This window comes from Podarcis erhardii (genome assembly GCF_964252035.2).
Source record: "Podarcis erhardii genome assembly, chromosome: 4".
Classification (NCBI taxonomy): domain Eukaryota; kingdom Metazoa; phylum Chordata; class Lepidosauria; order Squamata; family Lacertidae; genus Podarcis; species Podarcis erhardii.
Window position 1 is genome coordinate 58,793,067 of NC_138508.1, and position 121,896 is coordinate 58,914,962.

General features: G+C 43.1%; 2 protein-coding genes across 5 annotated transcripts; one reads left to right on the plus strand and one right to left on the minus strand.

Moving 5' to 3' along the window:
- Window positions 1-36,356: 36,356 nt before the first annotated feature.
- LOC309340107 (uncharacterized protein) lies at window positions 36,357-76,134 on the minus strand. 4 transcript variants are annotated; one of them, XM_081858644.1, is made up of 6 exons: window positions 75,821-76,134; window positions 74,757-74,876; window positions 72,877-72,930; window positions 71,911-71,993; window positions 66,469-66,612; window positions 41,716-44,508 (listed from the first exon to the last, which is right to left on the minus strand). In XM_081858644.1, exons 3-6 carry the CDS (start codon window positions 72,891-72,893, stop codon window positions 44,354-44,356), a joined length of 399 nt encoding a protein of 132 aa, XP_081714770.1. In that variant the 5' UTR covers window positions 72,894-72,930; window positions 74,757-74,876; window positions 75,821-76,134; the 3' UTR covers window positions 41,716-44,353. The 4 variants fall into 4 exon arrangements, 1 of the variants encoding a protein (XP_081714770.1); XR_014155801.1 differs by lacking the exons at window positions 41,716-44,508; window positions 71,911-71,993; window positions 75,821-76,134 and adding exons at window positions 36,357-38,758; window positions 66,875-66,977 and having other exon boundaries at window positions 74,757-75,181; XR_014155800.1 differs by lacking the exons at window positions 41,716-44,508; window positions 71,911-71,993; window positions 75,821-76,134 and adding an exon at window positions 36,357-38,758 and having other exon boundaries at window positions 74,757-75,181.
- An 8,854-nt stretch (window positions 76,135-84,988) lies between these two features.
- DIPK2B (divergent protein kinase domain 2B) lies at window positions 84,989-119,790 on the plus strand. The gene is made up of 5 exons (XM_081858616.1): window positions 84,989-85,330; window positions 95,711-95,975; window positions 112,113-112,286; window positions 115,094-115,382; window positions 117,085-119,790. The coding sequence occupies exons 1-5, from the start codon at window positions 85,095-85,097 to the stop codon at window positions 117,423-117,425; spliced, it is 1,305 nt and encodes a 434-aa protein (XP_081714742.1). The 5' UTR covers window positions 84,989-85,094; the 3' UTR covers window positions 117,426-119,790.
- Window positions 119,791-121,896: the final 2,106 nt, after the last annotated feature.

Sequence of the window (121,896 nt, forward strand, 5' to 3'; positions counted from 1 at the left end):
CATGTCTAGACATGAAGCCTGTGTAATACCTGGGGCAATAGGTGTCTTTGCCAGAATTAACCAAGGTACTGAAGGAAGATGGCCAAGAAAGAGGAAAGGAAAGGTTTGGAATCCTTGACACTGAATCAAAACTAAATATTTTTGTGGGGAACAGACTGCCTCAGCATTGCACACATGTGCTTATAGTTGCCAGAAGCAAAATATTTAAGACTCTTTACATCAGTTACCTTCAATATTCTTAAGATCTGTCTAGTTGTAATCTCTGTCTCTCTCTCCTTCTCTCTCTCTACATTCACCCATCTACACTTCTCTGAATAGACTGACAGACATAAATCGAAGCCCAAGCAAAATGTCGCAGTCATATAATCTCCCCCCACCCCTGGCTAAGATGTGGAGAAATGAACAGTTTCCCAAGCCTCAACATGGTTGGTGCCAGCACATGACAGGATCAGGCAGGTGCTTAGGGACCAGAATCGCCTCTTCTAACAGTGAACTCAAATGGTGAGTGCTGAAACAAAACAAAAAGAAAGAACACTTTTTTAAAAAATGAAAGAGGCAAAAAAAGTGGAGAATGGGGTGAAAACAGCCCACCAATGCTTATGTAGCCACCATGATGGTTAATTTATTTCTTGAAATTTATACACCACTTGATTGTAAAAAGAAAACCCTCAAAGCAGTTTTAAAAAAGATAAAAGAATAAGACTGAGAAAAAAATCGCAACCATACTTTAAAAACATACAAAAGTTAAATCTGCTCATAGGATAATGGCCGTCTGGATTCACACAATGGTCATAGATTTTTGTATCCCTGTTTTCTATTGCATACGAAATTTATTTCCCTGGCAAATAAGTTAGAGCTGGGGTATAGCTTTCCTGAATCCTAAGAGAGCACAGACTGAAAGATGAGAGTGGTCATTTTGGAGGAAACCTTGAACAGATTCCCTCCCTCCATCATTTTCTATTATGGCTGCTAAGTAGTCAGAGAATACCTGGCCTAACTTACTCTAGAGCTTTTAAAAGCTGGTTGATATGCAGAACTCCATGGGTGAAGCAAGAATTGCTGCAAGACAAGGGGCTGTTAAAGGCACAGATGGAAGGCCCAATTCAACATTTGTCAACCTTTTTTTCATGTAAATTTATTTGAGGCCTTAAAGTAATTTTTCTTTTCTTTTTTGCCTTGAAGTAATTTTAAGATAAATTTGTCAGCTTGCATTTTCATCCTAATCAAAAAAGAAAATCTAATTCAGTAATTATTAGTAGCAGATTCTGACAAATAAATTAAAGCTGCACTGATCCCTATGTTTCGTTAATACAGTGGTACCTCGGGTTAAGAACTTAATTCGTTCTGGAGGTCCGTTCTTAATCTGAAACTGTTCTTAACCTGAGGTACCACTTTAGCTATTGGGGCCTCCTGCCGCCACTGCACCGCCACTGTATGATTTCTGTTCTCATCCTGAAGCAAACCTCTTAACCCGAGGTATTATTTCTGGGTTAGTGGAGTGTGTAATCTGAAGCATCTTTAACCTGAAGCGTCTGTAACCCGAGGTACCACTGTAGTCATTTTATGAACAAGACCTGCGTTGAAAAAAAAAATCTGGTTCATTTTAGCATGTATTTGCTATGGGCTCTTGGGTAAAGGGTAGAAATCAATATATTGTTGTGTGCTACCTCAGTCTCCCAGCAGTGTAAGGTTCTAGGGATTTCAGGCCCTTACTCAGGGTTCGGTTTTCTTGGAATGAGGGACAGCAGAGACTGTGGCGTCTTTAGGATACTGTATATGGTTTATTTACATGTACAACCTGAGCCTGCAGTGGAGGTGCTCACAGCATTAACACCCCAATAAGTTCTTGCTTCTCTCATGTCCACAGCCTTGGATTCCAGTAGAAATCAAGGATGGCTCTCTCTCTCAACTGCCCAGCCATCTGCCTGCTTCTATCTCATACACACAACTCTGACCTTTGTGTTTTGTCCTTCACACTAACAGCCCAGTGAGGAGAGGGACCTACCCATTTGTTTTTTGCCACATTACCACTTCCTTTGTTACCTTAATGACCATTAAGGGCCATTACCAAGAAACTTGCCTGGCTATACAAGCAACTGAATCCTTGTTGAATCCAGGAATTAGAAGAGACTCAGGCATACAGCCTACCCTCCCAAACTCTAGTGTTTAGCAAGCCCTATGAGCTAGCAGGCCAATAAGGAAAACAAATCCAGCTTCTTCTCCTATTTTAAAAGGAGAAGAGACTAGCAGTATGTCTGTTGCTAAACCTTGTTTCCATAGTGATTGCTAATAGATCCAAATTGTGTAACATGTTGCATTGTGTGAACTGTGTTGATGTTCGGTGTTCATGGTCACAAGCATTCTGATTTTGCTAAAAATGGGCATCTGAATCTGGTCCCAAGTTTGCCTTTCTGAAGCTGATACAGAATGAACCGGTTAAAGGTTAAAGATGAGTAGAATCTGCAGTGCATCACAGAAATATGCTACCACATCGCCTAAAAGGGATAATGTGAACAACCCTGAGAAAGTGTTAAGACTGTGCCATTGTTTTTTCTTCTTATTTCTTGCTTGTTTTTAGCTCTCTGATAAAGTCTGATTCAGACAGTATAACCTGTCAGTTTAGGAAGCAACACTTGTTTCACAACAATACACAGGTCAATGCATTTGTGAAGCATTGCCAGATCTTATGCATGCAACAGAAACACCCAATTATTTTTCTGTTTTTCTGCGGTGAATGAGATCAGTAGTAGTCTGGTTGTGAGCTAACAAACTGAGACTTTACATGCCAAACTGCAGTCTTGTAACATCTACTCAGAAGTGGGGCGAGCTGAGCTCAATGGGGCTTACCCCAGGATGGTGGGTATATTAGATAGTATCCTTAGGCTGTTCCTATGGTAGCTGTTTAGCCCAGAATTACCATTCTTTGTTTGTTCACTTCTTATGGAACAGCCATATGACAGGTGCTTGCAAATGTGTGTTTATTGTGGGATTGGTGTTCTCTATGCATGCAAGTCCCCCTCCCCAACCTACATAATTGGCATAAAAATGTGAACCCACATTCCCCACCTCAGTTTAATCTGGATTTACCCTTTCTAGGGAAAACTGAATAAGTTAAAAAACAACAACAACACAACCCACTGTCTGTGACCCATTTGCCATATCTCAAAGATCCATTTCCATATTAAACCCCCATCTAGAGATTTATAGGCACCCCACATCAGCAAACTGGTTTGTTTGGTTCTCCCAACTTTTCCTGTGTTCTTTATTCCCTTTGGGGAGCTAATTTGATCTGACTCTTCTTTTGCTTTACACAGTAGAAGAGCAGTACAATCCCATCAAGGTGTACCTGGAAGCTGACAGCAGCCAATGAAGCTTATTCTGAATCTTGTGTCTAATAAAAAGGTTCAATCTCCCATACGTGTGTTCTTCAGTTTGTATTTATGAGTACAGCTAAAGGATGATGATATTTCAACACCTATGATTCACAATGATGGCTGATAAAAATTAAAGGAGGAGTCTTTTTCATGAGACTGTTAGCTGCCTTAAATACAAATGAACTGCAGTTCAGCACAGGTCTTGGTGCAATACTTTGATTTCAGGTGACAGTGAGATGCCATATTGTTTCTAGAGTAGTCTAATCATGCTGTAGGTGAGCTTACAGTTTACTACAAACTTTGTTTTACCATCGTTTGTCCTTAAAGGAAACCATCTAATTCAGCTTTCCAAGGTACGTAGAAGAACTGACTGAAATAGCCTCAGAGCCACCACAACTATAGGACTAAGAGTGCTGCTGTGCCCCTTTGCCTTTTCTTTTTAAAGAATTCCTTCTTATTAGTTGGGTTCCAGGCAGTGACTGTGGTTTGGGTAGTGCTGCCATACATCCTGATTTTCCAGGACATGTCCTGGAACTTGCCTCCCTGGATTATTTTTTGGAAATTGGACAAATGTCCTGGAAAACTCTCAACAACTGTGGGGTCTCAAGAACTTTCAGGGTGTCCTGGTTTTTATTTTTTGAAATATGGCAACCCTAGGTTTGGATACTGCTCAGAAGCTGTTTTGTAGTATTGTGAACAGAAAATAAAAGCACTAAACTTTAAATTACAAAAGGATACAGATCCTCATTGAGGGAAACCTGAAAAATAATGTCCAAACTGTGCTTTGCAATTGCATCTTTCTATCCTGCTTCTACTGGTGAGACTTTATTGCTGAACCAGTTCAGATGTTTTAAATCTATCTTGACGGTGATGGTTGCCAAGGACAATACAGTTTTTATTTGCATTTTCCTGCCTTTTTATATTTAAATTGCTTGTACTGTATGTCTTACCTTTGTACTTACAGAGTCTCTAGTAGCATATTGATGATAAAAATTAGAATAATTTGACAGAGTGTTTGTGAGCAATGAAGGTGATGAGGTGAAGTTAGAATGGTTCGTAGGGTCTAGGAGAATAAAGAGTTCCAGACCATAATAGCGACAGAGCAATTTCACATCAGTGATTCAGTAAAAACTTGTTTACATTTATGCTTCCTTCCAGAAGGATTAAAAGACAAAATCTTCAGAGAAGGGTATTTCATGATTTATGTGTATTTAAATCTCTAGCATGAAACGCATAGAATATCTCTGTGTATTGGAGAAGTGGGAGTCCATAGCTACAGCAGTGAAAGAGTTAAAAAATTCTGCACACTTACACACACAAAAAGCTACTTGAAATTCCCATATGATGTAAATGATTATTTCCCATATGGTTAGATATTTATCCCAAATACCTGATGTTCAGTAAATGGCATGGCAATTAACAAAGGAAAACGTGTCGCAAATAGCAAAATATGTCCATGCATTTCTGCTGTTGCAAATTACTATGGAACACTTTGTATAATTTTCTTTTTTGCACTGCTGTCCTCTAATAAATATAATATTTCTGTAGAAAAATAACAGATGCTGGTCTCTCTCCTTAAAACGATCTCTCATTTTTATAAATAATATACAGTAAGAAACTTACAACTCACCTATGTGCCTTCATTAAAAAAAAATGTATTTGAACCTTCATTCTGTTTCTAGAGACAATCCGGTTCCATAAGGGATAAGAAACCTGAAACATTTTTTTCATCATCTATTTTGTACACTGCAACTGCTTTGGTAATTCAGTGACACAATAGTAATAAGCAAAAGGAATATATGCGCTGAGAAGTAGTGTGGTGCAGTGGCTAGAGGTTGTCAGACTAGGCTTACATACACACATTTGCCTGGGAGTTAGTCCTACTGAACTCTGTTGGGCTTCTGATTAGACATATATAAGATTGCAGTCATGTTCAAATTCCACCCTTGCTTGGACTAATCACTATCCCTCAGCCTAATCTACCTCAAAAGGGTGTTGTAAAAATAAAACGGTGAACTGTGTGCATTAGCTTGAGCTTCCAGGAGGAATAACAACAACAACAACAACAATTTTATTATTTATACCTACCCCACCTGACTGGGTTTCTCCAGTCACTCTGGGCAGCTTCCAGCACATATAAAAACATAATAAAACACCAAATATTTAAAAATTCCCAATACGTCTGCCTTCAGATGTCTTCTAAAAGTTGTGTAGTTCTTTATCTCCTTGACATCCACAGGAAGGATGCCACTGCTGCGAAGGCCGCCTATAGGGTTAGTTGTAAATGAAATAACTAAATGGTCACCAATGCCACTATTTTTAGCTCAGAAAATGCTCTCTCTCTCTCTCTCTCTCTCTCTCTCTCTCTCTCTCCCTCTCTCGGAGCTGACCAATGAGGCATTTATCCAATATACACACTTACTTTCCACCTCAAGAGGGCTTTAGGTAATTGTTGTTTGTCATTTAGCTCTGCGCCTGGTACTAATTTTCAGCTTGTCATCCTTTGACTCACAGGAGCTCTTTCCTCTCTGAAAAGGATGTATCTCCCAGCTGACCATGGAAAAAATGTAACATGCAATTCATTCTTTTTCCTGATAGCTACCAAAGATGAGAAGCAAGTTAGAACAACTTGATGAGGAAGTCCTGTCATTTCCAAAAGGAAGTGTGATTCACTATGCAGGACATTTTTGGGAGCCTGAATCAGAGCTGTCGAGGAAGTGAGTTCTTGGACAGTTTAGCCTGAAACATCACATGGCTTAGGGTTAACTGTGACTTCTCCAGCAAGCATTCATGACTTCCTTCTGTAACCAGCAGATCAGATTACAAGGCAGGGTGAAGAATTGGAGAATGGGACAGAAATGCTTCAGACTAAGCAGTCCTAACATTAACTGTTGAAAAACAGTTTATCACTCATTTTTGCTATACAAATAGACCAGGGAAAAACATGTTCCATAAGTCTGAAACATAAAGTCAGGAGGTGAATTAGAAAGGCTATTACTTTAAAATGATGTGATCCTGAAATAAATGCTAAGTAAATTGCTAAATAGCTCTACAGCAACAGACTCCAAAAGGCAATATACCAGACCAGGGGTGGTCAACCTTTTTATACCTACCGCCCACTAATGCATCTTTTTTGATGGTTGATCATGCTTTCTTTTTGTATATACAGTGGTACCTCGGGTTAAGTACTTAATTCGTTCCAGAGGTCCATTCTTAACCTAAAACTGTTCTTAACCTGAAGCACCACTTTAGCTAATGGGGCCTCCTGCTGCCGCCGCACGATTCCTGTTCTCATCCTGAAGCAAAGTTCTTAACCCGAGGTACTATTTCTGGGTTAGCGGAGTCTGTAACCTGAAGCATCTGTAACCCAAGGTACCACTGTATTTTTTTCAAGGATAAACTATCAAGTCTTCTATACAGAGAGGGCACAAATAAGCAGGATATTGTCCTTTCAAATAGGCTAGCATGGAAGAACTTACTGGTATGCTATGTCCAGAAAAAACTGTGAATGCCCAAGTATGAACTATATTCTCTGAGTTAAGGGTGTCTACTAAGCTTTTTTTTTAGATGTTGATTGGTATATAGCCACTGAGCTACAAACCTTGCATTTGATGAACGTGAACTTTCATGTTACATCGATTTACCTGACATTCAATAGTAAATATCCCAAGCTGTAATATGTCAACAACTAGAGTTCTGATACCCACAAAAATAACTAAGGTCTTAAATGCTGGTAATAAGATTAATTTCTTTCAGGTTTTTTTTTTTCTGGGTTTGATGCAGCATTTAACTTCAAGGTAGTCTGGGGGACAGGGGGATGATCATGACAAAATCTTTCTCAGACAATCTTTTTCTACGGTAAGTCCACCCATGATGCTGTCTTGCCAAAAGATTGCATCTTAAAACCAACTTACTTAAATTCCTCTTAATATTTATACACCACCTTTTCCCATAAGAAACTGCATATAAGCTATGCTGCCCACCTGCCCCAGATACCCCTGGTACTGAATTTAGACTCGTGTGACTACTAAGGGGAAAGCAAAGTCATTTTCATTTATTTATTGTTTGAATAGCTCCAGCTCTCAGAGTTTAGCTGATGTGCTATCTAGCCCTGTAGAAGCTCAATTAACACTACATTATTAGTTTGCATATTTTACAGAGGATGGGCTAAATAAGGGTAGTTAAGTTGCTGCCAAGGAAACTAAGGAACATTTCAGACAAGATCTTCTCTCTCATTCATTGCTGCAGCCCAAGGGAGTTGCAGATAAAAAGGGGAACGAGGCAAGTTGAGCTCAGGTTCAGATGCTTCAGACATGGCTGCTTATTTATTAGTAGGGACAAGGAGCTATTCAATTCAATTTGTATTTAAATCTAAGAAATTGTCCCCTTCTGAAACAATATATGAACAGAAATACAGCTATCATTTGGAATTCGCATCAACCCAAATATTGTGATGCAGTTCTGCAACCAATATTTTCAAAAATGCAAGTTGGGCATGCAAATAAATATATTAGTGAAAACAGCATACAAACATGCACTATATGAGAGCCAGCGTGGTGTAGTGGTTAAGAGCGGTAGTCTTGTAATCTGGTGAACCGGGTTCGCGTCTCCGCTCCTCCACATGCAGCTGCTGGGTGACCTTGGGCCAGTCACACTTCTTTGAAGTCTCTCAGCCTCACTCACCTCACAGAGTGTTTGTTGTGGGGGAGGAAGGGAAAGGAGAATGTTAGCCGCTTTGAGACTCCTTACGGTAGTGATAAAACGGGATATCAAATCCAAACTCTTCTTCTTCTTCTTCTTCTTCTTCTTCTTCTTCTATATTAGTGGAAATTGCTTGCATAAATGTGTACATTAGTAAGAAAAATGCATACAAAAATGCATTCACACTAAAATGCTGGTGATTTTTCATGATTTTTTTTGAATTGCAAATTGCTGTAGAAATGTGAAGAACTGAATTTAAGATTGGAAAAATTAAACTGGCAAGGCTAAAAGAAAAAGCTTTCTACAACTACACCCAGATTATGCCACTTTCCATTGGTTATAGAAAAACATTCTTGTTCTGGCAAGCTTTAGTTGTGTCAGGCAGAAAGATTTTACATGGTGAGCCCAGTATAGGACTATCTTTTAAAAATATTGTTCAGGTTTTATATTGTCATTTTATTAGGGGTTGCAGTATTTTGATTGTTTATAAACCATGCTGATTAATATAAATGCACTAGAAGGATGGCATATAAAACTTTGAATAAATAAATATCTCCGTGGATATGGGAGTTCAAGCATTAAAAATCTGCTTTCAGCTCTGGTTCACATTCATTGCTATTATATTTTTTAAACACCAACTTAAAAAAAAAATGGGTTCTGTAGCTGGTTCAGCAACTTTGGTCAGTTTCAGATATTGTCAATTAATATTAATGTCATAAAATGTTACTAATGCAACGTAAGTCCTTTAAAATGAAGAGAACGATGATTATTTAATAGAATTATAGAATCGTAGAATTGGAAGGGACCCCAAGGGTCACCCAGCCCCCTGCAATGCAGGAATCCTAGCTAAAGCATCCGTGACACATGGCCACCCAACCTCTGCTCAAAAGCATCCAAGGAAGGAGAGTCCACCACCTCCTGAGGGAGACCTGTTCCACTGTCAAACAGCTCTTACTGTCAGAAAGTTTTCCCATATGTTTAGTCTGAATCTCCTTTCTCGTAACTTGAAGCTATTGGTTTGAGTCCTGCCCTCCAGAGCAGGAGAAAACAAGCGTGCTCCTTTTCCCATGTGATAGCCCTTGACATATTTTAAGATGGCTATCATTTCTTCTCTCTGTCTCCTCGTCTCCAGGCTAAACATACCCAGCTCCTTCATCATCTTGGTTGCTCTCCTCTGCACACGTTCTAGCTTGTCAACATCCTTCCTAAAATGTGGCACCCAGAATTGGACACAGTCTTCTAGTATGATCTGACCAAGGCAGAAAAGTGTGGTACTATTACTTCCCTTGATCTGGACACTATATGTCTGTTAATGCAGCCTAGAATAGCATTAGCTTTTTGTTGTTGCGTCACACTGTTGACTCATGTTAAGTTTGTGGTCCACCAAGACCCCTAGATCCTTTTCACATGTAAGCCAGGCATCCCCTATCTTATATTTGTGCATCTGGTTTTTCCTGCCTAAGTGCGGAACCTTATATTTGTCCCTACAGAAATTCATTTTGTTAGCTTGGGCCCACCCAGTTCTCCAATTTATTAAGGTCATTTTGAATTCTGATTCTGCCTTCTGCAGCATTAGCTACCCCTCCCAGTCTGCAAATGTGATGAGCATCCACTCAATTGTCCTCCAGTACAAGCAATATTGGCCAGGTGAACATACTACTTTTTTGTAGAGGAAAAAAGGTTTTAAAACGAAATAACAGAATGAATGCAAGCGTAGGACAGGGCACTGTCTTGGCACTGCTTATTTTTGATAGCTGTGGAGCAGAGCATGTTCTTCTAGTCTTTCCTTTCAATCGACTTCATCAGGAGGGAGCCAAAATCTGTGGCCATTTGTGTGGGAAACTTGGCAGGACTGAAATGCAGAAGCCAAGCTATGGAATGTGTTTTTCCAACAGCAGCATCTGGGCCCCTGGTTAACTTCCTGATTGATCTCTTGCCTGAGACAAGAAGCCAACCACAATAAATGCAGAAAGTAGTGGGAAAGAGGTTTGGACATAGCACATATCTTTAAAAATAGCAATGCAAATCCAAAGCATATTGCGAAATAGCATGCAACTTCAAAACTGTTCAGAAATGCATCCTCCTGCAGACTGCCATGTATAATATTCCCTGGTTCATTTTTGTATCAGCTCCAGCAATAAAGCCATAGTCTATAGCTTCATTCAAAGAAACAATCCAGCAACTTCAAAATATCGTTTCAGATGCTTGGATTTTATGCAACTCAGTTTTTGTTGTCTCGTAGTAGTTGTTGGTGGCTGGGTTTGACTTCCAGGCTAATTTTCTGAAGCACCCATGTCATAAGCATTAGGATATTGAATAATCCATTTCTGGAGGGGAGTGTGTTTTCCCACCATATTATATTATTTCTTTGGAAGCCTTTTTGTACTGGATATCTACTGAAGCTTTTAAAGTAGAACATTCTGTATTAAATAGTTCCTGTAGCAACATTACAATGTCTACACTCTCTTTACAAGTAAAAACAAATTTGTCCTTCACTATCCTTTATGTTTCCTAACAAGTTATTTATATCTGTTAGTTCCACAAGGCCCCTAGTGTGCAACTATAGTTTGCTTTTTTGTTCTGTACTGGGGTCAAGATTTAAAGGAATGAGGAATATGTGATTCCATGTGTATATATGGTCGTACCTGGCAACAGAAGGGAGTTGGTGTTGGAGTGGTAGATTACTTGATCATTCCACAGAATAGATTTCCAGTGGGAAGTGTTTATTACATCACATCCAGAACCAACTTATAGCAAGGCTGAGACAGCCTCTTTTTAAGCCCTGTATAATAGCCACTCCACCACTTCTTGTGGAAAACATGGAATTCTGTTGACATTTTGCTGGTTGGTGTGAAGGAAAATATGGTGATATGGTTTGTTTGCTACTGAAGCTGAGAACAGAAAGAGGAAGGGGATTGCCTGGCTACTCAAAATTGCTTTCTCTTCGATGTATGTCGGGGTGGGATAAAGAGGTAGGGAAATGGATCCCTGTACTTTTCCTTCACCCACAAAAAGAAAAAAACTGCTGTTTGAGCAGATAATTGACCAGAAGGAAGAGCATTAAGCAACCCCCCTGCCTTTCCTCCTGTCAGATAACCACCTGTGTGAAGGCTGCTTCTGGTGAAATCAACAACAAAAATGTGAAAGTAAATGGTGGAGGAAATAGTTTGGCCCTTGTGGGCCCTCTCACTCTTACTCCAGTCCAGTGTGGTGTAGTGGTTAAGAGTGATAGACTCGTAATCTGGGGAACCGGGTTCGGGTCTCCACTCCTCCACATGCAGCTGTTGGGTGACCTTGGGCTAGTTACACTTCTTTGAAGTCTCTCAGCCCCACTCACCTTGTTGTGGGGGAGGAAGGGAAAGGAGAATGTTAGGCGCTTTGAGACTCCTTCGGGTAGTGATAAAGCGGGATATCAAATCCAAACTCTTCTTCCTGTTTTGGAGGTGTGTGTGTGTGTGTGTGTGTGTGTGTGTGTGTGTGTGAGAGAGAGAGAGAGAGAGAGAGAGAGAGAGAGAGAGAGAGAGAGAAAACGAATGTGGCTTGGAGATTGTCATAGGCAGAAGGAAGCATCTGGTAATTCTTCCTCTGCGTGGACAGGCGGAGTCCCCAGGTCCCGAGCGCCCTGCACCCCCGTCATGTGGAATAACGAATAACGACTCAAGACAACGTGCTATGGGATTAAATTGGCCACAACTTTATTAAATTTCAAATGTGGGTAGACCTTGGCTCAGGCATTGGGTGTTCTCCCTCCCCAGTCCCCAGCCGGGGACCTAGGGAGCATCAGGGTTATCCAGTGTGTGGGGGGGGGATAGGCTGGCTCTGGAGAACATATGTTCAAGCAGAGATAGCCGCCCCCGTTACGCCGCCGCCGCAGGGGAGAGCAATGACGACCTTTCGGCGTACGGTCAAAGCCTCCCTTCAGAAACCCCTTTAACGGGGAACCCTGGTATCGCCACTGCAAGAGGAAGATGGACAAAACGATTCTGCCCAAGGCCTGATACCGCCAAAGTTGTGACATTTTGCTACGGGAAAGGCGAAACGTGCCAATGCAGGGAAATTCCTTTCCGGCCCTTTAACAGCAACCTTAACGTAGCAGCGCCCGCATACCTGTAAGAAATGGTAACCTGCAAAACCTGTGAAGAAAAGTTAATGTGCAAAATAAGGCATTAACTGAGGGTGGGTAGGGTGGGAGAAGCTCTGAAGCCAAGTGAGGATTCCCAGGTAAGATCCTCCCTCTATTGTGTGGGCAGGTAATCCCTCCCCCACCTGGCCTGATCTCCTTGGCAACGCTTCCCCCAGGTGGGATTGGACAACTGACTGGGGTAGGCGGAGACCTCCAGGTATCCCACCTGAGGGAAGGCAAAGCCAAGCCTATGCTGAATGGAGCCGCTCCAGATCCAGGGGCTGCGCACGTCCACGCAAAGGTCACCCCCCCCGTTTTATGCGGGGAGCGGTCATTCTAGACCCCCTTAGACACCTGCTGTGACAGGTTTGCAGGGCACTTTGAGGGTAAAGTTGCTTGCATTTGAATCACTCTTGATACAGTTCCTAGGGAGATGTCTTGTGTACCATCTGGCTAGAAACTGTTGGCCTAGTTTCAGCTTGGGCAAACTTGGTTGCAGACACCGTGCTTGAATCATGTTCCTTCCTCTTCACTGCTGATATAGTCTAGCTGGAAAGGGTTAACTGAGTGGGCCCAGCATACGGTAAATGAAGCTTTATTTATTTATTCATTCATTCCATTCCAGTTATGAATCACTTCCCATAAAACATCACAAAGTGATTTAACAATAAAAACATCAACAATACAAAGTTACATCAGGTTCCTATGTAAAACAATTAAAACCATTTCATATATGAAATCAATTGCAGATCCAAGGCAGACACAGACTGGGATAAAAACCTCCACTTTGCTTGAGTGAGTGGAGACTGCCATCCTTAAAGAAGTGGTAGTGCACACTCGTTCCTCAAGAAGTTGTCTCTGGACCCAGAGGTCTATGACAACTACCACCTGGTTGAAATATCCCCTTCTCGGGGAAGTGCTTGAGAGGAAAATATCCATTCAACTTCAGGTGCTCTTGGAGGATATAGATTATATTGACCCATTTCATCTGGGTTCAGTCTGGGTTTCAGACTGAACCTTGGTTGCCCTCATGGATGACATTTCTTGAGAGAGGAACAGAGGAGTGTGACCCTGTTGCTTCTCCTCGATCTATCAGTGTTATTTGATACTATCAACCATGGTATCCTACTGAACCAACTCTGAGGAATGGGAGTCAGAGGCATGGTGATTCAGTTCTGCTCCTACTGGCAGGGTGATATTAGGGGACCGCTGCTCAGTTCATTTTGTCCTCCATGCTGTAGAACATGGACAAAGAATTAGCTGCACGATCTTATACATGTCTACTGAGCAGTAAATTACTCCCAGGTGTGTGGGTGTAGGTTTGCTGCCTGTCTTGGAGGAACCTGTTTGGAACAAAAGTGGGCTTATTTCGGGGGGGGGGGTGATTTCAGCTTGAACACCTATTAACTTAAGTGAGTCATGGGAAACCAGAAATTCCATGCTAACACAAATGTCATGCACTGCCCCACATTTTGCAGTCTGATTTCTGAGTTTCCTATATACATATCTTGTATTTTAAGAATTTAAGTATAATTCAATTGAAAAATGTTCATAATGCCCACTGAAATACAACAACAACAACAACAACAACAACTTATTATTTATACCCCACCCTGGCTCTGGCTGAGTTCCATGGGAAGACTTCAGATGTTCACAAATGGATTATTGAAGCTGTACTGATTATTTTTCACTCTTCCCTGAGAGGAAGACTAAATTTATTCCTCTCTTCCCTTATACACTTTTCAGCATCAATGTATTCCTAAAAAACCCCAAAAGTGTAGGAGAGATTTAGAGCCATTTGCTCCTAGTCTGACAACACAAAGACCAACAGTAAAAATGAAGGAAACACCTCCATAAAATCCCTTATTGTAGTGACTGCTGAAATGCAATACCACCAGACAATTAGACATAGGTGTCTGTGATGTAAACAACACGAAACAGAAACATTTTCCCATGAAGGGCAGTCTGGGTGAGGGTAAATAAAAAAAAAAAACTGGGACTGTTGAGGAAAATTAAAGAGGGTATATAATAAGAGCAATCATATCAGGTCATGCCAAACTACACATGATATAACTGAGTTAACAGAACCCTAAAAGGGCACATTGCAAGTCATATGCAAGATCTTAGAAATTGGGTCCACTTCTGGGTGGGGCTGGGTTGCGGTCGGGCCACCTAGCCTACTCCTGCCTCAGCATGGGGGCAGGATGGTGTCCCGTGTCCCGCTGGGAGAGACCCCGGCCACGTCAAGCTGCCCGGCGGCCAATCAGGTCGCTTGAGGATGTGGCTGGGGCCAATTTACGCTGCAGCACGACTCTGAGGCTCCCCTTTCAGCCTCACACACAACGACTCAAAGAGTTTGGCATAACGTGTTTGCAGATTTAGTTCTACTTTTTGCCTAATGTCTGGCATATGTGTTTCTGCAGGAAAGACTCATAATTGGCATGATCAGGAGAAAGAGTCTGGAACAGTGGCGTAGCGTGGGGGGTGCAGGGGGGGCCGGTCGCACCAGGTGCAACATCTGAGGGTTAGGGTTAGGGTGCGCAAATCCACGGGTTAGGGGGCGCAAATCCACGGGTTAGGGGGTGCAAATTACTTGCCTTGCCCTGGGTGCTGACAACCCACGCTACGCCACTGGTCTGGAAAGCTCAGTGTCTGCATAAGCTGGTATATTACAGAATCATGGTGGTTGTGCAGGCCAGGTGCTGAGATAACAAAAATTCTTTTCTTGACTCTTTGACCATAAAAATGCAAGGGCAATTTCTTCATCTTTCAGAGGATATCAAGATTCTATTTGGTCTCAAATCCTGGTTTTAAAAGGTAACTGAGGTTTGGCACAGAAAAACCTCTATAAAAGCTTTATTGGAGGTAAGCAGGGTGTCAAGGACAGAAATATTGTTATAATTTCACTGTGCAGGAGATGAGGCTTTCCTTAGTCAATTAAGCTTGTACTTAACTGTATGAATAAAAGCATTCTAACCAGAACTGCGAGCTTTATTTAGGTTAATTGCTAGAGTAATAAACCAATTTGCAGTTGATAAATTGGGGCAATTTTAATAGGTGCAGCTGAAACATAAAGGGCTGGCTTGTTTATTTTCTGTGTTGTTGTTTTTAAATTCTGTTGTTATTGGAATAGCAGATGAAAAAACCAACGATGGCTTTTCTTCCTAACACTGAGCCGCAGCATTTGTTTCCTGAATTGTGAATTCTGACTTTTCCTTCAGCATCTGAGAAAGGCACCTGTCCTGTGGTAATATGCAAATATATTTAATAAATCAATCATTTAGGTGAGATGCTTTAATAAACTAAATGCTCTTTTAAAAGTTTGAAAAATGTTTCAGGTGGAAACCTTGAAAGCTAAAGTTTTCAGTGTGCAGAATGATAATTTTATTATTTATACCCTGCCCATTCCCCAAAAGCAGAGTTGGTCAAAATTAATCAAACTTTTTGAGCTCTGCCCTGTTTCCTATTATTCCAGCTGTTTCACACCTTTTTTGAGAACAGTGGCAAGGGAAGACTGTAGTTCTTCAGCATTTAAATCCCATGAGGATACCGTGTACCAGAAGTATGGCTGGCCTGACCCTTGTGCCTTTGCAGCCATGATGGGCTCCTAAACTCGTCTTCTAGAAACTGTTGTCTCCATGCTGAAAGTGGATCGAGTGCTGGCACAATAAACTTTGTTCAGACTGCAAGCTGGGCAATCAGTAAAGTATTTCCACAAGACTCTGCCTGCACAGATCCACTCAAACCGTATTCTCAGCTTCCCTGTTTGTTCCTGTAAACTGTTCCAAAGTTAAATTCAGTTGAAAATGATATCTGTTCCCCACAGACACTGTGGGCTATGAGCACAAAGGCCTAAGTGCTGCCTGCAGTGTCATCCTAGAAGTCCCTGATGTCAGCTGTAATGGCTGGGGCCTTGGTGTCCAATTGCATCGGAGGTCTGGAAAAGTTTGGGGCAGCAAAGTAGAACAGCCTCTTGCCACAGAGCATTTCACATATTTTAGTAGGTGAAACAATTGCCTTTAAATCTTTGCAGAGGGAGGTGTGTCTGTGTGTCTGTGTGTCTGTCTGTCTGTCTCTCTCTCTCTCTCTCTCTCTCTTTCTCTCTCTCTCTCTTTCTGTGTGTGTTCTGGTATCCGAGTTCAAGACTTTCACAGTTCACGCAAGCCCTCTTTGGACATTCTTCTCTGGAGTTCAGTAAACATTTGAGAGGGTTGGATTCAGGTGGCAGTGGAGATGATAGTGCTTGTTCCACCTGCCTCACTATTCCAGTTGCCCCGATCTGTTGAAGGGGAAACTTCTGAATTGGGAAAGACCTGTGCTTGCGGATGCTTCATGCATGTTTTTTGGATTCAAGAAAATCAGGCTTAATTTGATTTAACTGCTAGATAAGTCAACTAAATTTGTAGTCTAAAATGCATGGGGAACTATTGAAGAAGGCTCTCAGATTCAGGTGTTCATTCTCCAGCTCATGGAGGGCAAATGGAACTGTGACAGGGCTATCATACTTGTTTCTGTTGCTCCCTTCCCCTGTGTTTACTTAACTTCAAAGAAGAATGCCCTTGTCTTGGATAAAAATCTGTTAGGTTGTTTTTTAAATTTGAATCAAAACCAATCACCTCCTCTCTATAGAAATTTGAACACATTCAATGAGTTTTATAAATAGTAGAACTTGTGAATGGCAAGACAGAAATCCCATATGCATTTAACCCACTTTTCAAAGACTTTTCAGAACATTTCCCTAACTTATGAGTCTACTTCCCCCTATGGAAATCCATTAAAAAACTGAGCTTGTTTTGACTAGTTCAGTAATGATGGTTGTGTGAATTATCTCATCACATGCTGGTTACACTGGCTGCTCAAATATAAGATCAAAACTTAGAAAAAATAAGTCATTGTTTTCATACTAGCTAATAAAGTGTGGCTGGGTTGTTGTTTTTTTCCCCTGTAAGTAGCTTTTTAAAGAAATGTAAATTTAGGGAAAAAGAAACCGTGGTCTTAGTTTAGTCCCACAAAAATATTCGTAGTAAGTTCTGTTCCCTTAACTTAAAATAGCTTCTGTCTCTGATTCTAACCACATAAAGGCAGAGTTCCGGGCACTCGTCTTCCTTTGCCTTCATGATAATGACAATAAGAACATTTCTGCCCACTGATGTGGCAACGAAGGGATGTGTGTTTCCTGCTGGCAGTTTTTCCATTAATATGAAATCTTTCTCTTTTTTTAGCCTTTCATTTTGTTTGTCCTAAATCTCTTGCTCTTAGAATCATAGAAACTGATGAGTTGGAAGGGGCCATGAGGGCCATCTAGTCCAACCTCCTGCAATGCAGGAATATTTTTGCCTAATGTGGGACTCAAACCCACAACCCTGAAAGAGTCTCGTGCTCTACAGACTGAGCTATCTGAAATTTTGCTAAGGTCTCTTCAACCATCTCAGTTCAAATGAAGTATCAATCATCTCACCTTGGTTCTAGGTGGAATATAATGTGAAATGTATCAATGGCACTATGGATTATCCATAGCTTTGGTACCCTGTACTCTACTAGGAGCTGTTAGGGCTGGCACAGGGCACCTCCACACCTCTGTGTTGCTGCTGCACACAGGGAGCCCGTTCCCTGGACTGTGAGGTGTTCTTTGGTTCCAGGATGACTCCAACCCTATAGGTGTTGCATTGGCTTACCTAACTAGCTTAGAAGGACTATAAAGATTTTCAGTCAATTTGGGACTTTGCTTTGACTCCATAGGCCAAATCTAAGTGACAATATTTCACACTTTGATCGTGTCTCCCCCTTAATCAGGGTTCCGGCACCTCTCAGGTGAATGCCATTGCCATTATAAGAGAACAAGGGAGGTGTTCGTGGTAAGTTCCACCATCACTATTTTTTAGAAAGATAGCACTGCCCTTAATAGTGTGTGTGTGAGAGAGAGAGGGGGGGGAGGTAACTAGAGCACCATGCTTTCTGTCATACAGCTGAAAATCTACTCTTCAGTTGTTTGTGTCCTTCTGCCTCCACGTTCCCAATCCTTAAGCATTTCAATGTGTTTTTTTTCTTTTCTTTTATAAGGCATTGTGGTCACACTAGTGTACACCTTTTTATTTTTAAAAAACTTGTACTTTTTGCTGACAAGATGTGAAATTGACAACAATGCTGACTTTGTATACAACACAATAGCTTTGCACTGCTTGGGGCAGAAAAGCAGGTAATACAGAAAGGCAGACACAATATTTTAAGGGATTGTACCTGAGACTAGTTTGCAGAACACAATCAGCCAGCACCTGGCTCTGAGTAGCACAGTGCCCTCCTACATTATCTGGAGGGGTGTAAGGAATAAGGTTTAAACCAGAAAAAGCATAACTTGTGAATGATTGTAATGTACATTAATAGAAATAAAGAACATTCCCAAGTGATAATTAAAGTGATTTGAAATGTTCATGTGATTTCGGCTTAAATCGAGAAAATCTACCTCCAGCTCATGTTGGCATTCACCTGCTCCTCTTATCTTCTGAAGAATTCTAATGCATTCATATTAGGCCGCACCTGAGCACCTAGGTACATTATGACAGAGCTGCAGCTGAAACAAGTCTCTTAGCAAAGAGACATAGAATTACTCCATAACCACCTTGTCAGAACAAGATAATTTCAACATTTTTGGTTTATTAAATTCAGTGCCAATGTAGATTTGTAATATCTGTTTAAAATGAACTGTTTTTAAAGTCATTGCTTTGACACTGCTGGCTATTGTAGATGTCAGGTTTCTGAAAGGTCTAGGCTGTAAACCTGTTGAAAATGAGCAGATATGCCATGCTTCTCATTTACATTTTGCCTTGCTTCAGTTATGAGCCAGCGCATGTTGCCACTCAGTGCAGCAGGACAGAAAACATTCCTTCCCTCAGTTTCCCCTGACACAGAGAAGAGGTTGTTTGAACATGATTCCAGATTAGTGGCACTTGTGCTTTTTTTTTTTTAGTTTAGTTTAGTTTAGTTTAGTTTGGTAGAGGCAGAAGCCAAAAGTGGCTTACTAACTGTGTGAGCTCAACAGGGTTTAAGGTTTAAGGCTGTATAAACATCAAGTAGTGAGCACAGTGAAGTGTTATGCAACTTGCCTTCAGGGGTAGTTATGTGTCATGAAAAAAATTCTTGTCAGGAAAGGTAATTAATGCATGGGAGTCAGGATAGATTATAATAATGGAATGTGAAAACTGTATCTCCCATACATAGGGTGTGTGTGTGCACATGTGTGCTAGTTTGTAGTTGCCTTGGGCAAAGAATGAGGACAGGCCAGCAATCCAGTTGGGAGTAAAGCATGCTGTGATGGATTTGGTCATTGCAATCTGCATTTTCTTCCTTAAAATAATGTTAGGACTTGGATTGTGCTGCCTTGCGAGGTATGGTTACTCACCACTATGTTCCACTGCTCCCTAGAAGCCAAGGGGGGTGGCAGCGAGTTTTTGGGAGACTTGTGCCGCACAAAGAACAGAGACCTGCATCTCCTGAATTAGTTGGTTTCCATATTTGTCCTTCTACTATCTTTAATATATTGTATTGGTGGCCACACGATACAGTTGTGGGTATTATTTGGACCCAGATTTTGCTGGGACAAGAAATTTCCAGAGGCTGTTGGCTGGCTTTGCAGATCTGGGGGGGGGGGAATACCCTTCCTCACACTTAAATGGCATTCACACACACACACACACACACACACACACACCAGAGAACTTCCTAAAGAGGTTTTGAAGGCAACATGGTTCCATGGCTTTGACTCTGAACAGAAGGTGGTAGTTGTCCTAGAAGAGGTGGAACTGAGTCCTTCTTTCCCATAAACCCCACATTGGAATAAGACTCAGTCCCTGGTCTCAAGTATGAGACTAATGGTCTGAAACCCATGATACCAAACCACTCCCAGAGACAGTTCTTCGTGAGACTGACCTCTATGAGAAACCAAGTCCCACCACTCTGGACACTTTGCTTTCCAATGCCTGCTGTTCACTGGCACAGAGACTGCACCAGGTAAAGAAAAGAAAAGGTGAAAAGTTCTATGCTTCAGCCCTGAAGACTGTTCTTTTAAGGTTCTCCACATCCCAGACTGGGCCATGAAGGATATAAGACATATGGAGTTAGGACCTGTTAGAGAAAGTTCCTTGCACCTAGTGATCTGTCCATGGTCCTGCAAGCCTTGTATCCGAGCCACTTGTTTCTTGTAAACTCTGGACCTGTATCAACTTCCTGCCTCTGGACTGTCCTGCTGGTTGACCCTTATTCTTGTTATCACCCCAGACTACTTGTTAGCTAGCCTGCCTCCTGGACTATCTGTTCCACCTCAGGACAAAACACATGGATCCCAGAATGAATCCTGGACCATTTGGGATGGCATCTCACTCCAAGAGGACTAGAATTAATGCTTTTCATCCAGTGTGATCTTATGTCACCACCTGCCAGTTCAAACTGTTGATGGGATTATAGGACATAACTACAGTACAAAAGGCTCTGCTGTTCTTTGCCCACCCAGATATTTTCTAATGTTTCAGGTAAAAAGGAGATTTGTGTATCTTTATTTTACTGTCCTTCGCTTCCAGTGGCTCATCATGGCTGCAAATATAAAATATATTGACACTACAGGGAAGCAGCAGCAGAGCAAGTTGCCATTGAATTTCATCAGAAATGAAACTTGAAGTGAATGTATAAATTCCTTGGGCATCTGAGGATTTGAAGGGATTGGTAGAGTTTTGCTTTGGCAATTCTGCATGCCCATTGGGTGTCACAGCACTTGAGTATGTTGTTGGGACACACACACACACACACACACACACACACCAACCAGTTGCAGGAAATGCAAAAATGAATTTAAGCGTTGCTTGTGAAAGTGGCTTCAGGTTGGTGCCAAGCTCTGTTCTAAGTGCTTGCTAATGGCTTGATAGCATGCCTGTTCGATATACACTTGGTAGGAAGCAGCCATTAAATATAGCACTAGTGGCAGGTATATCATCATCAAAACATATTCCTAGTGAAGACAAGATCAATATTTATTTAGATCTTCATAACTGGGGATGCCAAATATTAAGTAACCTAATTGCTAAGGTTATTGAAATCTCATTGACATTGCAGGTCGGCTTGCATTCCTTGCAGCAGGTTTGCATCTGCAGCCTATGTTCACACATGCTGAGTTATTCTGTGGCAAACAGGGTGTCCCTCGGCAAACAAGGGTGTGGTTTGGTTTCCATTCTCCTACTAGATCCTTTAAAAACAGTTATGTGAAAGAATGGAATGGTTCCAAAATCTTTATGGAACTTTTGCTTCTTCATGCAGTATGTTACTTTGAAGCGCGTTGTACTATTGTTGTATCTGCTTATTTATTTATTTTTTAATAATACATCCTTCCTATGACTATCAACCCTCACAGCAAGCCATATTACTGAAGCCACAGCATCTCTGTGGAGTGTTTTATCACTGGATGCTAACCTGGTCCTGTAGGAATTAATAGGTCAGAAGCAGCACTTGGAATTATGCCTGGAAATTGGCATATCTTGTTAGGGCTGGGAGAGACCACTGCCTAAAACCCTGGAGGGCTACTGCTGAGCTAGATGGACCAATGATTTCATTTGGTATAAGGCAGCATCTTAAATTGATGGCTAGCCAGTGAATCTGGAACCTGGAAATCACATGTTGAGGAGGCTCCTTGCCGTAGTCATTGTGAGGCCACAACATAGCAACCCAAACCAGCTACTCTTTCCATTGAGTTACTCTGTGAGAATGACACAGTGTAATCAAGCAGATGGAGCAACTACTCTATGAGGAAAGGTGAGAGAAGGTGAGTAAGATTAGACATGCTAGAGGTGTTTAAAATTATGGATAGTGTGGAGGAAATGGATTGGGAGAACACCTCTCCTATAATACTATAACTGATATACATCCAATAGAATGGAATGCTGGAAAATCCAGGACAGACAAAACAAAGGACATCTTCCCACAGAGCATAGCTAAACTATGGAGTTCAGTCCCACAAGGGGTAGTGATGGCCACCAGCTTGGATGGCTTTAAAAGAGGACTAGCTAGTCAACACTGGTGCAATGCACCCCACCTGTGTTTGCCATCAGTGAGCACCCCTTCAAATCACTCCTCACTATTCCTGCTTTTTGATTATATGACCAGTCAGTGGCCTGTTCCCATAAAACATCAACAGCCCCAAGAAAAAGTGCTGACATCGTTCCTCCTTCTCTGGTTCTTTTGCTGTTAAGTAAAACAGCTATTGTGAGTTTGTTGTCTGGTAACTGTGAATGGTTCTGTCACTGTGCTGTTGCCATGATGATGCTTGACTAGAGTGTGGGATTTGACAAAAGAATGTTTCTTAATGGATCTCCCTGTGAATGGACAATTAACCTGCAGGGATAGGACCTAGTCATGTGTTTGGCAGATTGGGTATGAAAAACAACAGAGGGCCATTTGGAACGAAGACAGAAAGCCAGAAATGGAGGGAAAGAAAGAAAGAAAGAGCAATGAATGACTTGAAGGTAAAGCTCCTTGGAGGGGATACCCAATTTTAGGGTTCATAGTTAATGAAGCTGTTCATGCTTGTTGTGGTAAGGAATTCTTGTTCCGGTTATCTAAGGATTACCTTAGTTCACCTTCCCAGATGAAATGGAGATTTCTAGAGTCAAATAGCTGAGGCCAAGCCTCTAGGTAACTGCACCTGTGCTTGGAGGGGGGGAATCCCAGAATTTTATTGAACATTTTCCAGTTATAGCAATCTTGTTCAGAGCAGTATGCTTTTCTGGACTGTTGTTAGTATCTCATTGAATATTTACTCCCTACCTCATCTTTCCCCAAGGCACCTGTGTATGTTTGTTTTTAATTTGAAGGAATTCTGCAACTAGTTAGAACTGTATATCTTAAAACTTTTTTTTTTTTTTTGGTTTGGATTAAAGATCCCTTTGCACAGAAATACATGACAGTTTCCTTCTTTTGTTTATGTAAGAGCCATACTTGGTGAAAGATTTCCCTCATTAATTATCTTACTTTATAATCCTTGAATTGCCTTGCTCAAAATCACTTCTGTTTTGGAATGATCTGGCAGCTGTTCCCAATTCTAACAGCAAGTTCAGGCAGTGTTTCCACATAAACCTGCTCCCAGTGAGAAATAAACACAATGAAAAGTGACATAATTGAAACACAGGGCAATTCTACTTTGCACACTGCTGTTGTCAACTTGCAACAATACTGATGACTAAATACAGTTACTTGCTCTACTAACAAGCTAGAGTCTTAGGAGGTGGCCTTAGATCAGACCTTTCATTGGTCCATTGGACCTCAAGAGGCTCGCCAGGGTTTCAAAAAGGAGTCTGAAAAAGAAGAGGGAGCAGAGGTTTGGCTGGAAAATGTGGGTAATTGTTATATCATAGTTTTCATTTTGAGTTTCTTCATACCTGCTTTCTAATATGAAATGTCCAAAGTGTAAAGTGTATAAGCAATATTGATGGCTTGGATCCTAATTTAAGGAGGTTCATACAGTAGAAGGAAAGTTTCTCATCCACCCCTCCCTCTTGCAGCCCCCTGTGGCCACTGAACAGAATCTCCAGCAAGTCAAGAGATCTTCCTGAGGAATGTGAGTTGTGGCTCAGGGGGCTATTGGAAGGGTGGATAACTGGCCCATATGAAACAGAATAAAAAAACACACCTTTCAGTAGCACCTTAGAGACCAATTAAGTTTGTTACTGGTATGAGCTTTCATGTGCATGCACACTTCTTCAGATGTGGTCTCTAAGGTGCTACTGGAGATGGGACGCGGGTGGCGCTGTGGGTAAAACCTCAGTGCCTAGGGCTTGCCGATCGCATGGTCGGCGGTTCGAATCCCCGCGGTGGGGTGAGCTCCTCTTTCAATCCTAGCTCCTGCCCACCTAGCAGTTCAAAAGCACCCCTAAGTGCAAGTAGATAAATAGGTACCGCTTTATAGCGGGAAGGTAAATGGCGTTTCCGTGTGCTGCGCTGGTGCTGGCTCGCCAGGGCAGCTTCATCACGCAGGCCACGTGACCTGGAAGTGTCTGCGGACAGCGCTGGCCCCAGGCCTCTTAAGTGAGATGGGCGCACAACCCTAGAGTCGGACACGACTGGCCCGTACGGGCAGGGGTACCTTTACCTTTACCTTTTAAGGTGCTAGTGGAAGGATTTTTTTTATTTTGTTTCAACTACGGCAGACCAACACAGCTACCTACCTGTAACTGACCCAAGTGAGAAAGGGATCTGTCCCTGATTTCCATCTTCCTCAGCAGCCTTCCATGCACTATCTATTGTACATTGTTCAGGAGGGCCCACAAACCTCCAGAAAGGCTTTGGGAGCAGGGGGACAAAGGGATAGGAACCATTCTAACAATGCTGCGTGCAGCATCTAGCCTTCTCCATCTCCCCACCAATCTGTTTGCTTCCCACTTTCCAAGGGTGCCCTATTCATATGCCATAACTCCTTCCAGATTCACACAGTGCACATTTTCTGGGCAATAAAGAATCAGCTTTGATATATACAGTAATAAGATGGCCAAGCTATCATGGGCTAAGCAATACAAATGTGATAGTGAACACTGTTCCAGGGACAGGGGGACCTATGGACCACCATACGCCATTATACTTCAATTCTCACCAGCCCCAGCCAGCATAGCCAAAGGCAAGCTGTAGCCCAATCTGGTGTGTGTGTGTGTGTGTGTGTGTGTGTGTCAGGTTAGCCAACAGTGTCCTAGTCTATTGTTCTCAAAAGTCACTAATAAAAGCTGCTATAGAGCTATATGGGAATGTTCTCTATATGAACAGTGCTAATGTATGACCACACACACACACAAATCTAAATGGAAGCTGTGAAAGTGGTCTCATTTGAATATCTTCCCTACATTTTAACAAGCTATTTTTAAAAGTAATGTTCCTTAAGTGTGAGATTAGTTTTTCTTCTCCTTGAAAAAAAACCCTTCAATTTACATGAAGTTGTTAATGTAGGCATTTAATTAATATGGACAAGAAAATGCTCCAAGTCATCTGGATCCTGCTCCTTCCAACATATATAACGCAGCTTCCAACATATATAAACATCATACCCTCCTTGGTTATTTTTTTCCTTGCTGGAACATATCTCTGAACTCTAATAATGACTCTTGGTTGCTTGGATGGATGGATGCCAGAGAAGGGTATGTGGATGTATATTCAAGGATATGTGAGTGTGCATAGCTACTGTTGTTGACATCCATCTGTCTCAGGAGATAATGGAGGCTTTGGGGGTCAAAGTTAAACTGTTGGAAGGTTAGAGTGCTTGTTGTGGCTGTATTAAACTCAGTACATAACAAGACTGATATGGGAGAGCCATGTTTTGTTGCAGGTGAGGCAGATGAAAATGTCTGGTGGTGCTGCTGCCAGGTACACCATGGCATTTCTTCTCTCTGGGCTCCTCCCAGCAGTCATTCCTCTTCTGCTCTCTTCTCTATCACTCTGTTGCTCCTTCTCACCATCACTGTGTAACAGATTTCTCCTTCTCTTGCCATCCTCAGATTTAATTGTTCTTTCCCCCCAATTCCTTCCTGCTTTGAAGTAATTATTTTCCCCTTATTGCCCCACCATGGAATTAACTGCTCTTTTCCCTTGATGCAGCCCACTCCCCATAAATTGCTTTCCCTCTAACCCCAAAAGGAACCCACTGGCCTTCTTCTCCCTTCGCCTGCCCCCCAATTCAAATGGCATTGTAATGCCATGTAAATGCATTGTGTCTTACACAAACAAGTTTTATTAATAAAACAGTAACTCAAGTCGGTTGGACTCCAGACAATCAAAGTGCCACACTGTGATTCAATTAAAAAGAGTTCTGCTCTGCACAACTACCTGCATGCTGCTGTGATGAGTCACTGAGGGAGGGACTGCCCCTCCCTCTGATGACTCAGACCTGCAGTATGCAGGAGGTTCATGCAATTCCCTGCTAGAACCACTAACAGCAAATATATATATATATAATGCAGCTTTACCAATCTGGTGTTCTCCAGATGTTTTGGAGTACAGCTCCTGCCAGTCCCAGCCAGAACAGCCATGTCCAAAATGTTTGGAAGACACCAGAACAGGGAAGGATAGTCAAATGCTCCACCACACACTGAAGTTATACCAGAGGGAGCCATTTTGCCAGGCTGCAACACCACAAATTTATTCCTATTTTTTTCTGAATAGGGCAATATGAACTCCTGGTTGATGCACATGTCCAATTATTTCTAAATGTAAACAGGCAGCAGCTTCTCCTTGGAAAGCCAATTTCTATTTGCACTTGAGCTCTATTACTAAGGAAGGAATTGTGGCAGTACTTCAGATTCAAAAGGAAGCATAACATATAGGAATTGTATTAATTCAGTGTTATTACAGCATGCAGCATTAATGTAGTTCTGATACAGAACCAGGTTCTGTGGTTAATGAATAACTTTGCAGTGCTGGAAGGAACCAAGCCTATCTCATTTCCAGAGCTTCAAAGGTGTACCCAACCCTGATGGAGGCAGGTACTGACTAAGGTATGGAGACTCAGAAGAGCCCAGACAGTTAACTAGGTTGTTTCCGAAGAGCTTGTGTTGACTGATGAAGCCTTTCCCTTTTTAAAACATACATACTGGTGGGTTGAGTTCAGACAGTTATTACAGTATCCTCTGCCGCCAGTGTAAAATGTGATCTTATTCATTATTTGGGAGAGAGATTGGAATGAAATGTCAAAAACAAAAAACAAAAAAATGTTTTTCTTCACTTGGCACAAAGAGTTCATAATCCGTTTGCATACACTCTGCAACGGCATGGAAATTGTCTCCCCCTGAGCAATAATTATGGATTAGGTGATGTCAATATTTCTCAAAGAGATAAAGCAGGAGTGGCCATCTCCCAGTCGGTGGGCCACATTCAGGGCCCCAATAATCTGACTACAGTGTCAGCAGTTCATTACTTTTTTGGGGTAGCTGATGCTGTTGAGCCCCACTGGAGCTTGTTATTCTATACATCTCCCCTTCCCCATATCCTTTAACCCCAACTCCAAAACATTGCTTGCCATGGGATACTGTTATTACAAGATCATTGGCTGAAAACTGTGAAAAGTAAGGAAGAACAGAACTTCCTGTATTGTGGAGCAGTGGAATCAGTTCAAAAACAGTCCTATATCTAGCCATGATGTATCATTGGCTGTGAATTCATCTATATTTCATTTTACTGTTCACTAGTATTACATGTAAAACTGAACATGTTATGACTACAGAAACCTGTGTCTCCTCCCTTTCCCCATCAAAAAGACTGCTGTTTACAATACTCTTTGAAATGCCTATTGACTTTATTAGCTGTGCATTACTTCTCATAGTCCAGCATTTGGGGTGTCCCTCTGCCCCTGGGCTAATATGATTCCCCCATTCATTGGGACAACACTGGCTTTTTAAAATAAAGAAAAAATACCTGATGTATTGCACAGAAATTTTTGGAAATTTGTATTACTGTCTTGCTCCAAGGGCTCAGTTTATCATTTTTAGGAACATGCCAAATTGCACATGGTGGTTTGGGACAGTACCTTTTTTTAATTGCAGATAATTACATGGCAGACTCTAATGAGTCAGTGGAAGGTTTTTCCCCTCCCTGCATTCCAATGAATTCATATGGGTGTGGAAGGGAAAGGAAGACTTGAGAAATAGTGTATTGGCAGAAAGACACAGATGTTGATTCTGAAGTATTACTATATAAGGCTTTTACTGACAATGGTACTTTCTTCCATGCTGAATTTGTAAGGGAGCCAATCACATTTCACCCAAAACTAGCCCTCAGCAGAACAATGGGGCATGTGCTTTCAAACTAGCTGACTTGAACATATCCTCTACAAAGAATCCTACACTTGCATCTTTTTTTATTCCTTTAAACTTATGGAACAAATATACAGCCAGACTCATTAAAAGGCAGATCCTATAAAATGCCATGGAAAAGTGGATGTTGCACAGAGGGTGCAACACTTTAAAAATGCACTGTGAGTGCTGTTCTATTTATGTCTGCTGATGCTTTTCTCAGCTTGTTTTTCCAATGCAAAGCCATGTCCCACCTTGGCAGAGTATTTTGCAAAAGGTAACCAGCTCTCATTCACTGTAAGAAAATCAACCAATAAAAGCAGTTGCCTCCAGGCAAATTTCTTGTTTTCATTATCAGAAATAGAAGCACATATGCTTGTTTCTAAGTAAACAGCATGCTCTCTGCATTTCTCAAATAGTAGACCTCGTTTCAGTCTACAATGATACAAGCCATTTTTCACTCTTTGACACAGCATATTCCACTTACTACATAAACCAGGTGTAAGCAACATGGTGTCCTTCAGACATAGTTGGACTTCTACTCCCTTACTAATGTTAAAAATAAACTTTTTAGAAAGTACAAAATTGAACTGTCACATTGAAAAAAACAAAGATGTTAGATTTTTAGCTTCTTTGTATTGATAGATTTTATATGTACAGTGGTACCTCGGGTTACATAAACTTCAGGTTACATACACTTCAGGTTACAGACTCCACTAACCCAGAAATAGTACCTCGGGTTAAGTACTTTGCTTCCGGATGAGAACAGAAATCGTGCAGCAGCGGCGCAGCAGCAGCAGGAGGCCCCATTAGCTAAAGTGGTGCTTCAGGTTAAGAACAGTTTCAGGTTAAGAATGGACCTCTGGAACGAATTAAGTACGTAACCCGAGGTACTACTGTACATAGCTTAAATCAACAAAAGCCATATTTGGTCATATACCAAATGATGGAAGAACATTACTGTATCAGTTAGACATTGGGACTACTATCTGAATAGTTCTGTTGGAAATGGCTAGGGGTTATAGTGACCAAAGGATTTTGTTGGGATTTTTCTTTCTAAAGTTGGAGACTGTGGATGATAGTCAATATTAGTCAGACAGTAAACTCATTGAAATCATTGGGTCTCCCATGACACAACTTGGTTGGCTATCACTGAAGAAATTGAAATTTATTGAATATTTGATGCCGATTCCTATAAGCTAATGGCATAGTTGTGACTAAAAGCAACCCCTAATTTGCACAGGGGTTGCATTCTTGGGTCACACGCATGTCAGTGGAGTGTACATAAGCCCACCCCACCCATATTACGCCTTGTTATGCCCCCTGTTCTGCCCTCTTCTGGGTCCAAACAACCCATGCACCGGCTGTTGACCATCAATTAAACATGTGCAAAATGGTCTCTGCCTGTATTTTTAAAAATCTATAAATAAAGATTTTGTAAAAGATACAAAAATGTTCTCTATATTTGGAGAGAGGAGTCTTTTGGTGACACTACAGATTGGTGACACCACAGATTGCAGCCAATCAGGACCATCCGGAGCCAATTGCTGATGCAAACTTGCAAAGCCCTCTTTCCTGTGGTGTTTACCCCAGAAGATGAATGGCATGTTTGCACTGAATGCAATGAGAGAGATTTCATATTGGCCTCGCTGCTCTGGAAGTGTTACATCTGATTTCACTGCCAGATTTCAGTATCAAGTTATCGCCAGTTTAAAACTTACACAGCTTACCTTGCAGACTTTTTAGGAGCTCAGATTCCTGCTAAGTCATGCAAGTGCATACCACAGAAATGTCAGCTAGATGTTGAAATGCAGAATAGAATGAGAGGAATGGAATCTGTGCCAGGAGACGGTCACAGGAGTATAAGATGGTCACCAGGGCCCACAAACTGTGGCTGAGTTTAGTAGCCAACCATTCTTTTCTAGTAGCCAGCTGTTTGTTAAGTCTAATCTTATTGCAATAATGCCTGCAACACTAAGATAATTTCTAGACTTATAATCAGAACTAAAGCAGTGAAAGGAATGATAGATAGATAGATAGATAGATAGATAGATAGATAGATAGATAGATAGAGGCTACTAGCGTATGTGCTGCAAGCATACGCTCCTCCTCCTGTTGCCATACTGACAGCCCAATCCTGAGCAGAGCAGAGGTTTTCAGCCTGACAACACATGGTCATTTGGCTCCTCTATCACTCTGCAGGATGAAAAATGTAAGTACTGTCGATGAGCTGGCAAGTGCATTTGTGGATCACTGATGTAATCTCTCAAATTAATACTAGCAGGGGAGACAGTTAAGAGTATCCCTTGGGAAATCAGGGCCTACCAAATTCAACCCTGTACTGGCCATAACAATAAATGATCTATCTGAATGTCTTGTCTCTGTCAAGACTTTCAGTAGATGTTGGGTTCTTGGGTGGGGGTGTTCCCCTATAGTTGAACTCATAAATTATAGTACATGCAGCCAGTGCTGTAGATAGCCTTGTGATATCTTGTTAAACATTGTGCCTTACGTTCCATACTATGCTGAAACAAGGTACGTGCTGTTTTGTCCCAGCTATGTACAGCAAAGGCATAGAATACTAACCATCTATTACTTGTAACTGTACTATTAGGGTTTTAAGATAATATTATTTTCACAAAGTTTCTTAACATTTACAGGCAAACTAAATATTTACTATCAAAGTCCTTTGTACCAGGACTCCCTTCACACGTCAGCTACGGACAATAAGCCGAAATCACACATCACAGCCTGAGAGATAAGCATGGGAATAAGAATATTTGCACTGGCGTAGGGCATAGTCACAGAAACCAGGGATGCTGGAGGTGAGCGTGTGAGGCATTCCACTGAGGCTCTGGTGAGTGATTCCAACTTCAGTTTTGGAGTGAGAGTGCAAGATGACATGTTTGCTGAGCAGTCCACAAGACCAGAAATCTTTTCTCTATCATCACTATCTCTCTCTCTTTTTTTTAGTAGAGATAAAACCCATCCATTCTAAGAATGGCAAAACAGAGGGCTTTAGACTTAAAGATGTTTATCTACCAGCAAAACACTGTTTGAACGCTGAATAAAACACAATCTGAGGCATGTGGGAATAAGATGGCTATGCATTCATCTGGTGTACTATTCTATCTCTAACCCAACAATGAGAGAAAATATTAACAGACTTTTGATGCCTGTTGCAAAATTAGTATTGCAAGCTGAAAATGGCCATGAAGGGCAATTTTTTAAAAACCTATTATACTATTTGAACATTCTACAGGCACCATATTTAGGCTTAAGAGAATGGGGGGGGGAGTCATCTAAAGGAAGCACTAAAAATATGCAGCAATGGAATTTTATATGGCAAAGGAAACCCACTCCATCCCGCAATCCCTCTTATGTGGCCTTCCTGCCATCCTGCTCTGTGTCCTGACTCCTGAGCACCCAACCAACACAATACTCACCTAACCACTCCCCATTTACACATTCAGCCACACTATTCAGACCCCACCGTGCAACAAATTCCCTACATCCACATGCCCTGACAACCCTCCCTTACTCCACACACCACTGGCTCTGAGATACTGTACCACTGACCTCCTATAATACTTTAATCACTCATTAGAACACAGCTTCACCAACAGGAAGATAATATTCCTCACAAAATGCCAGGCACCAAAAGAATCTCTCCATCCAAACAATCTTATTCTCTCCTCCCACCCTTCTAATATGTGACATCCAACTCTGTCTAACCACCCGTCAGAATCTCACCCTAGCCAGCTGCTCTCACCTGATACCAGATACTATCAGCTCTTCTGCAGAAATATAAACCAAGCCAAACCTCTCTGAGTGCTCCTAGTGAGAGGGAACTCACACAAATGTTGCATAGATGGCACTACAGACTGGATGACTGTATAGCAGGAATGCCAGTGGACTTTTAAGCAAAGCAGAAATTTTATCTCTCTTTTCAGAGGCAGGTGTTGTTGGTAAGAGAAAAGACTAAAGTAACAGGTAAAAACATATGCAAGTATCCTAAATTACTGATGTATTTTTGTAGGGGCAGTGTTTTAAAAATTATTAACATTTGTGGCTGTGGTGGCATATTTGATGGTATCACAATACTGGAAAAAACCAAGCTGGTTTTTACACACACACACACACACACACACACACACACACACACACACTATAGTGGCAGAAAAATTAACCCACCAGCTTCTCTTAATCTGTGGAAAAACAAAACAGGACTCCTTTAATGCAACGTGGTCAGCTTTTATTTCTTATACAAATATCAGAGGCAATGCAAGACCTCTTCCAGACAAGTACAGGAAAATTTGGATCAATAGTTAATGTGTCTAACATTCCATCAGCTAAATCATTAGAGTGAATAGTGAATGCTTTTAGGTGTGTACGACAGAATAAAAGTTTAATAGAGATACATCCTGCAACAAGAGCAAGTGCAGACCCCATGACTGCTGGTCATTTTTGTAATGCTGTTAATTCTGTTTTTAAAAACAATAGCCAAAAATAAAAAGGGCATCTTTTCTGTTTCTTTGCTCAGTTTCTCTCCCCCCACCACCCTTTTAGGCACTTTCTATATATAAATTGGACAATTGGGACCTGCACCCAAATGTTGTGGTGTGGAGTTTACACACTACATTTGTCACCCATTTAAAAAGCATGGCTTTCTCTGATAACCCTGGAAACTTTAACCAATCACAGAGCTATAATTTCCAGAACCAACTGCAGTTTCCAGGATCCTTTGGGTGTAAATATGCTTTAAATGTATGGAATGTACACATAGATTTCTGGAGATTCCTGGTGCAAAATTTGGATATTTTCAGCACATAATACATATAATCGTGGAGGAAAGGAACAATTGTTTTTTAAAAAATTCAAAAGATATGTTTTAACTGAAAGTGGAATTCTGAGTCAGCTCCAATGACCTGGAGACACAGATGGACAGAGCATGCTCAGAGTTAATAATTTGCAAATTCTTCTGAAGCTATGTTGGACTGATCATGGATTTCATTGCATTGGTACTTTCTAGCATTTGCCACCTGTCTACTAAGCTTCAATTTCTCTTATTGACTACTAATAATGATAGCTAAAATGGAAGCTTCATGGACTAAGGATTTCGGGCTTTGGATCCTGTACATACTGTCTTGCATAGTATGTAAAGTGTAAATTTAAAATATTTAAAATTCCTAACATGTATAGTTTCATTAAACAAATGAGTGCTATTTTGAGAGAACAATCCTTTTTTTGTTTTTTTTTTGTTTTGTTCTGTCATGAATTTCATTTTGGCTATCAAATTCATGATTGTAAATCCTAGAAGTGGAGGTTGTGCTTGGTAGTGTCTTTTCTTAAGCAAGCAAACTGCCTTTTTCTTGCTTCAAAGTCAAACCAGCACATAAGTGAGAAAAAAAGGTGCTGGAAACTCATTTATCTCCTCCGTGGTCAAATTTTTCCATTGTCAGTGTAAAGCAAGCAGTCCTGAACTCTCCCACTCAGCCCCCAGCCCTGTGGTATTAAAGCTGGAGGTGGAAAAGTTGGCATTTTTGCTCCCATATGCAAAAGTGTTTTGAGTTGTACATGGAAATCGTTTGATCAAATGTGTTCAGGAGTATTTTGTATGCTGTGTTGACTTGCATTGACATGGCACATTTCCCCACTGGGCTTCTTCTGAGGAAGTGTCATAAACCTATTTACATAGCACTTTGTAGTGCTGAGTAACTCTTGCAGCAAGTCTCGACAGACAAAATCTATCTGATGCTTCGGTTGAGACCAGTCCATGGGCACATTTTGTAGTAAAAGAGTCATCAGGTTAGTGACTTTTCACTCCGATATTCATGGGATCAAGTGGGCTTGTGAAAGGGCCCTTTCAGCTATAAAAAGGAGCAAGTTATCCTAGCCTGGAGAAAGTACCCTAGTAAACAAGATTCAAATGTTACTTGTCCAAATATTTGCCATTATCTGATAGCGTGAGTAAAAGCTTGTGCAGCATAGCAATTACTGCTGGCACGTAAAACAGGACTGGAAACTCCAAGCTAGTGGAATATATACACCTCTGTAAAAGCTGTGCAGAAAGGGGATTGGGAGGATAATTTTTGCTCTTGCTAATTATTAAAGAAACATTTACATGCTCAAACACTAGAGCATAAAAACACAAGAAGAACTTGCTGGATCAGGCCAATGGCCCATCTAGTCCAGCAACCTGTTCTCATAGTTGCCAACCAGATGCCCGTGGGAATCCTGCAAACCATTCCCAGCAACTGGTATTCAAAGCATACTGGCTCTGATGGTAGAGGTAGAACATAGCCACTGTAGTCTTTAGCTGCTGATAGACTTATCCTGCTTGGCAGTTGTTAGCAGTGGAAATAACATCTGAAGGGAACCGAACCCTGGCTTCACCATCAAAACTATTATACAATACAGAATCATCTTTGGTAGCATTCAGTTTACAGCTTCTTGTCTCTCACAGCTTTCACTTAGATCTATTTCCAGATCTATTATTTGCTGAAGTAGGGAAACTGTAGCCTTCCAGATGTTGCTGGTGATGGGCACCAGAGTCTGGTCAACATTTGGAGGGCATTTTACCAACATATAGCTTAAGTCATAATGCCAGTGAGATTTGTTCCTTTGTATTGCATTGCAGCTGACTGTCATGGACGCAGTTCAGTTTTACATTACAACACATTTTTTTACACCACGTGTTCACAGCTGCTTTCGTTTGTTTTCTGTGACGTTTGAATTTTTGGTTGCAAATTGTTGTTATTTGGAAGATAACAAAAATACTCACAAAAACATTATTACCTTCTGTGATCTTATCAAGTACCTTGGATCTTATTTTCTTTGTGGAAAGTGATTTTTTTCATACTGAGGAAAAATTGACTTTTGTCGGCACTCCAAACCACAGCAGGGACCCTCTAACTTCTTTGGGGCATTTTGGAGATCTGGACTTTAAATAAAATGCAGGAAGTGCAAAAATTGAAACATTTCTCCACAAGCTTGTCATATATGAAAAATGCTAAAATGTGGAAACAGATACTTTTTTGCAGATTAATCTCCTAGAGGCAACTGTATGCTATTTTCATAATAAAATTGTTGCCTAGAAGACCAAAGGGAGAGAGACAAATCCCCCAAATAAATCTTAAAGGCTGCCTAGCTCCAAAATCCTTGAAGTTATCTTTCTGTAAATTGGCAGGATTCATCCACTCAGAAAGTGCTATCGTTGCTGCATATTACATCCAATTCTAACATTTTAAAAAAGTTACAGATTGTGTTTTCATTTTGGAGGATTTTTTTGAAAGGTGCCCAGCACATAGACATAGACACAGAGACACACACAAAACCCCTAAAACTATTTGTAATTTGGCAGTCTTCCACTTTTGAGAGGGTACTATGTCTGCACCTTTCATCAAATTCTTCCAAAAAGAAAAACTACTTTGTATTTTTAAATATCCCAATAATAGTGAATGGGGGAAGAACTGTGATTTGGATTCGGCACTTGAGTCAAATCAGACAGCTTCTGAGGTGCTTTGGAACAAATATTTCACTTTTCAAAAGTGCTAAAGGGAGCTCCAAACCTATTAGTATGTTTGGAACGCTTCCTTCATTATAAATGTAACATATATGGCTTTCTGTTTTCTGAACGATATCTGTGTTTTGTAATTGTATTTGTTACCTGCTCTTTTGTGCCTTAGGCTCTGCTTGGGGTGAAGGGTGGTTTTGAAAGATATGTATAAATGAATAAAACTGTATTTTATTTCCTTCCCTTTTTTTGCATTTATATCTTCTTATCACTATGCAACTGGATGAGAGTCTGTGTAGCCGCATTCCATATACAAAAACAATTGAAACAACTTTGTGTGACTTTTTGTCAACAGATCCCTCTTCCTAACTCACCTTTCAAATGCGCATAAACAAAGCAATAACTCCATTAGCATCTAGTATCCTCTACCAGAGATGGATAGATCATGCTCTTTCTGGTTCATGCAAATTTCACGTGTTCTCTCCCCTGTCCACATTAATCTGCTTTTTTATAATAATAAAAATCTGCATAAAAATTTGTATTTAAATGCATCTTTAAAGACTTGTTTTTTAAAATATTGATTATAATATATTTATCTCAAATGTCACGTTTCTAAATGTATTTTAGCCTAAAGCACATATTTTTCATACATTTTGCTATATTTTAAAGTCAAGAACTGTATCACAACATGTGGATGACCGCAAAATCCAAAGGATGATTATACTTTGTTCTGCCTATTAGGAAGTTGTGGATCAGGTTAGTTTTTATTAGAATTTACAGAAATCCCTAAATAACACTACAAAATAGCTGAAAAAGAGCAAACATTGGTGAAGACTGCATTAAAAATGTAATTGTTTATTTTCTCAAAAACGTATCCTTACTCAACAGGGATAGACAACTGTTGGGCCAGGGAAAGGCCAGGTGGTTCCTGGACTCTAATAGGCCCAACAGGTTAAAGTAAAATTAATTTAATATTAGATGCAGGGGATATTCCACTTTCAAATTTTCACAGTGTTTTTAGTTATGCTAAAGGTGAACTAAATTGTGTGTCTGAAGCTAACTGAATTCACACATCTTGGAGTAATCTATGACGTTTGGTTTGTGTCACTAAGAAGATCCTATACAGAAAAGATGAACATATATCCAGGGTAGTTTATAGAAGAGCAACGAAGTTATCTTGGGTTCACCTTCCATAGCTAGAAAACCATCTTTTTTCTGCAGCCTCCACCGTGGTACTGAAGCATGGCAAATAAAAACATCATGCAGTGATATCAAACTTAATATGATCAGGCAACAGAAACAAATGTTTACAGAGCAAATTTGTTCTGTGCAAATGTAAAAAACAATGCCTCTCATAAGAATTCGAAAAGATATGATACCGCTTTAGACATTTTCATTTTTGGCAAAGTGTGATTGGCATTGCCTTTGATGTTGTTATGTATCCAGGAGGAATTTGGAACCGAGTAGGGTTTATAGGGGGTTGTTTATTTTGAAGATTTCTATTTTTAAATTATCCTAATAAAGCTTCAGGCACAAAGGGGGGGCGGGGCTTAAAACTACATTTCTGCTAATAATAATATTGGGCTGGATCCAGTCTCACCAAGTTAAACTAAGGCCCCATTGAAATCAATCTGAAAAGTAAGACCCAATAATTTCTATTGGGACTAAGTGCACTAGCTCAGTCTTGCCTCAACCCACTGCAGTTTTCTTTGAGTGTTATTCAACTATGCTTTACTCAGCATAGACCCATTGAGATCAATGAACATGATTAAGTTAGATCCACTGAATTCAGGGGGTCAGCTGTGAGTAAAACTTAGTTTAATGCCACCCTTTATAACATTCCACCAGAGTCAATGTGTTTGGATATTAAGATTTCTGCAACCAGCTGTTAAGTGCTTAGACTGGTGGCGCATACCAACATGTACACAAGCTCGACATCCCAAGTCAAAAATGTTCCCTCAGTACTGAATAGATGCTATCACAATGTCACAGGGTAACACTGAGATAAATGCATGGAACTTGGGTGCCAATTCACATTAATAGAGCACAGCTGAATCCTGAGTACAATTGCTCAAAAGTGGTGCTGAAACTGGGAGCAGTAATTTGAATGAATTAATCAGTGGGACATATTTAAAATAGGGCTGCCCCCCTTGATCAGATTGTCCAGTAGCTTGCTCAGGTAAAGGCTGTGTTACTGTAATAAGGAATGAAAATAAAATATTGAAGATGACTCTGTACCTTGCCAAGCACTCCCTTGTGATTAAATAAATCTGTAATAGTGATTATGTGTGATTCTGCTGGTGAGGCTACCAGATAACAGCTTCAGAAAGTGGTGGTTCTTGACACCCAGATAACAACTATTGTTGTATTTAATGTAATACCATGGCCACCGCTTGAGGTACTATAATCAGTTATGCACAGCACCCGCAGGTAACAGCTGCAATCCTAAACACTGCTGCTGGGGAGTATATTGATATAGTGATTTTACCCCTGATAGAACTACGCTAGGAATTGAATTTAAAATACACATTTTATAACAGTTACAAACTACGAAGGTTTAAAATCTTTCTGTGTAACAAGCCAATGAAACACAAAGAAAACTGCAGGCTTCTAGCCTATTGCAACTGAACTTTACCAAGGCTTTTTATATTAATCCAGAAGTTATTAATCTCAAACTGTTGCATTTGGCTTCTGTTCCAATTTGACAGATGATCGTTTATTAAGTGTGCTCTCCATTCTCTCTTGAGCATAGGGATGTTGCAAGTATTTTGAATGCTTATGAGCAGGTTCAAAAATGAGCTGGCCTTTATGAAATTGGAATCTTTTTCATTTAAAAAAATTGAATGAATATCTCACTTTAACTTAACAACTTCTATCCTATCTATTCTATACCAGGTGTCTACATCTGCTTATATTTCCCAAATTATAACAAATCATGCTTATCTATTGGCCCTTACCACATTCCAAGTGTTCTTCTTTCTTCAAATGCTTTGATATTTGTTATGTAGAGCACAAATAGAAATAAGCATATATGCTACGTTTCATGGAGTGGAGATGTTCTGGAATGGGAGGCAATCCTTGGATTGAAAATAATAAGCTATTTGATGGAGTCAGTTTCTCTCAAACTGGAAAGTGCACAGTCTCTGAAGGCATCTACAAGCAGAGCATCCTTGCTGAAGCTAAGCAGATCTGGTTGCTGTCTGGATGGCAGAGCTGTAGGAACCACATGGATTTTCCTGAGCTTCCCAGAAAGAAAGCAGAGGATAAATGTAACATACAACCTTTCAGAAAATCTAAGGAAAAAATGATCAGTAAACACCAAATGCATCAAACAGGCTGGCAGCATGGATGTCCACCTCTCCTTTGCAGTCGAGTACAAGCTTGGATTTGCAAATGGCATGTGAGTCATGAAGCTCACTTGTAAAGGAGGAGGACCATCTGCTAGTCATGAGCAGATGACAAATCTGATGCCTCAACACTGCTGCTTTTTCCAGATCTGTAAGTAAACACATTTTGTAACCTTGCTGATAACACTCTTCAAGCTTTCACTAATGGAAAAGTTTGAATTTATGCAAAGCATTGAAAAACATCTTGCAGTTTTAAAAGCACCATCTCGGTTTTGATGGCAGAGATTGCGAACGTCAGCCTCCTAAGTGGAACCTGTTTTATTCAATCCATGAAAAAGTTATTCTGACTGTGACAAAGTAACGCACACTCTATGGAGACTTCTGATTTTGGAAGGAGCTAGGTGTGCTCCCTTCAGGGCGCTCCTTCTCTAAAAGTCAATACATTCTCTTTTCAATGGTATGTTCTGTAGTGCAGCTCTGACCTCTGCTGGCCACAGACTTTAAAGACAACCCCAAAGGGAATAAGGCTGACTTCTTTTGTGGTTTAAAGAAAACAAGCTATATTTGTATGAAACCACAGAATTCTAGTACTAGGACATCCAGTCCAATTCTCTGCACTAAGGCAGAATCCTTTGCACCCAGACTTATTAGCCCACATCCACCAATTACTTTATCCCACATCCTTGGATTATTGCAGATTATTCCACAAACAGAGTGCACAACCAATCAAGAGGCTTGGTGCCAGTAAAAAAAGGGGGGGAGAGGAGAGAACATGTGTACTCAATCAAATCCAGATGGCTCCAGCAAAGGAATGGTGCCATATGGCAACATGCCACAGGGAAAGGCGGACATACGCCCCCATGTCAGGTCACCTGCCAATTTAAAGAGGAAGAAACTAATACTACTTAATATTTACACATGTACATGTGCTTCATGCACACTGTCAGAGTAATCCGTGCAAACAGCTAGCCATTATTATTCTACTATTATGGGAGATGGAAACAGAAATGGAGATACAGCAGTTGACGGCCACCCAGTTGTAGCAGGAGGAAAAGCTGACTTACTCTAGGGCAAGGAGTTTATTTGGGGCTGGAGCATTGAAAGGTGTGCACAAGGGGAGGGGAGAGCAGAAGACGCCAAGGACAGCCACAACAGCACTGACTTTGTTCCTGGACTCTGCCATAATAGGGCTTCTATAAGAACGTCATGGCTTCCACCAGCAGAAAGCTTCGTCAAAATGCACTGCGTAAGAAAAGTGGCCCCACATTCAGAGAAATTCTTCCATTTGCTCAAGCTCTTGTGTAAGATTGTATACAAGTTCTTTTGCAGACCTCTTCAGGACCCATTAGAGTTTATATGCTACAGCCTTCTTCCTTTGCACATTGTTTCTCACACTACATTTCAGCATTGCACTGTGAGAAGGCTTTTGCTTGTTTTCAGAACTTCACACAACAGCCTTAATACAGTTTCCCCTCCCACTGAAGGTTCCTTTAAGGTTAAGGGATCCAAGCTCTTGTACCAACTTTGGGCTCATCCCCGCTTCTGCTTGTGCCGTACCTTGTGGTTTTCCCCTTGACCCACACCTTTCCAAGGGAAGCAATGTCAATCTAGAGAAAACCCGAATTGCTATTTATTCTGATTGAGCACTAAAGAGTGGTTTCCCCCAGGGAAAAGCAGTAGGACAACTACTACTTCATCTGCTTTTCTATCTTATAAAAAGGCATGGGAGGAATTTGAAACCTTCACTTCCAGCCTCACACCCTCTGCTTCAAACAAGGGTCCTGTGCTACAGTTTGGCACCATGTGTGCCAGGTCCACCCCCTCAGCACCAATGGAAGGGCAGGTTCTGCAATACCTTGCCCATCGTAGGTCCATGGGCAACGCAGCCAAGACCTTAACTGTCCAAGCGACTGGTATTACTTTCTTTTCCAAATGCTTATTCTCCATTGACCCTTGCTTGGGATTCTTAGTTAAGAAGGAAATGGAAGGATGGCATAGATTGACTCCTCCCAGCTCCATATAAGCGCAGACCCTTCGACATATTAAAGCAAATTTGGAGATTAGTGCCATCAATTTGCTGGTCCCGCTTTGAGTACAGTGATACCTTGGGTTACATACGCTTCAAGTTACAGACTCCGCTAACCCAGAAATAGTACCTCAGGTTAAGAACTTTGCTTCAGGATGAGAACAGAAATCGTGCAGCAGCGGTGCAGCAGCAGTGGGAGGCCCCATTAGCTAAAGTGGTGCTTCAGGTTAAGAACAGTTTCAGGTTAAGTACAGACCTCCGGAACGAATTAAGTACTTAACATGAGGTACCACTGTATAGGCTCTTCAGAGCAGCGTATTCCATGGCCTTCTTTGGGGCACTTAGAGTAGGTGAATGTGTGCCTGTGCAGAATATAACAGGTGGGGCTGGTTGGGGGTGAGGCTTCTCATTAGCGATATCTCTCTTTCCCCATCCTCTGTTTACATCAATATCCGGGCTTCAAAAACGCAGCAACTGGCCAAAGGTGCTTCAGTTCACCTTCCCACATTCGGCGGTGTGGGCCCATGCCCAGTGAAGGATGTTAGGCATTTTCTTCAGTTGTACCCCAATGTTGATGGCCCCCTCTTCATTCACGAGGATGGGTCCCCCCCCCCCCGCCCAGGAATCAATTCTCTAGGGCCATGTAAGGCAATTACCAGGTGTGGCCTGCAAGCCCAGCAGTATGCCACACATTCATTCAGAATTGGGGCAGCCACCACAGCTTGAAGCCCCATGGGCAGGTGGCGGTCAGAGACCTACAGGAAGTATATACACGGCCACCATCAAATACTCACAACCTACTTTATCACAATTTCTTTGCAGGTTCTTCTAACAAGCATATCTGGATTAGGGGTCACAGTATTATGCATTGGGCTCGGATGCACGCCATCACCACCGGCCTTGGAGCTGCGCTTGGGCTCCCATCTAACATCTTGATTCACTAGTTTGGTTGCCAGGGCATGAAGTGGTCTGCGTTTATGCCCTTAATCCTGCCAATGGGGGAAAACAATTTGGGCCAACAAAAGAGCATTGATCTAATGTGGGCCATAATTGAGGACTTGCAGACGTTGCACAACTTGTACCCCTCCATAAGCCTGGGGTGGTCCAAGATGCTTGAGACATGACAATGGCACAACCCGGACCCAGCGGGTATTAACCAAGCTCGGAAAAAGGCTAATCATGCAGTGAGGCGGAGCATACTCCAGTGAGGTGGTTAGGTAGTTTTCCACCACAAGATCACATTCTCAAATGAGGCATTGTTTCGGCCCAATGGCATGCATCTTTCCTTAGCAGGAAACAATATTTGGTTGAGAGATATGATTGAAGGCAATAGGGCATGGATGCAGATATGAGTGGTTTGGCAGTGAGCATTTGCTCGGTGGGCGGTTGGGCATTGGGGCAATCCTTTGTTTTGGATGGAGGGGAGGTTGTAGTCTCCGCCTGCCCCTCCAAATGCTGGGGTATTTTGTTAAAGGGATCCGGGGGGAGTGGCCTGGGCCAGGGCCAAAGGCACTCCCCCAGACAGTGGTCCCCGTGGGGGTCGCCCTAATGGATGTAAGTCTTAGGAACCTCTGCCTGGATTGACCACGCGTCACTTCCGACGGGCAGGCTGGAAGTATTTAGATTGCCCCATGCCGAAGCCAAGCCTCTTTCATCTGTATTCAATAAAGTTGTGGCCTGTTTTGACCCCAAACCAGTCTCTGTGGTCTCTCATTATACAGGGGTATGGGAAGTCCGATGCCTGGTCCTGCAAGAAGAATTGTGGATAAGCTGTAAGTCTTTACATAATACTTGAATATAAGTATGGCAGTGCAAATTATAGTTGCAATTCTTGTTACACAATAGGAGCATCCAACATGTTCTATGGCATCCGGAAATGGGGGAAAGAAAGGTGTGTATTATCAGGTTTAATAGAAATCTTAACGTAAGAATTGAACTCAGTCACAAGATTTCCCCAATGTGCCTCAAACTTGGCAAGTAGATTGGAAGATATCCAGACTATCTGAGTGCCCAGATCTTGTGGCACAGCCAAGCAGCCTGGAGGCCCACCTTTTATATCTGTAGCAAAAACCTTCCCTTGTATACACTTGTACTAGCTTACACAACAATCCAGTCATTCCTCAAGTATTTCTTTTATAACACGTTAAAAAGTGTAGATCTAATAGCGTGAGATTAAGAGTGTTCTGCTTTGTATACAAGTAGTCAGCACCTGTAATGGCAGGTCAAAGGGAAAAAAGGGAGGAAGTGCTTTTTGAAAGACATGGAAGACTCCAGCTCGCATTCCTGCCCTCTGTCATGTGCCCTGCAGTGCTCCAACAGAACAGGAAGAAACAGGAAAGGGGCAGAGTTGTGGGAACCAGGGTTGGGGGTGTGTGCAATGTCCCACTTCCACCCCAACTTCAGTCACTTTGAAAAGGGGAACAGAAATGCTGTCAGTCCCCTCTGACCTTCCTGTAGAACAGGAAGCCTCAGTGGAGGCTGGCAGGACTTTAATCAACTGAAGTGGCAGCGACTGAATAGAGGCATTAGGTTGCAGTGTTGTCACCTAGGACCAGCTACAGTGGTACTTCTGGTTACAAACTTAATTCGTTCTGGAGGTCCGTTCTTAACCCGAAACTGTTCTTAACCTGAGGCGCGCTTTCACTAAAGGGGCCTCCCGCTGCCGCCGCCACACCACTGCCCCACGACTTCTGCTCGCATCCCAGGGCAAAGTTTGCTACCAGGAGCACCTACTTCTGGGTTAGTGGAACTCATTACTGGAAGCGTTTGTAAGGAGGATGGTACGTAGCCCGAAGTTCCACTGTAATGCCTTTGCAGATGGGAACAGACCTATATCCCTTGACAGAGCCTGTGCTTATATTCCAGGTATTCTCACAAGGCAAGAGAGCCTTATAAGTAGTGCCTCATCTATAAAAGCTTGGTGGAATGGCTGAGAAACCTGTTGGGACATCTTTGTCACTTCCGTTCAGTTCTGAATTTCTTGCCCTGCTCCTGAATAATGACTCCTGAGCACTGCATCTGCTGTGGAGCCTGTGCCATTACTTGCCTGAATAAAGATCTCTTCCTTCCTTCCAAGTGATATTCTCTGCCTGTATATGTTGCGGGGGAGCCAGGACATCACAAACCTTTGTTAATAAATGGGGGGGGGGGGTTGGTTAGTGAGATGTGTGACCTGAGTCTAAGTAAGTATACCTAGGTTTTTCAAACATGCCTTCTATACATCTCTGGCACACTTATAATAGGGCAACTAAGAACATCAGTGCTTTAAAATGTTTGCATAATAATTCCACTGTGCCTTTCCTCCTCTGTCTCCTGGCCTAATGACTATAAAAACCATCTAGGTCTGCCTTCCCTATTTTCCTGTCCATCACCTCTGAAAAAAATGTGCTCAAGCCAGGAATGGGGAACCTGTGGCCCTCTAGGTGTTGTTGGATTCCAACTTCCATCTTCCATGACCATTGGATCATGCTGACTGGGGCTGATGGGGGTTGAAGTTCAAAACATCTGTAGGGCACCAGGGTGGAGAAGGCTGGTTTAGTGTATAGCACATTGTCTTCTCTCCATGTGTCTTCAGGGACGATAGCAGAACTATTGTTATCTTGGGAACCACCCTGAGACCTGCGGATATAGGGCAGTATACAAATTTTAAAAATAAAAATATAAAAATATACAGCTACTGTTTCACACTTGTGTGCATGAAAAAGTTAACCTGAGCCCTGAACTCAAATTACCAGAGTGAGTGTGGCTTGGCAGGTTTGCAGTGGCTTCTCCTCCCCCCTTTCTCTGTTTCTCTTCCTGCTTTCCTTGACAAAGGAGCCATGCATCTTGGCTCCCAACTCAGCACATGCTGCAAGTGAACTGAATCTTCCCAGAAGGGGGATTTTAAAGCCTGCATCTTTGCTAACCTGAGGATTGTGCAGTGGCGTAGCGTGGGGGGTGCAGGGGGGGCCGGCCGCACCGGGCGCAACATCTGGGGTTAGGGCAAATCCACGGGTTAGGGGCGCAAATCCACGGGTTAGGGGGCGCAAATTAGTTGCCTTGCCCCGGGTGCTGACAACCCACGCTACGCCACTGGGATTGTGTGATTGTTTTTGTAAGGAAACCAAGTACTTTTCTTTTTAAGTTGTTTGGGACCTTTTCTCATCTTCACTTTTCTGCCAGCATATAGAGACTTGCTTGCTGTAGCTTCTGGAAACTCTCTGAGTAAAACATACACTTCTTTGCAAAGTTAAGTGTCTGTGATTTATTCTAATCTAAGTATTTTCACTTGTTTAAAGACAAATGAGGGCAAATGTGCTCAGAGCAATCACCATTGTGCTTAACTCTGCTACTGGAGAGTAAAAATCTCCCTTCCAAACCTCTCTTCCCAACAAGAACATCAAAAATTTATACTCTGTATTGAAAGAAAACCCAAGCTTTCATTGTTATTCACTGGATAAGATGGTAAAAATTGGTCCCAAATAACTTTTAAATGGAAAGACAATTAAAATTATGTCTAAGAAATGCCAATGAAAGAAGGAATTAGAAGGGGAAATGGTTGATGGGTAAAAACAGTTCCTAAAAACATTTGTGAGGAAAATACCAATCTCAGGAAACACCAATAACACAAATACTTATGGGGTTTCTAAAAATATAAACAAATGAGCAGAGTTGTACATAAAGGGTTAAAAGTCACATTAGCATTGAAGTAAAGGGTAACTCTAGTTTTGAACAGGGCTATCCAAGTACAGTTCCTCAGAAATTAACAGGGTTTTTTTATTGCAGCTATTATAAAACTGAAATTTGTTTGCACCAAAATGTTTCCTTTACTTTGTATCAGTCTGATAAGCGATTTGTTCCATGGAGGGAAAGCCTTTTATCACCATAGTCCAGATGTATATTCTTGGCAAAGTCCACCAATTTAGAAGACTTTTTTCAGCTGAGAGTTTGCGTGTCTGTATGTGTTTTAACATAGGCAGCTCAAAAACGTGTTTTCAAAAAATCTGCTTTGTTGCTTCCCCTTCCCATTCTTTCTTCCATCTTCCTCTGCTTCCCCCACCCCTCCCCCTCTTATGGCTTCGCCTATAAAGAAGCCACCAAGGGAAGCATTTAAAATATTTCTGTACCCACTCATCTCCCCTGCTGTATTGAATAGATTCATGCAATAACATTTCATGAACATCCTGAACATCCAAGGGGGTGTATTCTAGGATGTGCAGGGAGTGAGCTGCATCTGGGCCCTAGCACCTAACAGCCCAATCCTTCACATGTCTGCACAAATGTAGACACCAAATGTCCTCAGAAGACCTATTGAGTTCGCTGGGAATAATTCCCAGGAAACTCTGCTTAAGTCTGCAGCCTCATCTCTTTGGCTGTCAGTTTCCAGAAAATGAAATCTGAGATTACCTGTGATCTTCTGAAGTATTTTTGGTAAAAAATAAAGACAGAATATGGACTTCATTCAGGGAAAGAGCTCCGAACCAAGGTACTAGATCAGGGGTAGGCAAACTAAGGACTGGGGTCTGGATGCAGCCCAATCGCCTTCTCAATCCTGCCCGCGGATGGTCTGGGAATCAGCGTGTTTTTACATGAGTAGAATCTGTCCTTTTATTTAAAATGCATCTCTGGGTTATTTGTAGGCATAGGAATTCGTTCATTATTTTTTTCAAAATATAGTCCAGCCCACCACATGGTCTGAGGGACGGTGGACCGGCCCACGGCTGAAAAAGGTTGCTGACCCCTGTACTAGATGTTTGGTTTTATTTCATTTGTTTTAACAAGCATTATACAAACCCTTTTCTTCCCCCAGCTCAATATATTGGAGCACCCACTTTCCAGCTACATTTTCCAGTGTTAAAAAGTAAAACTGATGCAAAACTAATTCCAGTGAGAAATGGCAAAAATGACCAGAAGAATCAAAACTCAGGAAGACCAAATTTTTAATAAAAAATGGGGAAAATTTATTAATTATCTTAAAAACCATTGTAAACAGTTAAAATTGTTAGTAGGATTGGAATAACACTTGTAGTTTATTGGTGACTTTTGGATATAATGGAGATGTAAAAGATTAGGATTATTATAAAAGATGCAGGAGGAAATGATTAACAATAGGACCCACAAAGGGAAGGAGGGAAGTCCAGGAGATTCTATGGAATCTTGTCTTTATGTAGTATGTTGGATATGTGATTGTAAAACTGTGATTTGAAAAATCAAATAAATATTTTTTTAAAAAAATCCAGTGACAAACATTGTTCTCTAGCATTCTCCACACTGACGATACTGGTTCATATATGAATTTTCTACACAGGTTGACCGCAGCATCAAGGGGTGACATGTTTGTAAATGGGACATGGTAGATCAGAGCTAGTCAATGCGGTGCTCTCCAGAAGGGCTATAACTCCCAGATCAAACAGTACCAACCAGAATTTTCATATCACCTTACGTTACTCCAAAAACGTATGTTCCTCAATAAACTCTATCTGTAGAACTATGTGTAGTTCATTAGATGTTGGTTGTGCCTTCATGTGTGAATCAGACTGATAACTTTGTAGATATAATGCCTTTATCTCTGAATCAAAATGTCTGCTTGTTCAGCAACTAGGTGTAGGTATATACAACCTCTAGAAACTAGAGAAGAATACATATCTGTTATCTGTTATCTCTTTGCCTGCTTTCCTATCAGTTTCAATGGGCACCAGGCACCACTGGATGGAAGTGGCTTCATGGTATCACAGGGAGCAAGCCATTCAGTGCTAGACACAGCTAGATTTGGCAGTAAACAGGTAGACTGGGTTTCCTTTCACTTTATCTATAGTAGGAGATTGTGTGCATGAAGAACGTGCACTTCTACAGGAGTCTCAATGCTCATTTTAAGTACATCTGGGCATAAACAGAGCTATGGAAACACAAACAAACATGACCCTCCTGCTGCCTGCCTGAGATAGCAGTGCAGTGAAACTGATGGAATGGCATTGGCAGGCTCCGGCCACCATAGCATTTCTGCACTGTCAGGCCTCCTGTGTTTTCTCACGGTGAGAAGCAACAATTCCCCACTTCTGTGACTTCAGCTCCTAAGCAACTGCTTCAGAGGAAGAAGGGGGCTTGGGCATTCCTCAAGTACACTGTGGTGTTCCCAGGCATTCAGTGTTCCACAGGCCCAATATTCCTGCGCAGCCAGAAAGCGTTCCCACAAACTCCTGGAAGGAATGAGCAGACCAATTCAGGCTGCACTCTGTTCTGGAAACCAGGCATCGAGGCAATAGTTAATGCAAATCCAAAGATTGATATTAATTATTATTATCATTAAGTCACTTTACTCATAAAACTGACTCAAAGCAACTTACAATAGAAACACTAAAACCAATTACAATAAACACGATCAATAAATACTTAAAACAAAGAAGCACTTCTATACAAATAAAAGTTAAGTCCAGCAGATCCTGCCCCACTAAAAGAGGCCACAAATACTTAGAATTGTAGAGTTAGAAGAGACCATGAGGATCATCTAGTTCAACCCCCCCCCCCCACAACATAGGAATCCTTTGCCCAACTTGGGGCTCAAACCTACAACACTGAAATTAAGAGTCTCATGCTCTACCTACTGAGCTATATTAAAAACCATTCAAACTAAGGAACAGAGGTCTGGGTGAAGAGGAAGCATTTTGCCCAGTGCCTAAAACTAGACAATGGAAGAAAGACAATAAAGTACACTGGGATTAGGAGCTTCACCTTCTGCTTGCATTCCAGTGGACAACTGCCACAACTAGGGGCAGGTGGTGTCGAAGCCACTCATTGCCAAGTAACCATAAATCAATAGGTACTAGGAGGCAAGATTATTCAGCTAAAGGCAGGCAACCCCCCCACTGCAACCTTGATTCAGAACAGACTTGGACCATCTGAGTTATTCCAAAGAATACTTCTTATTAAAAACCCCCTCAATCTTCTCTCACTAGATCTTTGGGAACTCAGAAGGATCAGCCGAGGGTAGCTCTGCACCCTCTCTTCTGCCTTCCCTGCCACCCACTTTTCCCAAATGTAACATTTTAAAACAGAAACAAGCAGCAGGGGAAGCTGGGGAAGTGTTCTTACATTTGTAATATCCTGGTGACAAAACAGACTCCAAGAGCTCTATTACTGTGACACATCCTGGGACCTATAGTTAATTCCTCTTAGATGAATAGGTTGAGGCAGGAGGAATCAGAAAGCATTGATTCCTGTGTTCTGGTTTACTCAACAAAGGTATTTGAGTCAAGTATGCTCAGAACCCTCCATTTTGAGGTGCTGGAAACATGCCAAGTTAAAGGTAGGCCCTATTTTCAGTCTTTCTTGGCGCTGGCTTCCCGCCTGCTGCCATAGGAAGGTTTGAGAAGGGGAATAGGAAACCAGAAGGAGAAAAAGCTAGGGACAAACCTTAGGTTGGAGTTTGGTGCTCAGCTTGTAACTTTCCAAACTGAGGGTGTTCATTTGTGTGTGTTCAAAATTCAGTGCTATTGTTGAGCTTAGCCTTGAAGCTGCTCAACGTGGGCAGACTTCATAGCTACAAGTGCATTGACATTTAAAGATCTGCAAGTACTTTGCAACCACCTGACCTAGTGGCCTGTGGCTGGTTTGCTTTGTGGAGGGCCAAAGTGAAGTCACAGTGGACTTTTATGCTGAACTCCACACAAGCCATGAAGAACGGCCCTGTTGATCAGGCCAAAAGCCCATCTAGGACAGCATCCTGTTTTGTTTATGCATTTATTTATAGAATTTATATTCCACCCCTCATCACAAGTGATATTGGGGCAGATTACAATGTAAAAGCCAATATGGCAATAAAATATCATTAACACAGCCATCTGTCATCTCTCTCCCAAACGCTCAAGAAGTTAATAAAGGCCCAGAAGAAGAGAACAGTCTTCAGTTGGCACCAGAAAACTGACAAGAGTGGATTTGGATGCTTTGTTAGAGTGTTTTGCTTCCAGCTGCTGGTCCTGTTTGTTCTCACAGTAGCCAACCAGATGCCTATCAGAAGCTCTCACAAAGGACATGAGCACAATAATGCTTTCACCTTGCTGGATATAAACAAAAAAAGAGCGATCCAATTGCCCAATTGCAGCAGCTACCATTGTTGATATCCCCACCAGTGGTGCCCTGTGGAAACCCTCTAACAGGTTGTTTTGGAGATTCAGTCAGTCAGTCAGTTTTATTGCACATAGCCAAAGGCTGCCGCAATGTACACAAAATTATTTGACAATTAAAAGAAAATATACTGAATTGATAAGTTGTTTTGGAGATGGGGAAGAGATAACGCTGGGACAGTGCAGGATCTGCCACCACATGACAGCAAAGGGCCCAATCCAGATCTCTTCTTTGTGCCAGACTGAGAGCTAGAGTAGGTAAGATGTATTCCTCCCCCCCCCCCCTTCTCCCTATCTTCCACTTTGGCCAGCGCACACAGAAGGGTTGTGGAAGTGGTGGAGGCAGCAATGCTGCTCCATTAAACCCCACCACTGTGTGCCTAAGTCATCTAAATGGAAAACAAATAGATAAAGGGTAGGGATGTTGTGTGATGGCAAGATTGAAAGAGAGGAAAGGGTGCAGCAGAGTCCACCAGCAGCAGCATAAAGTTCAAGATTTGGTGGTTCACTTGTGACTCACTAAGAAGAGCATCACCTACTGAATCACAAGCCCTCTTCCTTCTCCTTCCACCTATGTTTTCCTTGGCAATCTCCCTCCTAGTAATGAATCAGGCTGGCCCTACTCTAGCAAGCAACAACCAACAGCTTGAGGTGTTGTGGCCACAAGCTATACTGTCTGGTTCTCAGGCAGCTTCCAGAGTTCCAGGATTCACTATAACCCTCTGTGCAGCCCTCACTGGGTCACAGTGTGACAAGAAGTTCTGCAATGTTTCCAGCCCCACCTATCCGGAATATTTTCCTGCAGAGGCAGTGAGTCACTTCCTTGTTAGAAATCTCACACCAAATTCTTCCTTTTCACATGTGCTTACAAGATATTATTAATATTCTCTCTCTCTCTCTCTCTCTCTCTCTCTCTCTCTCTCTCTCTCCCTCTCCCCGTATACAGACTTTTTAATCATCATATATGTCCACACTATCAACCACTGTGATAGACTTGAGTCCACATTAGATTACAAATCTTTCCACTAGCTGTATTTGATACATCAGATTTTCTCTGGGATGTATCAACTTCTATCAGTAATTTAAAATCCCAGCTGTGCCTAAGTTACATCAACTTGTGTACAAAGGATTGTGTACAAAGGTTATCAATTAACTACGTGCTGCCAACACTGTCAAGTGCCTAGAGCTCAGGTGTTCACAAGCTGTACATGCATAAGTGTACCAGATTGCATGGACTGAATATGGACTATGCATGTACAGTTTGTACACACTTAGGTTCTGCACAGGTTTTGCTAAATATGTGAAGGTCAAGGGCAGGGCCAGCAGGCATTATATACATTTTGCTAATGCAGTGATCAAGGGAAGTAATAGTACCGCTCTATTCTGATTTGGTCACATCACATCTGAAGTACTGTATCCAGTTCTGGGTGTGACAATTTAAGGAGGATGTTGACAAGCTGGAATGTGTGTAGAGGAGGGCAACCAAGTTGATCAAGGGTATGGAAACCAAGCCTTATGAGGAACGGTTCGGTATGTTTAGCCTGGAAAAGAGGAGACTGAGAGGAAATATAGTAGCTATATAGAAGATGGAGAAAGCTTGTTTTCTTCTGCTCCAGAGGGTAGGACCCAAACCAATGGATTCAAGTAACAAGAAAGGAGATTCCAACTCAACATCAGGAAGAACTTTCTGACAGTAAGAGCTGTTCGACAGTAGAATGGACTCCCTCGGGAGGTGGTCGACTCTCCTTGGTGGTTTCTAAGCAGAGGTTGGTTGGCCATCTGTCAGGGATTCTTTAGCTGAGATTCCTGCATTGCAGGGGGTTGGTTTAGATGATCCTTGGGGTCCCTTCCCACTCTACAATTCTGTGATTCTATGAAATCCTATGCAGCTACTAGATGGCTCCACTAGGTGGAGCTAATAGATTAACCCCAATACAAGGCATAGGTTTATTACAAATCCATGAAAAGTAGGCACTGCATTTTCTCAATTTGTGTTGGTTGAGACTTTATGGGTAGAAAGAGGCAGAGGGAAGGGGAATCAAAACAGCTTTGCATGCCAGCTCTGTTGGCCTCCCCATCTTTGATTGTGTCAGCTTTACTCCCTCCCCTCCCCCCCTGATATCCATGTGAATCAAGCCTAAAATACTTCACTTAGTTGCACCTCCCTAGGGGATGGGATCAGAAAGAAAGAAGAATCAGTGGGGCAAGAGGAGAGTAGGGAGAACCTGGCAGTTCTTACACATCTTACTGCTGCTAATCTCCTTTCAAAAGAGTCAAATATAAAGTCATGTTCTTTCTTGTGAAAACATTACTAGCCTGTGGGTGTCAACACAACCTTCATTTCCAAGAAATCTGTTGCAGCCCACAGTGAGTCTAGAGAAATTACATTTTGATGACAGCGAAGACAGACTGCGAGCAAAACATTGCACACTTAAGCTGTGTAACAGCAACAATCTTGTTGGCTTTTTTTTTTTTAAAAAAAAAAAAAAGACCATTATCTCCTGTTCTATAAAGAACTACAGCAAAAAAAGGACCAAAGGTGCGTGTTTTCAATTTTTGCTTAGACCTTGACAGATACCCTTCTCTTTCTTCAGTTGCTATTCATTGAAAGGAAAAACCTTTCCTTCTCGCTTGGATGAAGAACAGCAAATACCATTGCTCAGCTGCTCAGTTTCCTTTTACATGCTATGTATTATGTAATCAATTTACACAATCATCTCAGGTATAGCAAGTTAGGAGATAGCAATTCACCAAAACAACTATACAAATACTTTGAATGGAATGAAGCTTTGCCACAATAAACTAAACTTGTGGAGAAGTATTGGTGGACACACTCAATTTCATGCATGAAGTTCAACAGTTCACAATTTCAGCTGCCAGGGATTACACACACACCCCAACCCTGCTGAAGTGAAACTGGATTTTTACTCTGTGTGCATGTGTGTATCTATTATCTGTCTACTTATTTATCTAGCCAGCCTTCCCTTGTAATATGCAGCTAGCAACCCACTATCTTGAATAAATGGCTGATTATAGGACACATAACTGAGTATCTAATATGCATGGCTCAATATCTACTCTGGCATAGTGCTACTCATGGTGAACTTTATATTCTTATTTTGGCATACCGCGGTCTAGATTACTTAGGTTAATCTGTAAAGGACTCATCAGTCCATGATACCACTAGAGAACATATGGAGAACTGATAATGGTCAAGGGCAGCTTTCACCAAATTAGTGCCCTCCATAAATTTTGGACTACAACTCCCATCAGTCTCCACCTCTGGAGAAGACTGGCCTAGAACACCCATCCCCATGTTAAGAAAATTCATTTAGTCATGATACTCTTTCCTTTTTCCCCTATAGGAAATAGCATTGTGATAACATTGCAAATTAACTGTAATAAAAGCAATATCAATCACTAAACTATACTACATTTTAGTAGGGTTTTATTTATTTATTTTGCCTCTAATGATATGCCAGAGGTGGTACTTTAAAGTCCTATTTGACTCCAACATTTACATGTTTTTCTCCATTTAACCCATGTGTGTATAACATACACACACACACGACAACAGATGATCGTACTTCAATGCTGCTGATAAACTGAGCTCTAGCCAAAAAAAAAGTTTATGCCATAATGAAATTGGTTAGTCTTTAAAGTACCACAAAACTCTTTGATTTGTTTTGGTGCCTGCAACAAACTAACATAGCTAACCCTCTGAAAATTTAACCTCATTGCAGCATTACAGATTCATCGTGCAACACACAATGGCCCCGTTCAAGTGTTTGCGTTGTGTGTGAACTCTGCACATGAAGTGGGAGTGTGAAGATGAAGGCATGAGCTCCTCCTCCTAACTCCTGGACTCCTGGACTCCTCTTTGCAGATATTCATGCTTCTGGATGGCAACAGGAGCAAGGATGGAGGAGTAGAGCCAACACACTCAGCCCCCCACATGTGGAGCTCAAACACAATACAAATATTAATAGGGCTGATATCACCGACTAACACTTAACCCATTTTAAATGAATCCCAAGAGCAGTATTTAGAAAAAGCCAAAAAAAGAGAGTAATAATTGAAAATACCAGTAAATTATTTTAAACCACAGTGCAGTTTACAGGCAGAAATGCATAAAGCACAGTAGCCATGGCCATACAGCGTACACTAATACCCAGAGCTTCACCCACCCCATTATTCTCCTCTCACTCTAGCCGAGGTGGATTCCATCAATGCATATCACAAAGCCTGGGATGCTCAGAACCCATCTTTAATCCAAACATGCATTTGGGGACCATTTCTTAATTGATTTTACCATATACTGTATGGAGGCAGCACTGTTGTTGTGATTCACCTTAGATCAGGTTGCAACCTAGTAATGGGTCCCAACCCATCAGTGATAGGTAGTGGCTTTCCAAGACTTTCAGACAAGAATCTTCCTTAGCTGCACACAGAGATGCCAGAAATTGAACCCAGGGCCTTCTGCATGCCACTGAGCTACAGTCTTGTCCTCCCTTCCTGGCTCTCTCATGCACAACACAAATGCATGATTTTCAACAAGCAGTGCAGTGCCTATAGAAATATGCCCACAAAGAGCAATGAGGAAACTCAGGGGCTATGTAGTATTATTCTCCTTTTGATTTTGCAGACACTTCTTGTGAATTTTATCCTGTGGGAAGATACAACAATCTGCTACACTGAAAGTGTCAGCCAAGAATATATATTTATATAAAAGAATAGCGCTTCTTGCAGGACACAAATAATGCTTTAGAAAACAAGATTCCCGACAAAGATTTCTCAGCCAACACCACTAATGTTCACTGTGTCTGACAACAGAATATTGAAGAAAGCAGATAAACACTTTCCAGACATTATTTTAAACTGGAAAGCAAATAGTTATCAAGAGGCAAGAAATACAAGGACAATAGGGATGGTTACAAAACATCTTCCACAGAAAAACAAAATTGTTCAGCTTCTGAAGTTCAGATTGACTGATGGCATCAGCAGCACCCTCGTGACTTTGCCTATGTGTGGATCTGCATAGGCACCAATTCATTGTTTTAAAATACTTTTCTTAAAAAGAGAAGGCTCAGATTATTATTTTTGGAAAGAGAGAAAATGGCCAGGAGCTGAAGGAGCATCAAATGTGTCCAGGACAGCCAATCAAAACTATGTTTCTCTAAAATGAAGCAGAAGGGAAGGAGCAACCAGAATGTGGAGAACAAACACCGATAGATCTAAAAGAGAGTGTTGGTTGCATCCTCCACCTAGTACCAATATCAGGAACAGAGGAGAAAAACTGCCAGTCCGGTTATCCCTTTAGAGATGTGGCTTTGGCTCTCTAGGGAGTTCAATCAGGTCTATCCATTTGGAGACGCAAAATCAGTTCCAAGATGCTGAGTTTCCACATACTGCTGCCTTAACCATCTATTTCTGATGGTACCCTCCATGACTTGAGATGCCTGAGATTTGTACATAGCACTGGAACATTTTGGGAGGAGCGCTTCTCTTTTTCTGTTACCAAAGACAAACAGCTGTATCCACTGTGAGTGCTTTCAGATGCATGTTTATTGAGGGTGGGCACTTCCCATACATGAATGTTTATTGCAGCATCCACACATTGCCACTAGCATCAAAATGGCAGCCCATGTCCCTACCTCCTGTTTATTCCAAAGTAACCCTGTCTGTGGAAAGTCAGGAAAGTTGTCAGTGACCTACCTGCATTATCTGAAGGACCTGTTTGTATTCTTAAGCACCATCTGGATCATATGCGTCTCACAAGCAACATTAGTAACTCTTTCTTAGATATGAATCCACCAAGCACTGCCACCAATGCTTTGCATGCAGATGGTCTTGGGTCTAATCACTGGCATTCCTGCCACTTTCTAAAACAAGAGGCAAACTGAAATATAGCCATCCTTTGAAATTTGCACTTCTCTGAATTTTGCAATGCAGTTTATTTAAGGATAATTATGAGAAATGCTGGTTAGAAATTAAGAGAGACTTAGAAAGTTGGACAAGACTGAAACTTTCCTTGTTAGGCCGAATCGCTGCTGTAAAGATGAATGTATTGCCAAAAATGTTGTTTCTGTTTCAAACACTACAGATTGTGGATAAAACAGAGTGCTTCCGGAAGTGGCAGAGAGATATTTCTAAATTTGTCTGGCAGGGCAAAAAGCCCAGAATTAAGTTTAAGATATTAACTGATGTGAAAGAAAGAGGGGGCTTTGCCCTGCCCAGACTTAAGGCTGTACTATGAATCAGCAGCTTTCTGCTGGTTAAAAGATTGGCTGCTTCTCGAGGACACTGATGTATTAGATTTGGAAGGTTTTGACAATGCGTTTGGTTGGCATGCATATTTATGGTATGACAAGGTTAAGATTCACAAGGCTTTCAAGAATCATATTGTCAGAAAAGCAGTGTTTAATGTCTGGACAAAATATAAAGACTTACTGGAGAATAAAACTCCAAGGTGGCTTTCACCATTGGAAGCTAAGGCCCGGAAGAGGCTCAATATGGAGGCCAAATGGCCAAAATATTGGGAAATATTGGAAAAAGATGGGGATAACTGGAAATTGCAGAGTCAGGAGAAAATGAAAGACAAAGTCCGAGATTGGTTACATTACGCTCAGATTAAAGAAGTTTTCAAACTCGATAAAAAGCTAGGATTCCAGGTGGAAAAATCGAAGCTAGAAACAGAATTGCTAGAGCCTAAGACTAAGGTACTATCAAGAATGTATAACTTGCTGTTAAAATGGAACACACAAGATGAATTGGTCAAATCGACTATGATAAAGTGGGCACAAGACATTGGGCACAATATTATGTTTGAGGACTGGGAAAGGTTGTGGACTACTGGGCTGAACTTTACTGCATGTAATGCTTTGAAAGAAAATGTAATGAAAATGATATATAGATGGTACATGACCCCAGTCAAACTTGCAAAAATATACCACTTGTCTGATAATAAATGCTGGAAATGTAAGGAAAGTGAAGGAACGTTCTTTCACCTTTGGTGGACTTGCCCTAGAGTGAAGGCTTTCTGGGAAATGTTACAGATAGGTAGCCGTGTTGGTCTGCCATAGTCAAAACAAAACAAATTCCTTCCAGTAGCACCTTAAAGACCAACTAAGTCAGTTCTTGGTATGAGCTTTCGTGTGCATGCACACTTCTTCAGATACCTGAAGGTATCTGAAGAAGTGTGCATGGTATCTGAAGAAGTGTGCATGCACACGAAAGCTCATACCAAGAACTGACTTAGTCGGTCTTTAAGGTGCTACTGGAAGGAATTTTTTTTCTGGGAAATGATATATAACGAACTGAATGATATATAACGAACTGAAAAAGGTATATAAGTATACCTTCTCTAAGAAACCAGAGGCCTTCCTTTTGGGTATTGTCGGCCAAGGGGTGTTAAAGAAGGACCGAACATTTTTTATGTATGCAACAACAGCAGCAAGGATACTCGTCGCTAAGTACTGGAAAACTCAAGATCTACCCACACTGGAAGAATGGCAGATGCAACTGATAGATTATATGGAACTGGCGGAGATGACCGGCAGAATCCGAGACCTGGGAGAGGAGACGACAGAAGAAGACTGGAAAAAATTTAAGATTTATTTGCAAAAATATTATAAATTGTATGAATGCTAAATAAGATGCTTGATTATAATTAACTGGGCACCACTTAAATAGATGAAGTGTTGTATGAAGATAAGTTAAATTTAAGAAAAAACAAATTTTTAGATAATGATCAGGCTAAAACTAAATTTTCCTTTTAAGGATTGAAACAAACTGTTTCTAAAATTTGAGAGATAATAATGGAAAATCTGATAGAAAGAATGGAGACAAGGGGATAAATTGCTGGTTTAATGCTTATACTTTGGAACGCAGGAGCGGGAGATGCGGGGAAGTCTAAAGGAATTAAGAAAATATGTGATGTTAAGTAACACTTTTGTTTGTTCATTTATATTGTATTTGAAAAATCTTGAATAAATATTTATTAAAAAAAATGAAATTTGCACTTCTCTGAATTTTGCAATGCAATGCAGCCATGTAATTATATATATATACACATGCGTAAAGTGTGCATATAAATGCATATATTTATAAAAATAGCATACAAAATGCATTATATCAGAAAAATGTGTATATTAGTGAAAAGTGCATGTAAAATATGTTTATTAGAAGAAATTCACAGTAAAATGCTGTATTTTTAATCGATTGGTGGAGGGGAAAAACACAGCTCTATTGTAGTTTTATAAACTCCACGTGTTCTTCAGCTTTAACTCAACTTTTAGAATACAATTTAAAAACAACACTAAGCAACCAAATTGGTCTAAAATTATTTGGATCTGTCTTGGAACCTCTTGTGAATAGGCTCCAGTTGTTCGGTCCCAGCTCCTGCCAACCTAGCAGTTGGCACATCAAAGTGCAAGTAGATCCCGCTCCGGCGGGAAGGTAAATGGCGTTTCCGTGCACTGCTGTGGTTCGCCAGAAGTGGCTTAGTCATGCTGGCCACCCGGAAGCTGTACTCCCTCGGCCAGTAAAGAGAGATGAGCGCCGCAACCCCAGAGTCGTCTGCGACTGGACCTAACAGTCAGGGGTCCCTTTAACCCTTTACCTTTAGGTGTTTTCCCATGGATGATCCTGGTAGCAGACTGTCTAAAAAGGGAAGGGAAGGGAAGTAAGCATGCCAATGAAATGAAGTAATTTTATTGTCAGTAACATTCTTACACCCTCTTATCCCTGTCATCAAAGCCCAAAATGTAACTGAGCTTTTTCCAGGGCTGCTAAGCCTAACTCCATCCATGACTGCCATGTGTGCTCATCTTTTTTAGGTTGCAATGCATTTTATACTCTCCACACAAATCTATACTGGAGCTGACATTTTCTAAATTATCCTCCTGCCTCAATTTCCTTATTGCTGCTGTTGCTAAAGTGTGCTTCTGAGCAGCACAAGCACATCAAACCAAGCTTGTTTAATTGATTTAACTGGGTAGGCACCTTTAGAGATAATCACAAGGTCTTGATTTCATGTGTTTTTGTGCCAAAGATTTCCAGGGGGGTTGAGTAAGTCAAAAATTGTTCTTACAGAAATAACATCCTAGGAAACATTAAAAATGAGTTAATTGCTTCTTGCACCGCTCCAATTTCAGCACAATCTTTTGTCTCCTTGGACAATCAAATTATCCAAAGGAATTATCACTAGATGCTTTAGATCAATTGATAAAATAGTTAACTGGGTTGACATACGACCACTCTCTGGTCTAATAAGAACTTTCAAGTTCTCAAACTAAGAAGCTGCTGGTTGTGAGAATCATAAATCACTCTTATCCTTCAATCCAATATATGTATATAGATCCATTTCTTGATATTTCCCTGTCCCATTATAAACACGCAGATGAAACTTAAATGAAAGGGCAAGAGGAGGCTGGCCTGCTTTATTAAGACCAGTGTTTTTGAAGTTCTGATGAACGAAAAGCTCAACGTTTCTGATGCATGACCCATTTTCTGATTGAACCTGGGATCTTCTCCATGGAGACCAGATGCTCCATTGAGCTCTGGCCCTTTCCATTTCTTCTTAAGTTGCAGAATGCCCACAGGGAGTGGTGAATATCAGACATCTAATGCTCTTTGCACATCCCTGTTTAACAAAATTATGGACTTTGAATGCTACTGCTACCTGGTGTCTTCCTCCAACTCCTAGCCACAAAAATATTTGTCCAATGAGACTTCTAAGCTTTAGCCCCACTCTTGAGTTTTAGCAGATGCTATCCATGTGGCAGCTACAATCTTACTTTTAAAATGGGATTCCCAAGAAGACAAGGGCCCTATTCAAAAGTTCTCCCCCTCATACAGTAAAGGGGAGAGTGGGAACATAATAGCTAGGTCTGCCCTCTCTTTGCCATCTCTGCTGCCAGCTTCACCACAATCCACATACTGGAGGGCAGGTGTCTGCAGCAGGGAGTCCGGTGTACAGTGGTGCCTCGCAAGACGAAATTAATTCGTTCCGCAAGTTTTTTCGTCTTGCGAGTTTTTCGTCTTGCGAAGCACGGTTTCCCATAGGAATGCATTGAAAATCAATTAATGCGTTCCTAGGGAGACCGCCTTCAGACCAGGTCCGGGGACAGTCTTTCCCCGGACCTCTTCTGAAGGCTGGTGGGGGGGGGAGGACTTTTCTCCCCACCGCCAGGCTTCAGAACAGCCTTCTGAAGGCTGGCGGTGGGAAGAAAAGCCCTTCTCCCGCCGCCAGCCTTCAGAAGAGTTCCTGCGGGCTGCCTAGGCTGCGAATAGCAGCCTGCTGCCGGGTGCGAGGGACGCTCTGAAGCAGAGCGCCCCTCGCCCGGGGCAGACATCTGCAGCTTGGGGAGCCCTGCAGGACTTCCCCACAGGGCTCTCCAAGCTGCGGATAGCAGCCTGCTGCCCCGCACGAGGGGCGCTCTTAAGCAGAGCGCCCCTCGGGTGGGGCAGACATCTGCAGCTTGGGGAGCCCTGCCGGACTTCCCCACAGGGCTCTCCAAGCTGCGGATAGCAGCCTGCTGCCCCGCACGAGGGGCGCTCTTAAGCAGAGCGCCCCTCGGGCGGGGCAGACATCTGCAGCTTGGGGAGCCCTGACTTCCCCACAGGGCTCTCCAAGCTGCGGATAGCAGCCTGCTGCCCCGCACGAGGGGCGCTCTTAAGCAGAGCGCCCCTCGCGCGCGGCAGACATTCACAGCTTGGGGAGCCCTGCGGGGAACTCTTCTGAAGGCTGGAGGCGGGAGAAGGGCTTTTCTTCCCACCGCCAGCCTTCAGAACAGCCTTCTGAATGTTGGCGGTGGGGAGGAAAAACCCTCCTCCCACCGCAAGCCCCGGGAAGAGAGGAGAAGCTGCGCGCCTTCTCCTCTGTTCCCGGACCTCCCACCGCAAGCCTTCAGGACAGGTCCGGGAACAGAGGGGAAGGCGCGCAGCTTCTCCTCTCTTCCCGGGGCTTGCGGTGGGAGGAGGGTTCCCCGCTGTCCCCGGAGATTTCCCTATGGGCTTTCGTTTTGCGAAGCAAGCCCATAGGGAAATTCGTCTTGCGAAGCCGCTAAAAAATCGGAAAACCCTTTCGTCTTGCGGGTTTTTCGTTTAGCGAGGCATTCGTCTTGCGGGGCACCACTGTACTCATGGAGTCTCCTCACCTGCTTTATAACCCTGTGTGATCAGACCTTCAGATTTGAACACACGGAAAACAATCAAATTGGATAGCTCAGTTGGTAGAGCATGAGGCTCTTAATCTCAGAGTCATGACTTCATGCCCCACACTGGGCAAAAGATTCCTGCATTGAAGGGCATTGGACTAGGTGGTCCTCATGGTCCCTTCCAACTCTACAATTCTGTGATTCTATGCAGAGGCTGAAGAGACACCATGGAGGGGGCAGAGCTAGCTAGGATGTCTGCACTCTCCTCCCAAGCATGCCTGAACAGGACTAAGATGTCAACATAGGACAATTCTAATGTCCAGGACCTAGGTTTTTTAAGGGTGTGCACTGATTTTGAGAATACTCATCACCCTTAACTGAGCTTTGGTGAACCTGTTCTCAAAGCGCCACTGGCTGGTACTGGCAGAAGCACCACACATGAATGCGCAGATAGTTGAAAGACATATCACCTTACTCAAATATCAGCTTTGATACTTATTTTATTATCTTCCAGATGCTCTTTCCAGTAACCTGGTTACTGTAAAGCTGAACCTTCAGAAATTGCTTTCTGAAAATTAAAGGAAGGATCACTGGCCATGCAGTGGCAACCCAATACTTCTTTCAATCCAGTAAGAAAAATACAGCTCACTAGGAAGGTCAAAAGTTAAAAGGAAAGCAACATTAAAGAGAATAGATACAACTTTTCTATTTGCTTTAACCTTGTGTGAAAAGCTCAAGGCAATCTCTGAACAAGTGCATTTCAGATCTTTTTCTTGACTGACATTTATTAGGTGCATTTGTCAGCAAGCACAAAATAGAAGAAACATGATTCTATGATAGGTGCTAGGAATCTGTTTACCACCATCAGGGAGATGTCGGAACGACTTTAAGGAGAGTTTATCATCACTTATCTTTGTGGTCTCATAATAATTTCACTTACCTTTTTATATCAGTTTGTTATAAAGATAATTTAAGGAAAGATAGCATTGCTATCTTAATAACACCAGTGTTCTGGCATGTTCTATCAAATCTTATGCATGTAACACTATTCCCAAATAAAATAAGCTGTAGCTTATGATTGGCTGCAGCTGCAGGTGAGGGCTTCTCCTCCGCCTTTCTCCAGTGCCTCAGTGGTTTCTTAAAGAGACAGCTCCTCACCCTAATTTGGAGTTTCTTTAAACCTTTGAATTCACCCCTCCATCCCACATCTCTTCTAAAATGTGCAGAGATCTTTGCACACAGTTGTATCTTCAAACATTCTGTTGCTGCTTACTTGCTAGGATATGTGGATTGGGAAAGTATCCCACATTGGCATTAGAGGTCTAGCAACACAAACCTAACCATTTCTACTCAGAAGTAAGTCCTATTGAATTCATTGATGCTTACTGCCAGGTAATGGGATTAGGATTGCAGCCTACAACAGGTTATCTGACCTTCCTAAAACTTTTGAATCCCTTGCTTTCTACATTTATTATACCTTTTGGGACTCCTCTGCTTAGCTCATTTCTTCTAAAATTTCCAAAGAGTTTTGCAATGCAGGTGTGTTTTTATACACTCTATGACCAGATCAGTGGGATATGACACTGACATTAGAAGTCTAGCAGCACAAACCTAGCTATGGCTACTCAGAAGTAAGTGATATCTTCTTCACCAAAAAAAGTTGCCATAAGGAAACCTTACCTTTGTCAATCTCCTGAGATGAAAAGTTTATGCAATGCTTGATTTAACCAATAGATGTCTCTGTATACTTCACAGTTCCTGGCAGGACATGCGGCTGTTAAAAGTTGGAATTTGAGCTGTGTGGACATTTGCGCGACTAGTGGTTTAAACACTGTGGCTGGGATTTGGGTTTGATGAGGCCCTAAGCTACTGAAGGTAATGGGGCCCTTTATATGTCCACCTGTCCTTTGTCAACAACAAATTGTCGCTGTTTTTTTCTATATGCAAATTTATGGACCTAATACGTCCATACACAACACAAAACACTGTTGCTGTATGTAAGTTTTATTTTATTTGTTTTTTATCTTATTTTTGGAAATGTACATCCAGTTTTTTCCCCTTTAATTTTTTTTGGGGGGGTCCCAAGAGAGTGGGCCCTAAGCTATAGCTTATTTAGCTTATATGTAAATCCAGCACTGTATATGCCCAACTAGATGATAAGGCACTTCCTCCTTCACACCATTGTTTGGGCATTAGGTGTTTGTCATTCAGATGTGCATTATAATGAATAAGTCAGTCTTTACTGGATGTACATACCCACCTTATTAGTTCCTGATTTACCAGGAAAATCTGAGCATGAATAGCTGTTTTCGTGCGCTGTTATTCCTTGTTGGATAAGAAGCTGCATCTTTTATCCTGTTTTATTAACTTAGCAGTTATGTGGACTGGAAAACTTCAGGTGACAAATATACATAAGCAGAAAATGGAATAAAAAGTGGAACTTTTTGTACTACCATTATCCTGAAAAAAACTTGAATAAAATATGCAAGGCCTGCTGAACGTGAAGTTAAAACATGGAGTGATGTACCTTTTTCTTTCATTTCTATCTTAAAAAATATATATAGTTGCAAGCAACAGGGTGTGAGTATAGCAGCTGGGGCTGCATAAGTGTAGCTCCTTTGAAAAAGCTGCAAAACCCTGCCAATCTGCTCCTTGAAGGGGAAGGGGGGGTCTAACCCCTCCCTCTCTGCCTCAAACAGTCAATCAGTGCACTTGATTCCCATAAAAAGTGAGTGAACAAAATTTGGCAATTCCAGTGTGAGGGACTAGTGTGGAAGCCATCATCGCTTAAGTAATGGCTGATACAGCACTGATGCAATTCAGGATAATTCTGCCTGAGGAAGCCTCATGATTCATTGACTTGCATGTTGACTGGTTGCACTTTCAAATGCTCAAACGCTATACAAAACAAATGGACATGAAGTCAGACCTAAGTTGGAGCAGGCACTCCTGACTCTCATGTTAACATTCACTTTTCAGCTCCTTCAGGTCATACACAGAGATATGATGCAACATTATATTGCAGGATCTGACCTGTCTATATACTAATGTAATTCCAAGTTGCTCCACGCTCATGTAGACACCATTATCACGCAAAAAAGAAGTGCCAGCAGACTTGAGGCAACCCCAAGGTACACATAAAGTACAAAAAACAATTGTAGAGCTCTCGCCCTCACAGAGTAAGACCGGAGTGTGTGGATCTGACAACTGAGTGGAAGGGAGACTAGAATGGACTGCCTGGAACATGAGGACAGAGAAATATATATTAGTAGGAAAAAGCATCTCCCTGATTGGATAGATAACTTCCTGTTTTGCACTGTAGAAACTAATTTAAAATGTCGCTAAGAACAGAAGTGAGATCTTCCCAAAGACATGGATAGAAAAATCAATTATTTTAATGTAGCTGTGACAGGGTATAAGTGCCTCTACCACACACCTTTTAAAAATCCAAACTTGAAGGGGGAAAACCAACCCAAATTGCAGAGATAAGAAACCTCGATAGCCCAATGAGGGCTGAGTAAGCCAAACAGATGAAAGCAATGTAGTGATTTGAACCCTGCGCAGGAGCACTTCCCACCATTTTTTTAAAATTTTTTTTTGCAGGACAACACTTGTTATGATCTAAATTATTTCTGTTTCCTTTTAAAGTACCAGAAGCATTTTCCCTTGGGACATACTATTCACTATAGTTTGCATTGCGATAATTAAAGCAAAAGCACGTACAAAATTCTATATTTTACCCATAGCTATGCAGTTCAGCGCTAAGGACAGCAGGTCATTTGCACAATATATTTATACCTCCTGCTGAAAAGTTTTGGGAAAGAATAAATCTTCTTAGATAGAGTGAAACATAAGAACAATCAGCAATTCTATCATAGTGATAATATATATCACCAAGAAGGTGCCACATAAATCATTTTTTTCTCCGAAGAACTATGTACAGTACATGGTAAAAGCCATCCAGATAAATTGCTTTACTTCAGCAGAGAGCTTCACTAAACATGACAACTGAAATGGATATATGCCAATCATCTACCCTGCTGCTGAGCAGGTTCTCTGACTAAGCTGGCAAATGGACACATAGGGCAGACCACACCCTTGATTCAGTTTTTGCTCCAGGTAGAGGAAGGGCTGCGTGGGTGTTACCTTGTTGTCATAGTCAGATCATTTCCTGGTGAAGTTTGGACTTATGGCTCCAGTCTTCCCCTTGTAAGGGGTGGTGGAGAAATGATGGTATGTTCCCAGAGACTAAAGGAATCCAATGGATTCCTGAATGCCCTGGAAGATAGAGCAGGTAGCCCTGTTCAAGCTCTTGCCCCAGTGTGGGGCTTGACAGGGTTGCCCTGAGAGTTTCCGGCCTTTGTACCTTGGTATACCAGTGAATTAAGGGCAATGAAACAGTTGGGACAAATTACAGTATAGTATAGTGTAGTGTAGTGTAGTGTAGTGTAGTGTAGTGTAGTGTAGTGTAGTGTAGTGTAGTGTAGTATAGTATAGTATAGTATAGTATTTATTATTACTATTACTACTACTACAAAATCATGTATAGAAATCCTAAAAGCTCTGCATACATCACATTTATATATACAGTATGAGATGTCCAAAATGTGTTGGATATTAAACTTTCTCTCCTACCCCTTTGTTCCCTACTGCCCACCCTCATTTTTCTGAGGTTTCCCATTAAAGATAAAAAGGCAATGTCCCTCTTGTTCTTTCTTTGATAAACAAACAGCATCCCAGTAATCAAAGGTTTCAAATGATTTTCTTTCATGAGAAAGTTTCAAAGGAGCAAAAATGATCTTTATTGGAACTGGTTTAATGCCAGTGAGCTGGAAAACCTATTGCATAATGGAGAGTAGCCTTCTGACTCACTAATTAATGCTCTTAAGCAGATCTGTTATAGAACTACTGCACAACTTCACTTTTCAGTTTCTGGAATAAAGGTCTTTCCTCCTCTTGTTTCACCCTTGTGACCCAGCAATGCTGCCAATTTTCTTTCTGCTCTTATGAGGTCACATTTTAAGTATAGCCACCACATGATAGCTGATAGTTGTTTCCTCTCAAGTAAATAAATATATGTGATGAGAATGAAGGTCCCATGGTTGCAGATCACATAAGATATTATTTACACATTCAGTAATCAAGCAATAACCATGATTTCCACATCAGTAAAAATGTGTGAGCCTACTATCAGTATTGTTATTTTCACTGAAATCCTTTCAAATCCTTTGGTTTTTCAAATACCTCAACCTGAGCTTAAGAAATACTCATCTCCGTAATTAAAGGTAGAAAACAGATTCAAGGATGTGCTGCAAACTCACCAAATGAAGAACAACATTTATTTTCTATAGTCTTGTGGTTTCTGGGCCTAGTTTCAGGCACATTCATGGGTTTTGAAAATGGTTCCTCAATAGTTATTCTGACTTTAATGAGATTGTGGCTGAAGTTTTCTTTGGTGGTTTCATCTGGACAAAAAAGAAAGATAGAGATATATGTAGAGGAGTTCAAACATTTCTAGTATTTTCTTGGAAAGGAGATGAGTGAAATAAAATGTTTATGATTTGCAGCCCTTTATTTTTCTTGGGATGTATTCAGTCTTCAAATTGCTAAATTGAAATCCATTTAAATATTCACATTTTGCTGCAGCAAACTGATTCTTCTGTCCAATAATTGCCACCAGAGTTAAGATACGTTCTAATATTCAGGCATTGAATTGGAGCACTTTACCTGCATGTGCAAAACAAGGTCTGCAAATGCCAAGGTCTTTGCGCTTCGTTTCCTTTCCTTTCAGCCTTTTTAATACTTCTGTCCTTGGTATGTTTGTTTACAGCTGTTAGTGAAAAGCAGCAACAAGCAGTCATTAACAGGACATTTTAATACTGCCCAGGGAAACCACAATTGCTTCTACCATTAGCCTTTCTATAAAACAACGCAACATTAAAGGTAAAGGTACCCCTGCCCGTACGGGCCAGTCGTGTCCCTGCATAAAACAGCACGAAATCCTTAAAGCTGTGGGTACATGTGAAGCTGAGTCAAGATAAGGTTTCATTTTAGCAACAAGGTTGAAGGTGGCCCTTGTGAAAGCTAAAATGGATATTGTTTCCCCTAATGAGGCCACAAAATCTAATGAACTGCTGACATTCACAGTGACTGTTGCATGGATTTATGTAGCACAGCAATGGAAGACTTTGAAGGATTCAAGTTTAAATCTGTGGTATGGAAACTTATGGGACCCGGCTAGGGCTGTAAAGCTTACTCATCAGCTAAAGCGCATAAAAGTTTTACAAATCATTAGAAAATTGGACACAACCCACCCGCTGCATATCTTTTCATCTGGAAATCAGGTCAAGTGGCAACACATACTGCTGCCTCCTTAAGACTAATGCTAGCATATTTTGCATTTTACAGAGCAGGATAGTGAACCTGAGGTCCTCCAGATGTTGTTGGCACTACAACTCCCATCAGCTCCAGGCAGCATGGCCAATGAGAATTGTAGAAACAATCAATTTATGTCAATGTATAGGTATTATTGTTGATTACCGGTAAATTATAAACCAACTACAGTGATACCTCAGGTTAAGTATTCGTTCCCGAGATTCGTTTTTAACCTGAAACTGTTCTTAACCTGAAGCACCACTTTAGCTAATGGGGCCTCCTGCTGCCACCACACCGCCGGAGCACGATTTCTGTTCTTATCCTGAAGCAAAGTTCTTAACCTGAAGCACTATTTCTGGGTTAGCGGAGTCTGTAACCTGAAGCGTATGTAACCTGAAGCATATGTAACCTGAGGTACCACTGTACTAAGGAAGGCATTCTATTTCTTGCTATAGATATGATAGATTGGTTTTCAATAATATATTTTGTGTGTGCGCGCGTGCGCATGTGTGCCCGTGTGCCTTTGGTTTAAGGCAATTGTTAAGGTGCTTACAAAATCACATACGCCAAAATGCATGGAAAGTTGTAATCAAGGTGCATAATTCTGACTCTGCATTAAATACACTGAGAGGTTTCTCATGGAGCTTCTACCAAATGAGATCAGATGATACCATATATCAGAGGTATCCAACATGGTGCCCACAATTTTGTGATCCATTTCTCCTTTCTGACAGCCATGTTGTGTTATGCCATGCACCCATGGCAGCCATTTTGTGCTGTGACATGCCCCACTGCCATTAATTTGTGACCGGTGTCCATGGCACTTTCCCAAAATTCCAAATATGTCCACTGGACCAAATATGTGGTGATCCCTGCTATATATTCTCTCCTCACTCCAAATGCTGGCCCAAGCAAATGGAATATTGAGAGGATGGGAAAATCACACTTTGAATTCAGAAGCCCTGCTTCCCTCTTCCAGGAAGTCAGAATAGCACTTCCCTGGACACTGCAATGAAGGGAAAGAATGAAGGATAAAATTTGGAAGAAATAAGAAGGTATTCTCATGCCATTCCAACTGTTCTCCTCAATTCTATATATGCAGTTCAGGAACCTGGTCACAACTAGATCTGTAATTCTAATCCAGATTTATTTATTTATTTATTTATTAAAAATGCAACAGACTTCTGAAAGAAAATAATAAAGACATATTGTAGGCGACTTTCACATCATATAAAGAATTATATCATTAAAATTTGGGGCTACAGAGTTCAGAAGCAAAATGAAAGCATTTCCCTTTTTGCAGTGGTTAGTTAAAACTGCCTTTAGCTTATAACAACAGTAATTTCAATTGTAATGAATAGTTTCAGCTAGCATTTGGAAGAAGTATAATCCTTGGTATATAAATATCAGTAAGTCGTGCTGTCAGTGTCTGATGTGGTTGTTCTGTTTGAACATTGCGGCAGTTGTTCCTGCTTAAGTTGGACCTCCCTAAGATATCCTGTTTTCTGAAAGTTTCCTGCTGTGAGTAATTCTTAATCAGTATATCCCTCAAAAGCTGAGTAGTTCAAGAGTGCCATCTTGAGGTGCAATATGCTGAATGAATGAGCAATGACTGGCAGTCTTTGTAAGGTTGGAGGAATGTTTGCCAGCTCCTTAAATGGCGAATTAAGAATAAACAAACAAATGCACAGGTTTAACTCACTTCATTTCCGAATAGCCAGAAACATTATTTATTTGAACATTATTGCTGGGTGTTTGGAAGCACTGTAACGTGAATCAAGGACTCACCCTATTTTCTACATTTGTAGTGCACAAGATGCGCTTGTGTAATCACTACCACAAGTGCTTGGATTGGAGTGGGGGTGGGGAGAGAGAGAGAGAGAGAGAGAAGGATGCCATTTGGATAAGAGCAACTCAAATATGTTCCAAACACCTGGTGGAAATATAATATCCTAATAAACAAATAGTGGGGTAAAGAGAGTCAAAAGAGATATTAATGGACATTTTGCTGATTAAGGGTCAGCATGGCATCAACAATCAACATGGTCAAGCATCTACCAATGGCCCAGGCCCAGGCCCAGGCCCAGGCAGAGTGCTCAGTCACAACAGCACTGTGCACAGACTCAGACCACTCCACTTGCGGAGGCTCCACCCACAGCAGCGGATCCAGGGGATTTGGTTTCAACGCCACCTAGGGTCACACCACAGCCTCAGCAAGAATTGTGTGGCCCCCTGGACTTGGCTACCAGTCCCCGGCGGTCTGGGAGAGTTTGCAAGCGCCCAACTTATTTAAAGAGCTATGTTGTTGGACATGTATCACTGTTGGTCTAAGTATGGGAAATGTAACCGATATGCTTTTGTGCCTAATTGAACCATTACGTGTAGTGCTCTATATAAGGAAACCATTACGATTGTAACTAATGCCTTATCTCGGTGGGGAGGGGTGTTATGTACTGAAGTTCTCACCCTGGGCCAGCAGGGGGATACTCTAGATAGTTTTCACTCAGGTCCACGTCAGTTATTTTAGGCGGGAAACCCTGGGTTGTTGTTGCTACAATGTTGACAGCCGGCTGCCTATAAAAGCAGGCCGGCTGAGCTGTTTGCTGTTCAGTTCTGTCCAGCTTACAAATAAAGAGCTGCTCTGGAGAAATCGCTGTGTCGTCTGCTATGTTCGCCCACAACTTAACAGTACCACTTTAGCTAATGGAGCCTCCTGCTGCCGCTGCGCTTTTGCTGCATGATTTCTGTTCTCATCCTGAAGCAAAGTTCTTAACCTGAGGTAATATTTCTGGGTTACTGGAGTCTGTAACCTGAAGTGTATGTAACCTGAAGCATACGTAACCCGAGGTACCACTGTATGTTGGTGTGAGGCAAGTCAGTACAAAATCTTGAGAAGTGCTGGGCAGGAACATGGCCTATGATGAATCTGTAGCAGGTGGGGGAGGGTTCCCACCCCCCTTACTGGCAGAGTTCCTTTCCAAAAAAAAGGAATAACAGGTTGCTCCCTGACAAGATGGCAGGCCTCATGCCTCCCCTGAATCTGTCCAACTGCCTGGAAGGTGTATGTGCAGAAGGCTGCAGGGAAGAGAAGGGAAAACTTTCCATCTCTAAACTCCCTTATTGTATCTTAGGATCCAAGCCAGGGAATCTATCTTTACCTGATTCAGGTAGGTAGCTGTGTTGGTCTGACACAGTTGGGGGAAAAATAAAAATTGTCCAGTAGCACCTTAGAGACCAACTAAGTTTGTTCTGGGTATAAGCTTTCGTGTGCATGCACACTTCTTCAGATACAAAAAATGTGCATGCACACGAAAGCATATATTTACCTGCTCTTGGATTTTCAAAAAATTGAAGTCTGACTCATTAAGAGACATTTGTGTAAACGCTTCCCTTATTACAGCTTCACTAAAGCCCTGCAGACAGTGATTTGACTGGTGTGCGCCAAGGGACACAGTCTCCCTTGTTCTTCCCACACCTTGCCAATCAGTGGGTCAAGAGACAATCCCTCCCCCCACATCTCTGATACATGTTGTCACTTTCTTATTTGCCTAAGGCTCCATCTCTCGTGCAAGCAGCATCATCCTGCCTCAATGGCCACTGTTTCCCCCACCTCTCTTGTATCACCACATTATCCCTGCCCTTGACTGACACTTGTGTCCTGGGGGGCTCTCACTACACCCCACCCCACTTTTCCCTGATGCACACCCTGTTTGGGGCAAAGCATCACTGCGCAAGGACAATACAGTACAAACACATTAATAGAGCCAATGGTAATATAAAAAAGAAGTCTTTGTGGGCTCAGGATTTCTTTATTTTTCTAAAAAAGGCAGAGTAGAGTACTCCCAACTGCAGAAGGGAACACACAGCCAAATATATATCAAAGGAGAATTTTCCTGCTGTAAACCTAAGAACAATTTGTCTTTCTCTATTTAAACCATCACTATTATAATTTGCTGTAGCAGATAAAAGAACAGTCTCTGAAAATGTTTATGAAGGAAAATAAACAACATCATTAGCATTTGTACAAAATGTTTCTTCAAGAAAGAAACCCAATTATTTTGTTATAATGCTTCTTATTAGCAACAGCTGTTTCCCAAAAGGCTTGTATAGTAGCATCAATCAACCAACATCAGAGAACATGTTATCTACTTAGCAGTATTCTTTTTTAAAAAAGGCAAACACTTAATGCGAAAACAATAATTTGCTTTTGGAGGCTGTGAACATGCACCGCCACATAAGCCACTGATTTAATAAATAAAAACAAGAACCAGTATTTTGAAACAGGTATACAGAAAGGCTGTTCTTGAACTGCTGGAGTGCAAAAAATGTGGGGGGGGGGACACAACCACTTATTAACAAGTCAGTGCTTACTACATGTAGCTACTTACCTTTAAGCAAGTGGAAAGGCAGTCCAGGCTCCCTGTGGAAGGCTACTTTCACCAGCATCACTGCTTTTGCGGATTTCCAAGTACTGTGGTTTCCAGGAGCAGAGAAACAGTGGGGTTACATTGTGGTTGGAGGCTACAGACAACTGCCTTGGTTGGCTTACAGTAAATAAATAAAAAAAAATCCTGTGGAACATGTTGGGATACAATGTTGATTGGTGCATCAAAACTTTCAGGAAAAAATGTGTAAAATATTTGACAGAGATCTGGGAAATTGTCCTGGAAGGGTTATGATACCACCTGAGAAGAAGGTTACATTTCAGGGGAAGTTTAGATTTTATGTTAGCCTCACAAGAAATTGCTTCTCTTCATTTTCACCAAGGTCAGATATACATTCACTTTTATCTCCATCGGTATCAGAATTTAGTTGAAACTGTTTTATTTGTACAATTGTTTTAATATACAGTAACTGTTTTTACTGTTTTTGTATATGCAGCTATTTAAACATATACGGTAATCTTGTATGGGGGTTTTATTTTTTTGGTATTGTGTAATCAGTTTGAAATGCAGCCCCCAGCCCTGTGCCATGATTGCTGCTGGACTCTGCGGCCTCACTTCCTTCTGGCCCAAAGCCTTGCACAAGCCTGTATGCCTTCCCTCTTTCTGACAGCTTACTGCTTTGCAGGCCTTGGCTATGAATAACAATTGCCGCTTAGCTGCTGCATGTTAGGATTTGCTTGTGGATCTTGGTGAAACTGAATAACTATTTTTCTTAATTTCAAGGGGTTTACTAGGAAGACCGTGTATACTCCTCAGGTGGTGTTAAAATTCTGGTTACTGTTTCATTGGCTTTCTTTTAAAGCAGGAACACAAAAGTTCATTTCCTTATTAATATTGATTTATGATAATAAAATTCACATTTTTTCAGTCCACCAACATTTCAACATTGTAATCCAAGAGATTACTTACTGAACTCCTTGTTGCATTTTTCAATAAATGTTAAATAATGAGCATAACATGATCCTGCAATAATAATAATAATAATAATAATAATAATAATAATAATAATATTCACTCAAAACAGAATCAATATATCTTGTTAAAAAGCAGCAATATTTCTAACAGCTTGGATAGAGCCAAATGTATAGTCAGAAAAGTGAAGGTAAAAGAGGCAGATCTGAAACAGCAACTAAAACAATTGTGAGGTGGGGGTTGAAAGACTGGTCTTATTTACAATAGCAACTATATTTAAAGTGGTCTGACATGGCTGATCTGAAAGCATCTACCAGATGAATCATAACACAGAAAATGCACAAGTATCTCAGGTTCGCAAATGTCCAGTTTGCAGCAACTTCCAGTGACATTTCTTGGTAGCTGCAAAACGAAACAGGTGTTCAAAGTTTTAACAGAACTAGTTATAAAGCTATTATCTGTTTACTCATCTTCCAGCAGAGTTATTTCCTCCTTGTTCAAAGTAGTGCCGGACTACAAAACTTGTGAGCAGGACTATGCACTCATCCATAATGGCGAAAAGCCACAGAATTTACAACTCCCCTCTCCACTAAACCACATCACACAATCACTGTCTTCATTGTGTGGATGAGTTTGGCCCACTTATGACTGAAACTCGTGTTTATTCATTGCTACCTTTCTGTCACAAAATATCTACCCACCTCTCCAGTGTGATGCCACTGAGGCAAAAAGTAAATAGAAGGCATGGCATTGTGTGTGGCTGACACATTTTCACCCAGTAAGTTTTACGGTTGAGTGAGGAGCAGGGATTTGAATTCAGGACACCACAGTTCTTGTCCAGTTACTTTCCCACACTGACTTCCTTTGCATTCAGAGAAAAGGGGCCATGCCTTGGACCCCCAAAGGGTTCTTGGATTAGTCAAAGTTTTAAAGGTTAGTTAATGGAAAGTAATAATATTTTTCCTGCTTGTAACACCTTTAATGTTTGCTTTTGTTACCTTCACAGTGTGATTTTGGGCTTCTGTTACTGATGCCACAAAGGCATAACATAAACATAGAGTATAATGAATCCAGAAACAACAGTAATAGCAAGAACTTCAAATGACTAGCTTGAAGAAGCAAAGCATTGACACTGGTGTTTTTTGCAAACATTATTTAAGTGTGGGTTTGCAATTTATCCACAGAGACTATACCTTGTCGCAAAACATTAACATCCCTCATTGTACTCATAATCCCCTGAGTCATGGTACTATGGTTTGCTTGCAGAAATATTTGGCCAGTACATCCATTGAATACTTATCAGAAATGTATTGAAACCATAGTTTAGTGTTACAACAATGAGCCCAGCCTTTCCCTGAACCATTAGGAGTTTGGAAGGCTTCCATTTTAAATTCACTCCAGCTCGTTAGTGGAAAGCAGCCAAGCTGGAAACCAAAGTTTATGACTATTATTTTCACAAGCCATAGGCTGCCCAAAACCTCACCCTTGGTTTTGCATTTCATCTGAATGCAGTCAGTGTCTTCTGTAAATTAGAAGAAGCAGAAAGAACCGCCACAAGCTTTTACTATTATGACATGTTGCACAATGGAGGGAGAAGGGTTTAACGGGTGTTTTAATTACTAACATACTTTGCAAAGAGGTTGACCACTTGGTCTATTTTTTTTGCATTTAATCACTTCCTCAAAATCTCTTTCTCTCTCTCTCTCTCTCTCTCTCTCTCTCTCTCTCTCTCTCTCTCTCCACTACTGCTCCAGCAGAGTAAGCCTCATGTCTAACAAAAAAAAATAAGACATCATACAGCTATCCTAGTGACTCCATCAGAAAAGTTAGAATTCCAATTTAAAGCAGGAATACTTCAATTATAGCTAAAAACTCACCATGCAGAAGCAATTAGGATCTCCCCTGGCCAGTTTGGCACCCAGCTTGCCTTCCGCGTGTTTCACATGCAATCCCATTGATGGGAAATTTACTTTGTAGGTCACAGCCCTCGGTCTCCCCTGTAAATAGTTGGAAAGCATCAGAGTTGGTTGCTAGGTAACTCCCCCTGCTTTCTGCCTTCTCCTTCTGGAGCTGGCAGAGAAGCCAGCCAAAGCGAGAGCTCAGCCGCTCTCCACTCCCAGGACGGGAGCTTGCTGCCTTCTCTCCTTCAACACAACTCAGCTTGCCTCTGCCAGATCTTGCAAGAGGCAGCTTCCCACTTAGGAACTGGCCACAAAATGCCCCTCCAAGCGCTTGTCCAAGATGGGCTTTTAAAATATAGACAATTCTGCCAAGTACACTACAGTCAGGGAATCATAGCGCTCAAAGGCACCACCCCTACAACAAGACAAGCCCTTCCACTAACCACAGATCTGTATATACAGTCGAGAGGGTATAATGCTCTGCTATTGTGATACAACTAAGGGAAGTTCAGGGTCTTTCTTCAACAAATGTATACAGACATACACAACATTTTAACGGGATATTTTATATTTTCAAACCAATGTATAACAATGTAGCACTTGGCTCACAACTTCCCTAATCCAAGGGTGATATCTGAGGTTAGTCATAGTCAGGGCACACCCAGTGAAATCAATGATTTTATATCAGTGGGTCGACTCTGAGCATGGTTAATACTGGATTTCACCCCACAACTATAGGAAAGAGAACTAGAGAGTAGAAAACACACACCATAGCAACCACCTTTCAAATCCTGCTCCAAATCATGGGAGTTTTACATTCAAGTCCCCTTTACCAAAAAGTGAAAAATTCAAATCCAAACCTGCTAGGTTTCCAGTTGAACCCTGTAAAACAAAGATAGAACAGAGCACACCAAAAAAGCATATAAGATAAAAGCTTCTTTGAACCCACCCTTTGCTTTGTTTACCAGGCTGAGCTGAGCTGTTAGGGGACTAATTATCCCAAATAAATAGCTGCTGCTGAATTTCAGCAATATAAGTACCTCAGGAGAAGGAGGGGGAAGATTCCTCCTCCACCATCTTGGCATCCTAATGCCTCAGAAAAAGAAAAAAAAAACTTTACTGAGCATGAGCAGCAAAATCTTCCCGTTCCCCACTTTCCCACCCTATGGAATTCTGCAGCACCCACTATATTGCTATAAAATGCTCATGTTGGGGACTGTCAGCCTGGTGTTCCTGTGTGCCCTTCTAGGCATCTCTCTCTCTGGCCCTTGTGCCTCTCCCTAGGCCATGACCCACCTCAGGTCACGTCCCTTACAGATAATGCTGTTTAACACTTGCTCAGGTGCTCATGCCGAGTTGGAATGTGTCCTTGAATTGTAAAAAGTCATTTTATTTCCTAGATGAATAATAGAGAGCAGTGTGTTCCAGGACCGTGTGGAGGGTGTGTGTGTGCAGTCAGGTACACTTGCCCTGGACCCTGGAGGGCTATGCCGGCCGGTGGGGGACAGAGACCTGTTTATTTGTTTGAATTTACCCTGGTGCCCAGGCCTGGTGTGTGAAGAAACCTTTTGACTCAAATGTAGCCTACTGGACAAAGGTAAGAGCCACATCCATTGCTCTGCCCACTTTTGCCTCAAAATCCGAACAGAAATTTTGAAATAATTACCATAATCTAAGTAGAAATATGGGACGTGGGTGGCGCTGTGGTCTAAACCACAGAGCCTAGGGTTTGCCGATCGGAAAGTCGGCAGTTCGAATCCCCGCGATGGGGTGAGCTCCCGTTGTTCGGTCCCAGCTTTTGCCAACCTAGCAGTTCGAAAGCACGTCAAAGTGCAAGTAGATAAATAGGTACCACTCCGGTGGGAAGGTAAACAGTGTTTCCATGTGCTGCTCTGGTTTTGCCAGAAGCAGCTTAGTCATGCTGGCCACATGACCCAGAAAAACTGTCTGCGGACAAACGTCAGCTCCCTCAGCCAGTAAAGCGAGATGAGCACTGCAACCCCAGAGTCGTTTGCAGCTGGACTTAACTGTCAGGGTCCTTTACCTTTACCTTTTAAGTAGAAATACAGCACATATTAGTACTATTGTGGGGAAGACAAGGACCATGTGATCTATGGCTGCAGGCAGGCACACCATACGTTTAAAGCACATGACTTCCCCCGACTAATCATGGAAACAGTAGTTTGTTAATGGTGCTGGGAATTGTAGCTTTCTGAGGGGCAAGCTACAATTCCCGGTTTCTTTGAGGGAAGCCACATGCTTTAAAAATGTATGGTGTGTAGGTAGGTAGGCTGTCTGTCTGCTCAATTCAGGTACAAAGTGATGGTGGGCAAATTCAAACCCCCTGCTCTCCCTTCATTTGGCTCTGTCTTTAAACCAAACTGGGCTTGGACATCCCTCCAGGTCGAGGATTGTCCTCCATAAAGCAGGGCACAAGGCACCCTATAAAAGGCACTTCAAGCAGCAGGGCAGGAAACTAGCTCTGCTTCACATATGGGAGAGCCCCCAGTAGTCAAAGCAGACAGACACAGAAGCCTTTTTCATAGGTTTATGGAGGGAAAGTGTGCTTGGGGAGGCGGGTATGTTGCAGCAGCTGGACCCACCACTGACCAGCATGCATTGAATCCACTGTGACCAGTCCCCCATGTGCATACCTACTGTAGTGTAGTACATGCTTCCTATCTAGGGTAACTAGCAATCCTTCTTTCCTGATCACATGTATAGAACTGATTGCACGGGCAATATCACATTGTGTTGGTGTGGTTGGATGTGACTGAACAAGTGAGAAGGGCTATGGTCTAATTCAGAATAAGGCAGAGTCATGTATTATTATTATTCACTGAGGTTTCCAAACTGTGGTCTGTGGACCACCAGTGGTCCATGAACTTCATTAAGGTGCTCTGCAGCATTTCTGTAAAAAAAGAAATAAAACTACAGTGGTGCCTCGCAAGACGAAAATAATCCGTTCCGCGAGTCTCTTCGTCTTGCGGTTTTTTCGTCTTGCAAAGCACCCCTATTAGCGGTTTAGCTAATTAGCGCTATTAGCGGCTTAGCGGCTATTAGCGGCTTAGCGGCTAAGCAGCTATTAGTGGCTTAGCGGCTTAGAAAAAGGGGGGAAAGAAAAAACTCGCAAGACTCGCAAGACGTTTTCGTCTTGCGAAGCAAGCCCATAGGGAAATTCGTCTTGCGAAGCGCCTCGAAAAACGGAAAACCCTTTCATCTAGCGGGTTTTTCATCTTGCGAGGCATTCGTCTTGCGGGGCACCACTGTATTAAAAATCATACTGCATCTAGCATTGTGCATTGCAATTGCTGCAGCAGGCAGAACAATCATTCAGTTGTCCTCCAACACCTTCAGTAATTTTCAAGTGGTCCAATGTGGGATTGGGGAGCCATTTGTGTACAGGAATGGAGGAAATGGGCTGGAGACAAACTAAGGCTGCAGTCTTACACTTACTCCATGGGGCTTCCGGGTAGAGATGGGTATAAATGCCAAGACCAGTAATTAGGGTTTACTAGTCCACCTGAAGGCACAGACAGCTTGCCTTATATGGAGTCAAATCGCCAATTTACCCTAGCTCAGAATTGCCTATATTGACTGGCAGCACCTCAGGGGTCTTTTCTAGCCCTGCCTGGAGATGCTGGGTGTGTGTGTGAACCTGGGGTCTTCTGCATACAAATCATGGGCTCTAGCACTGAGGTACAGCCCCTTCCCCCCCCTTTTTTTTAAAAAAAAAACTTTTTTAAAAAACTGCTCTTTTCAGTTCACTAATGGATGAACAGCATACCTAACAAGGCCCAACCTCTGTCAACCTCAATAAGGATCACTACAGCCTGGGTGCTCAATGAGGCATTCAGCTTGGAAGCGAAAGAAGACTAGAGCAACTTTAACTCTCTATAAAAAAAAAGAGAGAGATTTAACTGCTGTGTGTGTGTGTATTCCAGTCACTTTTAATAGTTAAACCCAGGAGCTGAGTGCTAACAAAACTTCAGCCAAAATGGAGCCACTGAGAAACAAGAGGGGAGTATCAGCATGCTTATGGGTACCACAAAGTCTTTAAAAAGCCACCCCTCTTTTAAAAAACAACAACAAACCACCAAAATCTAAACGGGCAACCCTCCTCCCCAAAGCAGCTGAATGTGGAATGAGCATACAGTGGTACCTTGGGTTAAGAACTTAATTCGTTCTGGAGGTCCATTCTTAACATGAAACTGTTCTTAACCTGAGGTACCACTTTAGCTAATGGGGCCTCCCGCTGCCACCGCATCGCCACCGTGCGATTTCAGTTCTCATCCTGAGGTAAAGTTCTTAACCCGAGGTACTATTTCTGGGTTAGTGGAGTCTGTAACCTGAAGTGTATGTAACCTGAGGTACCACTGTACACAACAAGCACAGAATGTAGAGCAGAACTGAATGCAGCTCTCCAGACCATTCTGAGTGCTTTAAATACATTTCCATTGTTTCCTCACTTGCCGTTTGCCGCCCTGCGCTCCTTTGGGAGGAAGGGGGGGGGGATATAATTTTGATAATATAAATAAACAAATTCCATCCTGTCCACAGCACTCACCCCAAGCTGCAACACTTCCCAGCCCCACCGCCTTCTGCACAATCACTGGCTCTGTTTTTCACCTTCCTTGAGTGTTTTTGCCTGACTGGAATATATCCTTAAACTCTGATGACGCTTACTGCTTGTCTGGAAAGAGGGAGCTATGTGAATATGTAGTGGAAAAAGCCAACTGTGCAAAGGCAAAATCCACATTCGTTGCTCTGCCTGCTTTCGCCTCTGGTGCTGCCCATTCCTGGCATGTGGACCCCTGAAGATTGGCATGTAGACAAAGTGGTCCTGGCTGTGAAAATGGTTCCACACCCGAGGTAAAGTGAAGGTTGGAAAAGGGAGAAAATAATGGTGTGTGGGCGAGAGGAAGGCTGGAATCCTGGACAGGAGCCCCCCAGTTTTATGTGGGAGAATACAGTGCCCCATTGTGTAGCAAGTCCCTTTGCACAGTGCCAATAACGAAACTATCCCAACTATGCTTGCTGGACTTTCCAGCAGACAATCGACACTTGAAATCCACAGCCTTTGCTTGCTAAGTTCCTACCTACTAATGCTGCCCTAGCAGAAGCCAAAGAAAAACAAGTTCATAAAGCTGAACCAAAAAGTTTTAGATGTGTCTTGTTTTTTCGCATTTGGCCTCTATTTCCGTGGAAACTGAAGAACAAACTGGAACCAGCAGATGACACGGATTGTGCTGCTGGTGGCTTGTTCAACTTCCATTTCCATGGAAACTGATGCAAAACGGGGTGGAGAGAGAGGAGAGAAGGTAAAGGTTCATACAGACAACATTTTAGAAGTAGCTGTTTCTTCCTTCCACTTTTCTAGTCCTGTGAAATAGCAAGGCCCTGAAGATGCTGTATATGAGAGCCTGTGGACATGAAGGGTCCACTGTGCTTTCGCGTGATTAATTTTCCAAAGAAAATGCAGTATGCAGAACATTGCTTAATAAGCTTTGCTTGCATAGAAACCTTTTAACTGCAAACAAACAAACAAACAAAAAGAGGCGAGAATAGCATACAATCATAGTGTGAAATCAGAAACTTATCAAGGCCAAGTATGAAGAAATGTTTATATAAGCTTCATCATCACAGGTGATTATTTACACAACCTATTAAAAAAATTAATGGTGCAACATTACGAATGCTTACTCAGAAGCCAAGTCCCACTGTATGAAGTGGTGTGTATTCGAAAAGAAGCGTACACAGGATTGCAGCATCAAGCAATAAGAAGCTTCCCCTACCAAGCCCAAAAATCAAAATAATGCTGCTTCAAGCTGTTTTTACTCCTTGCAACTGTTTTAATGCTATTTTATTCTTTTTAAAACTGTTACTGGATTTTAAATAGCTTTATGTCTAGTTGTGAGCTGTGGCCTTAAATACCACTAATTTTTTATTATTATTATTTCTGGTTTCCATTGCACATACCTCTCTTACTTTTTCTTTCCCTTCCACTTTTATTTTTTAACTTGCCACCACCTTATTGTGCTGGCCTTCATTTTCAATGAATTTCTTCCCTTTCCCAGGTTGTAGTGCTATTTGTTCAGAGTTTTTTAAAGCAGCAGCAGCAACAACAACAATACAATAAAATATTATTGCAACTTATTACCAAACTTAAAACCATGGAGAGACCTGGTCTGAACAAAGACATTGGATTCTTATCTCATTATACATAGTTCCAGTTACAGATAGGTAGCCGTGTTGGTCTGCCATAGTCAAAACAAAACAAATCTGAAGAAGTGTGCATGCACACGAAAGCTCATACCAAGAACTGACTTAGTTGGTCTTTAAGGTGCTACTGGAAGGAATTTGTTTTGTTTTTTCTCATTATACATGACAAAGCCATTTTTCACCTTCTCACCCCTTGCTTTTTCCTGTAAGACCTATTGCAGTCGTTAAGAGTCGTCAACAGGCTCATCACAGCTATCTGCCAATCACCCATTCCCACCACCCTTCTGAGTAATACCCCTCCCTACCTTCTCACTATATAGAAGGGTCTGGTGACTTCTGTTTCAGTGTATCTGAAGAAGTGTGCATGCACACGAAAGCTCATACCAAGAACTAACTTAGTTGGTCTTTAAGGTGCTACTGGAAGGAATTTTTTTATTTTGTTTTGACTATGGCAGACCAACACGGCTACCTATCTGTAAATAAAATATTAATTAGTACTGTGAGAGGAACCCATGGAAAAGCAGCTAAATACCTAAAGAACATCTCATCTGCCAGTGTTATATGCCCATAGTTAAGCCATGGAGGAAAAACTGTAAGCATGTGGAAATTCTCTTTTTAAATCTTTTGAACAACTGCTGGCCCACAGCTGAGCCTGTAGCGCCAAGAAAAACACTGAGGAAGCATCTTTTCCTCTGGCATCTTGTACCTTTCATTTTAAAAAAACTAAAAGGCTTTGTGTTCCTAGAAATATGACCCTCTGCTATTTTGCTTCCTTTTGCTCTTGTTTGTTTGCAGGGTCCTATTTGTTAGCTGCTTTGACGGCACATATTTATTTAAAATATTTATATGCTGCCCTTAAACAAAGTCCTCCAGGTGGCTAACAGTCAAAGACAACAAACACAGAAAGTAAAATAAAAATAATTTAAAAATATAAAAACAGCTTCAGATCTAGATATAGAGGTAACACAACATTTTGCAGAATAAATAATAAAAATAAGTAGTAGTAGTAGTAGCTAAAAGGTCTAATAAGATTGAAAGGTGTCAAGAAAAACATAAAAGAAAGGTCCAGACAAGCCTTTTGGGGAGGACTTATTCTTTCTGGGGAGGTGCAACCACCAAAAAGACCCTATATCACACTGCACCTCAGTGTGGCATAGTAAATGGGCTTCTGCACTCTGGGCAGAACGTCATTCCTATCTTCACTTACGGGATGTGTCTCTCAACGTCATCTTTTGCTGCTGCTTGCAAAGGAAAGTGTGAGTTGCCCTCCCTCCCACGTAGAACTACCCCACTCCAGTGCACTATTTAATATATGTCTACATAGAAGCCTCACAGATTTCATTGGTTCCAGTTACAGATAGGTAGCCGTGTTGGTCTGCCATGGTCAAAACAAAATAAAAAAATTCCTTCCAGTAGCACCTTAAAGACCAACTGAGTTAGTTCTAGGTATGAGCTTTCGTGTGCATGCACACTTCTTCAGATACACTGAAACAGAAGTCACTGGACCTTTCTATATAGTGAGAAGGTGGGGAGGGGTATTACTCAGAAGGGTGGTGGGAATGGGTGATTGGCAGATAGCTGCGATGAGCCTGTTGACGACTCTTAACGACTGCAATAGGTCTAACAGGAAAAAGCAAGGGGTGAGAAGGTGAAAAATGGCTTTGTCATGTATAATGAGATAAGAATCCAATGTCTTTGTTCAAACCAGGTCTCTCCATAGTTTTAAGTTTGGTGATAAGTTGCAATTCAGCAGAAGCTGCTGAATTGTGCATGCACACGAAAGAAGCTGCTGAATTGCAACTTATCACCAAACTTAAAACTATGGAGAGACCTGGTTTGAACAAAGACATTGGATTCTTATCTCATTATACATGACAAAGCCATTTTTCACCTTCTCACCCCTTGCTTTTTCCTGTTAGACCTATTGCAGTCGTTAAGAGTCGTCAACAGGCTCATCGCAGCTATCTGCCAATCACCCATTCCCACCACCCTTCTGAGTAATACCCCTCCCCACCTTCTCACTATATAGAAAGGTCCAGTGACTTCTGTTTCAGTGTATCTGAAGAAGTGTGCATGCACACGAAAGCTCATACCTAGAACTAACTCAGTTGGTCTTTAAGGTGCTACTGGAAGGAATTTTTTTATTTAGATTTCATTGGGACTTACTCCTTGCATAAGTGGCCTTAGGGTTGCAGACTCAGGGATTTAATAACTATTTGTGGAGCTGTTGTTTCTGTTAGGCTAGTAGGTGGAGTTGCTGTCAGTCACTGAAATATATTTGACAGTGTTGCATGTTCAACCTTTCTTGTAATAAAATCAACGTGATGGACAACAACTAAGACAACAGGAAAGTGGAGCAGAGAAACATAATATGTTTGGACAGCAGCATTTTAATCTTAATTTTATGATGAACCTTGCTATGGACCGCGGTTGGTCGCCTTGGTTGTCCAAGGGGCCTGGTAGGAATTTTTTCCACTTGGCAGATTGGCTCCAGCTACTTGGTTTTTCGCCTACCTCGTAGCAAGTCATCACAACTTTGTAAGGTTTGGCGGTTAGGCATTGGAAATGCGTTGTGTGTTGGAGGGGAGGTTGTGGCTATCACCTACCCCTCCCCTTGAAGGGTATTCCGTTAAAGGAATCTGGCGGTCGTGGTTCCTGTCCGATGCCCTGGTGGTGGCTAGGGCCATGGCACGACCCTCCAGTGACTCTAGAGGAAAGTTGATTCGCATCAACAAGTTCCCTGTACAGGTTGTTAACCCTTGTGTGACTCCCTGCAGGGCGGGCAGGAGTCAAGTATCGTCTGTTCAGATCCAGTGCCTAAGCCAATACCACTCACATTCTGTAACCAATAAAGTTGTGGCCTTTTTTAGCCCATTAACCTAAAATACTTGTGTCCATGTGTCTTATTTCATCACAAAGCAGGGAGCGGGGTCTCGACTCACAACAACATTTTAAGCCAAGGAGCTGACAGTCACCAGCTATTACGTCAGATTTGAGATGACTTTGTTGTAAAAGCTGTAAAGTTTCACCCATCAGCATCCCAAAGCCACAAATGACTGTAATCCATGCAAATTGACTGGGTCCCTGTCCAGGCTGATTGTGCAAGCAATAAAGCCTAAACAAATATGAAAGGAGCATAATGCACTTGACTCCCTGAAGCAAATGCATGATGGCAGCAGCAAGCTGGTGGCCCATGCATTTTCCCTATCACCCCAAGGAGAGCTCCCATGAACTGACTCTACGTGGTTATTCCCCCATAACAGATACAATAAAAGACACAATGAACTTCAATCTCTCTCTTTTTAAGGTATATTCCCTTAACATAATTGTACAGCTCTTCTTAAATATACCTCCTTACTTTTTATGCCTTCCCATGTATTTGGTAGGAAAATGCATAATTTGTTCCCAAAGGTTTTTCTAGAACTTATACCCAGCTTTGGAAAGAAGGAAGAGAAGGAATGACAATATTTTTAGCAATAAAATTGGAAAGCATGTGAGCCAGCATCTGGCAAGTACATGACTGACCAAACCACACCAGTGTTTTAAAGGAAAGTGTTTACCATTGGCAAAAAATAAATAAATTCAGTTGTCAGAGAAAGAAATATGAATGAAATGGGCTTACAAACAACTTAGCAATCTGATAGTCTGCATTTTAATATAAATAGTACTAAAGATTAATTTTTCATTATTCACATGCCCTGACTATAATTGTTGTCTGTTATCATGTTATCAGAAGCAGTTCCTGTTGGATTTCACGATGAATACTTTGTGCTCCTTCAACAGGATATCCTTCGTTTGTCCCCATCAACACTATGATGAGCAAAGCTTTCATTGCATTCTGTGTTTGGCGATGGGTGGGTCAACAGCTGCTCCTAGCAGAGGAAAGGTAACTATAGCAACAAAAGTTATCTGCATCCTCATGTATTTCCTTGTGCCCACCCCAGTCCATGCTCCTTTCCACCGAACCTCTGAAGCCACCAACCAGCTGGCAAGATAAGAGAGCTCAAAGTCTCTTGGGCCAAAACTCTCCAGTAGAATAAAATGTTGTTCAGTCGAAATCGGAGAACATCAGAAGCTAGTTAGGAGTGGCAGATGCTAGCAATGAGGCCTTGGCTGAATCGCCTTTGCTCTAAATGTGTGGTCAAGCTGTTGCTTCTTCTGTGCTTGAGTCTGAACTGCAGCACTTTCTTAGCAGCAACCGTTTCGCCATCTGCAGGTCCCCGGGTCAAACTCAGCTACAGTTTTGGCCGAACTTTTTTGGGACTTGATAAATGCAATGCCTGCATTGGAACGTCCATTTGCAAGAAGTTCTTTAAAGAAGAAATAAGGTCAGACTCTCCGTACCATGTTTGGGGTGGGGACAAAGGGAAGTGGAAGTCTAGCTCTGTTAATATTGCCAACTGCTTGGGGTGGGGGGCATTGGGAGGATGAGCTGAAGCATGTAATTTGTCGCCAGTTCACATCTGCTGTATGTGTACTTGTCAGTAGTGAATATCACCTTTACAGCCATCATAGTAAATCCCCACATCGTCACCCTGTGTAATTTGTAGTTGAATCCTATGCCCACTTACTTGGAAGTAAATCTCACTGAACTCAATGCATGCATTCTCTTGCACAGGCTTCCACTGTTAAGTTGTCAAATGACTAACCTGTCTCAGAATCATTTGCACCAATACCATTTTCAGGAGCTCTTTGCTTATAGGCAGCTGTTAAAAAGTTGCTGCTGCTTCTTCTTCTCCTCCTCCTCCTCCTCCTCTTCCTCCTCCTCCCCCCTCCCTTCACCACAAGGTCCCAGGGTGGGCTACAACAATTACATATAAATTTTTGAAAGCAAATACTGTTTTAAATACAGTTAAAACAGATTACAATCAGGAGAATAAAATCCTAAAATACACATCTCAGGTGCCAAATGTCAGGGTAAAGAGGTAAGCAAAGAATAAATTTTAACAGCTATATTTTAAAATATGAGTGCAACCACCACCTAAAATGTGCATAAATAAATCTTGGCTGTGTAGAGTGAATCTGCTGCACTTCATTCATGCTAGGAAAGGTGTTAGAAATGGAATTCATGTGACCGGTTCTAGCAAGGTTAAAGTCATTTTGATTCCTATTAGCTCCATACAGGCTCTAGAGGCAGCTCACAGCTTTATTCTGGTCTTGTTTTTTGTTTGTTTTTTTAAAAAAAACAATATAGGCCAAAATATTGGAATTCCAGTATACCATCACCAGAAATCCCAAATAGCAACAGAGCTGCTAAATAAAACCAGTATATTTGCCTAAAGGTAAAGGTAAAAGGACCCCTGACCGTTAGGTCCAGTTGCGGACGACTCTGGGGTTGCAGTGCTCATCTCGCTTTACTGGCAAAGGGAGTCAACATTTGTCTGCAGACAGTTTTTCCAGGTCATGCGGCTAGCATGACTGAGCCACTTCTGGCAAAACCAGAGCAGCGTACAGAAATGCCGTTTACCTTCCCACCGGAGTGATACCTATTTATCTACTTGCACTTTGACATGCTTTCGAACTGCTAAGTTGGCAGGAGCTGGGACCGAGCAACGGGAGCTCACCATGTTGCGGGGATTCGAACTGCAGACCTTCTGATCGGCAAGCCCTAGGCTCTGTGGTTTAGACCACAGCGCCACGTGCGTCCTTGTATATTTACCTACCAGACGCAAATGCCTTTCCTGAATAAATAGTTTCTAACCTTCTAAAAGTCAGGAGGGCACCGGCTGCAGAGAAGGCTTGGGTTCTTTCAGCCAACTGCTGACCCTCTGATGGTGGTGGCATGCAAAACAAGGCCTCACCTCAGGATCACCTTAAGGCACAAGGGGAATATACAGCAGCAGGAGGAGGAGTAAGCAGGGTTCAGGCTGCATAGCACTTCAAAATGTCAAACCCAGCTCGTAATAAGAGCTCTACTTTAGGTGGGCTGTGCTGAAGGATTTATTTTTCTTTACATTATCAAAATTGACTGAAGCATGAACGAGGCTCAAGCATTTTCATCTTGCCAGGATTTTGTTAAGCATGTCAGGACAATTGTCAAACATAAATATTCTTCTAGTGAGAGTAAAACATCTACACAAACCATTATCATAATCATTAGATCTATTTCAGATTCACAAAGCAGAGATAGCCAAGATAAAAGTTATTAAGGTAGATGACAGCAGGTAAAGAGTTTTAAAAGGGACGAGTTCACTCTTCTAAAATGATTTATATACGGAAAGGTGCTTTTAAAGAATTGGCAGCATGGTGGTGAAAAAATTGCTATATTAATAAATTATAGTTTTAATGCACCACTAGCTATATTATTACTATTACATCAAACAGAGTCAAATTACATTTTTAGATATCTGCTTCTATATAAAATATACTTCACTAAAGCAATAAAAAGCCTTGGTGGAGTTGCTATAAAAGACTCATTTCGCGTTTTACATTTATATTTAAACCACTAAAATGCCTATCATTATGACAGGTGGGTCGTGACTCTAGAGGAAAGACCTATAGATTGCAAGAACCCTGGCAATGTACAGAATATCTACACCCTGCATATTTTTGCTAATATACATGGGAGAGAAAGTAAAGAGTTCATTAAGAACTACTCAGGAGTCAAGGCTGGGTCTTCGTCCACTCTTGGTCTGGTGTGAATTTGGAGACAAACTGGACTTATTTATTGATTTAGTGACACATAACCCACCCTTCTAGTACTTTTGCAGAGTAGCTTGCAACAACTAAAATACAACATCTCCATAATAAAACACAATACAAAATAATATCTATCTATAAATGAAAGCAGACCCAACAGACATAAATCACAAACAACGTTCATCATATAAAACATTATCCCCTGAAAGGTTTTCACCAGCTGGTGGACAGTTGCCAAGGAGGTGGGCAAACAAACCTTAAAGGGCAAAGTTTTCATATTATGGTTTGGCTCTGCATAATATGTATAATGTCTGGAGAGTAAGAGCTCCACATTAAGGAAAGTATACAGAAGAGCAGATTTAACAACAACAACAACAACAACAACAACAACAACAACAACAACAACAACAACAGAATCAGTGTCTTGGGCACAAGCTAACCTAAATCTGCCCATCACCACATCACCCACCCCACCCCATCCTGGCTGAGGAAGGTGGGCACCTTTCCTAGCATTGTTGACTAGCAGTTAGGCAGACCCAAGGGAGTATTTGGATGAAGAGGAGAAACTGGAGATCTGATATATTATTTGTACTAAGAGGATACTTATGGGACCCTGTTAATTAAAGTGCAGACCAGTAGTTTTTAAAATAGCCATCATTCACACTGAATTACCTCAGAAACAACTTAGCAGGGATTTATCAATGCTCTCCTGATTAATGATAAATAAGCTTTCCTGAAAGACAACTTGCCTGCTTGCACTGCCAGTCAACCTAATAAGTGTAGCCAGTACTCCACATAAAATGAGTGTGCCTATGGTATGCTGGACTCCAACTCCCTTCAACACAGCCAGCATGCTCAATGGCTAGGGATGCTGGGAGTTGTAGTCTGCAACATCTGAAGGGTGCCACATTGATGGTCCCTGTTATGCAGTTTTTTGCAGCTCATGGTCTTACTTTTCTCATTCTGATTAGCACTTTGCTACAGCTTCTTCACTGGATGGAAGGGTTTAATAGCAAACAGCTACCGTGACAGGTGCAGGGGTGGGGAAGGGAGATGCTGAATCCCCCCCCCCAAAAAAAGAAATCCATCATGGGAGGAGCATAGGTATGCTTTATTTATTTCACTTCAGGCTGTAGTAGATTCTGCTGATTCTGAGTATATCAAAACCATTCTGAATGAAACGTATCATTCATTCTAAGAAGTGGTAATTCATACCTGTTCTGTTATCATGCAACTTCACGCTACTCTTTTTTTATCTTTGTCTGGATTAACTCTCATTAGCAAAATGGAATTACTAGCTCCCCACCCTGTTGAGTAATGAGTTCTGGTCTATGTGGTAATATTGCTTTTAAAGCCCGAGATTAAATAACTTGATGTAAGAGTGAACTGCTATTCTGGCAACACCCATGATAAGCATTTACAAAGCATGTCAGGTCATTGGTGAACTGGTTAAATGCAGATAGAGTCATGTTCCCAGAGCTTTTTACCTTTGCCCTGCAGGTTTCCAGATGAAGACATCCGTTTGCGTTAATTTATGTTCTTCTTGGTACTGAGTGTTAATGATAGGATGCAGCAGTTTTAATTGATTGCAATGAACAATGGCAATTATGAATCACTTGCATACAAACCACTTCACAACCTTCATAAAGTTTGTCCTCAAAGGAACTCTGTTAGGCTTGCCTTGGAAATTCCCATTTCATAGTTGGAGAACTTGGGCGAAGAAGGAGGCTGCATCAGGTTTCATGGCTGAACAGGGGGCTTCACCCCACCACCACTCTCTCAATACCAAATTACCCCCTTGGACCTGTCCCTGTTGGCATTTATCTGTCTGAGGAGACAATGGAAGGGCTGCCTTTAGGGGTTAAGTCTAACTGTTGGAGAGTTACAGTGCCTGCTGTTGCTGTAGACCACATTGACTCTTATTTAAGGGCCGCTTAAAAGTCCGCCCCGGCCTCCCAATATATACCTATAGACATTTTTACATATGCTTAAAGACGCTCTTGCTTCATTAGGTTTAGACATGAAAATGTGAATCCTGTATTAACCATAATGTTCATTGGCATTGCAAATGCCTCTCCTCTGTCTCCCTTACATGAGCAACAATCAGATATTAAAATAAATAAAGTAAAGTAAAAATGCCCCTCAGATTTCCTGGGTCCTGAAATGAAACACAACTTTGAATTCTCAAAGCTGACATTAAGACCGCTGCCCAGCTTGCTTTTAGTCCCTCCTGCGCTTGTGCCTGAGGTGCACAAATGTACCAGGCAAAGCTCTTCCCATCTTTGTAACTCCACACCAAGTTAGGCAAAGCATCACTTTTCCAAAATTCTCCATGTCAGGTTGCTGTCAAAGTGAAAGGAGCAGAGTCAGTAAAAGGGGGAAAAGTGCTGAATATCTAAGAATTACTCCTCATTTAACAGGTTGCATTCAGACAGCACTTTATTTTGCTTTCATGAAGTTACCTGTTAACTTCCACATTTTATGTGATCTTTCACATGATATAAAAAAGCCACTGCTGAAAAGCTAGTGGAAGTCTAGCATTCATTTCCGGATTATTTGGTTCCAGGAAAAAAAAAATCAAGTGGCAACCCCATTAATCAAAGAAAATTGTGGGAGTTCTGCATTCTAATTTCATGCAACCCCTTTAACGGGGAACCCTGGGATCACTGCCGCAGGGGGGGCTCGGGTCACCGCTTCACGCCCCACCTCCCATAGGGAGGGGGGTGCTGCGCGCAACCATGCAAAAAACGCCCCTCATTTGGGGGCTTTGCCCTGCCGGATCTGAAACTGTACTATGAGGCATCATGCTTATGTTGGATAAAAGAATGGGTAAAATTGGTGAATACGGAGCTGCTCGACTTAGAGGGCTTCGATAATAGATTTGGGTGGCACGCGTATTTATGGAAGAACAAAAGGAAAGTACACAAGGGGTTTGCAAATCACATTTTTAGAGGGCCGCTAATCGAAGTTTGGGAAAGATATCAAAATCTGTTAGAGCCGAAAACACCACATTGGCTTTCACCTCTCGAAGTAATGAGTATAAAAACCACTAATATGAGAAGCAATTGGGCAACTTATGATCAGCTACTAACTAAGGTTGAAGGGAAATGGAAGCTAAAACCATATGAGCAAACAAAGGGACATGTTTACGATTGGCTACATCACCATCAGGTGAATCAGATGTTTAGTAAAGATATCAAAGAAAGAGGTTATGCAGATAAAGACTCAAAATTCCAGACAGAAATAATAAATAATAAAGTGAAAATTATATCTAAGATATATAGGATGCTGTTGGACTGGAATTTAGGCGACGAGGAAGTCAAATCGGTGATGATCCATTGGTCAAGGGATACAGTGGTGCCCCGCAAGACGAACGCCTCGCAAGACGGAAAACCCGCTAGACGAAAGGGTTTTCCGTTTTGGAGGCGCTTCGCAAGACGAATTTCCCTATGGGCTTGCTTCGCAAGACGACAGCCCATAGGGAAATCTCCGGGACAGTGGGGAAGCGCAGCTCGTCTTCCCCGCTGAATTCGGACCTCCTCCGAAGCCTGGCGGCGGGGCGGGGACACCTCCTCCCGCCGCCGGGCTTCGGAAGGATGCCCCGATGCTGGGCGGCGAGGCGGGAACGCCTCCCCCCGCCGCCCGGCATCGGAACGATGTCCCGAAGCCGAGCGGCGGGGCGGGAAAGTCTCCCCCCGCCGCCCGGCATCGGAACGATGTCCCGAAGCCGAGCGGCGGGGCGGAACGCCTCCCCCCGCCGCCCGGCTTCGGGGCATCGTCCCGATGCCGGGCGGCGGGGCAGGAACGCCTCCCCCCGCCGCCCGGCTTCGGGGCATCGTCCCGATGCCGGGCGGCGGGGCAGGAACGCCTCCCCCCGCCGCCCGGCTTCGGGGCAGGAACGCCTCCCCCCGCCGCCCGGCTTCGGGGCATCGTCCCGATGCCGGGCGGCGGGGCGAGAAAGCCTCCCCCCGCCGCCTGGCATCGGAACGATGTCCCGAAGCCGGGCGGCGGGGCGGGAAAGTCTCCCCCCGCCGCCCGGCATCGGAACGATGTCCCGAAGCCGAGCGGCGGGGCGGGAAAGTCTCCCCCCGCCGCCCGGCATCGGAACGATGTCCCGAAGCCGAGCGGCGGGGCGGGAACGCCTCCCCCCGCCGCCCGGCTTCGGGGCGGGAAAGCCTCCCCCCGCCGCCCGGCTTCGGGGCATTGTCCCGATGCCGGGCGGCGCGGCGAGAAAGCCTCCCCCCGCCGCCTGGCATCGGAACGATGTCCCGAAGCCGGGCGGCGGGGCCGCGAAGCCTGTCCTGGACCTCTTCTGAAGGCAGGCGGGGGGCAAAAGTCTTTGTCCCCCCTGCTTGCCTTCCCAGGGGCTTTTAAATCGCCCGGACAGCGGAGAAGTCGCTGTCCCGGGCGATTTTAAAATGCCGCCCGCCAGAAGAGGTCGGGGGAAGGCGGTTTCCATAGGAACGCATTAATTGATTTTCAATGCATTCCTATGGAAAACCGTGCATCGCAAGACGAAAAACTCGCAAGACGAAGAGACTTGCGGAACGAATTAATTTCGTCTTGCGAGGCACCACTGTATAGGTCATAGTATACAGTTTGAGGATTGGGAGAAACTTTGGAAGGAGGGGGTAAACTTTACGGCGTGTACTTCGATAAGGGAAAACGTTATGAAGATGTTTTATAGGTGGTACTTGACACCCATGAAATTATCAAAAATGTATAAGGTGGATAATAATGCTGGAGATGTAAAGACATAGAGGGCTCCTTCTACCATATGTGGTGGGAGTGCAGAAGGGTGAAACAATTTTGGGAGAAAGTACACACTGAATTGAAGAAGATATTAAAGTACACGTTCATAAAGAAACCAGAAATCTTTCTTCTAGGGATATTAGGACAAGAGATAAAAAAGGAAGATCGCAGATTGGTATACTATGCGGTTACGGCAGCAAGGGTAGTATTAGCCCAGAAGTGGAAACTACGGGAAACCCCAACGGTGGAGGAGTGGAGATCTAAGTTGTCGGATTACGCAGAGTTGGATAGATTAACAGGAAAAGTTAGATACATAAGAGACCAAGTGTTCACCAAAGATTGGGAAAAGTATGTAGATTATCTGGAATGTATTAGTGAAGGGCAAATAACGCTAAAGGGATTTAGAGACGCACTGTGAAAGACTAAGAGTTATTGTGCAAAGCAAACAGGAATTAGGAATCGGTATAATGACAATATAAGTAATGAAACGTGTAATTTTATTTATTGCTTCGAATGATTTACGGACAGGCTGAAGGAAGTCCCGTAAGAGACGACTATGTTATATGGATGATATGGAAATGATAATTGCTGTTTATTATTTTTAATTTTTCTTTTATGTGTATTTTCTTTGTATTTGTGTGTTACCTTGTGTGTTTTTTTGGAAATAACTAATAAAAAAGAATAAGAGGGGGAAAAAAACGCCCCTCATTTGATGTGGGGAGCAGTCATTATTTCTGTTTAAGGCTGTGGTAGATTCCTTGCAAGTCAGGCCATGTAAGGTGCTGAAGGTGGCATAAATGGTTCCTCCCCATTTTATCCTGTCATCTTGCATGTGGGGTACTCTAGGCTGAGCAATAGTGACTTGCCCAAGGGCACTCAGTCAGTTTCATAGCTAATTTGGGATGTGAATACAGGTCTTCATAGTTGAAGGCAAGTCCTTTATCTCCTACACCACAATGATTCCCTGTGTTCCACAAGTAGGCTCCATGGAACACAGTGGGACTTACTTCTAAGCAAATGTGCAGAGGATTACACTGTCTCTGTGATCATTCACAAATCTAACTTGCCAATTCAACATTCTCCCAAACTCAGAGGAGATAAAGGATTAGATTTCATTCAGTTTTGTAGAGGAGAAATGAAATCAATTTTAAGATACTCGTGCTCAAACCACACACTTCGAAGGGATTCTACTAAAATCGGTTTTAAAGCAAGGGATTCTGTGCCTAAAACTGTACACGTCTCTCAAGATCCAATTTCTCAAGATCCAAAGGAAGATATGCATGTGCATTCTAAAAATTAAATTTATGCAAGGGGGAGGGAGGCAAGTTTTAAAGCATAGAATCTAGTTTTGTTTTGTTGATGGATCTGCATGAGCTTGCATTCTAACCCAGCTGTAACCCAAACAATCTTGCCAGACTGTCTTCAGCTCTCAATGATTAACATTAAATTCATGATGGGGTTAGATAAGGATATTTTTTCTACATTCACATGGAAAATTGGAACAATTGGGAAATTTTCTTGAATGCCTGCCATTAGACTAAATAAAGAAGAAGTTCATGAGGAGTCAACATTATTTGAATGTTTTATCTATGCATCTGCTGCCCCGGGCTCCTTTGGGAGGCAGGGTGCGATAAAAATTGGATAAATTGTAGTAACAAAGAATAATTCTTATATAAAATAGCTTGTAGGAGAGAGAAGAAAGTGTTTGTCTACATGCACACAACTAATTGAGGGGCATAATGAAACAAGAGAATCCTGAATTGGCTCCATTTACTTCCTCAGGAAAAGCAGAAAAAAGGAGAAGGCTCCCTCTCATAAACAATAGCAAATGAGAGAGGAAAGCCTCATAAACAACATGCGTATAAGGCCAAAAAGTATGCTGTCGTGAACTACATCTGAGTGAATGTCACAAATATTAGCTGAGCATTTGACTGTTTCCAGTTGTCTAGGTACTTTGCAGTCAGAAGAATGGAACAGTCTCCCTCAGGAGGTTGTGGACTCTCCTTCTTTGGAGGTATTTAAGCAGAGGTTGGGTGGACATCTGTCATGGATGCTTTAGCTGAGATTCCTGCATTGCAGGGGCTTAGACTAGATGACCCTTGGGTCCCTCTTCCAACTCTACAATTCTATGATTTATGATTCTATGAAGACATGGGCGATTCTCCCTTTTCAGTTGCACAAAGGAACTTAGTGTCTGTTTCTTGTGCCCAATCATTATCATCATTGCCAGATTTGTATTAGGAAGTGTTACGGACTGAACGCCTTTATCTTGACCACTGGCCCCAGTCAACAAGGCCAATGGTTAGTCTTCCATCTACGCTCAGAAACAGCCCTCCTAGTATTGTTTTTGAGGCAGAAATAGTAAAGGTACAGGGACCCTTGACCGTTAAGTCCAGTCGTGGATGACTCTGGGGTTGCGGCGCTCATCTCGCTTTACTGGTCGAGGGAGCCGGCGTATGTCTACAGACAGCTTCCAGGTCATGTGGCCAGCATGACTAAGCCGCTTCTGGCGAACCAGAGCAGTGCACGGAAACACCGTTTACCTTCCTGCCGGAAGTATTTATCTACTTGCACTTCGTGCTTTTAAACTTCTAGGTTGGCAGGAGCAGGGACCGAACAACGGGAGCTCACGCATCATGGGGATTCGAACCGCCGACCTTCTGATCGGCAAGCCCTAGGTTCTGTGGTTTAACTCACAGCGCCATGTAGCAAGCTTTAAACACCTCTGGAAGACCCATCAATTTAAGCAGGTTCCTCCCTGGCTTATAAGATTCAGCACACTGCTCTGTTTTGTTGTTGATATATAACTGAATGTTTTATTGATGATGTCTCTGTTTTTACCAATGCATTTTGGTTATATGCAGTATATAGATTTAAAAAAAATAATAATCTTATCGTGCTTTATGTAAACTAGGAATTTTTCATATCAAGGGGTATGTAAATATATTATTATTATTATTATTATTATTATTATTATTATTACTACAACAGACATTTAGATGTTATAGTTGTTTCTTCGGTTTGTTTTATAAGCACCCCTTCTGTGGCTGCTTTCCAATTTAACTTCACTCCTGGATATTATTGTGTGGAATTGGAGTGGAGGGGGAATAAGTGATAGCTTTATCCAGTTTCAAAGAATAGAGCCTGCTTGATAAAGGCTTTGTGCCCTAATAAAGAGTGGATACTACTTAGCCACCTTATAGATTTGTTTTGGAATCCTACCTGGAAATGTGAGAATTTGGCAGGCACTGTGGTCTGCTGGTGCTTAGCTGGGCTAAGGTAGATTAACAACATTGCATGTCTTGATTTGATGGCAGGTTTGACAGCTGGCTTTCTTCCAGTTTAAAACTCCCTCCCAACTACCTCTCCTACTACTCTGGGAACTACTCAGATGACACCATAAGTTGGCGGCCAGTGGATCTCTCCAGATTAACCACAAAATACCAGCACGACCAAGCAGACAAGAGGATTTGCACTTTTCTTACCCACACGAAAAGCTGCAGCATCGAGCGAGTCTTGTGGAAAACAGAGAGATTCCAGAAATGGCTAAAAACAAAACGCCTCACCCCTAACCTGGTCCAGGTTGGTATACAGGGCCCTGAGATATGGGATTTACACAACAGAGTGTTTAACAGGAGTAAAGTGTTTTATTTTTATGGGATTTGGTTCTCTCATATACACCCCACCCCAACACACACACACCACACATCACAAAGAAATCACTTGTAATTTGCTGGATCTGGCTCAGTTTCTACTAGTTTTCTTCACTACTTGAATATAGAAGGAAGCCATATACACACCACAGTCACACCTGAAACTAAAGTTAACATATGGATGGGGTGCATGCCACCACTTAGTAAAAGCCATCCATAATATTGTGCAAAGAGGTGAAGAAAATCTTGCCACACCCCTGTACCTGATCAGAAACCAAAGAAAGGAAAGATTCTCTTCATGCATGCACACTGTCTGAACACGTTATCTGCACGCAAACTGCAAACACGTCAGAAAATAATTATTCACCTTAGCCTCTTGAATCTGTATGGTACGGAAAATCAAGCAAGAGTTTGGCAGTCCCTTAGAGACGAACAAATTTATTATGACATAAGTTCCCATGGACTGCAATATGCCATGGATTTGCTTTTGTTTTTGTTACTTCCTCTTAACGTTCCCACCGACTGCCATCTTTGAAGGCTAGCCATTGTTCAGTGCTTACCTCCTAAACTGCATAAGCTAATGTGGGGTGACAGGGTTATGAATTTGGGCCAGGCATGTTGGAACAAGTTGGTGACTGGTCTCTTCAAATCTGGGAGAAAACGCCTATTGCATAAGAAGCTTCAGCAAAAGTAGCAACCTGATCTTTACTCTTTTAGACCCATCCCTGCTAGGTGCCAGTGAGTTTCTTAAAGGGCAACCAAAGCATCACCTGATGCTCAGCTGATGCCAATGTCTGTGGGTGCGTCGTGTCAAGGTAGGGCAGTGCTGGGTCGTCCTCTCCCCCCCTCCCCCAGATTCTTGCAGACACAGCCACCCTACAGAAGAAACTTGCTATCCTCCTAGAGTATCAGACACTCTCTGGTGGCCTCATGCCCAGAGGCAGGCACCAGCCCAGCACTCTGAAGTATCTTTCATCTCTCTCACCCAACTATAGTGATGCATGTCATGCGAGAGGAAGTCTGTTGGCCTTTTTACTGAATTCCTTCTGAGTCACGTAGGTTGAGTGAAGAGATAAATCTCATCTTCTGGCCGTAGTTCCTGCTGTTCTGGGACAGTTGCTGGGCAGTTGCTGTCTCCAAGGAACAGAAGCAAAAGGCCAAGAATTGGGGGGAGGCAAACAGCAAAACAGCAGCAAAGCACACCAGCAGCATTGAAGAGCAAAAGAAGGAAGGAAGGAAAATGGAAGCAACAGCACTAGGCAATCGGGCATTGGATACCCAGAACTCTTTGTTGGGGGAAATGCACTGTGAATGCTTTAAATATATCAGGTATATGCAGCAGTGGCCATCTTACCCTCAAACACAGGATGCTGGTTTTTGTTGTTGTTGTTGTTGTTGTGGAATTGTGGAGAAACAAAGATGCTGAACACTAGTTGTACCAGAGAGCCTTCTCACATTGGGCCAGCAGATAAATGGTGCTGGTGTTAACAGCTTTTAGTTCACCTAATTTTCAAAAGCAGGAATCGTCTAGGCATGTTCTTGGGTAGGAATAACATTCCAGACCTTAGGATAGAGCAAGCTCCACAGCACCCACCTGCATGCCCAATGGCAGATTCAAAGAAGCAGAGGCTGGTTTTCTATCATATGACTGAGATGCTCAGAGGTGCAAACAAATAAAAGGTGTTAAAGAAAGGCACTGGCATGGCTTCCTACCTTACCACTCACAAAATAGATATGAGAGTTTGAAAAGTTACAACCTCCCTCACCCATCAAACATTTTCATGATCTAAAAGAAATATCCTTTGCCAGATCAGAAAAAAATAGCTCACTTTCTAATATCTGAGAGATTTTTCAAGGGAAATTCCAAATGATAATTTAATAATATAATAATATTTACATACTACTTATCATTGACAAAGTAAACTGAAAAGGATTTACAAAGATTAAAACCAAAATTAAATGCAGAATCTTCTGAGGCCCTTCTTTGTGTGCCTTCTCCTCGAGAGGTCCAGAGGGTGGCAACACGAGAATGGGCCTTCTCTGCAGTGGCTCCTCATCTGTGGAATGCTCTCCCCCCAGGAAGTTTGCTTGGCACCTTCATTATACACCTTTATGCGCAATGCAAAAATGTCACTTTTTAACCAGCCTTTGGTTGATCTGACTGACATCCTATGCCCTTTTAAAATGTGGCTTTTTTGGGAGGGGGGTTATTGTGTTGTTGTTTTTATTTTTATTATATATTTTGGTTTTGTTCTGTGAACTGCCCTGAGACCTCTGGGTATAGGGTGGTATATAAGTAGTAGTAGTAGTAGGGAAAGCTTGAGCAAACAGGTGCATTTCCAAGAAAATCTGGAATCACACACAGCTGTTACCTTCTAGATGTCAGGAGGGAGGGAATTCTAGATGTAGGCTTCAGTATGAAGAAACTTCTCAGGGAGGTATGCCAGACACCCAGCGAATACATGTCACATCCACTGAGAGGGTTTTAAAATTATTTTTACTTTTTGAGCCAGCGTAGTCATTTATTGACCCTTTCTCCTTCTGTGTCTGACCCACATAAAGACGCTTAAGTATAAGCAAGCCCATATTTGTGCTACTATTATCAGAAAAGTAGACAACTGATATATTGTACAAGCCAAATAACTTTTAAAATGAAAGATAAGCGGTTCTAGCAGAGATATCAATATAACCAAATTTCCCACAAGGGAGGCCTCATCACCTACAACAAATTAAAATAACAAAAGATGAATGAAGAAGAAAACAAAAGCATGGACACTGAGGCTTTGACACTTTACACATTTTCCTGGAAGTAAAGGTAAAGGTAAAGGTAAAGGTACCCCTGCCCGTACGGGCCAGTCGTGTCCGACTCTAGGGTTGCGGGCTCATCTCGCTCTAGAGGCCGTGTATCGGCGCCGTCCAAAGACACTTCCGGGTCACGTGGCCAGCGTGACGAAGCTGCTCTGGCGAGCCAGCACCAGCGCCGCACACGGAAATGCCGTTTACCTTCCCGCTATAGAGCAGTCCCTATTTATCTACTTGCACTTTGACGTGCTTTCGAACTGCTAGGTGGGCAGGAGCTGGGACCAAACAACAGGAGCTCACCCCGCCGCGGGGATTCGAACCACCGACCATACAATCGGCAAGTCCTAGGCACTGAGGTTTTACCCACAGCGCCACCCGCGTCCCTTACCTGGAAGTAGTCCTCTGAAACTCAATAGAGCTAACTTCTGAGCAGGCAATCATAGGCTTGCACTGCCAGCTCTATCTTTCCAGCTTGTAAATCATCACTGTGAAGAAAAGGACCCTGTCTACTTGAGCAGAGAAGTGCTTTAATCTAGAATCTCACATTTCCCTTTCCCCTCAAAATCCCCTGTGTTACTCCAAGATTTAAAACGGTTCGATTTCCAGCCCCCAGAGGTCCTCTCCCTTACTCCACAAGATGGCAGCATGAAACATGTCACTAGAGCTTTGTTGGCAAAACAGAACTGCAGCTGTGCAAGAAGTATGGGGAATCCCCTCTAGCAAGCAACCAATATTTCCTATTATGAGCATGTAGGTTCACAACAGTAGAGTTCCACTGATTTAACACAAGGGCCACAGCCAACTTTTTCTTCAGAAAATGTAGGAATGTTTAAGTAGAAAAATTGACATGGCATATATTCGCCGCCTCCTTCTAGGCTAGGGCAAGCTTCACATTGCTCTGAGTAGCTTCTGACAGAAGTTTACCACAGCGAGGTGCCTCCCCTCTCTCTACTCCCTTCTCTCCCCTTGTTCAGTTTGGATGAAACCCAATCTCTGCTGGCTGCCTTGTGCCACACAAATATCTCCCAGAGTGCAAAATCTTTAATGCATACTGTACTTTCCATTTGAGCACTCCCTAGAGCGTTGGAGTTGAGCCAATTTTTCTCACAGGCTAAAGTTTCCTCTCTGTGCTGAAGGCGCCTGCCGAACTTCTAAGTAGGCTCGACATTTGCTGGGAAGTCAAACTCATGGTGCCAGACGGAAAAATCAGTCAGAACTGGGGACAGCCACACACTAGATAAAGTTTGGGGTTTTTATTTTGGTATAACTTTTTAGTGGGCACAATAGCTTTTTCTCCACTTGCCCCAGTTATTTATATGCACTAGATTTCAACTAAATAATGCTACATACCCAGTTGGAAGAAGACCAGTGTTTTTTTTACCAACACTCATTTTTCTTTCCTGGCTTTGGCTACCATTTTACTTGACTACCGTGAGTACTGAAACACTGGATATATTAGCAGACCTTTGCGAAATATTGGCAAAATATACTGCTGTGTAGTCAATGTTCTGGGAAAAGGAATTGCACATTTTGAAGCTCAGTCTTCCAAATAAAATTATTCCAATGTTTATTTATTTTTATAACCCATTCTGTTCCAGAGGCTCAGTGCAGGTAATCTCAGAGGGATTATTTGTTTGTTTGATTGATTCAATTCCATTTATGGATCATTTTCCATGAAATATGCTGAAGCAATTTCACAGTAAACAAAAAACAAGAAACCTATTGTGATGGCCTGGGATTCCGATTCAGAGGATGAACCAGAGGAATCCCAGACTGCACAGGAGTCCCCGCCTCCAGGGCCGGCTGAACTGGGGCAAGGCCTAGATGCTGAAGAGCCTGCACCTGTGACAGAGCATCAGGAGCTGGCCCCAGGTGAAGCCCTTCTGGCCCCAGAGGGGCTTGACGACTCAGTGGCCACAGGTGAGCCTCCTCCAGGGCCCAGTAACCCTTCGGCCTCTCCTGATCTGCAGAGGCTTAGGGCAGAGAGGCGAAGGGAACTGGTTGCCCCCAGGAGGAGTGCTCGCCTTAAGGCCAGAGGAGGCGGGGCTCCTGGGGGTCGGGACCGCCCCCGGCCTTAGAAGAGGATAAAAGCCCAGTCAGCCTGGCCCCAGGTTGCGGGAGCAACGTCGTTGTTGGCTTTGGACCTTCCTGTGTTCTTGATCCCTGCTTGGCCTCCTGTTCCTGACCATCCGGTGCTCCTGTTCCCTGCTCGGCCTCCTGTTCCTGACCATCCGGTGTTCCTGTACCCTGCTCGGCCTCCTGTTCCAGCGTTCCTGTTCCCCGCCCGGCTCACCGCCTCGGACCTCGCCCCTCTTCGTGTGGACTCAGACTACGCTCAAGGTACCTTTCCCCCGGGTCCAGAACAGTTTGCTCCCGCCACACCCGCACTCCCCCTTCGTTGGGGTGCGTTCGGGAAGAGCCAGAGGCCATGGCTGACCAGGCGGCTGCGCTGGTGGCATTGGCCCAGGAAAACCAGGCCTTGACCCACACCGTTCAGCAGCTAAGCGATGTGGTTGCGGCGCTTCAGCAGCGGTTGGAAGCCTTTCCAGATCCTGGGGCCGACGCCCTAGCTCCAGGCAAGTACCCAGTGGCCTTGCCAGAGAAATTTGATGGGACCCAGGCCAGTTTTCCCATGTTCCTCGCCCAGGCCAAGTTGTACATTCAGGGGCGAGCCCGGAACTTCCCTGACGACCGCACCAAGGTGCATTTTTTAATCAGTTTGTTAAAGGACCAGGCGGCCAAGTGGGCTTTGCCACTGCTCCGGCAAGACTCTCCTTTGCTAACGGACTATGTGGGGTTTTGTAACCACTTAGAGACTGCGTTTGGTAACCCACTGAAGGAGAGCCAAGCCAATCGGGCGATTCGTCGGTTGAGACAGGACAAGTCCACAGCCGCCGCCTACGCCACAGAATTTCGGCTGTTGGCACAAGACTTGTCTTGGAATGACTCTGCACTACGGGACCAGTATCTTGAGGGACTGTCGGACGAGATACTGGACCAGTTGGCCATGATGGATCGTCCCACCACACTGGATACCCTCATTCAGCGGAGCCTGCAGATAGACGATCGGTTGGAGGACCGTCGCCAGACCCGGGACCGCCAGCACTCCCGACTCCTGGCGCCAGTCCTTCCCAGCAGGTCCACGCCCACAGCCGAGTTGCCAGTCGAGCCAACGCCGCTCGGGGCTGCGCGACCTCGGCTCTCCCCCTCGGAGAAGTCGCGGCGTCGGGAGGGGAACCTGTGCCTTTACTGCGGTGGGGGTGGACATTACGCCCGTTCCTGTCCCGAGAAGCTACCAGTCGCAGGGAAACCGCCAACCTCGGTAGCCGAAGGCCCTAGCAAAGTGGGGTCCCAAACCATGCAAGAAGGGCCCTCACCAGTAGAATTGCGACATCTCATGGTACCGATGCGTCTCTACCCTCCAGGTGGGCCCTGGATTCTTACCCACGCTTTGGTAGATTCGGGGGCAACCCGCTCCTATATGGACGCTGCCTTTGCCGCGCATCATCAGGTGCCACTTCAGAACAAACCAGAACCGGTACAGGTGGAGGCAATTGACGGACGGCTCCTGCGTTCGGGTGCCGTCACTCGGGAGACCCAGCCCTTGGTCCTGTGTCTCCAGCAGCACCGGGAGGTGCGAACCTTGGACATTGCCTCCATGCCCCGGTTCCCCCTGGTGCTCGGAATGGACTGGCTAGAGGCTCACAACGTTCAGATTGACTGGGTCAAACGGACCGTACACTTCCCAGATCCATGTTCCCATGCTCAGTCGCAGATGCTAGCGGCCGCACCCACGGAGGAGGCAGCACCCACGCTCCCAGCCGTGTACCGGGACTACCAAGACGTGTTCGAGGAACGGGGGGCAGACCAGCTGCCGCCGCATCGGTCTTTTGACTGCGGCATAGACCTCCAGCCCGGAGCACCCCTACCGGTGAGTCGCTTATACTCTCTAACAGAGCCAGAGCGCGAGGCTTTGCAGGACTTCTTGCGCAAGAACCTGGAGCGTGGGTTCATTAGGCCTTCCACCTCGCCTACTGCGGCACCAGTGCTCTTTGTTAAGAAGAAATGTGGGGAACTCCGTCCTTGCCATGATTACCGAGCCCTGAACAAAATCACCATCCCAGACCGGTACCCCTTGCCCCTTATTTCGGAGTTGCTGGAGCGGGTGCAAGGGGCACAGGTGTTCACCAAGCTGGACCTCCGGGGGGCCTACAACTTGATTCGGATCCGAGCCGGGGATGAGTGGAAGACAGCGTTTGGGACCCGGTACGGGCAGTTCGAATACTTGGTTATGCCTTTTGGTTTATGCAACGCGCCTGCTGTGTTCCAACGCTACATCAACCACGTGTTCCAGGATTTGTTAGATAAGTACGTGGTGGTGTACTTGGATGACATACTGGTTTACTCCCGTGACCCGGCTCGCCATGAGGGACATGTCCGGACCGTGCTGCAGCGCTTGCGTGAGCACCGTTTGTACGCAAAGCTCAGCAAGTGCGAGTTCCATCAGCGGACTGTGGACTTCCTTGGTCACCGGCTCTCTCCAGATGGGGTGCAGATGGACCCTGGGAAGGTGGCAGCGGTTCGAGAATGGGCGGCACCCCGGAACCGCAAGGACCTACAGCGTTTCCTGGGGTTCGCCAACTACTACCGGACCTTCATCGCAGATTATGCTCATCGCACCACCCCGTTGACCCGGCTACTGCGCCCAAAGACGCCGTTTTCCTGGGACGAGGAGGCAGAGGAGGCGTTCCAGGGGTTGAAGGCCTGTTTCCAGAGGGCGCCGATCTTACAACATCCTGACCCCTCTCGACCCTTTGTGGTGGAGACCGACGCCTCCAGTACGGCTCTCGGTGCCGTCTTGTCTCAACAGAATGGACCTGAAGCGCCACTCTTGCCCTGTGCCTTCTATTCCCGCCAGCTCCTACCAGCGGAGCGTAACTATACTGTATGGGAGCGGGAACTACTGGCCATCAAGGTGGCCTTTGAGGTCTGGCGCCACCATCTTGAGGGGGCACGACATCCGGTGGAGGTGAGAACCGACCACCGGAATCTGGAGTACCTCCAGACCACCCGCAAGCTGAACCAAAGACAGATCCGGTGGGCGTTGTTCTTTTCCCGGTTCCAGTTCCGGATCCGCTATATCCCTAGCTCTCAGAACCAGAAGGCAGATGCCCTGTCCCGGAAACCTGAAGACAACGCAGACACGGTACAGCAAGCAGAACCCACCACGATCCTACCTCCAGCTGCGTTCCTGGCCACCCAGGAGGTGGAACCACTGCAGGCTCGGGTGCGGGAACAGCAGCGGGTCGACGCTTGGGCCCAGGAACGACTCCGGGAGCTGGCTGAAGGGTCCAGCCCACAGTATCCGGGGCTGGTCCTGCATCAGGGCCTTCTGCTGCACCACGGCCGTCTGTACATCCCGCCAGGGCCACTGCGGCTGGAGGTTCTCCGGATGGCCCATGATGCCCCAGCAGCGGGGCACTTTGGACGGTATCGGACCACCCATCTGGTCAGTCGTGAGTTTTGGTGGCCCCGCCTGAAGGCCGACGTGGCTCGCTACGTTGCTGGTTGTGATGTCTGCCGGCGCGCCAAGGGTCCTACCGGGCGACCCCCCGGCCTACTTCAGCCATTGCCAGTTCCACCGCGCCCTTGGCACACGGTTTCATTGGACTTTGTAGTGGACTTACCCCCGTCTCGTGGCTGTACCTGCCTTCTAGTGTTCTCCGACCATTTCACCAAGATGGTGCACTGCACCCCCTGCCCATCTGTACCCACAGCCAAGGAAACCGCTCAGCTGTACCTTCAGCATGTCTTCCGCCTGCATGGCCTACCAGAGCGCGTGGTGTCCGACCGGGGCGTTCAGTTCACATCCCGGTTCTGGCGAGCATTACACCAGACCCTCGGGACAGAGGTCTGCCTCTCGTCAGCCTACCACCCACAGACCGATGGCCAGACGGAACGGGCGAACGCGGTGCTGGAGCAGTACCTCCGGTGTTACTGCAGCTACCAGCAGGATGACTGGGTCGACCACCTGGCATTGGCGGAGTTCGCCTACAACAACGCGGTGAATGCATCCACCCAGCAGACCCCGTTCCAGGCCAGTTACGGTTATCATCCACGGCTGTTTCCAGATGTGCTGCCGGCATCCGCGGTCCCGGCGGTGACGGAGTGGCTTCAAGAGCTCCAGTCCCAGCAACAGCTTTTGGTGGAGCAACTGCACCAGGCCAAGGAAGCGTACAAAGCCCAGGCCGACCGCCACCGCCAGGTGGGGCCGGAACTTCGCGTCGGTGACCTGGTTTGGCTCTCCACTCGCCACCTCCACCCCTCTCGACCTTCGCGGAAGTTGGACGCCCGCTTCACCGGCCCGTTCCCTATCGTGGACCAAGTCTCTCCTGTAGCATTCCGTCTCCGGTTACCCGCAACCCTGAAGGTTCACCCGGTCTTCCACAGGTCCCTGCTGAGTCCGGTGGCCCCACCCGACGAGTTCCACCCGAACCGTCCCCGTCCGCAGCCAGTGTTGGTTCAGGGAGAGCCTGAGTATGAGGTGGAACGCATCCTGGACTCCCGATACCGCAGGGGAAAGCTGCAGTATCTCATTGACTGGAAGGGGTATGGACCGGAGGACCGTTCCTGGGAACCAGCGGCCAACGTCCACGCACCTGCCTGCCTCCGAGAGTTCCATGCGACGTACCCCGGCAAGCCGGGTCCGGACCCTCGGTTGAGGGGGGGGCCTGGGAGGGGGGATGGTGTGATGGCCTGGGATTCCGATTCAGAGGATGAACCAGAGGAATCCCAGACTGCACAGGAGTCCCCGCCTCCAGGGCCGGCTGAACTGGGGCAAGGCCTAGATGCTGAAGAGCCTGCACCTGTGACAGAGCATCAGGAGCTGGCCCCAGGTGAAGCCCTTCTGGCCCCAGAGGGGCTTGACGACTCAGTGGCCACAGGTGAGCCTCCTCCAGGGCCCAGTAACCCTTCGGCCTCTCCTGATCTGCAGAGGCTTAGGGCAGAGAGGCGAAGGGAACTGGTTGCCCCCAGGAGGAGTGCTCGCCTTAAGGCCAGAGGAGGCGGGGCTCCTGGGGGTCGGGACCGCCCCCGGCCTTAGAAGAGGATAAAAGCCCAGTCAGCCTGGCCCCAGGTTGCGGGAGCAACGTCGTTGTTGGCTTTGGACCTTCCTGTGTTCTTGATCCCTGCTTGGCCTCCTGTTCCTGACCATCCGGTGCTCCTGTTCCCTGCTCGGCCTCCTGTTCCTGACCATCCGGTGTTCCTGTACCCTGCTCGGCCTCCTGTTCCAGCGTTCCTGTTCCCCGCCCGGCTCACCGCCTCGGACCTCGCCCCTCTTCGTGTGGACTCAGACTACGCTCAAGGTACCTTTCCCCCGGGTCCAGAACACCTATCAACAATAAAAAAAACCCAATTACAGAGGACTTCCGGGATAGCGCGAACGGGTAATGGCGGATTCCCTCCGAGTTCTGGAGGGAATCGGCTCCGTTAAGGACGGGTCTTGCCGTGCCGGCGACACGGGGACCCTCAGAAACCGCAGGCGCTGAAGCCTGCGGACATGGAGACTCGGTGGGCACCTTAAGCGCCCTCCCCGACCCGCGAAGAGCCTTTTTAAAGGCTACGGAGGGGACCGGAGAGTGGCGTGGAGCTGAGAGTCGATCGCTGCCTTGGCGGAGCGAAGCCGCGAGCCATGACCGGAGAGCGCTATCTTTCTTCCTGAAATTTGGACTGAAAAAACAACTTGTGAGTAGAAGGAAATTTTGGCACTAAAAGTTTTATTATTGAATTCGAGTACGAGCGGGGGATGTGTTAAAAAGGAAGTCCACACTCCCCCCCCCCCACCAAAAGACTCAAAGTAAGGAGAGGAGCACTAAGTCGGAAAGACTCTGGTGCTGAAAGGAAAAAGAACACTTTCATAAATTGGTTGAAAAAGTTATTTGTGCTGGAGTGAAGAGAGGGGAATCTCAGAGGTTTTGCTTTTTGGCGGACCCCCCCCCCCGAACCCGGGCAGTGCCCTGCTTGGGAACCCGAGAGAAAAAAACAAGGCGTTTGACAGCTGTCAAAAGAGCTGTCAAACGGACGTCAGCTTGGAAATTGTGTTAAAATTGTGTTACAACTATATTGTTGGGACTAAAAGTGTTACATCGAATTGACTGGAAACAAACTAATTTTGAATAACAAAGTAACGAACTGTTGGAAAAGAACTATGATGGAAATCCCCCTAGAGGGAACTAAAGACATTGCAATGGCTGCGGAAGGAAAACTACTGGCAGAGATAAAAAAAATGTTTTCTCTGGTGGGAGCTCTGCAAGAGCAGAGCTTAGCCATGAAAGAACAACTGATGACCTTCAATCTTAAACTAAACAACTCTGTTGGTGGAGCTAACCGGATGGAAAAAGAATCTGCAACTGTAGAAAAAGAGACAACTTTAGAACTGGGGGAAAAAGAAGAAAAAGAAGAAGGAGTTCAGGAGGAAGAGAGTAATCAAATATCTGTAACTTTTGGGAGGAAAAGAAGTGAAAAAGACAACCAATGGATTGCAAATCTGCAAAGAGAGAGAAAGATGGAAGTCCCTGGAACAACTGAAACATTAAGCTACGAAAGAACGAACAAGTATGATGGAGACTTCTTCTTTAAGCTGCAACATGGGAGATTTGTTGATCCTGGACAAAGACTGTTTTTGTTTGAAAAATATGAGGAACTGGTGACAGAATTCCTTCGAGAAGAGAAGATCAATAAAAAGGACTATAAACAAAACTGCTGGAGAGTGACTAACTGGGGCCTAAGGGCCTCTGATGTGAGAAATCCGGGTTAAATCTGTCTTTTTTTTTTCTTTTTTTCTTTTGGACATTAATGTGGGAAGGGGCAAAAACCAGGACAGAGGGGGAGGGGAGTGTAGGGTGGTAAAAGTCTGGGGTTTAGAATAGAAATATTATTGTTTTTTTGATTTAATATAAAGAGCAAGGAATTTATGGGAGAGAAATTAGGCCGACCTTAGAGAAACAACTTAATGTGTATAATGGATTTAAAGTAAAAATGGATAAAGGATAAACTATAAGAAAAGATATGAATAATATTTAAGAGATTTGAACAAATAACTTGCTGAGATATTTAATGAAATGGGAAGGTGGTTGGGGGGGGTGGGGGGAAGTCACGGAAAGAGGGTAATGATTGTAAGGGTATGAAACTACAGATATTCTGTTTTGTGTTTTGTGTTTATGATATATGTCTGTGTTTGTTTAAAAAAATTTTTTTGAAAATCCAATAAAAATATTTAAAAAAAAAAAAACCCAATTACAGTGTGTGTGTGTGTGTGTTTGTGTGTGCATGCGTGTGTTTGTGTGTGTGTGTGTGTGTGTGTAAAAACCTTTTTTTAAAAAAAATCCAAATATAAAAACAAAACAAAAAAAATGTAAAAACAATTTCAAATCCAATGAAGATACAGATGGGAATAAGTATTCAAATTCAATACAGGCTGAGAGAAATACTGTTTACTTCAGGCTTGATGAAGTCCTGTGAGAACTTCACAAAGTCTCTCAAGACTTGGGCTGGGTGCAAACCATGGAGTATTTGGCTGGGCAATGACTTCTACTGTCTGTCTCTTCATCGTCACAAGTCCTGGCTAGGTAGTCACTAGACATGGGCTGCATCTAGACACATCAAAGAAGCGTTTAAGTTAAACGCGTTTTAAACTTTGTATGACAAATCGCGTTGGCAAAAGTGGAACTCCACACCACCACCTGGTGTCACAGTGTTATAATGCATATACAGTCAAACCTCGGTTGTCAAACGTAATCCATTCCGGAAGCCTGTTCAGCTTCCGAAATGTTTGACAACCGAGGCAAGGCTTCCGATTGGTTGCAGGAGCTTCCTGCACTCCAGGGGAAGCCGCATCGGACGTTTGGCTTCTGGAAAACGTTAGAAAACCAGAACACTTACTTCCGGGTTTTTGGCATTCAGAAGCTGAAACGTTCCAAAATGGGGGCATTTGGGAACCGAGGTTTCACTGTGCGACACGTTTTCTTTACCAATCTAGCTGAGTCCTTACCCCCCCCCCAGTACTTTAAACCCCGGGGGGGGGGGGGATGTTAATACATACGACCCAGTCTAAAAGGTCATAGATAGTTATGAGTCAAAGGCCTGGTTAAAAAGGAAGGTTTTTGCCCAGCACCTGAAGATATATAATGATGGCTCCAGGTGCACCTCCCTAGAGAGAATATTCCAGAATGCACCAGGAAACTGCATCAGAGAATCCAAACACAGTGTTACTCCATTTAGGAATACTGTGTTTCTTTCCCTTTTCTTTCATTCTAAATAAAAAGGATATCTACTGCCATGCAAACAACAATTCCTGCATTGCAGGGGGCTGGACTAGACAACCCCTTGGATCTCTCCCAACTCTACAGAATCTGTGATTCTGATTCAAAGGTCTGGAGTACGCTTAGGATTGCACTGTGAATGGCTGTTCCCATGGGTTGGTTTTTGGTTTTTTTAACCCGCAGCAGAAAATAGGCATTGATACCCTTGCCTAACCCAGTAATCCTCTTTCATTGACAGGCTAAGCAACTGCAAATAGCACATTTCAAAGAAAAGCATCTCTAAAGTACACTTATTCCCACTGCTGCGTCAAGGTAGTTGTACTCCCTTGACGGCTGTGTCTTCCCGTATGTCGTTTTGGATACAGAGGAGACTTGACAGAAGTTATTGGGCTCAAGTAATTTTCTTTTATAGTGCAAAGAATTATGACAAGCCTTAACATACTTGAATCAAAATGACAGACCATGAAATAATGTTTTTCACTTTACGCCGCCTGCCCTGTCTGACCCAGCTATCAATTGAGTGGCCTGCCACAATGATTATTTCGTCTGTCACAATGAAAATCTTTATTGCAAACTACAAATGCTCCTTTGCTGAAAAGCCTTCCCTGCCCCAGAGACAACCTCAGTTTAACTTTGTGCTTATATGCAGCTCTGAATGGAACACAGCAGCCTATACAGGAGTAAGTTCCAGGTTATGTTACTTGCATTTCAGTTCCAAATAAACGCGTGTGTTTAATGCCTGGAATTATCAAAAATGTGAGTTTTTTCTTTTGACTCTTTGTTTGGAGGGATGCTTTTCTTTTTTAGCATTTTGAGTTATATCCAATGGACTCAAGTTAGTCCTGTCCATTAATTGTAGGGAGCCTACTTGGAGTATGACTAATATTGAATTCAATCCTACTATCTTAAGTCTTTTTTCCTAATATTAATGGGGGGGGGGAGGAGTTGTGTTGCAGATGGACAATGGCTACCATTTAAATTTTCTTTTAAAATAGCCCCCCCCCCCACAATATTATGATAGAAGTGTTTTTAGAATTAGATCTGCTGTGGGAGTGAATTGCCATTTGATCTGAACCAGTGGCGTAGCGTGGGGGGTGCAGGGGGGGCCGGCCGCACCGGGCGCAACATCTGGGGGTTAGGGGTAGGGGTAGGGTTAGGGGACACAAATCCACGGGTTAGGGGGCGCAAATTACTTGCCTTGCCCCGGGTGCTGACAACCCACGCTACGCCACTGATCTGAACTGAAAAGTGTAGCTACCTTTCTTCACACACCCCTCCACTATAAAGCAGGTGTGTGTACCAAGTCAAAACAAATCAATAAATTCAATCAATTAAGTTTATTGTTCTGCTACAGTGAATCAATATATATCAACTATTCAGTCAACTGGCCAATAGTTTTGGTTACACAAACTTTGACATTTGATTTAAGCTGCTAATTACTGAAAAGAAAACCCGATCATCTAATGCTCAGTTGCAGAAGAAAAAAGGGGAAATCAATAATACATTCATACACAGCAAAATTCTCTCTAAAAATGAGAAGGAGGCCTAGGCAAATAAATGTTACAAAAAGCAACATCAGCTTCAATGTTAACAAATAGGAAAACTTCCCCCTTTAACCTCTAGATCCCTTTGAGCCATTACAAATAGCTACACCAAAGGGCAGCTGTCTTATGTTGCCCTTTGGCACTCAGCTCTGGTGCCTGGCCTTAGTTTCCAGCTGACTAGTTGGGAGTGGCCCCAGGTGGGCAGTGCCACAGCAATAACAGTCCTACTTGCCACGGCTAGTGCATTCCAGAGACCAGGGGATCAGGAAGCCAGGGGTGCCCTAGCAGCTAAGCAAACAGTTAATTGGCTCAGGCTACAAGTTGTAAAAGCAACTGCAAAACCCTGAAAATATATTTAAGTGTTGCCATCAAATTTTAGGAATTACAGATCTTAACAAAAAAATATTACAAATCTATGCACACTGAATCGCCATGTGACAGTATAAAAAGGTTCTCTGAAACAAACATTTGCACCAGCCATCTGAACAACAACAGAGTCTGGCGAGTCTTTGTCAAAAGAGAGTTTCAAACGGCAGGTACCACCAACAAAAGCCTTACAGGATTCTCATGTTCTAAGAATATGCCAGATGCCACTTTCCTGACATCTCCTGATCCCAGTTCATTCAGGGTTCTAAAGCTAAGAACCACTGCCTTGAATTCTGTCTGGAAACTAACTGGCAATTAGTGCTGTTCTTTTAGTGCTGGTTTAATTTGAGCTTTGCAGTAGGTCTCAGACAATATCTTGGCTGACACATTTTGAACTAGGGTTGCCCAGTCAGGAGCACCCCAGATCCAAGTGATACAGGAGGCATTTTGACACCTGTGCGTATGAATGTCAACACATATGAAACCGATAGCAGTGTTTCTTTGTAGCTATTAGGCTATTTTTGCTTTCCGTTTCCCAAGTGAGGGACGCTGTGGTAGTAGGACAGCACCTTCTCATTTCGCCTCAGGAGGCAAAACAGGGTGTGCTGCCTCTGCAAGTACCCAATCTGCCCCCAATTCCCAGGGCTAAATAATATCCTCTAGTTATTTCAGAATAAATCTACTATTGTTGGGAGTTTTCACTGTGCAGTGGGATGTGATTTTCATATGGATCCATTATAAATATCATAAGCAATTTATTCATATTTCTATTATATAAACATGCCTGTGCATATGGGTACTTTTGTACATCACTTTTCAGCTATGATTTTAATTAGAAAATAATTAAGCAGGGCCATTGAATTTCATGTGTACCTGCTTCTTCAGATGCTCTGTTTAATTATATACAGCAGTGGTAATTTGTAGGGTCAGGTCCTAACCATACAAAGGGACATACAAAACACAGGCCCATTCAATCAAAGCCCCTGTGCTATATGCAGAGACAAGACTGACCCTTTCCCCTTCTCTTCTTTTTAGGGTCTGAGTACACCGATGCTTCGCTGCCCTTCACAACGGCTGCTGGACCGAATAGTGCGGCGATATGCTGAAGTGGCAGATGCTGGTAGTGTCTACATGGACCATTTCACCGACCGGGATAAATTGCGCCTCCTCTACACACTCTCAGTTAATGCACATCCCATCATGTTACAGGTACAACTCCATCTGTCTTCCTGTGGGGTAAATTACCACCCCATGACACAAGTTCAAGTCATTTTGACCAGCTGGAGCTACAGTAAACTTGGTTCGAAAATAGGGATCAGTAGGTTTCATAGCCACTCTGCTGCACAGAGAACTGCAGGAGCCTAAATTTACAAGCCAAGTGGACTGGACACTTGCCTTGACAGAGATCAAGAACAACCTCGTAAAATTGGAATCAATGCACACTATACTGTGACTCCCTCTCTGAGAAGCTGTGCTCAAATGAAAAATGGCATTGGATGGGAGTATTATTTTGTTTAGCAAAATTGTGTGGTACTTAACCACACAGGTTCTGGTGAACTGAACAGCCATACAGTGAACAACAGCCATACAGACCCACACCCTTTCAGTGTATACACACAACATATTGAATATAGGCACAGCAAGCCAGACCCTTTGAATTAACCATTATTAAACTCCCTGAAGTATGCAACATGAACCGAGTGACAAAAATGCACACTAGCCAATTCACAGGCCAATTCACACAGCTGGTTTCCAACGTGCACACTCTAGCCATTCAGAAAGAGAAATTAAAAAGTCAGTACAGACTAAAAAAAGAAGTCCCAAAGTGGTGTTGTCCATCAAACTTGAGCCTACATCTTATAAAATCAGAGGGCTGTATTTTAAGCTGAGAGGGTGTTTTTTAAGCAATCAGAAATCCTGCTAAGACGCTGAATGAGGCCTTAGTGATATATTACATGCAACATCTTGATAGTCAACATTAGGTGCATAACTTGACAATTTTATATTTGGAAGAATCTTAGAGGGCAACATGTTCCATTTTATTAAGTATTTGCTTTTGGAAATCATGGGCATATTTGACCAACTTCTAGTGAACGAAACCAATGGTTTGTATCCCACAAAACTATGGACCCCAGACTGATATGATATGAAGGTCTTTGGGGTGCCAAGTGGAAGACTTTTGCAGATATGAGTCTCCTTGTGTAGGGTTGTCTTGTCAAGGACTGAACCTGGGGGCCTTGCACATGCAAAAGATGGGCACTACTGCCAAGCTAAAGCACATCGCCGCAACAACTCTAGAGGTGGTGGTTCTTTTCCACCTAACTGTGTATCTCTGTTGTTTTCACAAAAGAAGCACATCATGATTATTCACATTTTTCTTCCTTAATGTCTACAAATGTAGAAACAAGCATTAACCTCTAATAAAACTCCATTAAATACAATGGGGCATATTACTGACTCATATGATTCCTTAGGGTGTATATCTAAAGCCTTGGAGTAGCTGTTAAACAGTTTAAAGCTGACCCTTGCGTTAACTTCAGCCCAGATTGTTGAAGGGGTGCTTAAATTGGTCTTTTTATTTCAGCGAGTTGGCAAGTTCATATGGGAGAAGGGAGTCCTGTTAATATAGTTCCTTCTTCTGTTCCCCTTTATGAATATTGCAAAACTTAATAATACATGTTTTATCTTTATGTTTTACTTTGCATTGTTACCTTCACTAAGCTGGTGTCTGAGAATACCTTTGTCAACACATAACCATGTTATCAGAATGGACAACCCTGTTGCACAGTCTTTGGTGGGTAGTGGCTGCCCATCAAAAAGGCTGAGGTGATCAATCAGCATTCATTGTTATTTAACAGGGTAATTGGAACAACTATTTATTTCTTATAAAATCTTCCTTTTACTGGCCATTACCTGTGAACACTGATTTATGGCTGATCACCTCAGCCATTTTGATATCTGGGAGGAGACTGAGACATTGGTTTGCCTGTTCTGAGTAAAGAGAGGAGACCTAGAAAGGGGAGGTTTTTATTCTGGCTACCTCAAGAGAAGAAATTTTACCATTTTGGAAGCGGCTGGCAGTTTTTGCATGACTGCTGCTGTTGCACTGGGACGGATACTGCTATTGAAGCTGTGCACTAGGTTGGATGAGGGCCCAGCCAAATCAGGCATATATGAAGGGTCTCAGATGAGTTGGGCACACACAGCCATTGGTCAGGTTGGATTGGCCCAGAGTGACTGGTGGCTGTAAGGAGGGGGGGCATAAGGCAGAAAGGAGAGCTGGGCAGCACGTGAAATAGGCTGACTTAACTGACCAGTGGATGCACCTTCCCAAAAGAAAGTAGGCCCAAGCAGTGGCTCTCCTTCCTCCTTGATGACTTACAGGATCAACAGCTGTAGAGCTGAGGCATAGATCCTGCATAGGACTGGATCGTCCTCCTTAACAGCTGTTAAATTGTACTATCCAATCCAGGCATAGGCAAACTCGGCCTTCCAGATGTTTTGGGACTACAACTCCCATCATCCCTAGCTTACAGGACCAGCATTTGCCTATGCTTGATCCAATCTTATGCTGTGCTGTGGCCCTAACAGTTTAAAAGGGTTTTAAGGGTTAAACAAAATGGGGATGGGGAGACTTAGTTTCGGGGACAAATCAGGGATGGGTGGCCCCCAGGATAGCATATTGCCCTGATATGGGGGCCTCAGAGCAGGGACACAGGGTGGATTGTTTGTGGACAGCCCTAATTGCTGTCAATGCTCTTGCAGTGTGTTTGCTTTGACACTTCATAAAATACCTGAATTCAAGTAAACAAAATATGACAAAACCTTGCAATCCTTCAGTGCTCACTTCTTCAAAAGGTGTGGTGGAACTTCTGGTGAGGAGGGCAAAACAATGCACAAGTTAAGCCAAGATCAAAGGGGCTTTTTAAAAGGTGGGGCGTATTCTTACCTTCACATCATCACATAAATAGACCCACATTTGCACTAACACATTTTGTGTCCCCTGTGTTGGACAGATTTTCCCTGGAGCAGAAGGGTGGCCATTTCCAAAATACTTGGGGTCCTGCGGCCGGCTGATAGTCACTACCAGCACCAGACCTTTGAAGGAATTCTATGGCTCGTCTTCTGATGTGGCAGCAGACCTAGCTCTTCAGCTCCTTGCTATCATCAATTCCATGAGGAACAATGACCTGAACTATTTATTCTACTTTACCCATGTCGATGCTGGCACATTTGGTGTTTTCAACAATGGACATCTGTTTATCCGGGATGCCAGCACACTGGGAGTCATTGACAAGCAGGAAGGTACTCAGCTTCATCTTTGAATAAGCATCTGTCACAAGAGGATATGATGAGGCAGGAGCGGGAGGGAATAGATCTTTAGCTTCAAGCTTTTTGATGGTAGATCAGTTAATTAAAAGGAACGAAAGGTGACAATCTGTATACCAATAAGATTCTGTGCAACTGAAAATTAGCACATTGAGCATAACTCAAACACACATACATGAACATTCATATTATAGCAGAAAATTTTCAGATTATCAAAATGAGCACATGCACACTCTAAATGTACCCACCTGAAGCAAAGCTAGAGAGCTCCAAAGCAAAGCAAGACAACTAGACGTATAAGTTTGGAAAAAAGGAAGAGAAATAGCTAGCTTTCAGCTAGAAGAAAAAAATGAGGAAAGTGCCAGGATGGATGGTAAAACAAAAAACCTATAGTCAAAGCAACTTGGGAAAATGTTCTACATGGTCCAGTCCTGGGCACCTGACAAGCACAGGTAATCAGAGAGAACAAGCAGCATAAATATGGGCAGTAAGCAATCAAAGCACATGAGTTTACCAAGGGTAATATGTAAACTAAAGGAGTGATACTTCAGGTTCCAGCATTTTAAAATTTTTAAAAATGGGCAACCTGGCCCGCCCATCAAGAGATCCTGGGACCAGCTATTCACTTTAATCTATTAAAAGTATGCCCAACTTCTCTGGAGAATTAGGGAGAGAAAAAGAGGTTTGTGGTTAATGCCTGCTCTGTTGTTTGTCAGGCAGCTTGATGGTTCCCCTAAGGACAGATCCCCCGTCCACAAGTTCTTAGAAACAGCTGAGGCAGCCTCAAGCAGCTTTCACAAAAGGTAGACCATTTGACTGATGATGCATGCATTTGCTGTACATTTTATAGCTTTTACCTGAAACCCAGTCCTACGAAGTTTAGATCTAATTTCAAAATGTAAGATCAAAGCCCAAATTGAGAAACATTATGTACAGTACAGTCCTTCAGAGGTCCGTCTCATTTTAGAGTTCAAGGAGAGTCACGTGACTGAATGCTCAATATGTCCCTGTACATGGAAAGATAGGGCTGGGACACAACTATTCGCTCAAACATAATATGTAATATGGGCAGGGTAAATAATTAATTATTCATCATCATTATCATTATCATCATGGAAGATCCTTGTTCTTAGGCAGGCATAGGCAAACTCAGCCCTCCAGCTGTTTTGGGACTACAACTCCCATAATCCCTGACCACTGGTCCTGTTAGCTAGGGATGATGGGAGTTGTAGTCCCAAAACATCTGGAGGGCCAAGTTTGCCTATGCCTGTTCTTAGAAGATGGGAAGAGATGGAGGCCTCACACCTTGCCAAGGACCTGGCAGGAGAAAACTTCTGTTCTTCTACTAGCTCATACATTTTCCCTGTGGAAAAGTCAAAAGACAATTTGATCCATTTGTAATTCAACTGACCATCTAATCTAAACACTGCTGAGGTGTATAAAGATAATATTTGCTCACATAAAATTGTGGCACCTGAAAGATTAACAAATTATTACTGCATAAACCTTCATGAAGTACAGCCCACTTCATCAGATGCTTATGCCATAATAAATGTTAGTCTTTAAGATGCCCTGACATTCTTTTGTTGTTTTTGCTCCAATGCAGACTAACATGGTCCTCCTTCTGGAACTTGTTCATATATGTTTATAATCAAAGCTCCTCATTACTTTCTGTTAGGCAAGGAGTTGATGGACGGACAAGAGGAGCATAAGGACATATTCAGCTGCCTGGTTACAGACTGCCAGTCTGAGCTTCCCTCCTGTAATTCCATCAAGGATACACGAAGCCTCATCATGGTTTGTGAGGAACTTTTGCCTAAACTCTTAAAGGAAAAATTTCTGCCTCCTGTCCAGGAGAAGATTGACAGCGCTCTGAGCAGATGTGCAGACAGCTTTCTAACTGACCAAGAAGTCATCAGGGCAGCTCAAGTGCTGGAAGAGATTTTGAAACCTCTGCAGACTTGTGATCCTCGTTTTGCCTACCGCTATCCTGATTGCAAATACAGAGGTAAACCCTAAAAGGAAAGCTTGCTGCCATCTACCTACTACTTCTACTTTTGAAGTCAAAAGAATAGAATCACTCAGGAAATCCCTCAGTGGGAGGCAAACACTGATTTTGCCACCATTAGACATTCACTTGCAAGCATTCCATGATGAAACTCAGTGGTCCTGTTGGGGTTGCTCTTCAAAGGTTCACAGCATCTCTATGAGCTCCTTGTTCCTGGCCACCACATTCTAACGTCTCACATTTACCTTGCTTTTACAAATGCCTTCACCAAGATCAATGCAAATCTCACAAGCTTGTTGTTTAAGAGGATGCTAAAGATGAACCAAGCCGTTGTTACAATGGTGACTACTTTCTTTCTAGGAAACTGCTCTCTATGGCTTTGCTGACTACTTGTAGGTTATGGAATCAATTGTCCCTTTCAGGACAACATAGACATCCCTGCCGTGTTGCAGATCACTCTTCCCTCTCCTCCACTTCTGTTGGAAACGTGAAACACACATGGGTAGCTCCATCTTTTCAACTGCAAGCTTTCTGCTCCTCGTTCCTTTTCCTTCTGGGCTGAGTCAGGGAAGGCAGGGAAAGTATAAGTTGCCAGAGGCACACATGGCCCCACTAGCAAACTGCCTGCGTTTTACCTTCTTCCATCATATGTGCTTGAAATCTTGCCTTTCTTTATTCTATCTTCATACCCAGAGCCATTTTTTTTGTTCCTATGACAAATGAGCCAGGATTCTGTGGAGAGATACAGAACATTAACTGAAGGGGTTGCCCACTCACAGCAGGAGTGGGAAGGAACTTTTGCTGACACCCCAGCTCTTCTGGAAAGATAGATGAAGATCACAACCACTGTAATGGATTACTATTGATTTAATGTGAGATGGGATCATAACAAGAGGTACTTGCCCAGATGGAGAAGATGGAGATAGGGTGAAGGGCTTGAAAAATGAGAGTCGCTTGGCAATGGAAGATGGTGAATGCATAAAGAAAGGCGTTATTCAAGATGATGGTTTGATGTGTGAAGGAGTGGTCCAAGTATATGGAACAATGCAGAAGAAGTTATAGGGTATGAGGCAGAAATAAAGGGAGTTGGAAAACAAATGCATTATCTGTCCTTTTATAATATGGTCTGGGAGCTGCGCTCGGTACCCCTGTTTAAAAGGGTCATCACTGTCTGATGCTGCAAAGCATCTGGCGGGAAGGGGTGGACTGTGGCATGGTGAGGACAGGCCACTGAGGGCCCTTTCCAAGCCCCTGGGGCCCTCAGCCAGCACCTGATCTGGCCAACTGCTGAAAGCAAGTCTGACATCAGGGATGGGGAACCTGTGATCCTCTGGAAATTGTTGGAGTTTGCCTTGAAAGATATTTTGAAAATTCAACTAGTGCAGAATATTGTAGTCAGAATGCTGAGGGGTGCCAGTAAGTTTGGTTCCATTACAACCGGATTTATGCAAACTGCACTGGTTGTCAATTCAGTTTAAGGAACCTGGGTACATTAAGGACTGCCTTCTTTCATGTTTCCCCCCACCTGAGCCAATCATCATCCAAATTTCTGTTCCAGTTCCCTTGACCCTATGAGGTGACACTAGTATGTAACAAAGTTAGGATTTTCTGTGTTGTAGCACCCACCTTATAGAATGCCTTGTCAAGCAAGGTGCATTGGACACTACCATTATGTTGTTTTAGACCGGGCATGGCCCAACTTGGCCCTCCAGCTGTTTTCGGACTACAGTTCCCATCATCCCTAACCACTGGTCCTGTTAGCTAGGGATGATGGGAGTTGTAGTCCCAAAACAGTTGGCAGTCTAAAACCTGCTTTAGACTGTTAGTGAAGATGTGGCTCTTTTAAAGCTGGCTAATTAATTTATTTGCTGGGGCAGTTTTGTACCATTTGCTGGTTCCTTTAGAATTGTTGTTTGTTTTTAATGTTAATATTTTGATTATAGAATTAGGCTTAATTTGGGGTTTGCTGCCTGTTTTATAGCATTCGTTATTGATTTGATAGCCTGACTTGTATGTTCTTGGGAAATTATGTTAAAAATAAACAAATGAGGCTCCATCAGCCCTAGTGAGCATGGCCAATAGTTAGGGAAATGGGAGTCATAGTCCAACAACATCTGGAAGATCAGATTCCCCGTCCTTGGAATAAAGCACAGCAAAATCACAAGCAGGTTCCTTTGGCTTGAGAAAACTGAATGCCTGTAATTCCTTCATCAACCAATGAATGGGTTTATGACTTTTGAGAATAATCATAAGTCTTAAACTCAAACTCAATTTTGGCTCTAAAAGTAGCATGCATGTTTACTCCTGCTGTTTTCGCTCTGAACAAAAAACCCAATCAGCAACATCAGACAATGAAACCTTTGCCACTACTGAATTTTTTTTAAAAAAACAACACATTTTAAAAAATCATCTCCAAGCCACTGGAAAGTTCATTTATGAATTGCAATTATCTTAAGCCTTTCAAAGGATTCTGTCTTGAGATAGAATTATTACTAACCACAGATTTGTGCTTTTAAATATTTACTGAGTTTGCTTCCACCTTATTCTGAAAGGAAAACTAAACTGGGGTGGTGCCAAGAATAAAGTTTTTGAGGGCTGGGGTTAAAAATCCAATCTAGCCTGCAGCTGTACAGTCATACCTAATGTTACGGATGCTTCAGGCTACGTGTTTTCGGGTTGCAGACCGCGGAAAACCCGGAAGTACCAGAACAGGTTACTTCCGGGTTTCGCCGCTCATGCATGCGCAGAAGCACCAAATTGCGCTTTGCGCCTGCGCAGACACAGCGCTTCAGGATGCGAACACTGCAGGTTGCGGACGTGCCTCTGTCATGGATTACGTCCGCAGCCCGAGGTTCCACTGTAGTGAGTTTACCACAAGCTGCCATTTTGAGTTTATCACAAGCAAATATAAGAACTCTGTGTCTATCAAAGAGAGATACCTAGGGTGCCATAGGATAAGGCACTGAAATAACTATTCCTGTTTTTGAGCCTTTGCTTCCAAGAGTCAACCAACCAACCAACAACTTCTTTTGCATTTGAAAAGTTATGGCTGAACCCATTAATCCAACTTGATGTGCAAATGTTCCTTACTGTAAGTAACCATACCGTGTGCCTAGAGGCCAGTCTATATCCTGGTACCTACGGGACCGCCTCTCCTGGTATGCCCCACGGAGAACCTCAAGGTCCATAAATAACAACACCCTAGTGGTCCCAAGCCCCTAAGGAAGTTAGATTGGCTTCAACCAGAGCCAGGGCCTTTTCAGCTCTGGCTCCGGCCTGGTGGAACGCTCTGCCTCATGAGACCAGGGCCCTGCAGGATCTGATTTCTTTCCGCAGGGCCTGTAAGACAGAGTTGTTCCGCCTGGCCTTTGGTTTGGAGCCAATTTGATTCCCTCCCTCCCTCTCTTTCTTTTTTCTTTTCCTTCTCCTCCTGCGATGAGGCTACATTTTAATATTTTAATGTTGTATTTTATTTTTGTTTTTAAGTTGTAATCATTCATCTTGTTTTTATTATTGCTTGTAAGCTGCTCTGGGCCTGGCCTTGGCTGGGTATAAATAAAAAAATATTATTATTATTATTATCCTTGGAAATAGCTCCTCCTCCTGTTCAGAAGATAGGATAAAATTCTTGGCATCTCCTGCATGAAGTACTGAGTCTGTGAGCTAAATTCTAGACCAGAGCTGCAATGATATTGACTTTTATGTAACTTCCAGATCATAGCTACATGATACTGAAACTTTCAGGCATGAACAATGGCTCTCAAAGCTCTACCTCACATAAGGTGATGTTTAAGAGCTATAGATAACATATGAGTGAAAATACCAACCTACTAGAATGAAGAAACTCCATGAAGGCAAAACCAAGAAACAGACGGGCTGATCCAATGCTTTGTGGAACTATCCTGGTGGAAAGTGAAGTGGGCCCCTGAACAAAGGATCTTCCCTGTGTTGTCAAGCAATGCTCAACCAGTTTGTGTCCAAAGCAAACAGAGTGAGTGCCAGGTTCTTTTCTAGGCTTTTACAATTTGGGCATTGCTCAACAAAATTTGGTCCTTGTCTTTATGTATGCTAGTCTAACTCTCTCCAATGAAAGCATCCATGGCAGATGGCCATCCAATATCTGCTTAAAAACCTTCAAGGAAGGAGAGTCCATAACCTCCCTGAGGGAGTCTGTTCATCTGTCAAACAGCTCTTACCGTCAGAAAGATCTTCCTGAGGTTGTGACAGAATCTCATTTCTTGTAACTTGAATCCATTGGTTCGGATCCTTCCCTCCAAAGCAGGAAAAAACAAGCTTGCTCCGTCTTCCATGCAACAGCCCTTGAGATATTTGAAGATGACTATCATATCCCCCCAGTCTCCTCTTTTCCAGGACAAACATTCCCAACTCCCTCAACTGCTCCTCATAAGGCTTGGTTTCCAGACCCTTGATCATCTTGGCCGCCCTCCTCCACACACATTCCAGCTTGTCAATAGCCTTCTT

Bases quoted from the DNA above. Each gene is read 5' to 3' on its own strand.
- LOC309340107 (XM_081858644.1), bottom strand. The intron at 66,613-71,910 runs GTAAGTAGCTAC...TTTTTTGTCCAG, and splicing joins GCCTTTCCACTTGCTTAAAG to ATGAAACCACCAAAGAAAAC. The intron at 44,509-66,468 runs GTGAGTTTGCAG...CTATATCCGCAG, and splicing joins TAAATGTTGTTCTTCATTTG to GTCTCAGGGTGGTTCCCAAG.
- DIPK2B (XM_081858616.1), top strand. From the start codon at position 85,095: ATGCTAGCAATGAGGCCTTGGCTGAATCGCCTTTGCTCTAAATGTGTG. The intron at 85,331-95,710 runs GTCAGACTCTCC...ATTTGATGGCAG, and splicing joins TTCTTTAAAGAAGAAATAAG to GTTTGACAGCTGGCTTTCTT. The intron at 112,287-115,093 runs GTACAACTCCAT...TGTGTTGGACAG, and splicing joins CACATCCCATCATGTTACAG to ATTTTCCCTGGAGCAGAAGG.